The following is a 144,179-nucleotide window of genomic DNA, read 5'->3' as shown; positions in this document are numbered from 1 at the left end:
CCCTGTTCCCACATTCACTTCAGATATGCCCAATTCACCAGTCTGCTTCAGTCAGAGAAATCCACACCTTTCCTTCCTGAATAAAGCATGTCTGATGATACATAGGCTGACAGGATGCCCCAGAGTCCCTCTCTTTTGGCTAGAAAGAAGAAACATTTAGTTGTTTGGGAATCCTACCCTCAAGGAGGGCGGGGGAAGTGATGTTGGTTTGGACCCACCAAAGGAATTCCTCCCAGCCTCATCCTTGATGGTTAGGATTGCTTTATCAAGGCAAAGGTGGGAAAGAATGTAGGCAGAAACGTACAAATAGAATACTGAGAGATTGGGGATGCAGGAGAGACCAGAAAAACAGTGGAGGCATTCTCCAATGGGCACTGAAGGAGTGCCCAGGAGAGTTGTCTTCTTGAGGACTTGATAATATGGATGGAAGGACTCCAAGTCAATGGAAAGGAAAAGTGCCTGGATCCATGGCAGTCAGTGAAGCTAATTTCTCTGAATGAAAGAGGCAGAGGGAGTTCAGAAGACTCCAGGAGATCACAGGAACTAGAGTTAAGTCACTGCAAAGCCTTTAGCCGATAGCCAGAAATCTGCAGGAAGCAGGGTTTATCAGGGTGATTATTGGACTCAGAATAAAAGGGAACCATACAGCATCAGGGTTTATACTTATTTTTCTGTGAGTGGCCCTTTATGGATTCTGATATTTTGAATGGGTCTGCTAATTGCTTTTGATTTTTGTATCAGAATTCAGTGCATTTTGCACAAACTCTATGCTTGTATGTGTGTTCCATTTTAATTCCCTGAAACATGGATCTGTCCCCAGACTCCCTATAGCATTTTATGGGAGTTTCATGTCATCAGTGCTAAACTTCTTTGTTCACCCATGTGTAATTGTTTTGAGCATCTTGACTACCTAAAGAGGGAAGTTTTTATTTCGTATTCTTAATCATTTTATTTTTAAAATTATAGATAGATGCTTTTGTTTCAACCCCTTTTTCTAAAAGGAATCTAAAAGGTCAACACCTTAAAGAGTTCATTCCTTTAAATCATTGGCATTATCACCATCAGCATTATTATTATGCTCAGTAGATAGGCATGTAAGTGTACAGGCCATAGAATTGCCTTTCTCTCTCTCCCTCTCTCTCTCTCCCTCATACACATACACACACACACAAGTTGGTATAAAAATGTGATGGCAACAGGAAAATACTACATGACCCAGAAGTTGTAACAAGGCAGTAAAGGTATGTAAAATCTAGAGGATTTCTGGGAGAGAAGGGCTAAGACCCCTCCCATCTGGAAGGACTCAGCCTTTCCAGCTCTGAGAGGTAATTTAAAGATTTTCAGTATTTGTTATCATTTTGTTATGAGATTGCTCCATGGATTGCAATAGGGGCTCATAAAGAAACAAAAAGATGATTCATATTTTAAAAATAAAATTGTTTCCCAGCTATTTGGGAGTTTACCTCTTCCTGCCTGCAGAGCTTTCTCCTGATAGCTCTTTGGTGATTGTCCTGAGTGTGATGCACTGCTGAATGAGACGGGATGGAGAACTGCCTGTGATGTTAGGGAATGACTATCTCAATATTTTTGTTTCTACCGAGTGACATTTTCTACCAAGTATTAATTAGTGAGTTGCCATATCAAGAAGCATGCTGTCCCTTTAAAACTCCCATGTTCAGTGATTTTTACATCTCTTTATTTCACAAAGAGAAATGCTGAATGAAAAAGGGGGAACGAAGATTGCTCCCATATTCTCCTGAGCATTCTCAACTAGTTGTAAGCATATCCAAGCAAATTTAAGTGGATCAAAGTGCCCTATAGCAGAGATAAGAGAGAGGTAGGTGTGTGTTTGAGTTACCCAGGCAATAATGAGCTGTTTCCTCCAACCCCGTTGAGATGAAGAACAATGGGAGGATTTTGTATATCTTCAGTGACCTCGTCACACAGCCAGTCTGATTGGCTGTAAAGGTGCTGTGACATCAAGTAGTGATCCCAACCAACCAAGATGAAGAAAATCTTTCAGCTAAAAATGGAGTCTGAGCAGCAGCAGATGGAGAACAAGGGTTGGAAAAGGGCCAAAAACAGTTCAGTTGTTCCTAAGGTAAATGCTTTTCATATACATTTTGATTCCATGAAAAAGAACCTTCATAATGAAAATTGTAACCCCAAGAGGCTTGCTGGCTTTAATGGCAAGAATATTGGGGCAAATGTGAACTTTCCAGCACATTATTGATAGCCATCATTTTTCCATGAATTTCTTCTAATAACAGCATTGTAATGATAGTCTCATCCCCATGCTATAAAAGTAGCTGTGGAAGTTTTGCTGTTGATGGATAGCATTATTGAATAAGATATTTAAAAAACCCAAAAATATGCTGTATGCTGCAGTGCTAAAGAGATGAGTATGGAAATGTCAGTGAAGAGAGACAGAGGAATGAGAATGTAATGATATATATCCTAGTTGACTACCAGTCATTACATTAGCCCATTCATGTTGTTTTCTTGTTTTCTTTGGGGGACAGTGTACAGACTCCTTGACTTTTTGAGGAGCTAAAACAGAGTTGTGTAACTTTTTTTTTTAGCCCAAGGGCAATGCATATCTTCTAAGTGGCATGTAAGAAGCTGCACTCTAAGAAGTAAGTAGGATCAGGAAAGAAATTGGGTTTGACTTTTCTTTAAAATGAATTGAGATAAATTAATTAAATATGTTTATTTATTTATCATATTTATATAGCCTCCCATCTCACATAAAGTGACTCTTTAAAAATATGTTACTATGAGTAGGCTTGTGTATGTAATCATTTCCCCCTCTATCACATTAAGCATTAAAATTTTGGTTGTAACTTTTGGAGACGCTCCAATGGCCATACCCATGGATTTTAGGTGGAGCTGTGTGTAGGTGGTGTTAAGACTATGTGTATCTGACCCAAAGTAAGGAAAATATTGGGGGGGGGGGGGAATGAGCTGATGTTATGGCCTCTTCTATGATGATGAAGGCCTTCACTCCTTCACATCAACACAATATTGTCCAGTAATTTTTTTCAAGTGGTAAAGAGTTTTTTTTAAATCGCAAAAGTAGTTAAAAGCAGCATTCAGAAGCCACTATTATAACTTTGAAAGATAGTCCCATTTTTCTCTGTCACGGTGTCTGCCCTCCGGAATGAGCTTCCGAACAGACACTGGAAAGATGTCTGGAGCACTTGTCCCATTCTGATTAATTCCTTTTCTTTCATTAAGCCAAAGATTTGGACAAGTCCTTCGAAGGGACAAGGCCAGCCACTCACATTTTGGCTTTTGTGTTTATCCTAAATTATAAAAGCTGTTGGGGAATGTGGCGGATAGCGTGGAGTCTTGAATATGATTCCCAGTCTCATTTTTATAGAAAAGAGAGTCCCTGAAGATCTTGCCACAGGATAAAAATATCTTTTAAAAATATGATTTAATACCATGCTAGATAATATTTGGTCAATTTCTAATCTTTTTTTTTTTTTGAATAAAATTGTCAGTGGATGGTGGCATCTCATTTCCAGGTCTTTTTTACCCTTTATAGTTTTTAATAGCTATATGAGGGTACTTGGGGAGGTCAGCTGGAATTTGGAGATTGGATCTCATCATTCTGTTGATAACTCCCACTCTTATTTTCAACAGATGTCCTGATCAATAGCCTAGAGAAATTGTATGTAAATGAAGAAATTAAGGCTTAACCCAGACAAGACAGAAGTTCTGTTAGTCAGCATACAAGCCAAACCACAACTTGGAGTACTAACTGTTCTGGATGGGATAGCACTTCCACTGAAGGGCTAGTTTGGAAGTACTCTTAGATGCCATAGAAATGATTTTGTTCCATTTTGGCATATCTCTCAGTTGCAAATCTTCCTCAGGAAAGAGAATTTAGCCTTAATGAAAAGTGCCTTGATATATGGGACTGATCATGAAAAGGATTTACAAATACAACTAATGCTGTACATTTTAAGGTCTATTTAACAACTGTTTTCCAGTTTGCTCTGGATCCAGTTCAATTTGCTGATCCTTACCTATCCATACCTGAAATCCTAAATGTTTTGGGTACAGGAAATCTAAAAGCCTGCCTATAATTTGTCAGCCTTTTTTGAGGAACAGCTGTAGATCAGTGGTAAAGAATAGACTTTGCATGCAGGACATCCCAGGTTTAATCCCTAACAACTCCAAGTAAGGCTGAAAAAGCCCCCTGCCTAAAGCCTGAAAAACTTTTGCTAGTTAGAACCATGCTAAGTTATATGTATGAATGGTCTGATTCCTTTAAGGCAGCATTTATACATCCAATTAAAACAGGGGGCATGTGACAGGACTTCTTTCATAGCAGTATCTTGATTATTTATTTGTCAAATTTATATGGTTGCTCTCTCACATGAAGGGACTCTGGGTGGTATACAATAAAACCTACTATTAAAACCTACTACAAAACCAGTTAAAAACAATTAAAACGTAAACATAAATTTAAAAAATTGATAATGGAATCCCTTTAATTGATTTTGTTTTTAAGAGATTATATGAGCTATGTTGAACTTTTTATTGATTGTAGTATATTCTGATTTCACTGAAATAAATGCTCCAGCTTCGGTTTTTATTTTGCCTTAACTGTATTGGATTTACATATTGCTTATTTAATCTGAATCTTGTATATCACCACAAAGGGGTGAGTTTTAAGTGTACTGCTATCTCTAATCTCTCCTCTCTTCTTCTTTCTAAGGGAGCTAAATGTCTGCCTGTCTTTGACATGTTGACACATCTCAAACCTTATATAGACTGGAATTAAGCCCTAAGGATTTCAGTAGGATTTACTTCTGAGCAATGAGTTTAAAGTCAGGATGTGTGGCTGAGCCTAAAACTGAAGAGTTACACCAGAAATAGATTTGGTTAACCGCACTACACTTCATCCGAGGTTCCTTTTCAAAGATGTTGGAGACGTGTCTCCAATGAGTCATGCTTAGAGCTGGATGGAAGCCCATTATCCTAGAGGCTCTGTTGAGCATTTGTTAGAGTCAGCACAAATGAGAGGACACTCGAAGACTGATTGATGGGCGCTCTCCTGGACTGGAGTGAAATGAGATGCCTGCAGAGAGTCTCTCAGGCAACATCAGGTTTTTTGTTTTAATTGGAAGGGGCTTGGTTGACAAAAGTCAAAGCTGGAGAAATTTGGCTAGCGCTGGATCTCAGCATGTAGAACAAGGAAAAATAGTCTCCCTTTAGCTGTGTTTTATGTCTGCATCCCCAGTGTTGGTGGCTGCTTGGGATTTTAGTCATGGTTCAGTTCAAACACTTTCCCTTTTTAAGACAGAAGGAAAGTAGTTGTGTTTTTCTTGCTTAGCTTCTGGCCAATTAATTCAGTTCTTGTTTTATTTTTCTCCCCTAAGAAAAAAAGACCGTGTTTAGGATGCATGTACGTACCTGAGCTGCTTTGTAAAGCTATATCTAAGAGACAGCTTGTGCAGTCTGCACTCAGATCCTCATAATATAATTTATTAGAATTTCAGTTTTACAATTTGCTTTTCCCAAGGAAAAAAAAAGTAAGCAGAGCTTCCCATCCAACACTTCTCAGATAAGAAATGAGCCCTCAAAACAGCATAATTTCCTAAATTGGTCCTAAACTCACTATCTGCTGGCAAAGTCAGAGAAGATATTTCTGCTTTCCTTGGGCAAAAGCTTTGCCTGTCCCATAGAGGATCCACCTGCAGAAAAAACTTGCACCCTGTATCTTGGAGCTGCAAGCTGGAATTCATTGCCAGTAGATTTACTTTTTCACAATTTGTTCTTACTATTGTGTAAGAAACAGAGAGAGAGAGAGAGAGAGAGAGAATTTCACATGCACAGAGAACAGGTATGAGTTTAATGATGTACCATATTTAGAAATAAATTGTTGATTAGTCATTTTTTACTTCTTTAAAACTTCATAACTCTGTCTTGTTTTTCTCCTCAGAAGCCATTGTTTGGTCATGGCTTATGACTTAGAGCCTTTCTTCACTTCCATCTGTGGCACAAATATGTCTTAGTGACTTTTTTTTTTCTGTTGTGTCCTTATGACATTGCCTTCATCTCCTTCCCAACCCATTCATTAACCAGCCTTAAGTGGTTCTTAGCTCGATGAGTAAGTAGTGTTTTCCCCCTTATTCAATCACAGATTTTTCTGAGGATACATTCTGATATACTTCACCAGCCATTCTATCTGCAGTGCAGTCCTTTGACCCCTAAGGAATTAGATCGTCCCAGAATCTAGGCTGGTATGGGCCCATCTCTCTTTCTGCTCCCTGAGCTCTGTCTTCCAGAGCCTGTTTGGGGTGGTAGAAAGGTCTGGTTCCTTCAAGCAGGGCTCTCCCACTGTTACCTGATCCCCAGCCAACAGATCTGGATAAACCTGAACAGCAGCTGACCAATTGTGGTGGGTGGGAAGGCGAATGGGTTGCATGGTGAAGTGGGAAAGACACAGCTCTCTTTTTTTGCTGCCTCACAGTGCAACTCTCCCCACATTTTTATTGTTTGGGCCAATTTTGAATACAGGCTTAGTGTTTTTCTGGAATAATGCTACCAATGTCCTAAAGAAGCCCAACTATCAGCTGGTAGCAGCTGTTACTCTGGGTCCTTTTGAACTTGCTCATGTAAAACTAGAGCAATATTTTAGAGATGGGTAAACCTCCTTCGTCCCTATCCCCAGACACATCCCTCCATAAGGAGAGTGATTGTTAGATGTTTTTCCACTCCTGGTGACTTTTGGTCAGAAAGAAGGAAACAAAATTGGGGGAATCCTTAAGGAGTCTTTAAACTCTGGCAATTTTTTCTAACTTCATAGCCAGTCATACAGTTGGGAGTTGCTAAACTGGTGCATTCAGAGAGCATGCAGTAGCATGCTGTTAATTCATGATTAATTCTGAATGTAGTCATTGTCTTATTACTTGCATAGGATCCAAATAATTAATTTGAGTAACAGCCCCTTTAAGAAAAAGGAGTGTTATTGGATGATTATCATAAACCAGTTATTACTATCTGCATTGTATCTTGTGCATTCAATACATGTTGGATTCTAATTCTCTAACATCTCATGGGATTCAGCTCCCCTTGGTGTAGTTATTTTTTCATACTGGGAAGAATTTTAAGCACTAGCAAAATTCAGAAAGTAATAGAAGAATCCTACAATTCTATTTAGAACTAACCTAGTTAGTGCTGACGGTAGTAGATGAAGGACTGCAGTTAAGAAAATTTCTCTTTTATTTAGCAACATCAGAAAACAATTTTTATTTCCTTCCTGCAGATCTTATATAGGTCTTTTACACAAGTTTCTGGTTAAGAATTTCCATTGATTGACCTCCCTCTATTTTACAAACTTGTTGCCAACATATTGCATTACAAAAATTTGTTCCTAGTCTTCCATCTTCTTATTAGTTTTGATTTGTGGCAATATTTTTCATTAACAAAATTGCAGTGTCAGTCTGGCAAAGCCCTGTGAAGTTTTGCTTGGGTATAATGCTTTTTTAAAATTGTTTTTTTCCATTTCCCTCTCATGTTTTCTATTTGAAGCTGCAATAACTTAATGGGTGCAATGACCATCCTGATATTCATAGGAGCTTTAGTAACAATTTTTAATCTCCCTTTTCTTTAAAAAAATTGTTAAATATATACTGCACAATTGGGGGTGGGAGAAACAGCATGACTTAGACTGACTCTCTGGAGGCAGTTTTTATCATGGTGCCCCCACAAAGGGATGACATTCGTCCCTTGCTTTGTTAAGATGCACACTTACAATAAGAGGGTTCCCTCCGTTAGACAGGCTTTTGACTTTCCCCCTCAATTTTCCTGAGGTCGGCTCTTCCAACCAGCATCTCTTGCTGTGCTGGATGCTCTTATGAACAGTTGTTCCAACTGGATCTGCAAGGAATCAAGCTATTTAACCATTTGGGAGCAAGCTGCTTAGCTTCTCACTGAACTAATCCAATGTCAGCGAAGGGGGATCTTTTCCTGTGTCTAATTGCTGGATAATGGCTTGCTCTGAAACTGTTAAAGATTTGTATTTACTTTTGTCCCTCATAGAACCCCCATTTTATTGCTTCTTCCAGATGACTTTGGAAAAGCAACACCTTGGCAGCATCCAAAGGTTCTCGTGTGAAAATAAAATGTGTGCATAAAAAAAAATCAGTGAAATTTCCTTCACCGTTTTTAAATGATGTAGGTCCAGGTGGTGCATATTCGTGGAAAGAAGCAGGAAATGGCAAAAAGAAAACAACCTGGGAGGTGAGGCAACTTTAAATCATTCTTCAAGTATACCAGGAACCTCAGGCAACTTAGTGGGATAGCTGGCAGAGAATTACAGTAAGTTCCCCAATCAAACACTGATTACCCTTAAGAAACTCTGACTTACAATTTAGCCACCCATCTTCTATAGCATAACCTTGGGAGGCTCACGAGCAATTTTACTATTGACCAGGAGGAGAAGGAGGAGGAGGGGGAGGAGGTTTATCAATAGTGGTGTCAGTAGGCCTATGCTAAACAGGAGCACTGAACTGTAGGTGCATCTGTAAAATTAGCAGCCTGATTTCACTCCCCTGGTTCTGGTCATGCCTACAGATCTGGACCTTAGAAGAGGATTCCTAAAGAAGTCAAAGCATTGGTAGGTGTGGTATGGAAACCTTCACTCCAAGTGCAGGTTTCCAAGGAAGAAGCAGTCACAGTGAAGGCCCCAGTGCCAAAAAGAAAGGAGGTATATCTGCCCCTTCATTTGACAGAGAAGAATGAATAACTTTTTCTTGGTTCAAGGAAACTGATTTCAAAAATACAAAAGGGAAACAACAAAACAGTGTAAATGATGGACAGTCCTGATCGTGCCAGAGGCAAAAGGAATACTTTGAAGGCCATGGTCAATACCAGAGAGGGGACAACCAATCTCCCAACATAAGTAACTTGTTTCTCTGCCCCTTCTCTCTGTTGATGGAAGGATGTTACTTTATATAAATCATTTATACAAGAAAGAAAAATAAGACTGTATTCCCAAGCATGATAACCCGAAAGTGAACTCCATTAAAGTTAATAGGATTGACTTCATAGAAATAGCTTTAGAACCGAAGCATTAATCTGAAATATGTTGTTTCTCTTTCAGAAATCTAACATTTCAAACCAAGCTTGTTCCCTCAGAAATGGCCTTTTCTCTTTCCATATCCCATGACAGTATTTTTTTCTGGAGCCGCTACTGCAACAGCTACAATAGAAATGACATTAACTAAGGAACAAACTAGTAATTCACACAATGTTATGATTTTAGGAAAAGGTAACGCCCTAACCACACAAACTCTTGCCTTGAATAAAGATGTCTTCACCTTATGATGTCTGGCTTAAATGAGTAACAAATGTATATTTAATGCCTAAATCAAAGCAACATAGTCTCAGACTGATGGTCTCCTTAAATCAACTTAGATCATTTGGAATATAAAAGCTGTTAATATTGTATGAAGAAGCTTATTTTTTGTTCTTTTGTCCTTAATGATTACAGTGACACCTACTGTTTCCAAATAATCATTGTTTTCCACATTTCATTGCCAACATATTAGCAAATAATTGTTTTGTATATTCTATTTGTGAAGGTATTGCATGGATTTCTCTTTTCTGTTTTCTATTTAACCTCAGAAAAAGTTTGTCACATCATGGAAAGACACATTAGCTCCGTGAGTTAATTGATTAATCTCAGTGATAATATCCAAAGAAGGACAAAATGTATGCCTCAGTGTATCTATAAATTATTAAGCTAATATGTGATTTGTTGCAGTTTAGGATTAGGCATGTGCATGCAACAGAAAACACATTTTCTAAAAAAGCCACATTCAAAATGATCCACCAGAATATTCAGAGCTGAGTGTGCTGCAATGGGGAAAAAACTCAAAAAAGCTCAAGTGTCTTAAGTTTTGATGCAACAGTATTCAAAATATTAAAAATGTTCTAGTCATAAGAAATGATAGATTCAGGAAAAGGCCCTTGTTCTCTTGTTTTTCACCCCAGGACCAGTGTAGATGAAATGATAGTCCTTGCCAGTAGCTACCTGCCACTCAACTTACAGTAAAATTGGTGAAGGGGATTATTTATTTATTTTAAATTAGAATTTTTTTTTTAAAAAAAATGTCCATAAAAAACAATGGACACAGTGCTGCCATTTTTAAAAGTTTTCACAATTTTATTTAAAAATCAACCACTTAGCTCATTTTTCTGCAGCTTGGATGGTAAATAGCAGTCACCATGGCCGAGCACCTACCTATTTTGTAAATTCAAGAACAGTACTGCACACTTCTTTTGTGTGCAACCTGCCTTCATGAAAGAAACAAAACCAATAACAATGCAATTGTACTGTTGTTTTCTTTGCTACTTTTGTGCTTTGTTTGTTTTAGAGATTGCTGCAAAAGAAGTGTTACGGCTGCTTAACTCTTGTATGAGTATTATCAACATCAGAACAGCAACCAGCAACAACAAATACCATCACTACTACATTTGCAATTGCCAAGTGCCACAATTTATATGGGCTCTGAAAACTTAATAATTTTCATATAATTCTATCAAAAACGTTCTATATTGGCTTGGTTGGCTTGCTGAACTTTGGCATAAATGCATTCTGCAGATTTTACTATATTTATCTTACTTCTCAGACCATTTAAACATATTTTTCTTCAAAGACACCTGAACCTCAACATGAGCAAGACACAAGCACATTCCCCCCAAATCAGCAAATCCTTCTTCAACAAGTACATGAGTTGTCTAATGATTATGGTCAATATACTGAGAAGCGACATTACTACATTGCTCTGCTTCTGATGATTATGCCGACTCAAGCCATGAAGTTAATTTTCTTTTTATCATCAAAGAAGACCTGGTGCAATGACTCAGAGCTCCAGGTTGCCTTATGTATGTAGGTCCTGGCCAATGTCTTCTGTGTCAGTGGCCAAAGAAAAAACGTATCCAGCAATACTGTGGATAATAAGAAAGTACTGCAGAGTTGGTAGGCTTAAGAAAAAAAATGAATACTTGGTGGACATATTGGATAGCATAGCTTAAAGTTTCCAGCCTGCTTAAACTCAGATTACTGTGTGCTGTTAGCGGAAATCTGTGTTTTTGTATTTGGAGGAACTGATGAAGGGGGAAAAATTATTGTCTAGGTGAGGTTCATCCCTTGCTCTTGCATGACACCTAGTGTTGACTTTTGACCAGTATTCCTGAACTGTGAAAGGGTATGAGAGCTCTAGTGTGATGTTGCTCTTCAGTTTTGTGAATAGATGCCCCATGTTTGAAAGCATAGCAACATGCGATTGAGCAGATGAATATGCCTTCACAGAAAAATATGACTGTGTTCCACAAGAATTGTTGTTTTATACATGAAATAGGAATGAAAAGGGCATGAGCGCTGGTGTTATTACTGCCTCACTTTGTGTCATCTGGGACCAGTTTAAAAGCTGGTGTGGTACCTGGCTGGAAGAATGTTGATCACCCTGAAGAAAACGAAGTTAACTAGCAAAAAGTCTCATGGATGTATCCATCTCCTAACTCATCAAACAGATGGCATGGGGATGAAGAGGAGAGGGATTATTTGTTTCCAATTAATAGCCCAAATAATGGTATGGATTCCAAAAGTATCTAGATTGGTATCTGCTTCAGAACCAAATTTACTCATAGTTCTGAAATACTTAGAAAAAAAGGTCATAATTTTTTTCCTTTCCACAAGAGATCCACTTGTTGCAGCCTGCCCTGTATTTCCACATGGATGTATCTATGATTTCATAGATGAAACCTTCTGTCAAAATGTGTGGTGACTCTACCACATCCTCCTCTTTTTATCTATCTTTGTAAGTTCCTCTGCAACCAAATATAAATACAGCTGAAAGGATTCTTGTATGGTGTTTCAATTAATCTTCGTCTAAACCTCTCTCTACCCTCAACTTCCTGGGCATTTCTTACATTGGAAATTTTATCCCAAAAATAGTTTTTGGCATAAAATACTTTAAAAGTTCTTAATTTAATTTTGTGATTGGGATAACAAAATGTTTTGGAGGCATAACACAAATGAAGGAATAAAATGGGTATTATATTCTAGAAAATGTCAAAAGTCGACATTAGAGAAAGGATAATTTTGTATGCATCTGTTAAAAAGGAGAAAATGACAAGAATAAATGTAAAATAGTATTATTTTATTATTTGAAAGGGATGGCTGTATATTCTGGTCATGGCTCAAAATGACTGTTTCTTGAAACGTAACCAATACACTGCAAAATCATGTTTGTATCAATAAAAGTCCTTTCTTTTGACCTGTAATAAATACATTTATTGGAAATTTAATTAAATATAAAGCACATAATCTTAATAAATAGGAATCTTTAGTATTCAAGATATAAGAAGGAAAAAAAAAACAAGCTCACTAATATGATCCATACATTATTAATGAATTCTGCAAAATCAAACTTCAGAGGAGACGGGTGCCTTCCTCCAACTATTTCAGCAGCCAGAAAAATCTATTCAATACCACGATACATCTGATACAGTATGCACAATTAATTTCACGGAAGCTTTAGGATCCCTTACAGTTCAGAATGTTACTAATCTTCATTATCAGCTGATTTGGCACTGGACAAAAAATAACAAGCAAGAGTCCCTGGAGAGGGATCCCTGGTAGAAATTGAACCAATATTCCAATTACCACTACTTTCCTTCACAGCAAGATTGTGATAGTGATAATGGTAGTTCATGCCCAAGCTGGATTCTGGCCACTTGAGAGTGCAGATAGATTATTGGGTTGAGCTTCTCTGCTCTTTTCATATTGTTGAATGTGGAAACGATACTTGATATGATCTAGAGGATTTTTGTTTAATAACCACAACAAAGAAAATGACTTTTCCAAAGAAATGTATTGAGTTTTTGAACAGATTGAGTTTTTGAACAAATCCCCTACTGTCCAGATTATTACAAATTGAACCCATTCTACTTATTCTCTCTACAATGCAGAATGTCTCCCTCTTTCTCTCCTTCTGTTCAGTGTAGCCTTGGAACTACTACCTAAGGGATGGGAAATCTAAGCTTTCATGATATTTCTAGGAACTATAGTTCAGGAACATCTTCTAGCGGACCACCCTTTCAATGCCTTCTGCAATTATATGGTCTGAAGACATCCATAGAATTTGGATGTCAAGAAACTTCTCCTATTGGCTAGAATTTAGGCAGATTTGGCCCACTAGACCGGGGTCCCCAAACTCTTCAGCTCATCCACCCCTTCATGAAGTTTCAGATTGTTCATCAACCCCCAAACATATGAGAATAATTTAATAAATACTACTTTAACTACTACTACTACTACTACTACTACTACTAATAATAATAATAGAGACAACTCAAGGCCACTCTCATTGGTGGCTGACCACCAAACCCTGGGTAACACTATCTTACTACTAGCCACCTTACCTTCAGGACTAGGGACTGGTGTGGAGCTCTACATAGACCCTCCAAAATTAATTGACCCAATTGACCTTCCATCATTTATTGACCACCTATTGAACCCCAGACATTGACTGACCCCCTTTTGACCCCCAGCCATTTATCAATCCCTTGGATAGTCTCATCAGCCCTTGGGGGTCAATATTGACCACGTTCAGAAACCCTAATTTAGACCCTCTTCATGCAGTAAGGTGAGTGCTGTGTTCTTATATTCCAAGCACATAAAAGACTAAATAATATTTCCAAGAAAATCTGTACAAGTTTCTATTCAGAGGGGTAAATAACAAGTAACTCAGGAACAGTTTTTATTAACTATCATTCAACAATTTAAACAACAAACTTGCTCGATTGTTAGCATTAGAAAGCTAGGTATGACAGTCCAGAAAATATTATGAGGTCAGGATTTGGTAATATATTTCTGGGTAAGACTGAGAATTCAAAGATAAAATAATAAGCTTCACATAACTATCAAATGAGATCAGTAATATCTTAATATTTTATTCTTATTCCTTAATGATAACTATATAGGAACAGATTGTGTAGTTAAAGATGTCCTTGGAATTAATTGAAGATTTGTATGTGTAATGCTAAGTAATATTTTCTTTGCGTAACTATCTGAATGCCAAATTTGTAAGAAGCCCAATATACCAGCTTTGCTTTTTTGGTTTACAATAGATTTACTCATTGCCTGAAACTGTGCTGCTTCACCGATGATGATGATGATGATGATGATGATGATGATGATGGTAATAATAAGTTTAAAATCCTATCTTTTCCAGTTAATGATATTTCATATACAGTGCAGGTTGCAATCTGTATACACTTACTGGGGATAAAGCTTAGTGACTATAATTAATCTTATTTTTGAGCACCCATGGATAGGATTGTACTAAATATTTTCTTAGTGCTATTGCACCTGGACAATGTTAATTTAATTTAACAAAGTCTTTGAGAATTGTCTTAATTTTTGTTTATTCATTATACTCTCTACCAAATTTAATATGACATTAACCTCTGTTTTTATTCCCTTTGGACTTCATTCTAACAGAAAGATCACATTGGGTTTTAACAGATGCTTGGATTTTTAATTTCAAGTCTCTGATTCCCCCTTCTTTTATCTCAATACTGCCAAGTTCTTAGAGAGATTTTATGTACTAATAAAAATTTGATTTCTCACATTTCCCATCAAGACTGAAAAACAAATTCCCATCATGACTAATATTGAATTTTAATGGGAAATACCATGATGAAAGTAAGAAGGAATGCCACTTTTTAATCAGATCCCAGATTCAGATTTAACTTTGGCAATGGATTTGCCTATTCAGTCTTTGATTCACCTTTTTCTGAACAGTTATATTTATGAACTTCAAATGGGGGGGGGGGGGAGGATATTTCCACATCTGAAAATTACTACAGTTGAGATCTTCAAAAACTACTTAATTTAGGAAATAAATGAGGAATGGGAAGCTTTGATTTAAACAAATGCTTTATATCTGCATATTTTTTTTGCTTATTACTTATTGATATTGTTTGTATGCTGTCCTAATTTTTGGTCCTGGGAGATCAACAATACACCCTAAAGGATAATATAACAGTATAAGCAGTATACGCCGCCTAGAGTTCAGTGTGGTGGGCAGCATATATAAATAGAACAAACAAACAAACAAACAAAATAACCCAGCAGGTCAGCTCTATTCTTCAAAAGCCCACCTCAATAAAACATTTTTGATGGTCTGATCAGAAGTAAGTCTCATTGAATTCATTTGATCTTACTCCTGAGATAGTGTGTATGTAGTTGGATCCTAAACTTCTTTCTTTCTTTGATTTATTCTTCCTCTCTTCTATGAAGCTAAAGTCTGTGGACATAGTACTCTGTCCTCCAAGTTTATCCTCACACCAATAATCCTTTGGCTGAGAGATAGTGACTGACTTAATGTAGCAATCTGGTCCATTGTCACTCACTAATTGTCTGTTCTTGCAAGGAGTTCTCTAAATATGTCCATGGTTTGTGTGACTGCTCTTGAAATCATTGGAAACACCTCTGACCTCTTTGATCATTCATCCACCACAACTAAAAAGATTGTGCCCATAAATTGTCCTTCAAGATCTATATAAATATTTTGCTGTGGCATTGCAATCCATTCCTACAGATGAAGTGGTGCTGTTTTGGGGCTTTTTTGGACATGCTGGAAATTTTAACAGCTCACCACAAGCTGTTTGATTTGTTGGTTTATTTGCAGCCACCAAACAAAACTATAAGGTGGGACTTCACCTTTACTACACATCCAACACTGAAGCTCTCAGCTTGGACAATATCATGACTCTCAGTCCACAGATAATACAACTGTGGTCAAGTGTACGTTCATCAAAGCACTGATAACATTCCATAAACTGATATTTTTGGTGTGCATATGAGCCATTGTCAATTGCTCTGTAGATTTGAGATAGTGTTGAGTTTCTCCTAGTTTCTCTTTGAATAATCTTACCTGTGATGGGAAGACTCGTCAACTCCAGAGAGACAACATGTCAAAGGAATCTCTGTTGGATATGGATTTTCCAGATTATTTGTCCTGGAGAGGTAAATAAGGCAATCTGTCTCCATTTGCATGATTATATCATGCAAATTTTGTATATGTGTCTTTCAAGGAACACAGCCCAGCATTGCATTCTGCTGAAAGCAGATTACCTTGTTATGAAATAAAGCTTGACGATCAGTGTTTGGGGTAAACTCCCTTTTGTACAAGTATTTGAGTTTAAGTCTTCTTTGCAAATGTGAATATAATGCAAAAGCTATCAGGTATCCGCTGCCATCTTCCATGACATCTGACATAACTGTGCCAATGCCATATGGTGAAGTATCATAAGCCAGTTTGACTGATAACCATTGGTTACCATTCTCTCAGCTTAGGGAAAACTTCTTTGCTTGATTTTGTCCAGTGCCATGCCCTCCCATGGGTTGAGTCATGGTAGCTAAATGCAATACAGTGGCTAAACTTGGCAGCAATCTGTTATAAGAATTAACAATCCCTAAAAAGGATTCACAACTGCTTAAATTTTCTCTGTACATTGAGTAGACTTTGGGCAAACCCAGATTTGTTGCTTGGGGGTCATCATCTGCTAATCTCTGCAGCACTATATTGAGATTTTGCAGAGGGATGTCACCATTTTCTCCAGTGACAATGATGTCATTTAAATAGCCCTAGGTACTTGGACTGCTTTGTGCACTTGATCAATGGCTCTGTATCAAAATGCTGGTTCAGGTGCTTCTCCCAAGATAAGCCTATTATAATAACGTAACTGCTTGTGTATATTTCATTCATTCATTCATTCATTCATTCATTCATTCATTCATTCATTCATTCATTCATTTATTTAATATAGCTACCTATCTCCACAAAGTGACTCTGGGTGGCATATAGCAATTAAATAAAACAGCAAATAGATTAAAAAAATCATTATAAAAAGATAAAAAGTAATGACTAAAATAAAAATATCAAAAAATTTTAAATATGCAAACTTTTAAATTTAATTTAAAATTTAAAATATATTTATAGTAAGAAAGACCTTGGAACCTTCCCCAATTTCCATATGTAAATAGGGTTCTGCTAGGTCTGTTTGGTCCCCCAGTGAGGTTAGCAAATACGTCCCCAATTCTTGGCAAGGGGTATTATTCAGCCAATAGTGAATTAATGGCAACTTAAAATTTCCACAGTGCCTTTCTTTTTAGCTACTAAAACCATAGAGATAACCCCTTGAGACCCAACCAGCTTTTAAAAGAACTCCCTCAACTTCTGTCTGAACCAGTTCACTTCCTATCTTGTTACATACAGAGCTGGACATACATTGTGACCTGAACTTTAGCCAAATTTGCAATACTCGGAGCACTTTGAAAGTTAAGCTGCATGCACTGAAAAGGACTCGCCCTGTTTTTGCTTCCGTTTATGACATCTGAATTGCTTTACGATCAATAACAGTTTGGGCACAAAATGTTCCTGTGTTATTGTCATTAGTGATGTCAAGTTGAATTGCATGGATTTTTGTGGGGCACTGAAATGATTTAAGTCTCTCTGTGTATAATGTCATCTGTGACAGTATCAAATGCGTTAGTCTTTCCAATAAAGCCAGCTCTCCTGCTGGGATATTTTTCTTTTCCCTTTTTTCCCCACCCACTGTGACCAGTTCAATGTTATTCTTCCTGTTTTGATTTTTCTCCCCTTTTTAAAAAATAATCCCACTTCATTATAATCTTTGTGTCTTTTTTGCCTCATTGAACAAAAGCCCCTAGAGACAGGAGTAATTTTTCTGCTGAAAAATCCAGTTACAGTACTTACTGAAATCCTTGTTAACCACTAGAGTCACTTGGTGAATGGGCAGCCATATAAAGTGAATAAATAATATATTGGTTTTCCTTTTAATCCTTATTAAGTTGTCCAGAGTTATTGACAAGTGGGTGGCCCTGGAAATTTGCTAACTTCTAGCAAATTAATTAGTTGTAGTTGTCACAGACAGAGTCTGCTTAATCAGTTAATGACAATAAGAATGAAATACACTACATCACCATAAATCAATTTAAATCAAGGTGATTTAAATAATTTTTCTTGTAATAATTCTACTTTTGTTTTAGGAAATGTTTTTGTTTTGTATTGAATTTTGTATTTGTATGGAAAAAAGAATTACGCGGTACTTCTCATGGAAAATTAAGCTTTTTTCAAAACCCTTTCACCTTGCTCAAATAGAACAAATAAAATACTGCCATTTATCTGCAATATCAAGGTCCTTATGCACAAAGTATGTAAGTTAGATCAGTAATGAACAGTTTCTGAGATGTTATGGGGACTGGGTCAAAAAAGTCAAGATAACATGACACTGTACGTGTGGGAGGACCCACAAGGGGAGAGACTTTGATCATGTGTTTGTAGCACCACCTTGACTTTTTTGACCCTCTGCCCCATGGACACCCTATACAGTATGTTATTCCTGATTTGGCAAGTGGCTTCAGTGATAGAAAGGGACCATAGTTTCAAATCTCTCTGAAGGCTGTTTTTTATATTTCAAGAAATTTGAGGGGATCGTGCTACTACATTTCTGTCTCTACAGCATGTGTCTTCTTTCTCAATTTCATTGCAAGGTTTATTTTGCACTTTGCCTCTGGCCAACTATCCTTGTACCACATGCAACCACTTCTAGATGGGGACAGGCATAGCTCCATCAAGGATACCTGCCTCTATTTTTTTTTTTTTTAAATCACTACAGAAACTAGAGATAAGGTGATGCTGTGCTGTTTCGGACAGAGAAGGGATACAATTCAGGGTAGGCAGCTTAGCATCATAATGCTTGTATGGGCAAACCTGAGAACTGGGAACTGACCTGCAAAACACCTGAAGAGCACAAGATTGTCTACCTCTGGTTTAGTGAAAATTATCAAAGGTCTTCCCAGAGACTACAAATAGTATAAACTATAGCAACTGTGATATCAGTTGGAATAAGGCTTTGGCACCACTCTTGGTGGTGTTGAAATATCTCCTGGTCTGCTCCTGAAAATGAGAGGAAGGGCCCTAACCCCAATCCCAACCCTAACTCTAATCCTAGTCATGACTTTCTATGTCTTTCAGAAACAAAGAAGTCTATTTTAATTTACATTATATTTACTATTAGTAGTATTGTAAGGATTAATAAACACATTTTCCAGCTTCAGGTCGTGACTTCAGGGCTAGTATTTAGGATTGCTGAAATCCAGTGCCTTTGATGGACTCACTGGCACTGGGCCTTAATGACCTGCCTTTGAGGTATCACAGCCTCCTCTCCTTCATCATCATTAGAAGACGACAAACCTAGAAAGTTTGGATGGATCTGCCCTATGTATTATACTAGAGTTTCCTCATGGGAATGTTCTTTTATTTTGGATGTAGATTTTTTTTCTTCCTTTTTCCCCTTTTCAATGAACATGTTTTTATATTATTTTAATTTATTAGATTTTATCATTGCACTCTAATGGTAATTGGTTTTTATGGTAAATTAATTCAAGAAGTGGGTACATGGGAAATGGCACAGAAATATAGTAAGTAATAAATAGCGTTTACTGTTTCAACTCACTGAAAAAAATTCATTTTCAGCATAAAATGACTAAGGAAAAATCACGTCTGGACTAACATATCTCAAACTGCAGAATTCTTTATGAGGCACAGGTGTTTGCTGAAAGCTTTTGATCCTCTCTATTCATCAAATGATCTCCAAGGTGCAATGCAATAGATTAAAACAACATAATAAAATAATCAGTACAGAGGAACAACATCTCAAAATAAGCACAGAAATGTGTGCAGCCTGTTTCAATGCTCCTCTGAAGAAAAAAGACAGAAAGAACCCTGAAGACTGAATATAGGAAAGAGAATATCAGCTCTAGAGAAGAGACTGAACCAGGTAAGCAGACCAGTTGCAAACTGAGATGAGGCCAGCATAAGCAGAAATAACATCATCTGGAGAACTTTGCTGACCATGTACCTCTTCGGGTGTTGCTGCAATGCTATTGATGCACACAGACTGATTTTGTTAACAAGGAATATTAGGGACTGCAGCAGCAAAAACTAGTTGTTATTTTGGGGGGTTGAGCAATACAGGGAGTTACAGAGGAAAGTGAGAGGTGGGAAAGCCATTGTATGAACTTGAACTCATTGTTTCTTTTAAAAGGGGAACAGTTAGGATCCAAAATAACTATGACCTTATAAGGAAACCCAGTGGTAGCAGGCTGAGAAATACTTCAGGTTGTCAACTCATTTTTTGCTGCACTGGTATATTTTAAACCCAACTCACAAATTACTTTTGATTGTGATTCAGATCCAAAACTAATTTCCTTGTGCTTAACTCCTAGCCACACAAAGAATCTGTAAAAATGCTGTTCATTGACCAGACTACATCAACCATATTTAATTTCATGCAGGCAAACGAGTAAGGGAAGCATACAATATACCCTACACTCATGGGAAGTTGAGCCCCTGACTTGTCTTGTCTTGCTGGACATTATCGCCCCCAAGCAGCCATTTTCTGGGGATTGATCCCATTTGGGGTCTTGATTCAAGCCCACACCACGGAAATACTGTAAAGAAAGCAAAATGTGCTTAATCCTTCTCACTTACTACATCTACTTATCTTAAGCTTTATATGATACCATCTTTTTATTCTTTTCCCCTATCTTTTGCTTATATAATTTTGTAGCATAAATTTTGTATGTATGTGTGTGTGTGTGTGTGTGTGTGTATATATACACAAAATATAATTTTGTAGCATAAATAAATAAATAAATCTTATTGAGACGTTCATGATACATCCCCTGTACCACCCTGCCCAATAACAGGGATGGCCCTGAAGAAAGGAAACTTGTACATTGGGTTTTGCTTAGCACAAGGAAGGATCTTCTAAACAAGCTGACTCTCAATTTCCTTCTAAAACAGCAGCTCCATTACAAATGTGGTTGCATCTTTCAGGTTAGCAATCAAATGGGTGGCAAATACACTCTGGGCTTGTTAATTTTGGGGGCCCTTATTACTGTAAACAGTATCTTTCAGATATAGAATATAATATCGCTGTGTAGATCCTTCAGTGACCACAGATGATCTTGCAAGAGCCCTGAAGCAGCTGCACTGAGCCTTTGAAAGCTGTTTCACAGTGTGGATCTAGAGGTACAAGATGTTTCGCTGAAGGATCTGCACAGCCCTTAGAATATAATCCTTGGTAATATTCTCTACATGTTTGCATGTTGGGTACCCATTTAAAGCTTGTGAATTGAGACTTATAATCATTTTATTATAAAATAGTAACACTCTTTAATATTTAAATTGTAACTCACTTTAAACTGAGAAAAAAATGAAAATATTATATTTAATATCTTTTTACCATCAATTCTTCTTCCCCCACATTGCATCTGAGCACCTATGACGTACCATTCAGGCCCTCCTGAATCCCCTGGGCTGTGTGAGATCACCAGATTGATCAATTAGTGACTGACTTCCTCATCAGAGCACCATCTGCCTCACTATTTTAATGTGTAAGTAGTAAAAGGGAATGCATCTTCAAATTTGGGGGAAAAAATTGCCTTGCTTAATTCCATCCAGTCATGTGTTCCACCTGGACCTGACTCTGGGTTCTTTGAGTAGAATCATCTTTGAATTCGGCAATTTGCAACTGGAGCATGACAAATCTTTGGTCACCTTGGGAAAAAGCTGAACTGTTTTCAAAGTAGCCCTAATCTGGCCAAGCCAGATATTCCTTTTAGGTATTTTGTGTCTGAATGATCTATGATAATGTTAATGGGCTTTGTCATTTATTTGGACGTACTACTCCACCAAGGGCAAAGCCTGTGGTTTTAAACAATTGAGTTTGTGCGTAAAGAATTTATACATTATTTTTCTGCAGTTTCTAGATATTTTGTTTTGCAATTATAAGTAATTACCATAACTTTAATGGTATTTTTATTTTGCTCTACATTAAGAGTTACTTTTTTTTTTTACTCCATACACACATTTAACCTCTAGCACAAATTAAGAGTTATGGAGTTATGTACGGAGGAGAAAGCTGTGTTCTTTAAAAAAAGCCTCTTAAAATGCAAATCTATGCAATACACATGCCAAACTAGCTGCTCTAGTAAGTGAAACTAATGTGCTGTACTTGCCAGCACAATAATCCAAAAATGGGATTGATCCCAAAAAGCAATGCTCTGAATTCCAACTTTCCTCAGTAGTAAACAGGATATTATCAGAATAGCTAATTTCTTTTCCTTATGAGTCAGACAGTGTTTTATGTAGGAATTGAAAGGGCTGCCATTAAATTCAAATATCCACTTTTGTAAACAAAATTATAAACATTGACTTGCTAAGTTTAATGGTGCTTTCGCAGAATATGAACACAATTTAAAGAGACTTGAATTTTATCCTCTCTGGCTGAACTATGAACCCATGCTAGGTATGACCTCTGCAAATCATGTCTGGTCATATTCAATATGAGTGAAGTACTCCAAAAGTCAGTGTTTCCATTTGAAAATAATGTTCTTTAATATTGTGTTGATCTATAGGCCTATTTAGCCTCATGTTGTCTACTGTGATTATCCATAGTTCTCCCCAGTCTCATGAAGGTATCTTGCTATTCAGTTGCTGCTAATAAAAAACGTAGCTACCAACTTCACAGGAAATATAATACAAGGCTTTCAAACTTTTTTAGGTTGTGGAATCCATTAGTTAAAAAAGGGGAAAATAATCCCAGAATCTATGATCAAGAGGCAAAATAATGATTCGTCATGAACATAAACACCCACTTATTGCAGGGGGGTGGGGGGGACTTCTGAATTTCAGCAGACAAATCACTCCATTTCCACTGTACCTCAGAAAAACTGCTTTGGATGCCTCTTCAAGGTTTATTTTGACCTTAGTCGCTCATGGAACCCCATCACGTTCTTATAGGACCCCAAGGTTCCATACAACACAGGTTGAAAAACCCTGATATAGGGGACAGCCCATTCTAGAATACCTGTGTACAATTATCCACATTATTTAGTATCACATTAGTCAGCCACTGCATGGCATTGCATATAATCATCTTCACCAATTTCCAATAAGATATATTCTTTACAACAGTCTTCCTTAATAGGGATGTGTTGGGATATCAGCTCTCACAGTTGGGCCCGGTCAGTTAAGATTGCCTTACAAACAGTGATCCTACACACGAAAAGACATAAAAAGCAATTTCACAGTGATCATTATTGCTTGTTGTGAGTCTAATGAAAAATCAAAAGAATGCATCTCAAAAAACTGGCAAGGTCTGTCTGTTATACTTCAGATGGTTGTGCACGAAAGATGTGGGCTGTAAACTATGGAATACTTGGAAAGTATCTCTACTATCCCCAGGAAGTGCATATTTCTCCACCCAATAGCCCCACTCTGGCTTAACTGATTGCTATTTACCGTGAGAAAAACATGCCTTACGAACAATCTTTCTAAGAATGAAAGCCACACTTGATGTCTGTATGATGCGCTGCAGGTCACACCAAAATGGCTAGAGGATGGTGGATAAAAATGTTTTAATATCAACTTAAATGATTCCCATTAAATACATTTTATGGAATTTTAACACTTTAAAAGACACCGCCTTAACACTGTCAATTTGGCAGCAAATTGAGTCATCAAATTCAATAGACTGAGGGGCCTATGGGTGTGTGTGTGTGAGAGAGAGAGAGACAGATCACATCTTTACCTGGCCCATAAGTCACTTGCCCCTGCCCTGCAATTCCCTTGTGATAGCCTAATGTAGAGGACTAGTATATTGTGTAGCAATTAATGTTGGATTAGGATTGAAAAGACACACATTGAATGATTCACTAAGCAATGAGCTTTTCCTCCAGGTATCCTTATGCCACTCTAAATGAAAGGCTGCTATAAATGTTGTATACTTTGGGTAAATAAATATATAAATGATATAGGGGAGCTGAAAACCACTTGTATAAAGAATGTTTTAAAAAATAGAACTAAAATGGAACTCTACATCTGTGACCTGTCATTCAGGCACCCTGAAAAGTGATTAAGCCCAACTACACTCATCTGAACTTGCACCATCCATACAGTCAGGAGATCATTTGAGCATTGTTTTATCCCACTAACAGGTGATGCCTGGTGGGGAGGAAAATGAACAGGTATAAAAAGGCTTGGCAGTTGAGGCAACCCAATGCATACTGGCATATTTCTTTGACAACTCAAGAAATGGAAGATAGTATGTAAACTCAGCTGTGAGGAACAGACCTTATAACAGCCACCACTATTTACTGCACCCACTGAGGTCGATGCTTCATGAAATGGATTTCTCCTATTTCCTCTTCCCAGATTTTCTCTTAGAGGATTGGAAAACTAACAGGAGCAAAGTGAAGAATCTGGATGGAGGAAACAGAGAGGAAGTCTTGTTGTGCAAACAACATTGGATGTAATCCTTTCTCAGTATTTATTGGTTATGTGCCATCATCTTAGCAGCTATGATACAGAGCAACTATCTATCAACCTTCTCCAGGACAATCTGTCCACAACCTGGCCCTTCAGGTTTCCAACAGAGCATCCATTGCAGCTGCAATGAAGTCCATCCACCTTGCTGCTGGTCACCATCTTCTTCTCTCCTTCCTTTTTTCCCAACATAATGGACTTCTCCAGGGGGGCAGATCTTTACATAATGTGTCCAAAATATGATAATTTGAGCCTGGTCATTTGTGCTTCAAGTGAGAATTGTGCATTGATTGTTTTATGATCTATTTGTTTGCTTTCATGGCTATCCGTGATATTCTCAAAAGTCATTTCCAATATCGAAATTAAAAAGTGTCAATATTCTTTGTATCCTGCTTCTCCAAAGTAAAACTTTCACATCCTTAGAGTGTCATAGAGAAAAACATTGCCTCCATGATTCTTATCTCGGTACATATAGACATGTCACAGCATCTTTTCCAAAGCCTTCACTGTTGCCCTACCAAGTTCTAGTCTGTGGCATAATTTTTGACTGCTGGCTTCTTAATTGTTGATAGTCAATCTTGAAGGGCAGAAACTATCCATCACTTCAGTGTCATTGCCAGTTGTAAGGCTGGTTGCTGTACCTACTGTCATTAGTTTGGTCTTCTTTATATTTAACCTTAGTCTTGTTTTTTCACTGTGCTCCTTGACTTTCATCACAATACTAGAGTTTGCAGTTCATTTGTATTTTCAGCTATCAAAGTAGTGTCATCAGCATAGCACAGGTTATTAATGTTTCTTCCTCCAATTGTAACGCACATTCATCTGCTTCCAATCCAGCCTGGAGAACTTTAGCTTGAGAAAGACTGCTATAGCAAGCAGCATTGTACATTTTTACTGCCCTCCCATATTCAAACATGTTTCATGGTATCCCTGTTTGATACTTTCTTAGCAATAAAGCTGGCTGGGAGGATAAGTAAAATATACTTGGATGAAAGCAGAAGATATTTTTGTTATACTCATATGACTTAATTCTGCCCTATTGATCAAATTACCTCTGATTCTCTGATTTTATATCAGATAAAAATAATGTAGGAATAATCCATAGAAACATACCCTTCAAAGAGAATGATATAGGCAGAAGAGAGGCAGCTAATTAATAAGCACCCCAATTATATTTTGTTACAAACTGACATAACAAGACAGTTTTACCTGGTGATGTAACCATACACACATAAGTTGCTAACATTTTTGTGGGGCTGCCTTGCACTGAGCAATTTATGTCGCACCTTATAGGTGCCTCCTGTCGTTGTTGTCATGGTTCCTTTTTTGTAAGCCATTTCTGTACCCATGGTTCAGCTTCACTTGGCACTGAGCCTCTCAATGGCTGGCCAAGTTTAAATTTCATGGTCACCTGCATGTGTGCATCCTGTAGCTTATTTGTCAGGAAAAAGGAAGCCAACATCATAAGCTTGATCATACACTGGGATCTTTTCTAGTGGCAAATTATGCTTCCAAATTATTCACTCCATAATAAATAATCTAAGAATTCATTAGGTGGTCCAGAGACCAAGACCTGAGTGATTGAGTGTTATGAGCATTGAAATCCATGTCTTCTACACATCAATGTCCAGGTTAAAAAAACAAAACCCTGAGAAGTGGGCTTTTTGGTGAAAAGGTAAAGGTATTGTAAGTGAGAAAAAAAGATCTCCTTGTTTATTTTGTTAAAATACTGTAAAGAAGAATGTAAAGGGGAGAACAGCCAAAAAGAGAGGGTGCATATTGTTTAAAGTCTAAAATAAGAGCCCTACATTAATGGTCTAAAGTTTAGGTTTAAAGTAATTGCTACTGTTTATGGATGTTTTGACTGGTTTTGAAAATACAACTCTTTGGGACAGAAGCATATCAGATTCTTAGGCAATAAAGAGATGTGAAGGGAAAACCCTGTGGTATGGATGCCAGGATAATTGTGTGTACTCGCTTTCACTTTACTGAGACTGCCCTGTATGTAACAGACATGGTTTCGCTTTTAAGAGGATTGGGATGTTTACAGAAGGACTACTAAAACAGGCCCAAGCCATGTGTCATTACATTTACCATGCAAGTAAAATGTTTCAGGGGAAAAAAACAACAACTTCCAACATAAATATTTTGTCTTGCTTTCTTTATATTTCTACCCTAAAAATCTGCAGACTATTCTTAACCTGTACTAGCAGTTGTTGCCTTATTGTTTGTGGAAGGAAACAACAAATAAAGGAGGAGGATGATAATAATAATAATGACACAGTAATTGCATGCAATATAGAGAGCTCTTTTCTGATAAGATTGAGAAAAAAACAATCAGACAATCAAACCTGGTTGTGCTTAAACCTCAGGATTTTTGTATACGTGTGATTGTCCTTGTGTTTGTTAGTTTTATTTACACACCGGCAAAGCATACTGACAAAGAAAACACAGTGCTCCATACTATATTAAAGTTGGTATCTTTTTACATGTGCAAGAATTTTCTTTCACCTCTTTTTATCAAGTGATCCCATTTTTGTCCAGCCACTTATTTTTATTTCTAATCGTTCAGCCATTGCCGTGATGGGCAATTATAACACTATTGTAAATACTACCATTCATTGTTTTACAGTCCTCCAAGTTTTGTTTGTGTGTTTGTTTTTCATATCTTTATACTGCAGAAGAGGTGCAGTGGTAGTGGCTACTTTGCTTAATCCTATTCTCCAAAAATCCATGCCCAAAAAAAGTAGTTAACCTCAGAGAGACAACAGGTCAAAACGAAATGGTCTGGTATAAATCAGCTGCTATTGTGCAGGTTTTCATTTCAAATAGTAATCAAGACGATCAATTGTCATATTTCAAAACAGGAGAGGGTATATTTATCCAGGCTGTTTTTAAACAACAGAACAAAAGCAAAAACCCTGTCCCAGCCCATTGGCAGAACACTCAATAATCTTTTCACATTTTCATTTTAGACCTCCTCACCGTTTTTCATGAAAGAGATCACTGAAATAGCGTGGGATTTGCCTTACTCCCAAGCTTAATGTTATCTGCACACATAAGCCATTAATATTTGTGATTCAGTCATCAGGAGCCATTGAGAATGCTAGGATCTTGCCCTGCAATCTTTTCTGTGAGTTTAAGAGCCAAGAGAACACATATGTGCGTATATATATGTGCACACACATACCCAGGTATATGGGTGATTAGGTCTCTCTGATAAAATTATTGTCTTAAGGAGCTGTATATGGGAATAAGAAGTTGGGGAAACATATGGAGTAATGTTTCCTGTATCTTATAGCCACTCAAAATTTATCATGACCACCAGCAAGGATTAAATGCATGATGTATGGGCTGATGTTGGTTCATAGCAGTAGGGACCTCTTTTAACTTGCCAGTAACATGTGTCAAAACCCTCTTTGACAATACATAGTTAAACACCGAAGATAAAGTCTGCTAAACTGGCAATGTCTCTGAGACAGTCTTACTGGAATACATTGCTAATGGACAATCCCATCAAGGACATTTGGAGTACAAATGAAACCACACTATTTACAGTATGTAGACTAGCTTCCAATTTAAGATCTGGTTGCCACATTGATACTTCCTATACCCACAGTTTGGACTTGTTTGGTGTAGACCTAATACAGTGCTTAAAAAAACTAACCCTGTGAAGACTTTGCAATATCAAATATTGAAAAAAGCTTTCAGCATATTTTGGATGATTTTAATTGCAATATAATGCATTGTATACTACTCAATGGGACACCTCTGGAGATGTTTCATGCTCCCTAGTTACAGAAGGCAATGGTCCACTTGTCTTTTTGAACGGCAGCTTGGAATAAATGATGCAAAGTTGTGCTGCTTATTGTTTTTATTTTGCAGACTCAGGAGGTTCTTTGCCATTCCAGTAACCCAGGGGTGGAGTTCAATTTGTTTCTCAGAATCTCCATCATAACAAAGTAGATGGATTGAAAAAAATTGATGGCGGACTCCAAGAAAGGTTTGGATAAGATGCAAAGTCAACTGGCCACCATAGTGGAGACACAAAAGAATTATGAAGTATTGTGGTTCAATCTGAGGATTTAAACAGGTTGTACTTGTTTACGGACTTGTACTGAGGATTTAAACAGGTGGTTCCTTTCTAAGCTATACCTTCTTGTACTCCTCAAAGGTTATGTAACCCCAGAAATGTCACTGCAGCTGTGTGTATCTTAGATGATTTTTTGAAATTGTTTGGTGAGAGGTTTTTATTGCTAATTCTTTCTCCAGGAAAAAAAGTGCATCATAATGCAAATTATTCTTTATACTTATGACTGGACAGCCCCTCTGATGAAAACCACGTACCTAAGTACAGTACAGTAATGTCATGTTTGACTGTTTTTGCATTCCCATTTGCAGCTCTGGAAAAGCCATTGCTGTTTTGGATGCTTTGGAGACAAGAACTTGAAATAGGAGCACGTCTTCGTGATTGAAATTGGTTTATTAATGTGTTTCCTTTTTCTACAAATACACAGCTAGAATAATGCAGAAGCCAATGATGCTTGTATGACTTATTCCTCACCTTTTGATCAAATTAACTCTGATTTATACCAGATTAAAATGATGTAGCCACGAGCTAGAAAAATAAACTCTTTAAATAGATGAAACCTGCAGCACAACACAGCCCAATTACATTCTATTATAAGCTGACACAACAAAATGTTTATACAGTATCTGGCAACACACACACACAAACACACAGCAGCCAGAGGTTTGGAGAGAATGCCCCACATCTGGGGCACCCTGCTCAAAAGAGCTCTGGCCCTGGCAGCCACTCACCTAGCTGCCTAAGGAGAAGGTGCAAAACGTCTGGTTTTATGAGGCAGGATTAAAGGATATTTTGCTAAAGCCGCAGCAATGGCAAACTTTATATATTTCTTGGAAAGCAGGATTTTCAAGCTCCAGTCTTTTCTTCCTTTCTCCTTGTCTCGCCCTCCTTTCTCTTCCATGGACTTAAAAAAAAAAAATAGAAACTAGGGCAGCGTTCGTAGGGCTGACTCGCATCGCGGAGTTTGCCGGCACCTTACGGGCCCCTCCTTTGCTGCTGCTGCAGTTGTCATGGTTCCTTCTTTGCAAGCGCCGCGCCGGAGCTTGGCTGGGCTCGCGAACGTCGAGCGTCTGGTCGCCGGAGGAGGAGGAGGAGGAGGAGAGGAGGAGGAGGGGGCCTTGGCGTCGTGCCTCTTGATGCCTGGGCAGGATTAAGTTTCACGGTCGCCTGCGCGTGGGTATCCTGCAGCTTTTCTGTCCGGGCCGTTACTTCAGAGAAAAGGAGGCGGCGGGGGGGGGGGGCGGGGAGGAAGCAGCAGTCCGAGGTTTCGTCCCAAAGCCAAGCAATGGTCGCGCGCTGTCTCCTTCCACATGCCCGGAGGTGCGGGTTGGGGTGGGGGGCGCTGAAACCCACAGCCGAGCGGCGGGGAGGGTGGCGATCCTTGGCCCAGCCCGATAAGCCTGGGGCGGGGAGGGGGCTGCCGCCGCCGCCGCCACCGCCGCTGCTCGGAACGCAGAAGCGGCGTGGAAGCTCCGCCCGGGGCGAGCCTTCCGACCACCGCGCGCTCTCTTTTGTTCCGCCGGCTGCTCCCGCTGCTGCTGCTCCCGCTCCCGCTCCCGCTGTTCGTGAGGCGCTTTGCCAGCCCTGATTTTTATTGTTACTGTTGTTGGGTTCTTATTTCCAGGGGGGGTAGCGAGGCTCCCTTCCCACTCTCCCCGCTGGAAGGCTGGGGGTGACAGTCCAGCCCTTCCAGAATATAGCAGACAGATTGCTCCGTTTATGTTGAAGGTGGTGGCGGCGGGGCAGCGGAAGAGAGGGCTGGCCGGCCAGCCTCTTCTCTGGGGAGGGGGAGCGACTGCGCTGGGAAGAGCAGCCCAGTGCCTCGCCTCGCCTCGCCTCGCCTGAGGCCGGTCTGGAGAAGGCCGGTGTTGCTTTCCTGACGCGGCCGAGGGGAGGTTAGGCCGCCTGTTGCTTCTTCTGGTGGAGCTGGCTGGGCTGGCCAAGTTCCAGCAGCTGGACCTACCTATGTGAGTGTTTGTGTGTGTGTGTTTGTGTGTGTGTTTTGGGGGGGATTGCAAGGGGAGGGGTAAACCGGGTCCTCATTGAACTGCGGGAGGATCAGAGGGGATGCTAGTCGGTTGTGCTATCGTGCCTGTCGGGAGGAATGTGGATGTCAACAAAAGTGCTCCTTCCTCTGGTTGAGTTGGGTTCATTTCATTGGGGGTGGGTGGGTGCATAAGGAATTATTGTACTGTAGTAATGTTGTATGTCGTTTTTTCCCTCTGGCTTGGCCGTTTATATGACCCCCACCCCCCACTCCATGCCCTGCAACTTTATCCTTCTGAAACTCTGGTGTGGAATACAGTCTTTCTAGTGTTTTAGTTTGGGTGTGTATATGTGTGCGGTGGGCAGCATAGGGATCAGCTGGCCTCTGTTGTAACAGAGCACAAAATGGAAAAGAAGTTGCATGGCTGAGAAAGGGAGGGGGAGGTCTGTCCCGGGTTGCATGCGCAGTTCAGTGGGTTGGAGTCTATTATGCAAATTAAAAACAGCATCCTCCCTTAGGCAGGCAAGCTTTTCATAGTTTGTTTTCTATAAAATAACTGGAAAAAATAGAATTGAGAACTGCACCTTTGAACTTTAGTGCGTTAAAAAAATGGAGGAAAGGCAGTACAGTAAAGCACTTTTGCTTAGTACAGAACTGGAGTCCCCATTCAACTTGAGTCTGTGTATCATCCTCTTGTATTTGTCATCACTAGAAATAGTGATAAGATGCATTTCCCACTCCTTTTTCCAGTGAGTATTAATAGTTAAAGTTGGGGTTTGTTGTAATAGCTGAGAGTAAATAATCAAGAAACTGATAATTACTCCAGATGTAATTACTCTGGAACAGAAGAGTGGGAATTAATGTATACAACTGTAGAGTGATAAACACTAGGCAGACATGCTGTATCTGGACTCCACGTTAATCCAAAATAGCAAACATTCTGGGATCTCATTACTGAAAAATATTTCATATATTATTAATAAGTGTTCAAACTATTAATTGAAAAGGTGGGGAAACTGAGGTTGTCATAGTAGGACTACACTGAATTAAGGGATAATTAATCTGTTAAATAATCTTTATCATGCACTCTTTATTTTCTTGGCAAGCCCTTAACCTTTTAATTTAAAACTCTCTGGGTTAAAAATAATCTCCACCATTTAACTATTTCTTGGACAGTGCCATATCCATTCATTTAGAAACATTTGTTAAATTCAACAGAGAAACAGAAGTAGTCTAGGCAAAGCTATATTTCAGTGTTGTCAGTATAAATTCCTGTCTATAGTAAGTGTAGAAGGCCTCATCTAAGAGAGAATGCAGGTAAAACTTGTTTGTATTGCAATAGTTGAATTTAAATGGTACACAGTGTATAATTATCAGTGAAATTATAGAATAAGCATTATATTTTAATGCTGTTCTATTGAGATTTCATCACTGGAATGTTAAAGCATTTCCTAGAAATAGGGTGCAACTTAGAAGTTGGTATGTTTGTTTTTAAGACAGGGATTTAAAAAAATATATAGTATATCAAATAAGGTGGGAAATTATTTTTCATAACTGATATAGAACCTTTAAGTATTTATATAAAATAGATAGAATTAAGCTTCAAATTAAGTATAATGTGGCAACTTTTTCATGTTTAAGTGCATTTACAGATTAGCATAGTAGAAATAACTGACATATTAAACATACTGTATTAAAACAGCATGTCTTCTAGGAGACATACTCTGTTAATATTTATATATACCAAATGTTATATAGTTTCAGCATGACTTGGTTATAAAGCTCTCTTGTATTTTCTTTATAATGTAGAATCCATTTTTAAAAAATTACCTCGTAATCAAATTCAGTGCACTCACTGAAATAAATGTCAGCATATTAATAGGCTTTAGTGCATATCTGTTCTTTTTGCAAATGGCAAAACTACACAGTGAAATTACAGGAATGATGACAGGTAGCCTAATAAATAAAGCTACAGAATTTAGCTCATTTGGATCTTGCTGTTTATGCTGGTTCGCTGCAGTGGCATATTTTGTGTTACTGCCCAGGCTGTTGCCATCTTGTTTGCTATTCCAATAAGTTCTCAAATTGGGTTATAAAAGGTCCAGGTAAAGAACAAAAAGGAGTTTAACTCAGAAATAAATTAAATCATAAGCAGGTAGGTATAGGTGGACAACTTGTAAATATTGATATAAATAAGGACATTCTGATTACATGGTAGCTTTCCATAGGCTTTCCTGCATTTGCAAGAGCTATTATATCTAGATGTTGCTCTCTGTCCATTGGGTGTAAACACTGATTCACACTTGCATTTTGGAGAATAGTTGCATCCTCTGAAAGGAGGAGACAAGGTAGGAGCAATTTCTATGTTGCCTTGGTGGTTTTTAACCATGTCAGAAGAAAGTATAAAAATTAAAAATGTGAGGGATGTGAGCATGGTGAAAACAAAATATATGAGCCTCTACAAAGGCCGCTTCTCAAAAATGGCTTGCTATAAAAGGCTAATGAACCTGGAACGTAGCTATGTTTTCAGCTGGAGGGTGGTTTTGTTTGGAAAGCAAATAGAATGACATTAAGAAAGCCAAAATAATATTTACAGTGATGGTATCGTTTTTCTAACGTGCACATTGTCTTAAAATTATCCCAATTCTGAAATGAAACTACATTCTTTCCACTACACTTCCTCATTAGTATGGAATATTAAATGTTGCTAAATTCCTTTTGTTACTGTTTCCCCTTTAACATAATCAATTTGATACATATATTTATTGTCCTAAAATGACACTGAGTTTAATGCTTGTGTTCCCAAAGCAGAGCCAGAACATTCAACAGTGGGTATTTGCTTCACACTCACTCTAGAAGCAGGGCTAGAAAAGTTTCTGACATTGCTTTTTTCCCCAGTTCTGCCCGTACCTTGTATTGGAGAGCATACATGTCAAGGACTCCCTTAGTCTTGGCCAATATTCATCTTTCTGTTTTCTCCTCTTGTTTTTCTTTCACCTTATATCCTACAAGCCTGTCAGATCTTCTGACATGGCTGGCAAACTCACTGACAGCAAATCAAAGAACTTCCAACTCTGGTGCCAAGACAAGGGCCCAGCCTTCATTGGCATACCAGTACATTCTCTTGTCTCCCCACCATACTCTCCCCAGGGAAGCCCAGTAAATGTCATGGCTGTTAAGTCGCCAGCACAAGTGGCATGACCCTTACAGAGAACTGTTAGAGAACAGTTGCCACTCTTCCATGGCTAGATAGCCTAGGCAACAGATAGGATGGAACCTGGCGGAAGCATAAACTCTCTTCTATCTCCTCAGTTATTCTCCCCTCAAATGTCCTCTGGCCTTCTACTCCTCAGAAACTCCAGGCCACTCAAGTGATAAGGGGCAAAAAAAAGCTGGAAAACACCATTCTGGAATTGTACAACTTGATCAAAGTGGAGGAAGAAGAAAGGGGGGAAATGTCCCAGGGAAGAGCCAAGCAATCAAGTGGAGAAGTGCCCAGTCCCCACCCCTTATCGCACATGACTCAAACACTTCCCTTCAGGACCAGAGAGATAAGGAGGAAGGTAAACTGTCCCTAGACAAGAAAAAAGACTGATAGCCTAATTTATTAGGCTTTTCCAAAAATCAGACTTTTCATAACTTTTTAAGAAAGTCTGCAAGTCTGATGGAATCAGAACACCCTGCTTACAGACTTCTTAATGGACGAATGGGTAGCAGAGGTGTTCCTTCTAGCTAACCACACTGAGTCATGCCTCTGTTTCTCTGGGGGAAATAGAGTAGAGGACCTTGGAAATGGTGGCTCCTTCCTATCCACTATCCAAATCTTCTCTTAGATTGCCCTGAGTCTGATGGTTTTGGAGCCATAGTAAATAAAAATAGGGAGGATAGGAAAATACAGAAAACCTATATTGGAGAGTATATGAGTCGCTAGCCATAGATACAAGGGCCTCCAAGCTGGCAGGGCTTCTGTGGGCAAAATAGGTAATTTAGCTTATCTCTCCAAATCTAGGTAGTTTGGGTGGTTTATACATAAACTAGCAGAGGCTACTGCCTTTATGGGGGATGCCAGTTTGGATAATGCCTAAGTCTCAGCCAGAGGCATGGCAATTAGTATGGCCATCCATGATAATTACATCTGAAGAACTGGAATGCAGACTCTTAAATCCAAATAATTGCCAATATCAGGTTTATTCAAGAAGGGCAAGCTGTGTGGAAAGGCCCTAATTGAGACCAAGAACAAAAAGAAAGGCCTGTCCCTAACTAATATAAAATATGACAGCAAGGCCAGTAGAATATCAGGCTACATCTTCCATTTCCCCATCTTGACTGCACCCACAGCAGACCCAGGAGACTCATCTTATTCTGGGAAAAGGCAAAGACTCCAAAACAAATCACATCAGCCTCAACCCCAATTTGGGGAGAATGCCTTCCACCAACAGCCAGACTGGGTATGCAGACAACAACAGTAATTTCAGCCTCCATGTAGGCAGGAGACTAATAGAATTTATCCATCTATGGACCCTCATAATATCAGATGCATGTTTCCTAAAGACAGTCTCATACTGTCATGTCATAAAATTCACCAGCCTTTATCAATATTGCTTCACCTCATCCCCCATGCACCCATAAGGCAACAAAACATCCTGAAGGCTTAAATCATCTTTTGAGTGTACAAAGCCCCAAAAGATGAGAGATTCTTGGGCTGATATTCCATATTCATTGTTCCTAAGAAGAGCAAGGAATGGTATGACATCCTGGATCTGAAATGAGTGACATCAAATACTGCAAGGTTGGATGGAAACTCTGAAATCCATCATAGAGTGCCTCCAGAAAAAAAGATGCTCCAGCCTCACTGGGCACACAAGAATTCTGACCACTAATTCCAAGTCACTTATTCCACAGTATGCTCCTGGGGTTTGAATACTAGCTTTTCAGTACCTATTCATGGTTTTTTCATTTGGTTTGTTTTCAGTTCCTGGTGAATTCACAAAATGATGGTGATTGCAATAACCCACTTAGATCCAGGGAAATACTGCTGATCCTGTTTCGTTGATTGAATAGGGAAAGAGACATCTGGATCACCTGGGCTTCTCAAGGATACAGGGTACTTAATCTACAGAAAGAAGAGCATCATTCAACCAGTGGATAACTTATAGCATATTAGTGTTATCTTATACACTGAAAGGAGGCTATCCAGCAGAAGTTTGTTTCTGTTTTTCAGACTAGATGCCCAATCTTTATGATTCTTATCAGTCTTCAGTACCTGATGATGGTATAGACTCAATACCATGGATGAGATTCCACTCCTGTCCACTCCGTCAGATGCTTTTTCCCTTCCAGAACAAAGATTCAAAGATCTTGGAAATGGTTGGAAATTTCAGTGAAGAGTTCCCTCAGGTGGTGGCTCTTGAAAGCCCAATCCAAGGGTAGGGACTTGGCCCTCTTGCCAGATCCAGGTCACAACTGATGGTTGTGGGCATGCTCAAGGTCTGTTTTTTAAAGCAGTGTGATCTTATGGGACCTAGGAGATAGGCCTTCTCTGTTGCTGTGCCTGCCTTTTGGAATGAATCCCCCCTGAGATTTGGGTAGCCCTGACCCTGTTGACCTTTTGTAGAGTTGTGAAAACCTGGTTTGTTTCCTGTGCATTGGACCAATATAGTAGATGAGCCCATTCTACTATAAGAGGTAATATTTGCTATACACAGCCTTGGCTGTGTATTAATCATTTTTATTATATTGGTTTTGTATTGTATTTAACTTTTGATTTAATTTTTCAAAATTAATGTATTCTGCCCAGTCACAGGTTGTGAGTGGTGCAACTTTATTAATTCTATAAACAAATAAATAATTAAAAAGCAGTTTTGTGTTATCACTTGTATGTATGTATGTTTTCTCTAGATTACAAATGAAAAACAAATAAATTATTTTATATTTAATTTTTTAAGCTGTAGAAGAGAATGAACATGTTTTAAAATAATAACACATAGTTGTCCTGATACACATAAGCCATGAAAACGCAAATGTAATAGACCCAGAACTGAATCAGCCAGAAACTGAAGTCTCTAACTTTTTATGGAAACAATACAGCACAAATGTAATTAGCTGATGGTGAAAGACATACATCGATGGAGCCAGATGTATTTCCTGAGGCAGCAAGTTGGATAATAAAGAGCACAAATTATTAAGATTTGTGTGTTGGCCTTACACATCTTGGCTCAGTAACTTATGGAGCACAGCCTTGGTTGTTGACTGGAAGAGTACAGAAACACCTGTCTAAGATGGCAGTTTCCATGGTAGTCATGGCCGCGGTCATAGTAAGACCTCAGCTAAGGACTTGCAATTAGGTTTGATGCTAATCAATAGCCAGTGAAGATGATATAAAACAAATGTTAAATATTCTCTGTGTTTTCTTGTCATCTAGCACAAACTGATGCTTCATTTTTTGGACACTCAAATTTTGGTGGAAATAGGGTGATATAGGCTTGGCAGTGCAGTGCTAGCACATAGCTTTATATTCATTACATATTAGACCATGTTCAGCGTCTCATACCTTCTGACTTCTGAATTCAGACAATTGATACACAGTATATCCTAGTTTTGTATAATTGTGCCTATGTTATAAATAGGACTGAGAAACTGGACTGCTTAAAGTTCTACCTGTAATATTTAAAACACCTTATTTTCTATGTCTTTTGTAATTTTACCATCAGTACTTTTCTTTGTATCCCGGGAATTAGAAAATTTGTTTTAAATAAAGCAACAGCAGATGAGATCAGTATATTCCATAAACCACATTTTGGGTTTCTTTGATGTGATCAGACATTCATTATACATACATGACTAATTAGAGGATTGGCAGTTATGTATAAGTAGGTTAGCATCTTGTGTATTATGATGTCAGCATTGTTTCATAGTGACTGCAAGTGCTTGATTTGCTTATGGAGAAGGCAGGAAAGTTTTGTATATCGTTGTATAAGTGTAAGTGGTTCTGGATGGGGTGGCACTGCCCAGACACCTGGTGTGCAATTTGGGTGTCTTCCTGGACTCACAGCTCCTGCTTGAGGAGCAGGTGGCAGCCATGGCTAGGAGGGCCTTTGCACATTTTTGGGTTATATGTCAATTGTGCCTGTTCCTGGACTGGGGGGCCCTGCTCATGGTCACTCATGCCCTTGTGATATCCAGATTGGACTTTTGCAATGCACTTTACATGGGGCTGCCCTTGAAGAGTATTCGGAAACTTCAACTGGTGCAGAATGTGGTGGCATGGGCAGTTGCTGGTGTCAGTCACTTGGTGCATGTGACATCATTGCTCTGTGAGCTGCATTGGCTTCCACTGTGCTTCTGGGTGCAATTCAAGGTGCTGGTTGTCACCTTTAAAGCCCTTCATGTCTTGAGACTGGGTTACTCCCTGACTGTCTCTCCCCGATTGTCTCTCCCTGTCCTACCCAATCCGGCAGGAGGGGCATGCTCTGGGTATTGTTGGCTAAGAAGTGTCAGCTGGCGGGGACCAGAAGGAAAGCCTTTTCTGCCATGGAGCCTACCCTTTGGAACATCATCCCCCCTGAGATTAGTTTGGCCCTATCCCTATCCCTTCCATAAGGCCTTGAAAACTTGGTTTTGTGCCTGTCTCCTGGCTGTGGGGTTGAATGATGCCTGGCTGCTATGTGTTTTATTTTTATTTTTTGGATTTTATTGTAAGCCTCCTAGAGTCACATATGTGAGATGGGCAGCTATATAAATCAAACAAACAAACAAACAAACAAACAAATAAATAAGACCCAGTATTTCTAACTGATTAGCAGATCCTTCTTTTTTAGTAGGAACAGATTAGAAATATGTTTTCACAGCATTTCCTAGCTGCTGTAAAATTGGCACTCATGTGCAAAATGCTTCCCTATTTATCTCTTGATGAGAAGCTGCTCTTCTGTGATATCCAATGAACATCTTGGCCTGGATATCAGTGTTAACTTTAGCAAGCCTTGAAAGTCACTAACAGCTATGAAGTAAAGCTTATTATGGAACTGGCTATCTTTGGCATTGCATGTTGGTTAATCTGATGCAATGAGCTTATAGTTTCTGAGGTATTTATCTAAAATGGATTTATGAAATGTTACTGTTGATGAATGCATGAAACTTTTCACTGGAGATTATATCCGTAGAGAAGAAGTCTTATAGCTGGTAGAAGAGATTAGTGGAGCATATTACCTTTTTAATGAAACGATGAATGTGTAGTAAAATAGTTAAAATAGTATGTGGTAGATAACAGACCTTTAAAATCCAGGGGATTAGTCATCTGAAGGTTGACAGCTGCTCTGGGCTAAGAGCCTCTTGGTACGAAAACATGCTTTATCTTGATGATAACATTTTAACATTTAGTGTGGATCTGATAGAGGTATCATAGTTTCAGATGTTAACAGGATTTATGTTTTGTTTGGATCACTAATATTTCTCTGAAAAATAGCAACAACTCAACTAATATTTAAAAAAAAAAATCTTGCTCAGAGACTGAGATTCAGGGAAAAGTAGCTACATAGCTTTCTGCTCCTGCTTTCCTAACACCTTTCTTTCTCTACCCATCTTTTCCTCATAGAGGAATCCAGAAATTGCATTTACATTAATGCCAGATATTGTTTCATATAATATAATTAAACAGAAACCATTGTTAAAGCTTTCTGGGGTAAAATAGCAATGACATTGTTGCGACACACAAAAAATGCATGCATTTGGGATAAAGTTTTCTATAGCTCATTGTATTGTGATGTAGTTTCTATATGATATAATGTATTTCTACCAAAATTCAAATTTGCTTGCAATTGCATAGGATTCCTTTAAGAATTTCAGTCCTGGATAATTTTTTATGGTGATCAATGGAATTGGACTCATTTTCATAGTATTTTTTAAAATTGTTCATCTCCTTCTTCCCAATTCTCTTTTAGGAAGACCTTATATTAATTACCATTTGTTGAAGTGGGAATTAAGCAAAAGCCATGCTGGAAACAATTGGTAAGATATAGCAATAAAGTATATTTAGAAATACTAAATGTATTTAGTCTATTAATTGCTATATACTTAATTCTACCAGTTTCATTTTCATGTTGAAGAATCATGTTAATTTAATTGTATTGATCTTTCTAACATAAGGAAAGATAAATGGAGAATTCATCAATTAACAGGTCATTGAGGGGGACCAAAGGAGGAAAAGCAGAGAGTGTGCACAGGGTCCACAGCAAATCACTGTGACACAAAATGATGCACATATGTATTTGTGTCCTGAATTTAAATCATGGCATTTGTGTGATCATGGCAGTGTAAATCATGGCATTTGACATAGTCATAAATAACTCATCATTTGTCCTCCCTTGTGTCCTCACATAGGAGCATGATAGTGTATCAGAGATTGATTATTTAACCACATGAACAACCATGATTTCATATGGGATCAGGCCACTGATCCATGTATACATGGACATCCATAGGAGCTTGATGCATTAATTAGAATGATGAAAGCAGCATTTGGATTACTGCAACATGCTGTACATGGGGCTGCCCTTGAAGAGCATTAGGAAGCTTCAACTGGTGCAAAATGCGGCTGCTCAGGTAGTAAATGGTGCTGGATATACAGCACATGTAACACCACTACTACGGGAGCTGCATGGGTTACCAGTGTGTTTCTGGGTGCAATTCAAGGTACTAGTTGTCACTTTTAAAGTCCTGCATGGGTTGGGACCGGGTTACCTAAGGGACTGTCTTCTCTCAATAGTTTTTACCCATCCAACTCAGTCTAATAGATTGGGGATGCTGCAGATCCTGTCAGCCAAAGAATGTCAGCTGGTGGGGACCAGAAGGCGGGCCTTCTCAGCAGCAGCCCCCGTCCTTTGGAACATTCTTCCTTTGCTGCTTAGGATGGCCTCAACCCTGCTAGCCTTTCGTAAGGCTTTAAAAACCTGGCTATGTGCCTGAGCCTGGGGTTTCGAAAGTATTAAGGGCCCCATTACCTGTTGCACTGTTGATTTTTGTGTAATTTTTATGATAATTCTTGGCTGCCTATATGTATAATTTGTAATTGTTTTAATGGTTTTAGTTATTGAAATTGTTGGCCGCCCAGAGTCACTTGGACTGAGATGGGTGGCTGTAGAAATTGCATAAATAAATAAACAAAGAAAGAAATAGCAATGCAAACTCCATCCCTTTTGCATGGGTTGCAGTACAAAATCATTGTGTGTGTACAAAAAAGCCAGGGCTTGTGTTGTGATGCTGCAGTGCTGCTTTCATCCTTCTGCCCCCTCTTCCCCCTTGCCCTCCTAGATGCTGCTGCTGCTGCATGCATACTCTGACCTGTGGCAGATTTAACTTTCACCAGGGATTGGCTCTAATGTTCTCCTAATGCGAAAGATCACCCAAAGACTTCCTAGATGGATGTTGGAATGCAAAAAAATCAAATTGAGTTGGGTTACCAAGTAGAACAAACTTAAGAGCCTGTGTTTTAGACTTAATGCTATCTCCCTTTCAAATTTTGCTTGCTTTTCACTGTAATTTAAAAGCAGTCATGTAAACAATCATTTAATGCATTGTCTGGGCTTTGTGCATGGATAACAATTCATGGAATTTATCTGTAACACATCTTTCAACATCTCTGAGTGTCTTGCTCATATTTAAATAAATGTCATCATATATGATTTTGATATGTAATGATTTCTACCAAATAGTGTATAACCATGGTGAAGATAGCAAGTAACAGTGAATGTTTTTTCAGATACTCACCGAGCCCTCCAGGCAGTAGAACGCCTGCAAGCAAAATTACGGGAACGAGGTGATACAGCAAATGAGGAGAAATTGAGTTTACTAAAATCAGTACTGCAGAGTCCTTTATTCAATCAAATCCTAAACCTTCAGGCTTCTCTTCCACAGTCCCGGGAACAGGTAGGACAGGACCATCAGAAGGGACAAAAGAAAATGTTGATAAATCTTGCCAGATCTTTTCATGTGATAATTCTATGAATAATGAACAAATGGGTATTGAGTATGAAAAATAAAATGTTACATTTGACAGTAAAATCCATAGAGTTCCAATAAATTCAGCATGGTTGGCATTTTTAAAGGTAACAGATGGATATTTTACTGTATAAATGTTGCTTATATTAATATGTGTTCATAATCTACAGTGATGAAAAATAGTGCTACTACTAAAATCAGGATAACCTTAATAATTATCAGGCTGTTTTGCTAAACACACATGTTTTTAAAAAACATAAAAATAATATTCTTAAAACACATCATAAGAAGTTAGCCCTGCTGGAAGAAATACTGCTGAATAAGCTTGCATAGGATTGTATTCTTAGCTTTAATTCAGACAACATTTGGCTTGATAGAATGTATGAATTAGCAAAAACATAGCTTGTGATTGGCTCACAATCTAATATCAGAAAACATAATTTAAAGTTGGATATCTGTACATATTACTGTTCCATTTCTGAAGGCCCCTGTCTGAATCTGGAAATGCTGAGCAGAACATACATAAAAATAGACAATTACACCTAGGTCATGGTTTGTCTGATCCTATGCATGGATTGTATTCTAAGCCATGATTGCTATATCCACAGATGGTATGTGTCTGAATTAGCCAGAATATAGTCTTGTTAGAATATAGTCTTGGTGGAAAACAATGTTTGATTGCTTTGTTCTGCCTTTGTTTTTCCTGCCTTTGGTTTCCTCTGTAGTGGTCTGGCAAATGTTTGTCCTCTTGCTTATTAAGAGATAAGATAACCATATCATTGCAGAGAGTGGCTATGCTTGCATAATATGATACATATGATTAATTTAAACATGGCTTTCTCAAATTTTCTAGGGTTACATGACATATAGAACCATAAAGTAACCAGATGGGCAGGATTCACATAACACACTAATTAAAATGTGGTTGGCTAGTTTGTAGTTTGGTGTGCTTGGAAGCACAGCCAATTAATGTTTGTTGGGCTATATTGATCCATTGCTTGTTTTCTTCAATTGTGAGAAGCCACCTCATGAAAAGAATAGGATAATGGCCACACTCCCATCTCTGGCTAATTTATGTTTAGTGTGGTATGCATGGACAGAAACAACTTACAGAGAGCTATAGACTTGTATCATTAATTGTTTGTTTCCTTCTTATTATGAAAGTTGGGAAACTTTTGCCTTTTATTTTATTTGAATGCAAATTATGGTTAATATGGTTCAAATAATTCATGTATCATGAGTTTGGTTTGTGCAGGTCAATAAGCCAAGAATTTTTAAAATCATGGTTTGTTGATGAAGGTTTAGGGACATGCTTTGCGTGTACCGTAATATTAATCAAACATAAGAATACTCCTGCCAAATCACGCCAAGACCCATCTTAGTCCAGCATTTTGTTGCTCGCAATGGCCAATTCCAAAGCAGGTGATGATAATAGGTCCCTCCCTTGCCATTGTTTCCCTGCAAGTGGCATTAGCGGTCATGCTACCCCTGACTTGGAGGTAACACTGAGTCTTCAAGACTAGAGATATGTCTTCCATAAATGCATCTTATCTCCTTTTAATGCTATTCAAGTTAGTGGCCATGACAACTTGTAATGAATTCCACATGTTAATTATGCAGTGGTTTTTGAGTAAGTTCACACATTATGCAAAGCCAAAACCAAACCACCTTATGGCTTAGTGATATGTGTCAACTAGAACTAAAAGTGACGTGCTGAAGTTAGCTGTGGTTATTGCCAGCCACAAATCCAGATAATCTGGCAAACTGTTTAATTAAAAGGAGAAGTAAAATCTTCCAAATTTTTTCTCTTGGCCACATGCAACAAACAAAGGGAAGAGGCTTAGTATAAGGAGGAAAATTTGCTGCAGATTGTGTACATTGGAGTAAACAGTAATTTATAAACGTCGATAAATATAGTCAATATCTTTCAGTGGAATTGTCTTAGAAACTTTATGCAACAAATTGAAGAGGAGAAATGCTGAGCTTTTTTTTTTTAATTGGAGGTTGAAGCATTCCTTGTGTGCATGTGAGCATTCCTGAGAGCAGGAATGTGACCTGAGCAATGATTACTAAAGCAGGTTTTATACCAGAAAGGAGATTTATTTACAGGAAATACAATATATGGATAGGCAAAGCCTTGCACCTAACTAACTGAATCCTCCGGGGGGGAGTCAAAAGAGCTTTTGCTCTGTGTGTGTGTTCCAGGGAAGAAAGGCAGAAGGATGTGAGCTCAGATTAGCAAGTTCAAAAAACGGAGTGGGGAGAGTGATAGACAAAGAGGGTACACATTAAATCATTAACTCTTCATACTCTACTGACTCCTTGAGGACAGTAGGTCATGAAGTACCAAAGAGTCAGTGCCGTTGGATTTGGACCTCCAACATTTTAAAAACATAATTGTTTAGCTAACAGTTTAAATTCTTCATTTGACCTTATATCAGCTATAAGAAAGTTAAAATTAGCACTGAAATTGTGAAAGAGAACACATTACTGTAGGGGAGAAGGAAAAAAAGAAAGCTAATCTGAATCCCTGTTCTTCATATAATAGTGTCACTACAACACCCACCTGGAGTTTGTTGAAAACTGAATGGAATGCAGTTATTAGAAATGTGAATTGCTTCATGCCTTTGTATAGATTAAATGCTTTACAAAGGAATGTCTGTCATATATGGGAAGAGGAGCGTAAATGTGATCTTACTTTATTCTTGTCCTCTCTCTGTTTTCTCTCTCCATCTCCATGCAGCTAAAGCTCAGAGTTTAAAAAATAAATGCTACCAGCTTTGATTTTGTAGCATAGACTGCTGACATAACATAAATGCAACTGGGGTAGATTTTTTAAAAATTAGATAAATTTCAAACTAACTACTGAAGTCTCATCTGATTGCAATGAAAGTTTAAATGTAATGCCAAAATGTATGTTTTTATCATATATACTGGCATCAGAGATTTCTTTTGTTTGTTCCCTGCCAAATTATGCCAATATTGCAGATGTTATATACAGTAAAAGGAAAGGCAATTCTAGCAAATTAGCTTAAGGCAATTTATAGAACAAAGCAATGCTCCTTTCATATAGAACATACATAATCACTTTGCTACCTCTTGATGGAATTATGGTAGCTGAATTATTGAGGAGTGAAACATATATATGGAATGAAAAAATGACTTGTAAGTATATGAAGCATTTTTTGTTGTGTAGCAATGATCCTCAAATTACTGTTGATATGCTATTAAAATCAAATCATATTCCCAAAAGTAGAGTAGTTCCAATGACAAGGACTGTCATATAAAAGTTTTATTAGTAAGGTGGACATACTCCAGTATATCTATAGTATCATAGTTAGCCATTAGACTTGTGAATATTATATTCACAAGACCAAGAAACATTTTCAGTCATATTGAAGACAGTGGCTAAGGTCTTGTGGAAATGTGCATTTGAATTGGATTTTGCAGAAAATTGGAAATATTACCACATTAATGAACCATGTTTGGTCCTACATGTACACTTTTAACTTAGTGTGCTCCCTGGCCTATATGATATATGCAGAAATATTGTAGCCATATGATTGATGTTCTTCTTCTCTAAGAAATAATTGTAGTGAAAGATCTACAGAAGATAAACACTTATTCAGGATTTCTGATGATTTGACTCTTCACAGCTGGATTTTTTAAAGAAACCTAAATCAATCAAACTAACTTTCTGTTTGGATTATTTTAGGCCATCTTCCCTAGCTGCAAAATTGTGAATAGGAGCCATCAGCCACTTTGTCTGACATTGTCTTTCCTGTTAAATTAATCCTTTTTGTACGTACATGTCACTTTCTTTAATTAGGTTTAAAAATGATGATCATTGGAGTGGAGTGCCACTGTCAATTACTATAGATGAATTAGTAGTCAATAATACATCAAAATTCTGCCTGTACTAAAGCCTTTTAAAAACCCAATTAAATCTTAACACATTTGAATTAAATGAATATGAATTAAGATTCTGTTCTCATTTTTCTCTTACAATGAATCTCAAGTCATAACAGGAAGCCTCCCCTTTGCCTTTTCATTTTTTGAGAGATAGCAATGTTTCTTGCTAAATCAGTTTCTTTCGTTACATTAAGAGAAGTGTACTATGCTGTTTCCTAAGAAAAGGGAGAATAATCAGTTTGATGAACTTCAAGGACAGTGAATTGTAAAAGCAATGAAGCCTGACTTGGTTCTTCTTAATAAATACTCAACCATCTAGCTTAATATTCTATCTGATGAGAAATGCAGCCAAAAGAGCTCCCAGGCTGCTATGAAGTGATTTATCAACATGAATAATTTATAGCTTTTGATATTTTTTCCTGATATGATATTCTCCAGATCATTGGTATCATTCAGTTAAACATTTTAAATCATATTCATTTCAGCATATATTTAAGTCTTGCTGAAAGCTGTGGGACAAATACAGTTAAAAGATGAAGCTACCAATAGTGTGTGTTTAGAAGTGAAAAAGAATGGATGAGATTATATGCTATTGTCATTTCATACTGTTGTGAGGATGTCTTATAGATGTATGTGACTGAACTATTCCTGACATTGAAGGAAATGTGTAATTCCTTCTATGCACATAGGTGATCTTCCTATAAAATTATTTAATCCAAAGGAATGCTTACTCTTAATGCCATCTATATTTATAATAATACTTGTTTTTTATGATAACTTCAGTGTCACGTGTTAATTTTAGGACATATTCTCCAGCATTTATTGTTTTTGTTTGTTTTGTTCTTTTGTAACTGTTCTTTTATGCTCTTAAGTTAAATTTCAAAAATTTTATATACAACTTTCAGATAAACCTTGTACCTTCCATTTCTTCATCTGGTGAGCACCTACAACTTTCTCATCGTGGTAGTATTGTGGGTTCCTCACTGCACAATGACTCCTACTTGTTGGCTCAAGAGAATGGCAACTCTTCTAGTGGCCTAGGAATTGTTCTCCAGTCCATCAATCCTCAGATTAATGGGAAGTCTGCAAGTGATGAATTTGAATTACTGATCAGAAATATGGCACAGGTAAATGTCACTTGAATTAAATTTCAGCTACATGATTGGGAATATGTAGTTGCTTTGCAAACTCCTTCCCTTTACTTTCACTTCCTCTCTTGGGTTAACAGTAGTTTTCTCTATGTATTATTAAATGGGAAACTAAAGTTCTCTTCATTAAAAACAGGGATAGTGTATCTATCTGCAGAGGCAGCAGGGTTGAGTGTGTTGACACTGCCCCTCTCCTGTCACCCTCCATTTATAGAAGGCGTCCATTTATAGTTGAGAACTTCCTGTATCCATGGAGGATTTCCAAACAATTAAGGAACCTGGTTTTCCTAACCATATCACTTTGCCCAGCACATATTTTTAATGTCTGTACTGGATTTATGTTGTTTGACTGTTTTCTTTCTTTACTTCATTAATATACAAATATGAAAATTAAGTGAACCCTTTAGAATCAGATTGCTTTTGAATTTGTTTCAAAGTGTTTTTTCCCATTGTTTCTGCTACTAGGGTCGACTTGTTGAGAAAATAGAACTTGTAAAACCTCTAAGTGGTGGCCTTGGTTTTAGTGTAGTTGGTCTGAAGAGTGAATATAGAGGTGAACTAGGTATATTTGTGCAAGAGATTCAAGATGGAAGCGTGGCACAGAGGTGAGATTGCCTGTAAGCTATTTCTTACTCATATTATATACATATATAAATATACTGTATACATGCCAGCTTTCAAGTGGATTATAAACATTTGAAATGCATGTTTTAAATAATTATTTTTTTAGGAAGTGTATGAAATGATAATACACATGAAATGATGTGTTTTGTTTGAACTCAAAGGAAGGCGTCTCCCCAGAACGTTCCTCCAGAATCATTTTGAGTTGGCTACATTTTGACAAAACAAATCTTGAACCAGTTTAAGTGTAATTCAAACAAAACACAACACACTTCATGTGTTTCAGCCACAGGAAATAATTTTTCCTTTTTTTTAATCCAAGGATCACAAGAATAGGTAGGACACTGCTGAATGCCAGCAGTGAGCCAGCTTGGTGAGAAGTTGGGGGGGGGGGGAGAGAGAGAGACTATTTGTTTGTTTGTTTGAAGCATTTTACTTTTATCTGTACTGTATCCCTTAAATTCAAGTACATCTTTATTGAAAGAAATTTGAGGAGAGATTACTAGAGTGGTGTGCTCTCTCTCTTTCTTTCAATGCCCAATATGCAGTGCTGAACATCAAATACTCAGCAAGCCAACCAACTGGAGTTATTCTTTTTGTTTCCTTGTAGGCACTCCTAATCAAAAATTCCCCCCAAACCAACATCCAAACAACCAATCAAACCAAAACACATCAACACCTTTGAAAATCCTTAGGAAAAAAGCTTGTGAAGGTTAGGTATGCATGTGCATTCTGTGTGTGCCCTTTCATCCTGTTGAATGTGGAGCTTTCAGAGTGCTTCTGAAGATGAAGACTCACTGCATTTAAACCTATCCTGAATCTCAAAGTCAGCAGGACCCGGTAGCATGCACAAAGTGCACATGACCCCTGTCTCCCCCAAGTCAGCAGACCAAATTTGGACCTACACTGTGGCAATAAGGGAGGTGATGTGCTTTCCCCCCCTTCATTGTGTTGGTGAGCTGCCAGGTGGTGGCCTTCTTTAGCGGGTGGTACGTGTAAGTTGATCTCCCGTCTGGATGCCATACCTGTTTTGTGCAGCATTCTGCTGAAAAAAGTGCCAAAATTTGTAAATATTTGACTCTCATTGCGGTATACACATGCAATTAAAAAACAGTTAAAATAAATAAAAACAAGTTGAAAAGAAGGCTTATTTCAATTTGTTTATACTCAGTATGTTTTATACTGATAAAATTTGAATTAGGGATTGTCAATCAGCCTTTCTCTGATCCAATTCAGTTTTACTTAGAAGTCTGCTTAAAAATCTACATCAGGCTGAACATTTGATGATACAATAAAATGCATCTATTTTCATACATAACTTTTGGTAATATCCACATTTTTATGCACCCATTTTTCTGATACAGTATACACATTTTTTAGAGAAAATGTTTGTGCTAAGTACTGTATTGCAAAATATGGAGAAATGTTATCTGAATACCATAATAATCTGGGAGAGTGAATTAGGATTGCTTGTAAAAAAATTCTTCTATATCACTAGTCTATTAGTTTACTTCTTTTACTAATTGCAACATATTAGTAAACAGATTAGATCCACATATGCTTTTTCTTCAGGGCACTTTGACGTAAGTCTGAGAAAGCATTATGTGATTACATAGGGGGAAAAAAGTCTTAATTAAAGTATGAGTCCATTTTGTAAGTTGTAAAGATGACTTTTGTAATTAGGATCCTTTTTTGGTGTTTTTTTTTTTTTAGTAGTCTCTCCTCCCCCATTTGTGAAAATGTTTGGTAAGTAAACTATGGATTGATGAATATTCAATACTTTCATGGTGAATGCAGTAGAATACTTGGGTTTTTTTACCCAGCAGGCTCACAGTCAAGAATGAAGTTCCCAGGCAATAGCAGACAAAGCTGGAAGCAACCAACATGTAATATGCTTAGTCTCGGATTGGGTGCAAGAAGAAGGAGGTAGCTATGGGGTGAAGCTAGGAGACAGGGTCTGTGGATTAGCTTCAAAGGAAGCTCATGAAGAGGGGCCAAGACAGATGCTTGCAGCAAAACTGCAAGGAAAGTTTTTTTTTTTTTTTTAAATCTGCATTGGAAGAAATAGAAAACTAGATTAAAAAAAAACCTACAGTATTTTGGAGAAACTGTCAAACATGATAGCAATACCAGTGATAATGCTTACTAATATCTTTGGTTTTTATATGTCTACAACAGGGATGGCAGATTGCAGGAAGCAGATCAAATTCTTGCTATTAATGGGCAAGCCCTTGATCAGACAATTACTCATCAACAGGCAATCGGCATCCTACAGAAAGCAAAAGATAGTGTCCAGCTAGTTGTGGCTAGGGGCTCTTTGCCTCAGCTCATCAGCCCTGTAATTTCTCGATCTCCATCAGCCGCTAGTACAGTTTCGGCCCATTCCAATCCGGTGAGTACCCCATAGACACATTGAAAACAAGTTTGTCTTCTTTCTTCGTGGCTTTGGGGTTGGTGTAGTCAGTGCAACTCTGTACTTTACAGGGCTAAATATCTTCTCTTCATGGTAAAAAAATGTCTGTGCAACATTTTCTGAATGTTAAGCAAGCAATTGTGTAAAGTTGCAGTTGCAAAGAAAGCTTCTTAACACTCACAGGTTGGTTTTCAGTGTATAGAGAAGAGCGTAGGAAGTAGTTCAAACAATTTTAATGTACACTATAACTAATGTGCCTGCTACTAAAAACAAATCCTATTTGGTCTTGGCACACATGGGAGCATAATATATGTAAGACATTCTATATTCCATAAAATGTCTCTCCATCAGTTCTTAGCACATCATAAACCTGTGGAATTAATTACCGCAAAGCATAGTAATGCCTTTAAAAGGAGATTGGATGACAGGTCTATCAAGGTTATTAGCCTTGAATACCTATTGGTACCTCCAGATCAGGGATAGCTTGCCTCCAAAACACATTTGCAGGGGAACAATGATGGGAAAATGATATGTATTTATCTCCTGCCTGTGAGCATCTGAGAGGCATCTGGTTGGCCATTGTTGAATTAGAGGGTCCTTGGCTTAAGTCAGCAAGGCTGTTTTTATGTACTTATGTCCCAAATGATATACAATGTCTGCTGCTTAATTAATGGATGAGGAGAGCCTGAAAATAAGGAAAGGCCTTCATGATTGGGGAAAAGGGGGGGAACACACACACACAAAATTGAGAATCTCAGTTGTAAAAATGCCGTTGAGAGTTTAGCCAAACCCTTCCTGTGTATTAAGATTACAATTTTATGCATAGTATGGAATTCACCACAGTATACCTGAGTAGGTAAACAGCTAAGTTGGATAGAAGCCAGTTGCTCTCAATCAGTGCACCTGTTTGAATGCTGGAAGAAGCAAGCATAAAGTTTAATCTTTCATGCCCAAATGAATGTATTCACTGAGGTCTTAAACACTGTTCATTTGCCAGGGAAACCACTCAAAGTATAGAACTCTAAAAGGTCCTTGTGATAACTCATGAACAATGTTTGGAGTAGATATATATAAGAGAGATTGACCACATGGGGAAAATATAAAGCTGGTGGAATATCTTTAGAGGTTGTTTTAAAAAAATGACATTAATTTAGGATTTGTCTTAAAGGTTCATTGGCAGCATGTGGAGACCATTGAGTTGGTGAACGATGGATCAGGTCTGGGATTTGGGATAGTAGGAGGAAAATCAACTGGAGTGATAGTTAAAACCATCCTTCCAGGAGGAATAGCTGATCAGGTACATAGTATATTCTTCTTTACTAAAGATACAGAATAATAATTATGTATTATCATTTAATAAATAATTTTATTTACTTGAAATAGAATGGAGTGCTAATATTTAATGAGGGAAAACATCTTGAATTAAGGTGTTATCCTTTGCCAACAAATGTCCCCATAACCATGGTTCGAAACCTCAGCCAGATTTCTAATGCTAAGTACTGCTTCTGAACTGTTATCAATAATGAGTATAATTTTGTTTTTGGCTGAGAATGAAAACTACAGAAAAACAGGTGGTAGAGTCTCTGGATGGAGAGCTTCCTTTATCCCTGTGCTTGAGACTTTTTTTTAACTGAGTCTTTACTCTGTGTGAGGCAAATGTGATGGCAGAGCTTAAGCCTCATTACACACATTCACCCTCTACACATGGAGAACAAACAATCCTCTTTTCTTCCAATCATCCCATCCCCATCTTGTTTTCCTTCTCCCTTCCTTCTCCTTCTCTGTGTTTCTGTTGGAAAGAGGGAGAGGGATGTATAAGAATAATCTGGGTGTGGATAAGCAGATAGGAGATAAACCAGTTTTCTAAACTCGGATGTTTTTTGGCTATGGCTTCTGGCCAGTGTGATTATGCGTGCACACACACCCACATGTGTTGCACGAATAGATTTATTGACAGGGGGATGGATTTGATTGGGTTGATTTCAGATGGATTTGGTAATCCTAGGCGGATAAGGTGGGGAAGAAGGATATTGCATAGGACTTTTTTTAATGTTTTTAATTTTTTTTTCTGTCCACTTTTCATCTTTTTGGGGGGATGAATTTAGGCTTGTCCTTTTGGGTAAATACACTAATAAATGGGAGTAAAAACAATAAATTGTACCTATATTTTGAACATGAGCAATGCTAAACATATTGCTTAGAGCTACGAAATATTGACACATTTATTAATTTAAAATATACTGACTTTTTAATAATCAGGTGTTGCACAGAAATACACAAACAATCTAAGAGTAAGCATATGATAAAAGACCAAAACAACAAAGCAGCATTCAAAAGCAAAAAGGACATCTTCTAAAGCTAAAATAGGTTATGGGTAAAACTCTTGCTTTTTTCTAAAGAGCCTCTGTGGATAGTTTTTTAAGCAACTGAACGTTTCCTCACCTAGCATGGTAGGCTATGCAGTGGAGACCATATCTTGAAAATTGGTGACACAGACCTGACTGGAATAAGCAGTGAGCAGGTGGCACAAGTCCTGAGGCAGTGTGGAAACCGAGTCAAGTTGGTGATAGCCAGAGGTCTAGTTGAGGAGTCCGCTCCATCAACGGCTGCTCCTTTGGGTACCCCAGTGCAAACGTGTATGATGGAGAACAAGGTAATAACGACAGGTAACTTACGTTAAAGAAATAGGACTGACAGTAGACAGAGGCTCGTTAACACTGGTTCACAGACAAACACTGTTTGTCTTTCTGTCTGTCTGCAGACAGAATATGCAAATAATTCCTAACTTGCTAATCTCAGTGTGCCACTTGAATAGTGCTCTGATAACAGCTAGGCAATCTCTGTATCACAACACTTTCTCCTTACTCTGTGGCAGCCCTTTCAGTCCATCTGGATTATTAAACCGTTTCTTCAATATGCCTTTCTTCCCCAGCTCCCTCCACTTACCTCCTCCTCCCTAGCATCCATCGGTTGGCTCCTCTCTGTGCCAGCCGGTGCCCAGCTGCAGCTCTTCACCTAGGTCGGCTGCCACAACTTCAGCTGCTGCTAGTCAGGTGGCAGCTGCCCAGCAGCCGTCTTTATTGCACATAGTGACCTTCGTTTGGGGGTAGTGTTTTATTTTCCTCGCTGTCTTCTTCTGCCTGGGAAGTAACCTCATTTACCAAAAACCTCCTATGCTCTTATTTATCTATCTATCTATCTATCTATCTATCTATCTATCTATCTATCTATCTATCTATCTATCTATCTATCTAATCCCATTTGTATAAGTGCCTGTCTCACATAGTGACTCTTTCATGCACTGCTTATTCTAGCATTTTGAAAAGATGCCAAGGATGAATGTGGCCAGTAATGTATGAAATAAAAGATAAAGTAGGGAATTAGTGTGTGCAAACAAAGATCGGGGGTGCAAGTAGCTACATATTTCTGTATCAACTCAAGCAAGTTTTAGTGTCCTAAGAATGTAAACAGCTGTTCAGCAGGATGTTTCAGCTAACTGGATTATATTCAGCAGAATGAAGTACTCAAGAGAGAGACAGAGCAAAACAAAGGAAATAAGATAAAAATTATACTTCTGCAGAAAGATCAGTTCACGTCTTTCTGTCAGAAGCATAATTTATGCCCCCCCCTTTTTATTTTGCAACTTTTTCACTGAAGTTTTCAGGAAGAATGGATTTGAATAACTGAATTATTCTTTCCTATTATATATATCCTTTCTGGAAACTAACCTTTAGTTTGAATATATGCTTTTCTTTCCTGAATTGCCATATTAGTGATAAAAATCTTTTCTAAGCGAAATTTAATATTTTATTGCCTTTCATGGGATGCATTCATTTGGCCATTACCCATTTTAAACTTTCACTTAAAAATAGCGTTGGGAACCTATGTCCTTCCAGAGTTGTAGAACTACAACTCACAGTATCATACATTTGTAGCCATAATGACTGGGGTTATTTTAACTACAAGTAAAAGTTCAGCACTATCAAGTTCACCACTCCTCACTTAGAGCCACCCTTTTGCGAGTATATTAGTGATTAAATATTTCAACAGCATGTTCAATGAAGCAATGTTTAAAAAATTAGCTTCTGAATTGAAATTTTAATATTTTTAATGTGATGTATATATATATATATATATATATATATATATTTACTTTAATATTCAGTATGTGTGTGTGAATGTGCATAATTTAGATAGTTTTCCATTTTTAAAATTTTGAACTTTACTTTGTTTTATTTTATAGAAATGATTTCTGTAAAGCTCAAGCATAAAGTATCCCCAAACCGCAAAAATCACAAAATCACACCCTGAAGTTCAAAACATGATACAGAGTCAAGTGTACCTTAAGAAAAATCCATTGAGGAATTCTCCTAACTATAACAAATGATGCTAACTCTGTTAAAAGTTCACTAGTTATACTGAAGAGCTATGAAACCAACATCAGAGTCACATTCTGGCAAGAAGTATGCTCCGTTTAGAATTAGGTCCTGAAATATTAGGGCTTAGGTGAGAAATAGAATAATTGTTGTTTCTCATAAGAACTTCTTTCATGGAGAATAACTACATGTCTTTTTTCCTTAAGAAATTGGAAGATACACAAATTGAAAATGTTGAAGATGGGAACACATTTGATGTGGAGCTTACAAAAAATATTCAAGGATTAGGAATAACAATTGCTGGCTACGTTGGGGATAAAATATCAGGTATGGTTAAAATTAATTCTGCTCAAGAAAAGTTAACTATTTTTTTTCCTAACTCTAAAGTCCATTTATTAACTATTTGGTTGAGTCAACCCAGATGTTTAAAAGTACCATACACAATATGTAGAGTAATTACTTTGCAAGAAAATGTTATATATGGATTTCATTTCAAAATACAGATTTTATTTTACAATAGTTTTATAGTCTGGAATAGTTTGAATTAATTAAAGGCACTCATTGACTGCAACATATTTTCTTTCACTGTCATTGGAACTTGATGTTAGGATTGTTGAAATGTGCTTCTTTTTGGAAATCAAACTACTATTTTAATTAATGGTCTTGGGCTTATTACATTTATACCATGGACATTTGCACTATATTGAAATAAAAATACATGCACTAATTTAAGAGATCTGCATATTCCAAGGAGGTAGCAATTGGCTTACATGTACTTGTATGTTAAAATGTAAGTTTGTCTCTTACAATGTATACATTGACTTAGAGTAAGTTAACTTCAGTAATACTATGTTGTAATACTTCTGCTTAAGTGCTTCGATGTTATAAAGACTACTGTGGTCAGAACTTGGTATGCTGTGCTTAGGTTTATGGATTCAAGTCATAGCAGCTTTACACATACTTGACTCAGAAATAGCTTTAATCACTTCAATTTTACATTTGAATCACAGAGCCTTCTGGTATTTTTGTAAAGAGTATCACAAAAGACAGTGCAGTTGAGCATGATGGTAGAATCCGTATTGGAGATCAAATTATTGCTGTAAGTAACCTTGGAGGAATGCTGTTATGCTTTTTTTCCTTGTATTATTTACTCTTTATTTCATTCTTGATGGACTGAAAGCAAACAAATCATGAGGACCAGTAGTCAGCATCCCAGAGTCCTTAAAAGAACTCACAGGTGAAATTGATGATCTTGATATCCACCCTGCCACCCTCTGCATTTCTGTACAGGAAGATCACAAAGTGTGAAACATAATGCCTAACTCTTTAAAAATGATTTCAGGAAATTACAGACTGTTAACTTAATATTATAATATATTTAAAGGTTAAATGGATGGAAAATATTAAAGATAAGATTACCAAAGTTATAAAACAAGGGTGTGCAGCTTTTCTCTCATCAAGGGCTTCAATTTATATACTTATGTGTTTGGTTTGACTCTGAGAGTTAGTAATTAGTACTGTCAGAAAGAAAAGGCCATTTTGCCACTATGTTTTGGCCACAAAATCTTAATGGGATCCTGGAGGCCAGAAAAATGTGTTTTGGGGCCGCTTGCAACCCAGGGACTTTGGTTTTTCCGTTTCTAATACAGAAGGACACCTCTAGCTAAGATGACTCAGCCCTGGCTTTTGCAAAATTGTCTATTTTGTTAACCTTTCCAAATTCTTTGAGAAGGTCAGTAAGCAAATGAATATATTATTACATTGTATACTTTGAGTTTTAAGAAGCTTTTCCCTCCTAAAGATAGTTGGGAGACTCAAGAAGGAGTCTCTCACATAAGTCTCCTGAGAAAGCAAGGGGTAAGGAGAGAGGTCCTTATATGAATCTTTTACTAATGAAAGCAGAGGTAGGATCAATGACTAGCTTTCCACAGTTGAGGAACTTAAATAATGATTTCCCTGAAGGTTCTGTATTGATAACAGTGCTTGTAAACTGAATGTTAAATCATCTTATGGGTGAGCAGTAAGATTAACAGTAGGGTGATTAAAATTTCCTGCTCAATTCCCATCAGCTTATACCAGAGGAAGGATTTTAAAAATTTCTGAATGCATTACTTTAAGTTTACTTAAATTGAATTAATAATGCCCATTCATATAGTTTTCAGAGATGGTTTGCTGTCTCTTTTTGGATAGGATGCTTATATTGAAAGATAACAACAGCCCCCAAACCAAATAATAGTGGACATTTTGTTTTATTCATTTGGATTAAAACATTTTTTGGGGTGATCTTGACAGCTGGGCAATGACTGGTCAGAAATGAACATATGTTTAATCTATAGGTGGATGGAGCAAATCTTCAAGGTTTTACCAACCAGCAGTCAGTGGAGTTTTTGCGGCATACTGGCCAAACAGTCTGCCTGACCTTGGTCCGAAGAGGAGGCCTGAAACAGGAAAATCACACTCAGTCCCATGAGGACCTTAGTGGCACTGTTGAAAAGGATTTAATTTTCCAGACGATGGATATTGGCACAAATACTGGTAATTAAGATTATCTTTGCTTTATGTTCCTTGAGTTTTATTTTTTACTCTCCATAGGTTAAACCAAAGTTCCTTAAATTAGTGGATCTTTAGAATCCATTTTTTAGACTCAATTGGAGAGTGAAAAGGCATGCTCAGAAGGAAAAACGAAAGAGTGTTGTAAAGACAGCTTCTCTTTCATTAATAACAGATAAGTAATCTTCAGATAATATTGTTTCCAAGATTTATATTTTGTGGTAAGACTAAAAAAATATATTAAACTACAAAAAACAAAACAAAATGAAAATGAATAAAGGAATTTAAGCCTTTGAGGGTTAATTTCAGTGGTGCTCATTATTTTCCTCTATTGTGACCCCCTAAAATCAGTGGTTCAGGTTTTCCCATTCAGGTCTCCATAGAATCATCCATATACTGATATTTCCCCGTTTTTTCCTCCTTTTGGATAATATAGAAGATCACAGCCTTTTTGCTGTTACCAATTTTTATTTTATTTTTAGCATTTTAACTGCCTGCATACACACATCCACACTAGCATAGTTGAGAAACACAGACTTAATTTAGTTTGGTAGGAAACTAGGAGTCCTTAACATAGTGAAAACAGGAAAGGGGTTTATCTGCATTATCACAGAATAATGGTATGTTTGGAGCTGCTCAGAATTTTTTTTTTTCCACAGAAAGTTGCAAAAGAGAACAGGATTCTCCACGGATGTCATGCAGCACCAGTGTAGTTCATGTTGGAGAAGATACTGATACACAACAAACAGGTCCTAAATAATGTTTTTTTCCTTCATAGACATGTTTGCCCTTCCTAGATTTTACCTTTCCCTGCTTGGCATGGTAGCATTGTCAAGAGTTGCTTTTGACTTCTGAAAATGTATATCTGGGATGTCATGCACACATCCATCTTAGAAGAATAATGTAACAATGGCAGCTCTGTTTAGTTGCCTTTATGTACATTGCCCACAGAGTTTTAGCTAAGCAAATACAAATAATGACCTTTGTAGTCTTTCCTCTGAATCTTTTAACCTCTAAAGTGTCTGATCCACCTGTTTTGATAAGTTGATTTCCTGTGTGCATCCAACTTCATATACCATATCAAGTCTTAAAATTACAAAGTTTAATTTTTGACATACTAAAAATTGGCAGCAGCTGAGAAGAGTTCCTATTAATTATGATATTAAAATAATTATCATTAGATGACAAAACATACTGCTCACGGTATTTAGGATGTATTCTTTATTTATAATTAAGATTTATGGATTTTGTTTAAAAAAATATTGGTTGAACATCAGCTTAAATTTGTTAGGGAATGTAGTACGGCACAAAGCAAAATCCATAACTGAAGTTAGCCAGGTATACACACTATTCTTATATCCATGGTTGGTCACATTGTTTATATCTTGTTTGTTAAATAAGCAAATATAGTTTGTGATATACAGTGCTGCTTGCAGTTCATCAAGCAATGCTAAAGAGATGTTATCTTACACATTATTGTGGGAGTCTCTTGTTGCTGACTGCTTTGGATTTTTAAGCCTGTGAGTGTTGGGGGATATTATAAGCACTTGGTGGATCACTGTATATATCTGAGAAGCTCCAGTTAGCTTAGTAAGGTATAAACTGGATCAGATTTAAAATGGTAAATTATTACACTTAACAGTATATTTCTTTCTCAACTTTTTGAATAAATATACGAATCTTTTCAGTGATTCCAGGAAGTGTGTTCTTTCACTGCCCTCTAGAGACCATGTTTCAGTAGGAGTCTTTGAAAATGAGGTCATAGTTTCAAAAAATAAAATCTTAAACATAGAGAACATTTCCTGAGTGTTTGAATATTAAATAAGCTTATAATAAGCATAAGTATATTTATTTTATATGTAATTCAGGATATAGGCAAAATATTACTACAATGCTAAATGTTCCTACCTTAGAATAAGTTTCTTTTAACTTGATGTGACTTAACTGCTGAATAAATATGAGAGGAATATTGTGTACCAAAATTTTTTAGAATTGATTTTAATAAACCTGAACACATAGTATTACTTACCAGTGTACTCCTGTTAGAGAGAAATGGTAGCCATAGTTTTACAAATAAAAACCAAGACTTCTGATTATTTTTCAGATTTGGGAAACAGCAACAACCCATAAGCTTAGCAGTGCTTTCTGCTTTATCCTTTGAATTCTAGTACTTATTTTTATTTGTTAGTGTTTCAATCAGAAAAATCCGTTTAGCTTGAATTTTTAGAGTGCAGGGGTTTAAGATAGTAATGAATAAATAGAATGAGCATTTTAGAGAACAGTTGGGCCACGGGAAGGCAGAACATGCATGCAATTTCTGCATTCACAGAAAGGAGAAGGTGCAGCAGAGGGTAGCCAGACAGAAATCCAGTTATTCAGGAAGCTAGACTAGTACAATTAGCATTCTTTGGAAGAGCGATAAAAGGAAGTTCTTGAGTAATGCAAGTCTAAATTGAATAGCCAAGGTAATACTGAAAGGCTGATTCCTGTGCTGATTTAATTCCAAATAGTCTGGATAATACTAAAAGTCTATTAAGGTTAATGTTCACTACGTGTGACACAAACTTAGTTTTAACTAATTTTATGAAAAGCAATTTAAAAATGAACTGCTCTTTTTGTGACTTAACACAAATGAATGCAGATGGCTTTAAAAGGAATTTAAAAACCTAAACAGGGTGCAATTCCTTTTTTTCCTCTTCCTTGTTTATGTATTTAAAAATGTTATGTATTGAAAGTATTTTCTTCCTCATTTTAAATAAATGCAGATGCATATTTACAAATTCTAAAGCAATTCATTTTCTAAATAAAGATAAGAATCTCATAGTTTTGCTTAGGATAATTGTCACATCTTGCAGACATTCAGCTAACATCCCTAGAAGAAGAAATATCATTGCAGAACAAATGGCAGAGGATTTTGGGGAGAAATTATGAAGTTGTGGTAGGTAGACTCACTGCTTGCTACTAAAATACAAACACTTTATCTATGTTCTTCTTTTTGGGGGGCGGGAATTGGGTATTACTTTTTAAAGTCTAAATATATTGTAAAACAAAACTGTTATATAATCTTAGGAAATCAGAAAAGGAGCTCTAGATTCTGATCTAACAGTTTATAAAGTGTTCCTTCCCAGGGAATTGTCACTAATTTAATCAATACATATTGCAGTAGTTTCCCAGGAATCGGTGCACCTATTGGCAGTCCTTAAAGCAGCTGTGTCTTTTCTTAGGATGGCACAGCTGTGCTCCATCTAGAGAAAAATAGAGAGAGAGAGGGAGAGAGATAGAGAAGTGGTGTCATGATAAGTGCAGCTGGTGCTAGGTTAAACTGTATACCATTAGATTCCAAAATACCATTTTTGCATTTATTTAGTATCTTTTGGAGTCCATTATATATTTCTATTCTTCTAGCTGTCAACAGTGCATAGTTTCATTTCTTGGGGTAGCATTTTTGCTTGATGACATCCCTCAATGTGGGCAGAGCTACAGTTGAGTTCTCAGCCCTACATTTGGAAAGGAAAACAGTGTGGCTTGTTAGGAAATCTACCCACTTTCAACATACAACATTTAGCATAATCCTTGCTTTGTAAGAGTCCTTGCACATAGCTGATATTCTGAATAAAGGACTTTTTTCATTTAATCCCACACTCATGTACCAGAAGTAAATGCCACTAATTTTAATGTGGCCTTCTTGCAGGTAAGTAAATACAGGATTTAACATTCGGGGGCTATATTTTCTCACATGCTGCTGCTTACCCCTAGTTCATTGGCAGATGGTCTGTTTTGCACCCCTTACAGAGATTTTTTTAGGAAACCTGGTTGGCCAAATTTTTTGGCATTTTACTTACTGTTCACACTTTTTCTTTTGTATCTGGTTTGTTTTTCTTCCCTCTTAAGATTTATGATAATAATTGCTGACTCTTCATTTTCATTATTTATTTTTAAATTGATTGTTAATTGACTCTTTTATGCTTTTCAAATTGATATTTACATGAGGGATCTTGGTAGCCCTTTGGCTCACAAGCCTTAAAAGGTGTTTAGTCTTTATGCAATAAAAGCTGTTTACCTAGCTAATAGTTTACTTCTCATTGAGAATCTAGTCAGTCTTCTTTTAGCACATTTTAGAATGTATAGCAATTTCTTTTGTGTGCAGTAGTCCAAGGATTGTATGAACTGTTGTGCCTTGACCACACATAACACTTCTAATAAGGATGTGGAGATTTTAAATAGAATTCAGCAGCAGGGTCATAGCTACAGTTCCTGTTCTTTGACTATTCCCCACCTGGGGATTAGTAAACCATAGAGAATTATGCTGCCAGGTGCATGTCCTGTTAACGCTTGACTTGTTTCAGAGGCAACATGGATTGCCAGATATGGAATCCAGTTCTTTTTCTTCATACTGGAAACATTTCTGTTTCAGAATACTGTATTTGCTAACAAATAGTGGTCACAAAAACTGGTGTAATGAGAAGTGTGGATCCTTTGACTGTTTTATTTGTTCCATTTATTTGTGGCTCTCTGACTACCTTTCATCTCTGGGACAGCTGTAGCTACCAGCATCTGTTACCCTTTGCAAAGGAGAAAGGGATGTTACAGCTGGGTGCTCCTTTTCAGCTCACATTGTGATTCCATCTTGTTTTGATGTGAGAAATCAATGAACATGGATGATGTTTGAAAGAACTGACCCTGTAGCTTAAGAAGTAGAGCATCTGTAGCAAAACCGCTTTTAAATCTACTGGTCCTTTGTATATGATCTCAGTGCAATTTTCTAAACAACTGATTTGTTGGTGTTATGAAGATTCTATTTTTCTTCTTTCTAGGTAGCGGATGTGAACAAGTTTAGTGAAAGCAGTGGACTGGGGATAAGCTTAGAAGCTACAGTGGGACATCATTTTATTCGGTCTGTTTTGCCTGAAGGGCCAGTTGGACGATGTGGCAAACTGTACAGTGGAGATGAATTACTAGAAGTATGAAATAATCTATCTTATACTTCTATTCTCTTAAAAGATATTCTGAGGGATTTTTCATTTTTAATATTTTCTTAGCATAGAGTATTCATATATTTTGCCATCTGAAATTTGTGAAGGAAATATATAGCCTGTATAAATTCATAATACAGTACAGTGTGTTCTAAGGTAAATAGTGATTTGATTGATAGATAGGTAATTACTATATATTTAAAATATATAAAATCATATTTTTAAAATCATTTTCTGAATGGCATCCAAAGTTATATTCTTTCCTCTAGCTTTATGGTCTCTGTAACATGGAAAAACCATATAGTATTTCTTTAATATGTTACTTTGGCATATCATATGCTCAAATGTGAAAATATATGTATCTCTTTCTCTCCTTTTCTTTCTGTCTTTTCCTTATTTCTGTAAATATCCTGATTTTCATTGGCAGGTAAATGGAAAATCTTTACTTGGAGAGAATCACAAGGATGTTGTAAATATTCTAAAAGAGCTTCCTATCAATGTAACAATGGTGTGTTGCCGTACAGCTGCACCTGTTACCGAGTCAGTATTGGATGAGACTCATATGTTAGAGCAGGTAATTCAACTTAAAGGCTTTACACACTAGGGGAGACACTGGCAGATTACCACCCTTCCTTGCAGTAGGGGATTCAAAAGAAAGATCAAGTATGGTAGTTGGATGAATAAAGGGTCTTTTTTTTCAATGTAAAGTTGAGACAGTTTGATCAGATGGCTAGAATTAGACCTAGGAAACCTAGTTTAAAAGACTTATTTTAGATTTTTGGTGTAGTTTTGGTCAAGTTACTATGGTCATTTAAACATTTAATATTTGCTTTAGATATCTCTAGATAAATTTTAGACTCTTTAAATTTATTTAAATTAAATTAAATAGCAGTTCTCATTTACTCTGGCTCCATTGACAAGCTGTATTTAAACCTTCCTTAGCTTTATTTTAAAAGGTAATCATATTTAACTTTCCAGTCCCATATAGACCTTGGACTCCTTGGTGCTTCAGAGACAGAGGATGCTAAGCTGGAAATACCTAACATGAGTCAGAATACTGAAGAGGTGCAAGGATCTCCTCTGGCAATGTGGGAGACAGAAATACAGCAAATTGAGCTGGAGAAAGGGAGCAGGGGTCTTGGCTTTAGCATATTGGATTATCAGGTAATTTCTGAATTCCATAATTTAAAGATTGAATCTGATATCTCTTTAAAAATGAGACATTCTAGTAAAATTACTACATTAAATAATCTTGTCAAACTTATTTTATATATCTTCATACATTTTGCAAGGGATTCATCTTCAGTTGTGAACCGTTTCTGATGTCTTAAATGAAAAAAGGCATGGTATGCATAAGAAGTCAGTTTGCATTAACATCCCATTACATTTTTCAGTCTTTCAGTTGATTTAAGGAGAAATTATCTAATGGTAGTGATTACTCCAGAGAGCTGATAATAACACACACAGATACACACACACACACACACACACACACACACACACACAATATTCATATTTTATATGAATATTGGGGCTATGCAGAGCATTATCACAAAGCAAGACGCATTATTATTGCACTTATAGTGAAAGCAGTAGAAGTAATAATAGTACTAGTTGGTATATGCTTATGTATTCTATTTTTAAAAAAGACATGGTTGAAAGTGCAATACATTGCACACATACAGTAAAAGGTAACAGTACCAGGTTTTCAACTCATTTTTGCACTCATTTGAGAAGATGTTTAAATGTGGGCTGAAACTGAAATGTGTTTTAGGAATCCTTTATTAATTCCATCTCTGTGCAAAGGTTTCTATATGTTCTAGAGGTTGGTTTTAATGTTGCTTTCTGCAGTCTTTGTCCAGGATTAGATAATGTGCAGTTAGGGCTTAATTTTTCACAAGTAGTGCCTTGACAACTGAAACCTTTCCTCAAGCAAGCAAGGCAAGGAAAAAACGACATATGATTGTTTGAAATCTCTTTAGATAGTCAGATCATCATGAAGCATGCATGTGGGTAGTACAAATATCTACAGGATAAAATGCTACAGAAAAATGGCATGGTTTCCACATATTGATCCCTGTTATCATAGTAAAGATAGATTTCAGTATAGGAAGTATCATGTCATAGTATGTGGCCAATGATGCAAGATATTTGATTAGGTAAACTTGCTCTTAAACTTGTTCAGGCATTCATAAAAAATGGGACAGTGCTACAGTGGTTGGCATTTCCTTCATATGAAAAGTGTGGCAGTGTATTTGAAATTATATCATATTAGGGAGAAGTATTTTAGGATAGCCTTCCGCATAGCATTCCAGCTTTATAAGCACATTTTTTGTGTTGGGAAAGAAAAGTCCCACTGGATCCTGAAGTAGCAAAGGCCCATCTTGCAAAATCTGCTCTGTAATTTCCTGAGCTGTTCTTGATTTCCAGGCATTTGGAATTCCAGACTTAGAAATATATACATATATGTATATGTATACGTATACATGTGTGTGTACACACACATACACACACGGACACACATATACATACATACATACATACGCACATGCATACATACATAGATACATAAGTACATGAATATGTAGACCAGATACTTTAGGATGAAGAAAGATGTATTTCATAAGCAGTATGAACTAGATTCAGATAGAAAACAGAAAAATATTCATTATATATAGTTTCATGGGTTCTGGATTACTGAACAAGCAAGTCAAGAATTTTAGTCCTGATCCTGTATACATAAAAGAGGTTGGGAATATTTAATTAATATATTGCTGCTTTTTCTCACTGACTAATAATGCACTTCCTTAGATTTATTTCAACTGTTTAGACTAAAGTGCTTTTTATAAGCACATGGGAGAAAAATGATACTGTATTTTCTACTTCCACTAGATTGTCTCATGACATTGTAAAGATGGATACAGTCTAGTAAAGCTGTGCAGTACTCTGGATTCAGTTTCAAAAAAGTGCTTTGCTTTGGAGTGCAGGAGCACCTCTCTGTAGCCCTTTAAAGCAGGTGTTTGTTTTCCTAGGACCATATGGTTGTCCTCTGTAGCCGCTGTGTGATTCCAGGACAAGATATGGCTACTTTAAAAAGTTGTAGACGCTGTGTTCATGTCCTCACACACTCCAAAAACATCTGTTTGGAACGGAATCTGAATCACTTTGCAGCCCCACAATCCAATATGGTGATAAGAGAGAAAGACAAGTTCATTCAGTTTCTTTCAGCTGATCACTATCTCAATCTGACCTCCTAGAAGTAGGCCAAAAATACTTTAGAAGTTCATAGATTTCAAGAAATAGGGAAACCATTACTGCATTGTGAGTACTCTTTATTTTATTCACTGTAATCAGTTTATGGAAGAGGAAAGCATAACAGAAATAACCCAGTTGCTCCTTCTTTGTATCAGAGCTTCTATGTACAAACACACAACAACATGCATATACCTTTCATTCAAGTATCAGTTACTTTGTCAATAGCCCTGCTCCATATCACCCTGAAAAGCCCTGAAATTATTGGGCTTGGACAAACCTGGCTTAGAAGTTATTCCCTTCAATCTGAAAATACATGTCAACTGTTTTTCTCATGTTCTCCTCTTCTTCTTTAATAAGGACCCAGTAGACCCTGCAAATACAGTGATTGTGATCCGCTCTCTAGTTCCTGGGGGCATTGCTGAGCAAGATGGCAGGCTCCTCCCAGGAGACAGGCTTATGTTTGTCAATGAGATCAGCTTGGAAAACGGTAGCCTGGAGGAAGCTGTGCAAGCCCTGAAAGGAGCACCTCTGGGAATGGTGAGAATAGGAGTCGCCAAACCATTGCCTGTAAGAATTCTGGTTTTACTTAGTGGGATTTTGTGTTTTGCAAATAAACTCCTACAAGGGTATTTACAGGTGTAGGACTTCAGTTATATAGCAGTTGATAGCTCATAGAATGGAATGGGTGAACTGACATTTGTTGTGAGATAACAATTTGTGTTGTGTTGTGTTTTAGTGTTTAATTCTGTTTTAGTGTTTAATGCAATGGTTAAATTGCCTGTTGCATAAATTCTCATTTGATGCAACTGTCATCAAGAAAGTAACAAAGCTCTGTGAACCAGCTTACCACCTCTTTGTCCTACAAAAATATCTTTGCTTGAGGTTCATAGAGATAGCTCAGTTATTCAATAATAACTTACTCTGATCCAAAATAATAATTTTTGTTTGGGAATTAGTTACTTTTGGCACAGTAATTTGAAACAGAGAGTAGAAAACTATTGCTTCCAGAAACATGAGGAAGAATATTTAAAACACCCCAAACAGCAATATTTTTCTTGACTTTTTTCCATAATGTAAGAGCAAAAAATTGGATATTCTTACACTAAAAGACTGAATATATTAATTATTTATCTACTTCCATTTATACTTAAGGAACTGTGGTATCTATGTGGTAATATTTTGCAGATTTCTTTCATACAATTGCATACATGCAAGGAAATGTATGTTATAAAACCCTCTTTTACACATAGTCTGGAAATTTCCTATGCCTTAGTGAGAAAGTTTTATCGATAGTGAACAGAACTGATAGTTTGGGGGTGGTTGCTTCCATTTATTCATTGAATCAGCAAGGCAATAAATTTGGCTGCTGGTTTGAGAGCTACTTTCTGGAAAAGTATGATATTTATATCCATCTTTTTCTGGTTGAATCCTATTGCAGTGCCATCTTAGCACAGAGGTGAGCAATGTTTGATAACCAAGGGTTGCACTTAGTGTTGCAGAAGAATACTGAAGGCCACAAAGTAAATGGGGCCTCATCACATATACAGTTGGGACTAAGGTTTGTGGAGGAATTGGGGAGAGGGTGGCTTTTTCTCATTGTTGTTTAAGTTTAGTGTAAGTTTAGAACTGTTGCTAAACCTTTCCCCTGTTTTTCATTTGAAAATTGGAAAGATTGCCATCAAGTTTCAGCAGCAGTGGGCAGAGGGGGTTCTGAGGACTGCAAAAAAGGATTTGTGTGGCTTTGGGGTTGTACATTGAATTGCTGCTTTGATTTAAAAAAAGGACTGAATGTTGTCATCAGGAGTATTCTACCCAAAGGAGGGGAATGTTTCTTTCTAATTTTGGGTATACATTGTTTTACATATCTGTGATGGCCTGTTTCTCTCATAATTAAATGAAGTCAGAACATTTTTCATAATTAGAAGAAATGGAGTTGCACTCATAGTCAATAAGAGAGTGGGAAAGGCAGTAATGGGGTACAACCTCAAAAACGACAGAATGATCTCAGTGCGTATCCAAGGCAAACCATTCAACATCACAGTAATCCAAGTCTATGCCCCAACCACTGATGCCGAAGAAGCTGAAGTTGACCGGTTCTATGAAGACCTACAACACCTTCTAGAACTAGCACCAAAAAAAGATGTCCTTTTCATCATAGGGGATTGGAATGCTAAAGTAGGAAGTCAAGGAGTAATCGGAATAACAGGCAAGTTTGGCCTTGGAGTACAAAATGAAGCAGGGCAAAGGCTAATAGAGTTCTGTCAAGAGAACAAGCTAGTCATAGCAAACGCTCTTTTCCAACAACACAAGAGAAGACTCTATACATGGACATCACCAGATGGTAAATATCGAAACCAGATTGATTATATACTTTGCAGCCAAAGATGGAGAAGCTCTATACAGACAGCAAAAACAAGACCAGGAGCTGACTGTGGCTCAGATCATGAGCTTCTTACTGCAAAATTTAGGCTTAAATTGAAGAATGTAGGGAAAACCACTAGACCACTCAGGTATGACTTAGATCATATTCCTTGTGAGTACACAGTGAAGGTGATGAATAGATTTAGAGGATTAGATTTGGTAGACAGAGTGCCTGAAGAACTATGGACAGAGGTCCGTAACATTGTACAGGAGGCAGCAACTAAAACCATCCCAAAGAAAAAGAAATGCAAGAAAGCAAAATGGGTGTCTGATGAGGCTTTACAAATAGCTGGAAAGAAGGAATGCGAAAAGCAAGGGTGAAAGGGAAAGATATAAGCAACTGAATGTAGATTTCCGGAGAATAGCAAGGAGAGATAAGAAGGCCTTCTTAAATGAACAATGCAAAGAAATTGAGGAAAACAATAGAATGGGGAAGACTAGAGATCTCTACAAGAAAATTGGAGATATGAAAGGAACGTTTAGTGCAAAGATGGGCATGATAAAGGACAAAAAAGGCAGGGACCTAACAGAAGCAGAAGAGATTAAGAAGAGGTGGCAAGAATACACAGAAGAACTATACAAGAAAGATCTTAATGTCCCTGATGTCCACGCTGGTGTGATCACTGACCTTGAGCCAGACATCCTAGAGAGTGAAGTCAAGTGGGCCTTAGGAAGCATTGCTAACAACAAAGCTAGTGGAGATGACAGTATTCCAGCTGAGTTATTTAAAATACCAAAAGACGATGGTGTTAAAGTGCTGCACTCAATATGCCAGCAAGTTTGGAAAACACCACAGTGGCCACGGGATTGGAAAAGGTCAGTTTACATTCCAATTCCAAAGAAGGGTAATGCCAAAGAATGCTCAAACTATCGCACAATTGCCCTCATTTCACATGCTAGCAATGTTATGCTCAAAATCCTACAAGCTAGGCTTCAGCAATACATGAAACAAGAACTACCAGATGTACAAGCTGGGTTTCGAAGAGGCAGAGGAACTAGAGATCAAATCGCCAACATTTGCTGGATCATGGAGAAAGCATGAGAATTCCAGAAAAATATCTACTTCTGCATCATTGACTATGCAAAAGCCTTTGATTGTGTGGATCACAACAAACGGTGGCAAATACTTAAAGAGATGGGAGTACCAGACCACCTTACCTGTCTCCTGAGAAATCTGTATGCGGGCCAAGAAGCAACAGTTAGAACCGGTCATGGAACAACCGATTGGTTCAAAATAGGGAAAGGTGTACGACAAGGCTGTATACTGTCACCCTGCTTATTTAACCTATATGCAGAGTACATCATGAGAAATGCCAGGCTGGAAGAATCACAAGCTGGAATTAAGATTGCAGGGAGAATCATCAACAACCTCAGATATGCAGACGATACCACCCTCATGGCAGAAAATGAAGAAGAACTAAAGAGCCTCTTGATGAGGGTGAAAGAGGAGAGTGCGAAAGCTGGCTTGAAACTCAACATTAAAAAAACTAAGATCATGGCATCTGGACCCATCAATTCCTGGTAAATAGAAGGGGTAGAAATGGAAGCAGTAACAGACTTCATTTATTTGGGCTCCAAGGTCACCGCAGACGGAGACTGCAGCCATGAAATTAAAAGACGCTTGCTTCTTGGGAGGAAAGCTATGGCAAGCCTAGATGGCATATTAAAAAGCAGAGACGTCACCTTGCCGACAAAGATCCGCATAGTCAAAGCTATGGTTTTTCCAGTAGTAATGTATGGCTGTGAGAGCTGGACCATAAAGAAGGCTGAGCGCCGAAGAATTGATGCCTTTGAACTGTGGTGCTGGAGAAGACTCTTGAGAGTCCCCTGGACTGCTAGGAGGTCAAACTAGTCAGTCTTAAAGGAAATCAACCCTGATTGCTTATTGGAAGGATCGATAATGAAGCTCAAGCTCAGATACTTTGGTCACCTAATGCGAAGAGAGATCTCTTTGGAGAAGACCCTGATGCTGGGAAAGATTGAAGGCAAAAGGAGAAGAGGACAGCAGAGGATGAGATGGTTAGATAGCATCACTGAAGCAATGAGCATGAAACTGAGCAAACTCAGGGAGGCAGTGAAGGACAGGAAGGCCTGGCGCAATATGGTTCATGGGGTCACGAAGAGTCGGACACAACTTAACAACTAAACAAAGAGGCATAGTTATTGTAGGTATGGTGATTATTTATTTATTTAAAGAATATATAAGGCTGCCATCTCACTCTATGATTCTGAGCAGTTAACAATACTGTATGGAAAATATAAAATAAAGCAAACTAAAATAAAAACAGTGAAGTATGATGCAACTGGGGCTCCAAGCAAAATTCTACCATATTGCATCATAAAACATATATTGGGCTCATTCAACATTCTGGCCCCAATGTCTGAGGGAAAAGCCAGAACTTCAAGGCCTTCCAGAAGGCTAGGAGGGTTGGGACCATTCCAGTCTCAGACAGGAGGCTGTTCCATAGGGCAGGCACTGTGACAGAGAAGGTACACCTCCTGGGTTTAACTAGATGATTCTGTTTAATAGAAGGGACCTGAGGTATGCCCATTGTGGTGAGATGGGTAGAAACCATCAGAAACAGGTAGACTCATCTTTATGGGTGATAGCAAGTTCCTTGAATTGTACCTGGCAACATGTGCTTCTGCATTCTGGATCAGTTGCTGCTTCTGAATGGTCTTCAAGAGCATTCCCATTTAGAGCATATTGTAGTAGTCCAAATAGGTAATTAAGGCATGAGTGACTGTGACAAAGTCTCCTGATCCAGGAACAGACTCAACTGGCACACAGGTTGGATTTGTGCAAAGGCCCTCCTGGCCATGGCTGCCACCTGCTCCTTGAGTAGGAGCCATGAGTCCAAGAGGACTCCCAAATTGCACACCAACTCTGCGGGAGTGTTATGTTATCCAAGTGTTGGCCAGGTTAGAGAAGTACCGCAAATTAATGATAGTTATTTCTATATTGACAAATGCTCTTATCCAGAAGCTTCATGTAGATGTTAAATAAAAGCAGGAAAAGAATTAAGCCCTGAGGCAACCTGCATAGCAGCGACCTGGGGTGGACTTTTCTTCCCCACCAACTCTAACTGGAACCAGCCTTAGAGGAAGGAGGAAAACAACTGTAAAACCACCCCCCACTCCCAAACCTGATCTAGGAGGATTGATGGTATTGAAGGTTGCTGAAAGATCAAGGAGGACCAGGGTGGATACATAACCTATATTCTGAGCTCACCAGAGATCATCAGCAAGTATGACCAATGCCATCTCAATGCAATAATCCAACCTCAAACCCAACTGAAGATGGTCTAGATATTGTACTTTCATTATGATTTCAGTAAGGAATCTATTTTAGTTGTATTGGAATGTACAATTTCTTAATAAAATCATTTATGTTGAAACTTAATAATTGGGGGGAAACATTCATGCCATGTTTATGAAAGCTGTCATCTCCCAGTAACTTACTATGAAATCCACAAGACAGATAGGTAAAGCATTTTATAATGTAACTTTCAATCTACTCCAAACATGTTTATCACAAAGGGAAGTGCTAAGGTTACTAATTTACTTACACAATGACAGTTGTCTTTAGAAACTAAGTACAGTAATACCTCGGTTCACGAACGCTTCTGTTCACGAACAATTCGGTTCGCGAATAGCAGTGTTTGCAAAATTTTGCTTCTGTTCGCGAACTCCGCATCGGGTGACAAACACGACCCGCGGCCATCTTCCCTGCTCTGACACGTGGTCGTGGCTTCCTCTAGGCGAGATCACGGTCGCAGATAGACACTTGCTGTGAAGCTTTTTGGTGTCGCCTCAAGCAAGGTTAGTGTTCTCTCTCTTCATACTGTACTGTACTTTGTTTCATATTTTTGTGGTTAAAAAAAATACATATGGTTCAGAACGGATTAACCTTATTTACATTGAACCTTATGGGGAAATTTGATTCGGTTCGCGACCAGAATCATGGAATGAATGAAGTTCGTGAACCGAGGTACCACTGTATAGTTTAAAGTTGGTAAGACTGAATAGGCTTAAATCTGGTTTGGGAGGCTTAACTGCATTGGGGATCAGGCAATGGAAGTATAAGGAAAGAGAAAGAGTTTATCATCTGGGTTGGAAAAACATCCCAAGTATCGGCACATAGGTACCATCACTATGTGATGGTTAAAGAATATTTCAAATTAATGATTATTGCCATCTCATTTCTATTTCTTTTTTTTTTCAATCTTATAAATCATTTCATGGGTTAAGGACTATAATATTTCCAGTGATCTTTTTTTTTTCCTGAACTTCATATTCATTTAAAATTTCTTAGTATTACATGGCATGTTCTGATCACTGGCCATCATCCAACTCAAGAGCTTCATTCTTTCTGCAGCTTTCACCAGAAGAGGGCTATGTTTCTGCTAAGGAAGATTCCTTTTTCTACACTGCCCAGTCCTTTGAGGAGGAAGGGCTAACTGATTCAGCCCTCTTCCATGCTGAGCTGGCTCTGGTTAGTCGCCACTTCCTTACCATGATAATGTATAAAAACCCTTTTATTCTATGTACTAATTTTGAACAGTATTTTGTTAAGGAGCAATGCAGGAACAGTTTTGCTGTTGACTTGTAAGCATGTATTTTAAAAGACTTCTTGCTTGGTTTCCTTGAATCTATGTGATGGTTGTTTATTTGCTAATATAAGAAAATATCCACATCTATCAAAACATTGGATTTATAGGAAAACAAGGCTATACCAAAATTAAGCTCTATAAATATTTAAACACTTATTTTTTAAAAAACTCCTTGAGGCTTTTTAATATACAATTAAAAAGAGTATGCTACCATCATAAGAAAATTACAAAAACAAACCATTCTTTTTAAATGAAAACTATGCATATACATAATTCTATAACATAAGGAAATTGTGGCTGCAGTCATTTGTTCAAATCATTTCTTAGAACTCTGGAATTTATATTCAGAATAAACAAGGATATGATTCAGCTGCTTTAGAATTTATATTCAGTCTAATCAAGGATATGATTCATTTAAACCCAGCAGTATCTAAAAACTTCCAAAGGAAATGTGTTTTCTCTTATTACATACACTCAATTTTCTTACATATTTTTCAGTTCATTAAAAAAAATCTTACATGTTCTGAAATCTAGTTTGCTGCCATTATTATTATTATTTGGTAGTAGGTTAAAATGTAATAAGTAAGCATGTACAGGATAAGACATTTCTAACCAGCACACAATTGATTGGATCCTGACTTAGTCCATCATAAATTAATGAGACTTTAGCTGGTGATGAGTTAGTTAGTATTAGTGTTTGAAGAGTTCTTGAAATACGCTGTATCATCAGAATTAATATTGTCATTTTTATAATACATGTTTTGGGCTTTCTGGATTACAAAAAAATGCTTGTGGCCATTCATAAGGATTAACATATAGCTAAACATATCAGTGATTTAAAAACTTGAATAAAAAAGTCAGATGTTTTCCCTCTTGGATTTCTAATATCCAGATCCTATCTGCTTTATTTAGAATTTAGGACACTTTGAAATAATACTATAATGACATAGTGTATTGGGGTCAAAATGTTGATGATAAATGATGACAGAAGCACTGTAAATTTAATTGAAAAGCATAAGCTAGGATATTTAATTGAAAATGTTAATTAAGCTTCCCTTTTTCTCTGTTCACTCATAACACAGCACTTCAGTCATGCTTACATAGTGCCTCTTTGTGGACTATTTCTTATGTCTGAGAAACATGGGAGACTCTACTATGTGACTAGTTCACTCTTGTGATATATATAGGTAGCAGAGACACTAGCCAGTCTTCAAAACCCCACAAAAGCTAGAATGATGGATAAACTTTTGACTGATTTTATATAACAGTCTAGTTCTAATGGCCAAAATGGCCAAATCCTGGCTGACCTAATAGTAATCTGTCTGAATTCAAATCCCTCCCAGTTTAGAACAGGGAGGGAGTGTGTGTGTGTCTGCGTGTGTGTACATATTTTCATGGGATTTAATAAATTGAAAATTACTTGGAATTATACTCATCCCAGACCAACTTTGTGGTGATTTATATCTAATGGTTTCCAGTCATTTTTTTTAAAATTTAGAATTCCATCTTAAGGACCACTTCAAAAGTTTATATAAAGAATTTGAGATTATTACTTCCTCACCAGTGTCACTTCATCTGGTGCAATATTGAACCCATTTTGTGGAGCTGAGCTGATCAAATATTTCACCTTTTGGCTTTTGGAGGTATTATAGAAATTTATTTATTTATTTATTTATTTATTTATTTATTTATTTATTTATTTATTCGGCTTGTATGCCGCCCATCTCCCCCATGGGTGACTCTGGGCGGCTCACAATAAAAAAGAAGAAATACAATTCTCTCCAAGATGGCTAAAAACTATAAATAATTTAAAAACATATTAAAAATACCCTAAAAAACCTCCTCTAATTTGGCCCTATAAACATCTGTAAGATGCTGGGGGGGGGGCAACCCATCATCCCACCAGCCATCTCCACAGGTGCGGGCCCCCCCTGGCCCCCAGGACTTCTGGGAAAGCCAGGATTTAATACCTTTCCTGAAGGCCATGAGGGAGGGGGCACACCGGACCATAATATTTAACATATTATTTAACATAATATGCACATACAGACACATGTATTCAGTGGCTTTACATAAAGCACAAACTACCCTGTTTTAAATTTATTGTGGGAGTTGGAAATATACAAAACTTTGTATCATATCATGACATACTTTTGAAGAAAAATATAGCAAGGTTTACAAAGAATTCTGGTAATAGTCATTCTAATTTGACAGAAAGGATAAGAGACACAATTGACTGAGAAGGTAACCTGCAAGTGAATGGGAACTATGGGGAAAATACTTGGTGTTTTTACGGTGGTTCTGTTCCTTTAAATAAAGTTTTCGTTGCAGAATTTTCTGAAGGATTGTATCTCAAGGCTGCTTAGTTTGGGATATGCTCCTTATTTTTGTTAAATAATTCAACTTTTATTGAAGATATAATTTGATTATTTTTCTGCCTGTCACAAATTCATGATAACATGCTCAGTGTGCATCAGATTTTAGTTTCTGACTTGAGCTGAATTGGATTCTATCCATAGAATTGATAGTGAATCCCATTATTTCATTGTTATAATGCTAGGTTTATATGAAAATACAGATAACTGTGCTGAGAAGGTAATAACACTGAGTATAAATTTACATTATATACTAGCTTATTTGAAATGAGCAGTAGTCTATTTTTGGAATAAATTACAACTTTTTAAAAAATTCAGTAAAGCTTATGGAATAATTCACTTAACATATTTATTAAACTAAAAAGTAAGCCTATTTAGAATATTATATAGCATATTTTTGAGAGAAAAAAATGTAAAATAAAACATTTTCCACATAAATTTCATTGCCTATCCATGATCTGATATCCAAAGCTATGATTGGAAATAAACCTGCTGCAAGCCAAAATATTCTGCTAAAGAAAATTGAAAAGAAAAATGTTACAAAGCAAAATAGCTGGAACTATTTAGCAACGGATGCATGTATTTGAAACTGATACAAAGGTAGCCCATCTGATTGAATTGCCTTTGCTGCTAGGTGGACTCGAGTGAGGCAGATCTAGTAGAGGAATCTACCGTTGAATCGGATTGTTCTCCAGATAATGATGGTACATTCCAGTCTTCCATTTCAGCACTGCATAGCAGCACTTGTGATGATGATTTGAAGCTTACTCTCTCACTGCCCTCTTCAACTCCCAAGGTAAAGGTATTGGGGAGGGATGTGAGCAGAAAGACAATTTGCTAGTAACTGTAAAGCAACTTTATGAAAATGTCTGTTTGGCTGGATATAGTGAAGATAATATTACCAGTTGGTTCCATCTGTTCATAGTTTTTTTATTAGGTTAAAGAGTAATTTCATTTAGATAGTAATGCTGATTGAATACCTTTCAGATTCTCAGTATTCAGCAGACCAGTTACTGTAACTTTTAGGCGCTCCAATTTAAAAACATGGTTCAAAGAAATCTAAATAATAACAAGCCATTTATGGAAAGACTTATATAAGTATAGCGAGTGGTCGATGCTCAACGGTTCAAGCGTTAAAAGAACCATAATTTTCTTAAGGGAAATTGTTAGTATATAGCTTTGGAAAATCCATTCTCAAAATATTGCTCAAATTCATTTGGCTCCAAAATAGTATTTATTAATAAAGAACCAGATTTTCTTTTAAACAGTGTGTTATTCCTGTCTCTATATAAAATTCCTTTTTTATTTTGATGCTGTCCTTTATTTTTTCTTCTGTGTTAGCTTCTCTCCTCTCCCCTTTTTCTGGGTTCATCTATCTGTCTGTCTGTTTTGGGCCATTCTGCATATTTCTTTTAATGTTCAGGGTGGGCCTGGGATCACCATTGCTGGAGTTGTCAATTCATTATTTGGACTGGATTGTATGTTGTTTTCTGCTTGATTTGAAAAAAGAGGTGGCTCTTCTTTCACAATCTGAAATTCACCAGTTGGCTATATTTTGTTTGGAACCTTATTTCTGTTGGATTAAGCATAAGTTTGACAGCCAGAGGTTTTCTCCTAATAGAATTTCTTAATCTAAAACAGAATGTGCCTGTACTGTGCCAATGAGACAGATTGCATTGTTCAACTGTGTAACAGTTACTTAATGGAATTAGACAGGGTATATGCTGGGAGACATATTCTGCAACATATCCAGTTTTATACAAGATACGGAACTCAACAATTCAAGAGTGAATTCTTGAAATCACTCTCTTGTTTCCCATCAGAATAGAAAAAAATGTTTACAATCAAATTTGTTAATGTTTATATTTATCACTTTGTCCTGACAAAAATAACCATTCAAGGGAAGAATGGACCATGTGGCACCTGAGTGTAACCTAGCGATTCTTAGATGTACATGGGAATTAGATGTACATGGGAAGATTTTTGGACTTCCATAGGAAGAAATGGCAGATTGAAGGCAGCTCTGCGAAAAGCTGAGCCAACGACCGCGCCAGAATGAAGAACCAGCGAAACCTCTTTGGACAAGAAGAGGACTTGGATTGCCCACAAATGCTCTAGACAGTTGCTCTTCGTGAGGAGACTGCAAAATAGTGGTCTCTGGCAGGCTTAGAGCTCTGCAAGAGGAGGGAACACTGAAGATGTTACCTAGCCGGGTAACGAAATGTTTGCAAGAAAACAACCAAGCTCAGAGTACCCCAGGTACTCCACAGAGGAGGGAATAGCCATCTTGTTCAGACTGCGGTCAGTGCCTTTGAAAGGGCACTAAGTTTGCATACTTCCTTTTCTAATCACTTTTGGAAATTGCTTGTTAACTGCTTTATAGCTATTAGAAACTTTTGGATCAACAAGTTTGACAGCACTGGGCAAGTTTTCTTAGTGAAAGAAAGTTTTAACTACAAGTTTAAGAACTTAACGGGGGTGGGGGGAATAAACAGCAAAAGGGTGATCAAAACTTTGATTTTAGAAAGTTACAAATGGACTAAGAGTCCTTATCTTGAAATAAGATTTTGGAATTAATTATAAAGAATCCTTCCTGTGGGAAAATGCTTTTGCTTTGAATTAAAAAAAAAATCATAAGATTTTAAAAATTGGACACTAGAGGGAACTAAAGATTACAATTAAAGGAGAAGAACACATAAACTTGACTTAAAATTAGAGAATGAAGCAAAATATTCTAACACTGGAAATATGAAGAACACTTTCAAAAAATGGAGTCAAAAGTTAACATTAACAATGTCAACAGCAATATCTGCCTCTATGGATAGACTGTGTATAAATGAAGTTATGGAAGGGGACCAAGTTTTACCTGATAAGACAGAGACTGAGTTGAAAGTGGATTTACAAATGACAGGCTACAAGAATGAGATGAAAAAAGATGTTACACTGGACATACAAAAGAAACTGGTTGATGTTTTAATAATTAAAAGGGATATACAAACAATAAACCAAGAGAGTGACCTGGATAATTTTCCTATATTGGATTTACAAAGGAGGCTTGTTAAAATTTTGAAGGATCTCGTGAGAAGGGATGAAGAAATGAAAAGAAATCAAGTTCTACGACATTATTTGAATGGACTAAAGATTAAGATTGTTAGAAGTGAAAGGAAGGAATATAAAGTTGGTTTATTTGATCAAGGTTAAAATAGGTATGTTATTTCTGGTAATGCTCCATGGACTTTTGCTGATACCAGGACTGAAATGACAATGCTTAATGGATTTGTGTATAGATAAGAGATAGGATATGGGAAGAGGAGGTGGCAAATTGCTAAAATTGTTTATACTTGTTGGAAGTCACTTCTTTATATATTTCTTTTCTTTTTCTTTACTGTATTCTTACTTTCTATTTTTTCTTTTTTCCTTTTCTGCACTTTCTACTCTTGTTATTTTTTAAAAGTTTGTATTAGCTTTTACTGTTGTAATTATAATCTTTTAAAAAATTACTGTTAAAAAAAAGGAAAGGTTTTCCTTTTCTAAGGGCAGATGTAGGGAATATCTTTCTAAACAGGAAGCATTTTCCTTTTCAGTAACACATTGGAAGCCACTTGTGTGGAGCTTCAGCTCTTGAATTCATCTGGAAATAAAAGCCAGAGCAACCACTGTAGAAGACACACATTAAAGTTTTGTATAATGTCCAAAAATGAAGGATATCATTGTGTTTTTAAAAACAGTACTATAATTTATCTCCAGTACAATACAGGTAGTCCTCATTTAGCGATCACAATTGGGACTGGCAACTCTGTCACTAAGTGATGTGGACACTAAGTGGGAAATCATGTGACCATGACTATGCTTTCCTTTTCCCCACTCCCCTGCTCTTTGGAATGCTGACCCTGGTGCTGAGATAATTAACAAGAAGGGAATTAATGTTTGTATTTACGTTCATTGAAGAGGAAGGGATTACATGAGAGTAAGCAGGCATACAATGGGGAATACACCTCAAAAGCAATGCTCTGGCACCAGCAGCCCCAGGGGCTGGGAGCTGCAAGTGCGCTATGCAAACAGCCTGGTGTATTCCCCACTGTGTGCCTGTTTACTCTCTTGTAATCCCTTCTTCTCAAATTTCTCCACTCTGCAAGGAGAGAAAACAAGAAAAACAACAGGTGAGGTTCAGGACAATGTATACTAACTGTAATGGTGATTATATGACTGAGGGACAGCACCATTATAACTTCAAACAGTCACTGAACAAGGCAGTCGGTAAGTGAGGACTACCTGTATTTGAAGGAAAATTTTGGATTAATCATAACTTCAAAATGTTACTAAAGCTTAGTTTAATTATTCCTTAATATAAATTCAAGTAAGAGCATAGTCGATTCCCCATTGATTTTGCTTGCTAGAAGCTGGCTGGGAAGGTCACAAATGGTGATCATGTGACCCCGGGACACTACAACCGTCATAAGTATGAGCTGGTTGCCTAGTGCCCAGATTGTGATCACGTGACCATGGAGGATGCTGTGCTGATTGTAAGTGCAAGGACCGGTCATAAGTACTGTATTTTTCCGACTATAAGACGATACTTTTTTCTAAAATCCTTACGCTAAAAATTGAAGGGGGTCTTATTCAAGGAAGTCAACCGAGGGGAGAACCGCGCGGTTGCAAAACTGCCCATACTTTGTCTCTGCAGACAGGCTTCCTCCTATTGCTAGCCTCCAATCACGAGTGAAATAGCTTGTCTCCCAAACGGACTTCCTCCAATCACGAGCCTTATGTAACTGATGTTAGCTGATGCTGAACAAACCAATTGGAGGAAGTCTGTTTGCAGAGACAAGCTATGGGCAATTTCATTCGTGCTTGAATGTAATCAGTTATGCAAAAGAGCATGGAAATAGAGCTGCAGTGAGACAGTTTGGACTTCCTCCCACCGAGTGTATCAGGTAAATGTTAACTAATTACTAAATAAAAATGTGTTCTGTACCATCTTTAAAATATTGATTTCTTAATTTTGGGTTGGAATAGTGGGGGTCGTCTTGTACATGGGGGCATCTTATTGACGGAAAAATACGGTAGGTTTAGCACTGTCGTAACTTTGAATGGTCGCTAAACTAATGGTCGTTAAGCAAGGACTACCTGTATAGAACTTCCTTGATCATTTCTGGTACAAAGGAATTATTTGCTGTTTAAGATATTTAGTTTCAGTAGAAGAGTAGTATATAAAGTTAAAATGTACTATAATTCCTTAACCCTCCCTCCAATTCTGTGATGGCCCTTCTTTATTTTAATAATCAATAATTAATTTAAAAATCCTCTATCATATTTTATAAATAGAATGAAAGTGTTTGGAATTTGTGTTATCTTGTTTGCTAGACCACTTGCAAAGAAGGTTCAAGTGACCTACTCCGTTACCGGTCATCAGATAAAAACCTGTACACAATGGATCTAATACAAAGAGGGACAGAGAATAAAGCTGCAAGTATATGTGTGAAACAGACCACAGAGCCTTTTCTTGTGAATCCAACAACACAGTCCCCTAAGAAACAAATTGAACATGAAAGCATAAGCATTTGGAGAGAGTGTCACCTAACACCTGAATTTTCACACAGTACAAAGGTAAGTTCTAGATTGCCACTTGATTCTACTGGGAGGATTCATTTGATGTATTTGTGAAAATACACCATTTTCAGAGGTTAGTAGCTCCAAGGGGACTAAAGATAGTGGTACTTCCCAAACATTGTTCCTGGTCATTGTGTCATATGGATTACTTTTGTTTTAGGAAGAATCAAATGCAACTTAAATTGGGGTTGTGTGGATTATGTATGCTAGTTTGTAGCACGGCTTGCTTTCTAAGAACTCTGCTGTGGCTCAACATAGCACTTATAACTTGCTATCCAAAAACATTGTTCTATGCAATGCAAAATCATGGCTAATCTTGTGGAGAGATCCTATAAGGATCTTTATAGAGAGATGAGATTGCAGATTCATTAATACAAAGATTAATTCCATTTTTGGAGACTAATATGGAGTGTGCAACAAGGAGTAGAAGATGTTGTATAGCTAGGCAGAGCAGATCTGTCGGATTATACAACTTTCTAAACTTGGAACCCTGACTGTTGCCGTGTGCATCTGGAGGTCACCAGATTCGAGAAGTCTATTTTAGAAAATTGCATGTCTTTTTGCTGCCGTTTGTGAAGGATATCCTTACTTTCTCAATGCTGTTGTTTTAGTAAATCACTATGTTACTTTATTTGTTTGCTTATTTTAAATAGGATCAAGATCTTTGAAGGAAGTTATAAATATGCATTTTATTATCAGAGGAACGTCTAGCATGCATACTATAATTTGTAAATGACACAAAATCCTATTATGTTTTCCAGACGCTTACTCTTATGAACTGACTCTGCTTTTCTTCTTATCAGGATCAAGTATTCTTGATGGAAAATAATAGCTTAATGCATGCTGGCCTAGATATAAACAAAAACAAGTTTGAGAAGACTATTACTATTGCAAAAGGCAATTCAAGCTTAGGTAATGTACTTCACTTAGCAGTACATATCTTTGTTATTGTTCTTGTAACCATAATTTCTGCCTAGTTATTCCTTAAAGAAAGCTAGCTTGCTTTAATCAAAAAGCAAAGCTCTTTATACACTGCCCCAATTGAAATTTCATATGTGATTAAAGAGAGGGAGCTACTTTTCCCTTGCATTTGTTTGCAGAATCTCAGATAGCTGGACTATAAAAGATCTGGTTACCTGATGTTCTCAAATCTCTTCCAGACACAGTAATCAATACAGTACTGTGCTAGATTCTGTATAAAGCATGTTTATATATTCTTAATGAAGAAGCTTTTCTGAGTTTGGCTGGTCTGTGGACAACCTGTATCTCTACAACCTCAAAAATGTATATATTGAGCAATTATATTTATACGTTTTCCTTTCCACTAAGTTCCACATGAAGGCAGGAACAGTCAGGACGGGATCAATCTGTGTTGTTATAATCAGGCAACAGATTAATGCCTCCAAACCTAATTATCTATTTTTAATAACTGGGGCATGATATAGTTGTCCAAATAATTTAATTAACACTAAAATTAAGAATTGTTACAATGCTGAAACTACATTAAAATTAGGTTTTCTTAATAGAATGATGCAAAACCTAAGAACTCCAAATTTAGAGAAGAATCCTGGAAATTTTCAGAAGCAGAAAAATAATGGCCATATTAAATATAGGAAGAACTAAATCCTTCACTTATGTGCCTTGTAATTCTTTCCTGTTCAGAACAAAACTTCTGTTATTTCCTCAACATTATTTCATCTTGAACCTCTTTTTTCCCATTGTTCATTCTCTTCGCTCATATGGTTCTCTTTTAAAAAATAAATTCCTTGCCTTTTTCTTTTATGTTCTCCACTTCTTTCTTTGTGTCTGTGTCTAAAAAACCGGATCTCAACTCATTAAAAGCTTTTTAAACAAAGAACAGAAGGCATTAGGAATTCCATCATCTTTTTGATCTTAACCATGAGCTTATATGATGGAGACAGCTGTAGACTTGGAGAGACAATCTCATATGTCAGCCTCAGCTGTTATCAGGTTTTTTCATGAGAACTTTCTAGATGATTTATTTTGACCTGCCAGGAATATCTTGCATGTTGACTCCTCAGATCATATTTCCAAGCCAATTATTATCAGTGATTGCTCACCTCTGTGTTCGGGGTATGCTCATGCATCCTTACCTCCTTTTCAGAGCATCATCCATAACAAATGTTTGCAGATTTTTCATCAAGCTCAGGTAAAGTCAGCTTTACTGATCTAATGTTATTAGGCACAAGTTAAAGATTTGTATCTCCCTCCCAGAAAGAATAGTAATAATAAAAAAACTTCGAATAAGCAAACTCCTGTCCTATAGATTAGCAAACCTAGCCACCTGGATACTGAGCAAGCTAGCTATTTAACTTTGGACACCTAACTTCATTTTTAACACATTGCTTTCTTCTACAACATTGTCAAAAAAAAAGAAAAAGAAAAAAAAGGAAGAAAAATCTGGAAGGCCAATCACAACAGCAAAGCTTGCAATTAAAAAATTCTTGCCTTTGCTCAGTAGTGAGGAGATTTAATCCACCATTGGAAGACTTTTTTGGATCAAAGGGGAATTTACATTGATTGTAACTAGCTTGAATTGAGTCCATAATCTACCAATATGATACTGATTTTTCTCCAAGGCATGATTAAAAGGTACGTGGAAGTATGAGTATATTGGCAGAGATAGATAAACATGCAAATGATTTTCTAAAATGAATGTTACTCAATGTAGGATCATCGTCATACACCCATTTTGTTCCCATATTTCATGTTGTAATACCTTAAAATTTTTATTCTCTTCTTTTAGGGATGACAGTAAGTTCCAATAAAGATGGCACGGGAATGATAGTCCGCAGCATTATCCATGGTGGATCCATAAATCGTGATGGACGAATTGGTATTGGAGACTGTATTTTGTCTATTAATGAGGAACCTACTGCTAATTTAACTAGTGCCCAGGCACGAGCCATGCTGAGGAGGCATTCTCTCATTGGACCAGATATAAAGTAAGTTGAATGTCATACAGATTGGTTGATTTTCAAAAACAGTATGCATCAATTATATTGTCATTGCAACTATTTTTTTTAATTCCGTGATTATGTTTAATTCAGTATCTTACAAAATTTCAGTATTAAAATGGATTTTACATTGATAGAAGAAGTTGAAATGTCTTCTGTGAACCTCAACCAACCTATAGATGTACCAATAGAAGAGAATATGTGTAGCTCAGGGTTGAACTGTGGAGTCCTTGGGGTTCTCTGAGCTTGGTTGTTTTCTTGCAAATGTTTCGTTACCCGGCTAGGTAACATCTTCAGTGAAGATGTTACCTAGCCGGGTAACGAAACATTTGCAAGAAAACAACCAAGCTCAGAGAACCTCAAGGACTCTATAGATGTTGATCAGAGTTCCAAGACTGTATTCCATTATGGTGGCTTGATGCTTCCATTCAGTGATTTGATATAACGTAATAGGTTGAAATAAATACATGGAACTTGCCAACCATTTGCAATAAAGGAAAAATTTTCTGCCCATATCACTCAATCTTACAGATACGTAACTAATAATGAAAAAACTCTGAACTGTGATTTAAAAATACTATTAAACTAAATCCTGAAGTGCCTCTCTAAAAATAAAAGCCTAGCAGCTGCTCCTTAAGGCTTGAAGCTTGCAGTGGAAGAATATTCACCTTTCACTTGTGAGGGATGCAGAAAGTTGATGGGATACTGCAGCATGTTGGAAAAAAATTGTTTGTTGTGATTTTCATCAGTTGCATGAATGGGAGTGGTAATCAGGTCAGAAAGGAACAAACGTCTCTCCTTTATTTCAAATTATTAGTGGGATTAGAGTGGGAAAGAATGATACATTAATCCACATGACAAAATGGCACTTAAGACCTTTTTGATTTTCCTGCTTTCCCTTATTCCTGGAAGACATGTTGATTGTATTTGCAGGGGATCTGAATTACATGATGCCTTGATGGATGAAGAGAAGTGCCTTTTGTGTGTGCCCGTAGGAGAAAATAGGAGTGTGCATCCCACATAGCTCAAACTTTTGTTCAGGCAGATAAACTAGGAAAAAACATTGGAATTTTATAAATAAACTTTGATCTTTTCTTACCCCCAGTTTTTGAGAAATATTTCAATAGTGAATAGAAAAATGGTGAATAACAGAAATTATGATACATGATATTAAAACAGAAGAATGATGCTTTATCAGTACATTTTTACAAGTATTAGGAAAAAGACCTGTATTTTAAGTCTTTTGGGGAGTATAATTTAATGTAAATTGCCACTCAGTTGCAATGAACTGGAATGATCTACAGCTACTAAAACAGTGTTGCAAATGCCCTAGAGATAAATTGCAGGTACTGTATTTTGCATCCCAAATTAGCAGTTCAAATTTGGGCTTTTTAAAGGCAGACAAAAGTTTGTTCCAGTTCCCCAATTTGAGTGTCAAGCTCAGCATAGTTTTCTTCATAATAATTTTCATTGGGATTATAGTTTATAGTATCAAGAGAATATGCATGCTCTCTCTCTCTCATATCTGTCTCTTCCTCCCGCCCTCCACATCTAAAGGAACTGTTTTTTTCCTAAACATAAAAGCAGATGTATAGCATCATCAGAATGTGTGTGCCTTCACTGCTCACTGCACCTTACATTTCTTTAACAATATCTAGACTTTTGCTTTTAGCAGCAGTTATAACAGCTGCCTCTAACATCTGCCAGATAATTACAGAGCTGATTCAGAATTCACCTGCCTTAACTGAACGTGTGGAGATGAATCTCTGATCAAGGAATAAAAGATTGATTGCACTTGCGTTTTTCATGCTTGTTAATAATCATTGCTATACACTCCAATAAAGAACAGATGCTTTCTGATGGGAGGTGTGAATAGAATAGAGGTGGAGAGGGGGGAAGAGGAAAGAAAACAGGAGTGCACACTTTCAAATACGTGTGTATGCATCTCTCATTGAGTAGAAGTCACTGACATTTGTTAACACTATTGTAAAAAGATGCTGCGTCGTATGCTTCACATTCTAGATCTTCTCCAACACCTGCTGATGATCAGGCCCCTTTTTATGTGTGAGTATTGGCAATTCAAAAGCTCATTATAGCTCTATGTTCCAACTTGTCTGTTAAATCATTCATGCTTTCATAACATCAGAAGTAACTGGGATGTATCCAGATATAGGTACAGCATTATATACACAGACACACAGGTGCTTTCATCCAATTAAAACCTATTACTAGATGAGATTACCTGATTAATTATTCAACTATATCAAATCCTTCAACATATAGGTATATTTGGAGATATATAATGAATATTATAGTTTTCAATCAGTTAAAAACACATGCATTCATCTTTTAAATGCCAAATATTAATCAGATTTACAGTAGAGTGCCAGTTTGGTCTAGTGGTTAAGGCTCCAGGCTAGAAACCAGGAGACTATGAGTTCTAGTCCCACCTTAGGTATGAAAGCCGGCTGCGTGACTTTGGGCCAGTCACTCTCTCTCAGCCCACGACACCAGGCTTGGGTGACAAGCTGGTCAGTCAGTTCCTGTCGCAACCAATGGAACAACATTCAGTTGATCTGAAAAGAAAAAAAAGTGGATCCTGCTAGGGAGAAAACAAAAATAATCAAATTTAAAGCATCCCATGCAACATCTTGTTGTAGCTAAGCAGTTATGGATCAGGTTAATATGTGGATAAGAGAATGCCTTAGAATCCTTTCTGTGTTCCTCTGAGTTTCATGCTCAAAGAAATGCAGGCTATAAATTACTTAGGATGTAGTCTTGTGGGGAACGGTGGGCTGTGCAAGTCTTTGGATTTGAAAAAAAAGATACTTCAGGGCATGGAAGACTGCAGACGAGGTGCTGGTCTGCAGCTCCTTAAATCAAAACTCTTTTTTCCCTAAGATCATGAAGTAGCTGTTGTGAGTAGGTGTGAGATCCTGGGAAAGGCACGGCTGCTTTAAAGGGTTGCCGACAGGGATTGTATTTGTTCTTCTGCACACATTGAAGCACCTTTTTGCCTTTAAATCTGAAGGAAACACTAATACTTAGATTTTCCACTCAGTGGTCAGAGAGAAAACTTGGACCTTGGACAGGAAAATCCATTGTTGTAAACCTCAGATAGTCTGCCAGGGTTTAATCAGGAGATGTGCTAGGAAACCAACTCATTAAACTACTAGATCCAAAGCCTCCTTAAATGTCCATTAACTAAGGTAATCTATACGAGCCATGGAACTACCCTGGATATATTCCCTTCCTTTGATTTCAACAGGAGAGAAATCTGTCTTTAAACATCCATGGTGCAGAAACAAAACAAATACTCCTGTTCCTTTGAGTTCTGTCTTTCCTCCAGGTATCCATCAGAGAACTGGATATCTTGAAGCTGTTTCCATGCTTACAGGTGGATGGCTGAAATTGGGCAAAGTGCTTTCTGGACTAAAAGTGAAGGTTTTTTTCATTCTGTCCTTTAAAAGATACATATTTATTCAAGAGTTCCTAGCAAGTAATTGTCTTCTTATCATCTCCTGGATAGTCCTGTTACTAGCTTTTTGTTTCAACATCCCATCATTCCTTTTGCCCAGAATTTTTTTTTTTTCCTGGACAATAGCAATGTTTCTGTAATTATTTGTAGCACAGGTAGTTCAGAGGTTCCCCATTTACCTCTGTTTCTTCTCTTGTAGTTACAACATAGAATGTACATAAGCAAAGAAACAAAAAATCAATGCTTATGGACTTCCCACACTGCTAAACTTACAGTGGTGGATATATGCAACACAGCTGCTTAATTTTCAAGGACTACCTCAGCTCTTTTCATGCTACACTGTGATACTCCATCTCAGTTTGGAAATCCTTGCATTGTCCATATATTCAGTCTGATGTTATAATATAACTTTTCAGATTGCGTATGTCTATTACAATATTTGTCCAATACCCATTATTAAAGAAAGACCAAACTTTTATATAAAGTGAAGCATCAAATCCCAGTTCAAGTATTATTATGTTTTCAAGTTGCTTATCACTGACACAGCTATGGATGTACTGATGTCTGGATTAATCTCACTCTTGTATTTTCAGTGATGCATATATTTTATTTTTCCTACACTGTAACCAAATGAATCTTACTTCATTGTTAAATTTGTACTGTGATTTCTTCTAAATGTGATCACAAATTTCTTTATTTGGTTTGTTCCTATTGTAGTATGCGTAAAACACTTTTTGTCTGCCTATTGAATCATGCATGTGGTTTCTTTCTTTCTGTGTTGCATGGTGCATAATATTTACATCCCTATCTTCTCACTTTATGTTGGTTCAGGATGAAAAATAGTCTTGTCTTCTTTACCTTCTGAAGAATCAGTGTACAATCAGTTTAAACCTTGATCACTTTAGATTAGTAGTCCTGCGAAAGATTTCAGCTGTGAAATCTGAAGTCTATCCCTCATTTTAATAGATCCTTCTTTCTATAGTTGCTTTCAGCCAGTAGGAAATACAACACAATTTGGCATGCTTGCACAGTTCCACAGCTATTTCCTGCTTAAGCCAAGTGATTTAGGAGTTATGACGAGTATCCTAGACACTGCAGGGAAATGCAGTTCTAATAATACAGGTAGTCCTCGTTGAGTGACCACAATTGGGACCGGCATCTTGGTTGTTAAGTGAAGTGGCCACTAAGTGGAACCACAACTGTGCTTACGATCTTATTTCAGCTTTCCTTTGCTTTACAGACTTGCGAAGGTCATAAATGTGAGGATTAGTTGTAAAATTACTTTTTCATCACTGTTATAACTACAAACAGTCCTAAAGGATGCAGTCACAAAGCAAGGACTACCTGTATTGGCTTCTGTTTCTGGGCTGCCGGAGAGTACTTTTTGTCTAATTTGTTTTGATTTGGTTTGGTTTGGTTTGACCAATGGAACATTGTTGAATGATCTACTAATTTAATGTCATTTTCATTAATAACTTTTTAAAGCTCTTAGTCTCCTTCACTGTTATCCTAGTTGCATTTTGCTGTCTTTTTAAATATCTAGTGTTTTAAAAGAATGCTATTCTTTCAATATGTGTCATAATGTCTCTTGGATGCTAACCAGTACTTCACTTCCTTTCGAAGGAACCATGTAAGGATATAAACTTCATAGAAAAAAGAGGGTATTTTGGCTAAAAGTGATGTCTGCAAATATTTCATATTTATGCATTGCCTTTCCAAAGTACCCAAGCTGAAGTCCAAAGAAAAAAATAACAATAGAGCTGTTTAAAATATTAAAATGTCACTAAAACATCTAGTAGCATTAACAATTAAAAGCAGTGTAAAACAGGAAGTTTTAAATTTCCCACTGTGCAAAACTGAGGTATAGCCATAGTGAAATTCTTTGTACATCCATTCTGTTATGTCCTTCCATTTGCTAAGAAAATTTTCCTTTGAGTACCAATTTAATTTAAAAAAAAATGTCACCAAGAGAATGCGTTAGCTGGTAGGAGACATATGATGGCACAGGGTTTCCTGATTCAAGGATTCAGGAAAAATTAGAGGACTGCCTTTATCAAAAATAAGCTTTAATATATTTAGTTAGGGAAAAGACACTGTTGCAAGTCAATGAAGTCCTGGTGTGTTCCTTTCACAGCATAAAAAGCCCATCATATAATGCAATATATGTTTTCAATATACATAGATCTGTGTGGCTTGCGGTTGTTACATTCCCAGTGAATGAAAAGGAGGCTTCCTGACTTAAGAGCTAGATACTTGTGCTGAGCCACGGTGTGGATTATAGCCTTAAAAATCTCTGTTGCTCAATACTGAATGATATTCTAGACATCTGCAGCCACTTAATTTAATTTTTATTTTTGTGTTGCAGCATTAGCTATGTGCCAGCAGAGCAATTAGAAGAGTACCAAGCCAGTTTAGGGCAGCAGCCAGAAGGAACAATGCCATTAGATGTTTTCCCTTCACACACTGTAAGGTAATTTAGAGTACTATATTATTAATAAAAACAGAACTCCTTTTGCTTTAATTCAGTCCACCCCTGCATAGAAAACACTATCCAAGAATGAAGAAAAACTGTACAGATATTGATTGGAAAAATATGAATTTCTTTGTTCTTTCATTTTTGGGGGAGGGGAGGGTTGGGCTATACTTACTTACTCTAGATAAGGGAACAAAAAATGGAAAATGAAGGCAAAGGAATAATCATTTGTGTCCAAACTATTTATGGTACATTGAGCCCCAATTTAACAGTCCGGCTGGGGGGAAGGGGGTGTCTCTTATTCCCAATTGTTCATTAAATTGGAGGGTATGTCAGTGGAGCTACTTCTGTCTCTTGCGTGATGATGTCATCATGCAAATTATGTCACTTGCATCAGTTTATATCACTTGAATGATATGCTATTATGCAAACTATGTACATTGATACAAGTGATGTGAATCACTGCACAAATTTGGTTTGTTTCACACAAAGTCCATTTTATCAAGGTTTCTGCAGATTGCTGGCTTCTACTTTCATCTTTTGCTGGACTTCAGGAGATGTCTGCACTGTACTGACTTCTAGACTTTTGACACAGATGTAACACGCACTGATGTTTTGCATGACACTGTTAGAAAGAACTACCCAATAAATATCTAGTAATTCTACTTTGAATAATCAAATTATTACTTATTTTAAATGAGAAGTCTTTAAGCCTAACAGATGTATAGAGGACAATTTAGGTCTTCTTGTGGGATCTTATAAACATAATTGCTATAGAAATTGCCCAAACTGTCATTTTTTAGTGTTGTAACCATGCACATAACTTGTTAGCAAAGTTGTATAATTGGTAGAGAGAGTGAGGAGATATACTAAAGCCAAAGCATCATTATGTAGATACATTATTTGTTCTACTTTATGGAAACTAGACAATCATTAAGCCTAGTCCAATCTCAGTGGGGACACCATATGTTTTATTCCACTTTATCCCCTCCCCCTCTCTTCAGTAAAAATAGAAAAACAGTGAATTCATGCTAAATAGCTTATAATGTGTGTGCAGTTTCCAGCACACACACAAATGCGTCCCTGCTCATTTTTATGCATTGCAGTGAATGTGGGAACAGACAGTTCATATTTTACACTAAGCCCTGATTTGCAGTTGGCTTTACAGATCATGCCTAGCAATAAATACATAGTTGGATTAGTGCAGTATGCTAAACTAAAACCATGCAAATTACAGAAAGGCTTAGCGTAGTGTCTATTTTCAGATTAGACATGTTTGAAAATTTGATGTAATGACAAATTACCACATGGGGGCCCTGCCCTTGGAAAGTATGGAAAGGTTTCTGGGCCATGAAAATTGTATTTCTTCCACATATGGATTGAAACATGAAGAAGAGCATGAACAAAAAGTTTTATTGAGCTAGTTTGGGTTTAACTTTTGTGAAGCACTGTCATCAGTTTAATAGATGTTTTAGTCTGAAACTCAGGTGACATATAGGATTTGCTTTTGTACTGGAATAGAAATCTAGTTGCTGATCTACAAGATCTCTCTAAATAGAAAGTACCTATAGATTAAATAAATGCTCATTGATTAGAATTGTTTCCCTGGAAAATTATGTGGGTGGAATCCAATAATACTGTATGTTTCTCATCATTTCCCTCTCAAAAAATGCAACCCCTTTGAGCAGATTTTGAGGTCTTTCAGAGGGTTGTAAGGAAGGGGGACAGAAAGAAATCCTGTTGTGTGAGCTGATAGCTTTTCCTATTGTATCACATTATTCCCTAGAGGAATAAAGAACTAATGTCTGAGATTAGTATTTCTCATTTTCATTGGAACTCTTTAGCTTATGCTTTCCAATGGCAGCCCTTCCTCCAAGCCTCCAAAAATCTGTTCTTCAAAATTTGGCACCCACAAAGTATAGCAGGTTTCCATTTGGAAAAAGCAAACAAACTACCTTGTCTCCATATATCCATATAAACTTAGAAATGTTTTCTGTTCATGTATATCAAGGCATTAAATATTCAGTCCTAGCCAATATCATATGGATTACATTAAAAAAAAATGAACAAGACAGTATACAAATAATGCGGATGCTTTCATTATGAATTGCAATCCATGTTTTATTTTAATATTGTTGCATTGATAAATCTCATGAGGTTTTTGGGTTGTATGTTCTATCGTATAATTTCATGGCTGGTCCAGTTGATTTTATTTTTTATCCTATTCTATCCTATCTCATCCCATCAAGTACTATTGTTGCCTTATTTGTACCCATGTTTTTGTCATTGTTATATTATTATCCCCAATATACTGTACATTTCTGTTTGTTTCAGGTTTTTAAAATTTTATTTTACTATTTACCATTTCCCCCCAAGTTTTTCACTACTCCCAAAGAATTAAAGAATTGTCTTTGGGATCGTAATGATTTTTTTTATTTAGAGCAAAGTTTGTTTATATGCAGAGAAATTCCAGAACTACCAGAACGCGAAGAAGGAGAAGGAGAAGAAAGTGAGCTTCAGAACACAGGCTACAGTAACTGGAATCAACCAAGACGGTATGCTTGTCTTTCAGGCCTAGCCTTCCTGTTAGAGCCCAATAGATCAGTTTGAAAATTCTAAAAGGGAATACTTGGTTTGTTATTTAGACTTAGTGAATTCAATGGGACTCATTTTAGAAAACGTTGTGTTATTACTATGGGAAATAAAAGATGTGCTAATGAGATTTTCTGCCTTGAGTTCCAAGTCCAAATATTATAATAATGGAATTAGGAAAAAATTGGTATATACCCATAGACTCTTGAACTTAAAGCAGTGATTATGTGATAAAAGGGAAACCACATGAGAAGCAAAATGGTCTTAAGGGATCTCTCATCATATAATCATAATCCCTTAATTAGCTTTACATCCATATAATCTCTCGCTGTCCAACTGCAGATGGATCTCTAAGAGACTTCCCATCAATCTCAAGCTTGTACAATATTATTTGCTTATTTGTTTATGTTTGCTTATTAGATTTTTACCCCACATTTCCTTCAAGGCATGCTCTCCTCCACTTTTCTACCACATAGCAACCTACTAACCTAAAATTGTGCTGTGAGCTAGTACCTGACTCAGTAAATTTCCCTGACTGATGGTGGATGTGAACCTGGGTATGGCCACCATAATGAATACACAGATCTAAATATAGTATGAACTTGGCCACATGGTGGCACTGGGCTATGAGGATTGAGAATAAAGGTTGAGGAGATTAATGCTTCCCTCTTAGAGAGTTTCTTACTGAAAAGTCTCAAAATTTCTGATGATAAATGTAATTATAATATTTTTCTGTAATAATAATACTTGCGTTGTTCAACAGCCTTATATAACAGAAGCTATGATTTCTACTATTACTAATAGGTCTTAGTTTTCTGAAAAACAATATCATTTATCACTCCCTGTAGTGGAGGTAGAGAAAAAATGGGAAAAGAGCAAGAAGAAAAATGAACATCAGCCTCTCAGATGTGACACACTGATGGTAATAGAGGTTGATTGTTCCATTAATAATAGTATAATCATCTAGTAGTTCATTTAGTTATTTATTTTGACAAGTATAAATACTTTTCTGTAATTAGGAGTACATTTCTTCTTAAATACACTGAAAAGGGTATTCAGTGATCAGCTACAAAATGAGAACTTTGCTTCAGCAAAAAGAAGAAATTCATATGGTTCCTATGTACTGTAATACTGCTAGATCTTCATTAAGCCATTCTATTGAAGTTACTTAGTTCTTTTTTAAATAACAAACTTTTCAACTGAACTATAACTGAGATTATCTATGTATTGAAAGCTATTAGAATAACATGATAGTTATTACTTGTAAATAGTAAGTAATGTGAGAGGGGATGTTTAAAAACAATTTGCAATTATATTTGCCAAAAACAAATATTTAGCAAATTCAAGTGCTAAGGTCAGCAAACTGCAGTGGACTAGGACTGCATCATCCAACTACTGTGTGAAGAATAGCTTCATACAGATAAATGTGTCTGTTAATACTAGAAATAATCCTACTCCATGCTAGAAAGCAGATAGAAAGTTTTATAAATAAATACATTAATAAACGAAGTACCTTGTTCAGAAAAAAAAAAAGGTTTAGACTTGATTTTACTGATCATATAAATTGACCAGATCTTTCAAAACTATGGCAAAAGTCATTAACAAATTTATTGTAACGTGGGTCTCTTTTTAGCAACACATTTGTGAGTGTGATAATTATCACAGAAAATAAAGGATCTCCTTCTACCATGTAATGAGTATAAATCAATACATTGCAGACATTTGCATGTCCCCATACTGGGCTGGTATCAGCCCAATATATTCATGAGTTCAGTTCCTCAGATTATTAACATTTATTTTGCCTTATTTACACCAGTGAAGGCTCACATATTTTGAGACAGGAAGACTGGCTATGGCAATATTTTTAGAGAGTGTGAAGGACAAACAACTTTTTCTGTTATTTTGATATTCTGACTTAGTGAAGGCATTACAAACTGACAGCAATAGGATTTATGAATGCTGTATGTCAAAATTGTGGCTCTGATGTGACCCATTTGTTGAAAGAGCTCCAGGATTTCAGTTTGTAGAGCAATGGGGTAGTTGGCCTGAGAACAGCTAGTTGAGAAGTTGCCAGTGCTCCCCTCCCCTCCCCTCCCCTCCCCTCTTCATGAAATTCCTTACAGGCAGTGCTAATAGAATGTTCCTAAAATATATAGTAAAGGTTGCTATATGGAATGTAGTGTTGAAATGAAATATGCCTCATGAACAAGCTCTGTAGCATGCTATTGTTTTCATTTTAAGCATCCAGGCTTTCCTATTTAGTAAAAACATGTTTCCTGACTAAAACGCACCTCAGTCAGTAAAAATCAACACGTATTTTTTGTTGATTTGTCATTATAGGGTTGAGCTCTGGAGAGAGCCTAGCAAATCTCTGGGAATCAGCATTGTTGGTGGACGGGGTATGGGAAGTCGCCTGAACAATGGTGAAGTTATGAGAGGAATCTTTATCAAACACATCCTTGAAGACAGTCCTGCTGGCAAAAATGGAACCTTAAAAACAGGAGATAGAATTGTGGAGGTATTATGTCGGTTTCCAGTTTTTAAATGGGTTTAGAACGTAGTAATGTTTTTGCAGATTTCTGTGCACATGTTTATTATTGTAAGAATCTTGACTTCCAGAAGTAGAATGAAAAGGATATGGCGTAAATGATTGGTTTAGTGTATTTGAATAAAAGGTTTTCATCTGGTCAACTCCATTGCTTCAACTTCACACACAAAAATTGACATTAGGACTCAAAATGAGGACAAAGTAATATGAGAGCATTTTAATCTCTCAGGGCGTTTGATCACAATTTTAAAGGTGGCTGTTTTAGAACAACAAAACTCCTCCATCATTATAGAGGAGGAGACTGCTGAACTAACATATATCAAAAGGCTTCAGGCTATCTCAGAAGGTCTTCACAAACACAATGGGTTTTTAATACATTACAATTACTAATTGATGAGTAATCTGTCTCACCTGTAACTGCATCACCACCCTTTCCCCCTCCATCCCCTTTTTAAATCCTACAACAGTTTAACCACACCATGCATCTGATGAACTGAGCTACATTCATGAAGGTTTATATCTTTTAATAAAATTTGTTAGTCTGAAAAGGTGCTACCAGTCTCCTACTGAGTTTTGGCTATGCTAACATGGTTCTCCTTCTATAATGCTAACAATATAATCTCATAATCTTCAGAGCAGATTTTGAACACTTGTATTGCACAACTGCACAGTTGAAAGCCTTGTCAGAAAACAATAGGTTAGAAGACAACATTTGTAGTTGTAAGGATAAATAGTACCATCTCACCTTTAAAAATGAACAGCGTCATTTAATTAGAAATGTTCTTTATGTGCTTCTCTATATGTGTTAGTTAAACATTATAACAGTGAAACACATAAACACAATCTTGATTTGAAAGAATTAGTTATTTATCATTCTCTTCCAAAGGTGTTTCAGAGATTATGTCCACTGCCATATATTTTGACTTAATTCTGAAAAATTTACTTATAGAGACAAATGCATAGATCTGTAATATGGACTTATGATACTTTGAGGATGTATAGAGTCCACTGAGTTTTCAAAATGCTTTATATTCTTACTGCATTTTACAAGAACCTTTTAGATATATAAATATTGCATACTTATGCCAAAGGCTGACAGCCTAGAATTTAAGATGATCCTAGTTTCCAGAGGAAAAGTATACAGAAAAGTTATGTTTGCTGGAGAGCCACTGAAATCATAGAGTCTAATTTAAACTCTATATCTGAACCACTAAAGATACTGTACAAATTTATTAAATTCCCAGATATAAAACAATGTTTAAATTATAACTTACAATAATAACTTCCACAATCTTAGCATATCCTGACAATTACAGACTGTTTATGGTATTGATGCATAAAAATATGATCTAAGATTCTCTAAATAATGAAATACTGCATAGGAGGGACTGAGAAAAGACTGACTACAGATTTTTACTTGTTTGCTTAGATAAAACAGAGCGATCAGGTATAATTTTTAGAAGTATCTCCATCGTTATTTTTTAGCTACATGTACTATCATGTTAAGCCTTATATTTTCAGGTGGACGGAATAAATCTCAGAGATGCAAGCCATGAGCAAGCTGTGGAAGCCATTCGAAGAGCAGGCAACCCGGTGGTCTTCATGGTACAAAGCATTATAAGCAAACCAAGGGTAAGATTTGTAGAACGAAATATATGCATTCAGGGTTGAGCAACTATCTCAAAGTTTGTTAACTTGAGGAGAACCGAGGCTTCACTTTGTAAATCTTGTATCATCTACAGTGCTGAGAGCAGAATTAGTCGAGGTTGCAGTTAGCCCCTGATCTTGTACTAGCCTGAAAAATCTGTGTAAAAAAGTCTCCTGATTCAAAGCAGGAGGTGGCAGTTCACAGGCTACCCTGTTTAATCATATAGAAAGTTGATGAAATATTTACATCCTATAAATGGTGGAGTAAGATTCTGAAGATTTTTCCACATTATGCTGCTCTGGAGATCATAGTATTATTAATGCAGCTGAGATCTTGTTACTATATTACAACTGTGCATATCCCATTTTGATTTCCTACCTGCCAGAGGATGCCTGCCAGAAGGGAATTGTGACCTGTGCAGAGGCTAAGCAATCTGCATGGGACCATATATTTGCAAGATTTGTTGATTGCCCAAGTAATGCCTTTTTGTCCTTGCCATTTTTCCTGTACTTTTGATTTTGCTGTTAAGCATAAACCAGAAGTGATAGAAGTCTCCAGTATGGGATCACTGCACAAGTCCCCATAAAAGGACATGGCTTGCTTTATCCTTTCAGCCCCTTGCACAGTAATTTTAATATTGTCGCTTGCATCAGTTGAAACTATACTTCCTGTATGTAGATTTTTTGTAACTTGCATGTTTGATTTACTGGCTCTTTCATAACTCTTGTTTCCTAGCCAATATCTCTCTATAGCTCTTTATCGTCCTCTGCTCCCGGTGGGCAGAAACTTAATAATCCATTTTACCATCAGTCATCACAGGTAAAGTAGCATGAGTAGTCCTGTTGAATGTTGGTGATTTGTATGCAGAGCTTTAATTGAAGCTTATGAATTTGCAGTGGCATGGGAAAATATATTTGCTTGCTGAGTGTTGGTGATGCAAAAACAGTACCTTTAGTTTGTGGTCTTCATCTGAAACCTGCTACTGTTAGAGTAATATCTTCTAAGGGGATTTCCAATGTTTAGTCATAAGCGATCATCCAGAAAGCTAGCTGTGTTTTCTTCTGATAGTTACCTTTTACTGCTGCTTTATGAAACAAAAATAATTCGTAACTTAACAGTCATAGATGGCTTCTTCTCAATCCACTGCATGGTTGGGGAGGGGAGGGGAGGGGAGGGGAGGGGAGGGGGAAGGGAAGGTTTAGAGCATTGCTTTAGAGGTATGAATGATTTCTGTTGATCAACAAATCTGTGTTTTAGAACCATTCTTATTTTGCTTTTATATAATAAAAGTGGTCTATCCTGTTATGTATGGTTATGCATTAAATGTATATTTACGAAAAGTGCAACAAATTCTTGAGCTATTTTTGATGGTTCAGAGCTACTGTAGTAATAGAAATTCTCTTACTGTATAATACAAATTTGTGTTGGACCCATCTGCTTATGAAATTTGGACTAGCGTTATTAGTGAAAGGAGTTATATTTTATTTATTTATTTATTTATTTATTTATTTATTTATTTATTTATTTATCAAATTTGTCATCGCCCATCTCGTTGAATGAATCTGGGTGGTTTACAAAACAATTAAAATCAATTAAAATTACAAAATTACAATAATAAATAGAACATAAATAGATCCAAAAATAATTGGCAGTCACTCGGAGAGTGCCATCGAGGCACTAGCCACCCCCAGGATTGGGTAAGGTTGTTATCATCCCATGCAAGCTGGCAGAGACAGGTCTTTAATTCTTTCTGGAAGGTTGGTAGGGTAGGGGCCTGCTGCGCCTCTGGGGGGAGAATGTTCCAAAGGGCGGGGGCAACAGCAGAGAAAGCTGTCCTCCTGGGCCCCGCCAGTCAACTTTCTCTTGCTGACAGGACCCCCAACATGTGCTCTCTGCCTGACTGAGTGGGATGGGTTGATGTGATGGGGGTAAGACGGTTCCTCAGATAACCTGGGCCCATGCCATGTAGGGCTTTAAAGATTTATGGATCGCTTTCTAATTATTTCAAATCATACAGAGCTTCATAAGCAAGGAATGATTAATGCATGTATGCATGTCTCTTGAAATCCTATCATTCAATGTTTATTAGCTTGAATGTGTGCTTTTAATGCTTCCACTGAAATGTGTCATGTTTAAAGTGTCTTGAGATTATTCAAATTAAGAATTTCTCTTTTTAAAAACATATTGTTCAGTTCTGAAGAAAGTGATAATCTACTTTTCACTTACTAGTTTATTTCCCAAAACCTGTTTATACACAAGACGAGAATGCTCTGCAATGGAGCAGAAATCTTTCTTTAAGGCCTAGTTGAACAGCATGGAGAGGGAAGTTTCATGTAATAATATGAATTTGCAAAGTTCAAGGTATAATATTATATGGTACCATTGTGCAGGAGCACAATAAAAGAATCAAAGAAAAAAGTACTTACTCCTTAGGAAAAAGAAACAATGAAAATCAAGGGTAGCGTTTTGAGAAGGGAATTCAGTGAAAAATCAATGTGGTATTCAATACATTTCAGTTTTAGTGCAAATAATTTAGAAAATGTATATTCTTAATTATAGTCACAATATATATACATACAAATTTCATATACAGGTATTCTCAGAACATTCTAGAGCTGAGCTAAATTTTGGTAGTCCCAAGGAGTGTCCTGAGGACTTACTGCTATTTACTTCAAATCTTCTTTCTTAACATCCTTATAGGCAACATCAAGTAATGCTGTTCGGTATTTTTGTATATGAGATAAGTGCAGCTAAGCTTTTTTCCCCTGTTCATTTTAATTATCTGGAATTTTTTCATTTCTGTGTTGAACTAAATCTTGACACTTTTTAAAAAAAAATGTAATTTGTTTATTTGTTAGATGTATATCCACCTTTTGTTCAGAAGCTCAAGGTAGTGTACATAATGCTCCACTCTCTGATTCCCACCCACCCACCCAAATACAAACCTATGTGGTAGGTTGGGCTTAGGGAGAATAACCAGGCCAAAGTCACCTATTGAGTTTCTGTGGTTGAGGGTAGACTTGAATCTGGGTTTCCCCAGTGCCAGTCTAACTCCTTAGTCACTACACCACACTGACTCTCAGACCCTGGATGAGCTTCTAAGTGGTCTATTGCCCTAAAGCTTTCTCCCCTTTTGGAAACGTGTCAGATGTGCCTTATTTGGCAGATGGTTCAATCTGAACCTCAAAAAAGCCATCAACTTCAATTGGATCTGTGAAAGAGATATCTTCACTGTCAGTTTTGATTGTCTTATTTATCACTGCCACCTCCATCCCACAATAGTTCATCATCAGCTATGTCAGCTAAAAAGGAACACCTTATGAAGAAGCTATGGAATACAGTTGTCCTATTATATCACCCTACATTATAGCCAATGCCTAAGCCTTCTCTGGAGGCTAGAGAAAACTTGCATCAGGCCAGACCTCATCTGCTTCTCTTGGATGCAGCAGCATTAGTGTCAGCTTAACCTCAGAGGAAGATTGTGGACTTCTCAAACAGTCCTAGGGTTTAAACTGAGACTTGAAATCTGGCTCAGGGATATTGATCAGAGCTGCCAGTTCTTTCTCAGGCAGTAAGTTTTCCATAGTGAATATCTCCACACTCAGATGTTCAATAAATTCCACATATACTTTCTGCTGCCTAAAGTTAGGCCAGACATCATTCAACCCAGTTTTCCTTCAGTTTATGCAATAGGTTGGCTATGATCAATACCAGGACTGCTTCTGTCTGGCAGTTGCTATCAGCTTCCTCCAAGATGTCATGGTTTGCTTCAGAACAGAAGGACTATTTTTGGGGAGGAGTAAAGTACTTTCACTTATGTTGATGAAGATTCTCAGTCATCCAGGTGGAATTATCTGGGGTTTGAGTCATGGCAACTGGACTTCTTTTCTTTTGGTTTGATAACGTTTCGCTGCTTGTCTAAGAAGACTGCTTGACTGAAGAAGCTGCTTGGACAAGCAGTGAAATGTATCAGACCAAAAGAAAAGAAGTCCAGTTGCCATGACTCAAACCCCAGATACTTTCACTTACATCCAGGACTCCATGACTAGCACCAGTAACCTATTCAAATCCAGCATGATCAACTTCTTTCTTATTGGAGTATCAAAAAAAACACTGAAGAATGAGCAGTTGCTGGTCTGTGTCCCTACCTTTTTTTTCTTTTTAAGTCCAGTAAGAGTTCTGGTGCTCACCTGAAATCTGATTGTCTCCCCCCAGGGAGAAGTGTCTTGAAAATAAAGGGAAATCTTTTAACTCAATCTTTGAGGTAGATTGGACCAGTTTTGTCACAGACCTCTGCTCTATACCAGTAGTAGTAAACTTGAGAGTGTCATTCCTTCTATTTGGGGCTTTTAGTTGTCTTTTGCATTATAAAGAGTAGGCACTGCTGAATCCCTGTAAGAGGCAGGGGGCTCAACATTCTCACGAGGTTGTAGCAGATAGGCTTTCCATATGTCCTATAGTATCTATCTTTTGAGGATGGAATGTATCTCAGGATATATGGAATGCATGCCAGCTAGAACTTTACCTACTGAATTGCTGTTTGCCATCTACTCTTAGAAACAATGCTCCAAACATAGTAAAAGCAAGGAAGAATTGCCCTAAAAAGAACATTGTAAGAATAAACAACAGTCTTAAAGGAAAAATGTGCAGAAGCTTAGGGCATCGGTTTTATTCACTGCCCTTCTTACTCTTTTTTTCAAAAACGGGAGGCAAATAAAATATCTCTCTCCTATATTTGAAAGCTATAAATAGGTTATTTGGGGGAAAATACTGAGTCATAGAATCAGCTCTGATTTTAGCCTGTTGTGTTTACTTTCTTCGTCTCTATTCCTATTGCATGCAGTCAATATCACCAATGAAGAAATGTGCTAAAATTCTTTTAATGAATCTCTTTCGGTGTTCATTTTAATACATCAGTGCAGAACAAGTAACAGATGTGCATATTTACCCAGATAGGTAAATCCAAGGGGTTATCATCTTTGATGGCATGATCACCTTAAACAATAGGAGAGCATTTTTGCTTTGTCAGGAAAATTTCAGCATAAAAATATTTCACATATGACTCAAAAAAATCACAACAAATTAATAATAAATTGCCTAATGAATAATACTATTAAAAGTATTAAAGAGTTTTAGAAGAAATCTGTATTTCTGTGTGGTGCTTGCTTTATAACCACTGTTTCACATATGTAAGCTATCATTTGTTGTTGGGCAAGTGTTGATCATGCATGTGTGAATGTACCCTATTGTATGTGCCTTTTGGTTAGCAAGTTCCTTTCTGTTTTTATTTTTTATTTTTTATAGAACTTCCCTATGCCTTATCTGCAGTCCAACCCTTTCAGTAAGCCTCCTGCCTTCAGCAGCACTAACCCTTTTGTTGACCCTCTGCAGTTCAACACTAACAAGGTTGGATTATGCCCATGTGTTTGTGATGGACTTGGTGAATATTTATGTGTTTATCTCTTTCTTTTCTTTTCTTTTCCTTTCCTAGACTTTCATTTAATGATTTTAATAATGTTTCATAAGCCAGTGGTTTATTGAAATATGGCCAGCATACTCATCCTTCTTGCCCCCTTCCCTTGATTACAGAATGGGTGGCCTAGAACTAAATTTTGACATGGAGTAAGAGGAAACTTTGATAGTGTGTGATCTTTCAAAGGATGATGGTATGTTTTGTTTGAATTTAACAAGTTGGAACTGTAAGTGTAACTTTTTAACATGATTAGGATTTATTTAAAGGCGCAATTTAGGGGCTGAGTTAATTGGAAGAATGAACAGAGCCCTGTTACTTTTGAAAACATCAATAGGAATATTTCCTCCCCCCCTCCACAAAACCTGTTATGCTTGTAGAAAGATAATCTAGAGAATATTGGCTATAGCTAGTTAAAGGTACAAGTCTACTCCCATGTATCTGGAAGCTAGCTTTGTGGCTACTGTAAACAGGTGTTTGTTGGATTGATTGTAAGTGAATTGTTCCTTCTGTAAATGACATGTTTCTCCTTATGTTCTGATAGTACATTAGCATAGTTGGGATACCTTTACTGCTGCCTACAGCTATATAAACAGTGGCTGGTGTTCATTCATAGTGACAAACAGAACTTAACTTCCCTCACCTCCTAGAGTATCTAATGTTTGTAAACCATGCTGTTAGAATGGGGAAAAAATGCCATGTACATAGACCCTTCTTTTATATGCAGAAGGTCCAAGGTCTGTGATAAGCAACTCCAGATAGAGCTGAAACAGAAACCTGTTTGAAATCCTAAGATAATTCTTCCTGTCAATGAGTAGACAATGCCAAGCTACATGGATCAGTGTTCTGACTTACTTATGTTCCTAAACTGGCACATAATTGCTTAAATACAGCCCTTTAGTACAGGAGAAAAAGAGGTGATATAAAATTATTTGTCAATTTAGAATTCCATATTTCTTTTAAGAAGGTAAGGATAATTTACTTATGTTCTCAAAAAAAAAATCAGGATAAGCAATTTTGTTCAAATCTGAGCATATTAATGTGTTATTTCTCATCAGAGGTATTATTTTGTTTCACTAAAATGTTTCTGTATGTATAGCATAATGTTTATAACTAGATAGGAGCAACCACAAGACCCATTAGGGGATGTTGTATCATTCTAAATAACAATTTCTTTAGATAAAAATAAAGCTAATTTCCTACATGTTTTCTGATACTGTGCAGTCCTAAAAGAGCATGCCATCACAGAAAATACAAGAAACTACCTGGTGGTTTCTGTTACTATAATGATATGCAAAATTAATTTATATTTATGCCCAGTTGTTCCCTATATTATCCCTTTGCTCCTACCCCATTTAAAGTTTGACTTAATTTGAATAGCTATTTTTATAATATATATTACATTCCTGCATTCCCATTCTCACTTTGACCCTATGATAATTTCAAAGGGGGCATCTTTTCCTTCGAAATATATCTGCTACTTTCAGTATTCTAATGCTTATCTATCTATCTCTATCTATCTATCGAATTTGTCACCGCCCATCTCGTTCAACAACTCTATACATACATACATACATACATACATACGTGTGTGTGTATGTATGTGTGTGTGTGTATATATGTGAACATACATATATGTATGTGTGAACATAAATAATGTTCATATCATACTGTGAAGAATTCAGGAATTGCCATGTCTAAATTTCTATTTCTATGTGATAATGTTAATTGGAGAAAGTCTTCTGTGTCTTTATTAAGACATATCCTCCTTCCCCATTTCAGTTTTCCAGTTTCAGCTGTTTTATTTCCATTCACTTCTTAAGGCCTCTCCACACATTTTCTTAAGGGCATGGAAACCACTTCCCAAAGGAAGTTCTGTAAGAGACATCTTTTTAATATGTTATTTATGTATTTAAATTTTTCATTAGAAGCACTCCCCATAGTGTACAAAATTGTAGGAATGCTGTGTGTAAATCTAGCTAATGTGTTGGATCCAGATTCTTATTTTATTTTATTTATTTATTTATATTTCAAATTTGTCACCGCCCATCTCACTGTGGTGGTTAGGGTTAGGGTTCATTCATTCATTCATTCATTCATTCATTCATTCATTCATTCATTCATTCGATTTACATAGCCACCCTATATAGTGACTCTGAGCAGCTCACAAAATTAGAAACTACAGCAAAATATAATAAAATACAAATAAGCATAACATTAAAAACCATAAGCGTGAACAGAAAACATCTTTCCATTTGTGAAAACAAATTAGAAAATGCTTCCTGCTGGTTTGCCCTTCCACAGCAGCTCTTCTGTGCTATCTCCCATACTCCAGTATGCACTGTGCATGGTAGCGTATCCCCATCCATCATGGGGATTCCCAAGAAGAACTCTTGATCCAGGCTAATGGAATATCTGTATCAGATGTATTTCACCCCATTTACTATTTCAAAGACAATTTTTGATATAAATCAATGCAAAAAAGAGAACATAATTATTTTTTGAGAGGATTCATTCCTATTTCTTAACATGTTCATGTTTGTCCAGTTTTGGAACTAGTATGCAAATTTGTAGTGATATGTAGGCTGTACACACATACATCTTCACTGAATTTGATTTGCAGTCTCTGTCTTGTTTGCTTTTTTATTCTGTTGCTATGTATTTTAACTTCAAAGCCCTGGGTTTTTCTTTTTCATCATTCCATGCATTTTGTTTGCCCAGAATCCATCTCTCTGTTCTCAGACACTGTATTTTCCTTACTCTCCACAGGCATCCAGTCAGTCAGATTCAGAGCCAGAAAAAAAATCATCTTGTAACCTGCCTTTGCCTCCTCCTTCAGTATTTCCAGCAATGAGCAGTGAAGTTGTGCAGCAGTCTTCTAACAATCACTTGGAAGATTTGGATAAGGAGGATGAGTTTGGATACAGCTGGAGTAAGTCAAGCTTTTCAGGATAATATGTTGTGCAGCATTGTTACTTCTCTGTCTGCTGTGTGATGTTTCCACTAGTTTTTCTTTAATTTGCTTGAGTAGAATCCATGGTCAAAACAAACAGCTTTGTTTTTTCCTTGTGCTGTGAGAATTCAATCTGGGCCATAAAGCTTTAATATAAGTGTGCATCATGTGTAGTGCAAGAGTGATTGTGATTGTTATTAGAAAATATTCCTAAAAGTATCATATAAACATAGAAAGTGTCTTTATAATGAAGAAAGGGATGATGGATATATTCTCACTTTCTTATTTTAAAAAATGGAATGGCTGGGGGCATGCCTTTTCTAACTTTTGTGGGGGAATAGAAACATAGATTCTTGCTTGAATTGTTTCTGTATGATTGAAGTGAGGTAAGGACTACTAAATTCCAAAGGTGTAGTTCCTTTACAATTTTCCAAGCTAGATTTTGTCTTTGCCTCCCATTTGAATTTCGCTCTCTTTATAATTAGGGAAGATCAGTCAACAATATGGAAATCTGTCAGGAGATCTGCACATAATAGAATTGGAGAAGGGGAAGACTGGATTAGGACTCAGCCTGGCTGGGAACAAAGACAGATCCAAGATGAGTGTCTTTGTAGTGGGAATTGATCCAAATGGAGCAGCTGGAAAAGATGGCAGGCTGCAGATTGCAGACGAGTTACTGGAAGTAAGTGTCTGATAATTAGACTTAAATGAAATATGCTGACCGTTAAGGACTGAAGAACAATTGACTGTTGGTATAAAATGCAGGAATTAATTAAAAGAATATTATTTTCATCACTATGTCCCTTCTTTAAATATATATTGTGCCTTCGAGTCAGTTTTGACTCCTGGCAACTATGTGGACTAGTCCCTGCAGTTTTCTTGGCAAGGTTTTTGTGGAAGTGGCTTGCCACTGCGTTCTTCCTCCCACTTAGAGAGAGTGAATGGCCCAAAGTCATCCAGCTGGCTTTGTGCCTAAGACGGGACTAGAACTCATATCCTGCAGTTTCTAGCCTGGCATCTTACCTGCTTTACCAGTTTCTAGCCTGGCAAATTACCCTGCTTTATGCTACAAATTATGTTTGTGTCCATTATTCTAACTTGGTGCATTGGTATGTAGAAGTATAATGGTATGAAAGTGGGAGGGGGATGACATTTTAAATGGAAAAAATAATTATGATTTAATAAACCAAATATTAATCACTCAGAAGTAGGTAGTCTTCTGAAGAGACATGCATAGGATTACGTTGTTAATTATTAAAGGATACTTAGATCTTCCAGATAATGTATCTTCTTATATTTAGCATCCAAGCTCCAAAGACATTATCAGAACTAATGTTGCAAAATATCCAACAGATTTTTAATTTCAGCATGTTAGATATAGGTGAAGGGAGAGAGAGGTAATTGGGCAACATTTGCGGTAGATAAAAAGCAGATTTTTGTAGCAAAAAATTTTGAGTTCAAAACATTTTGTCTTGACTGCAGAACAAAACACAGTTCCAAACTAGAGATAAAATGAGACTGTTTTGACAAGTGCTCCAAGAACCTGTGAATGGGTTCTGGTTTTGTATGTTCTGTTTGCCTTACTTTTTAAAATATTTCTTCCAGCATAACTAAAGGCAGGGAGAGATTTCATCCATGCTGCTTTTGAATAAGACCTAGTGAGGCAAGGAGGAAATGGAGTGAGAAGAAAATAAGAGTTACTTAAGCATATTGGACCCAGTCACTGATTCACTTGGATGAAATAGTATGTTTTCTCTGCATTCAGAGATAATTCTAGATGACTCACCACAAACATAAGAGCTGATGAAGACAGTTCAGAGCTGCCTGCCTGGCATATAAAAGAAAACGATGGGGATATTAAGGGAAAATTAGAGCTCAAATGTTCTTTCTTTTGCAGAATAGTTGTCATCAAAGGTCTGTGCTGTGCATTATATAAGTATTCCTTAATAATGCTAAGGTTGTAGACTGTAAAATGCTGCTTACAGATTGCAAATTGTAACATACAAAGACTGGTTTTTATTGTTGTTGTTGTGATGGTGGTGGCTGAGTTACTCTGTGAATGCCCTTCTTGATATTGAGCTTTGTGTGGTAAATGCAAAGTATGTTGCTTTTGTTTGTTTCTTGAACATTACTGGAGATTGCTGGTCTGATGGGACCCCTTTGTGACCATGCCTGCCCTCTGGAATGGCATTCTCCCAGAGATTTGTATACCTCCTACATGTCTTGGTTTAAAAGGCTGTTAAAAAACATGGCTTTTCCTCCACAGACTTGGTTGGCAAGCCTCTTCCAGGATTTTTCCATTGAGCTGTTTGTTTTTCTCTTCCAGATATGTTTTGTCTCTTTTCTGCTTTGTGATTTGGTTGTTGTAAGTTGCCCAGAGTCATCATAGAGTCAGGTGGCCTTATAAAATCTCCCTCCCTCCCTCCCTCCCTCCTTCCTCCTGGAAAAAAAAGTGAGAGACAAATAGAATATAGTGTCCAAGGAGCATGAAAACAATCTGCGTGAGTCTAAAATGGCCTTTTCTCATATAGCAGCTGATGATATGTAGAATGGAACCTTTACAAAAAACCTTAAAGAACAGGCAGGATGATATTTCAGAGGCAATCCTCATAGCAGACTTGGTAGGGAAGGGAGAAGTGCTCTCTTCTGCTTGTGCTGACAGAAGCAGTTCTATCAATAGAACTTTGGAACGCTTTTGGTCTCATTAACTTAAAGATCTTAAATTAATCTTGAAAATTTAAGCAAACTATTCAGACATTCTTGTGCAGCTATAAATTAGGCTGATTGCAAATGCTTTCACCGTTATTTTTATTTACCAGTTTACTTCTCCATGCCTTTGTTTTCATTTGGCAAGCAGTAAGTCATGAGTCATTAGTGGAAATTAATGATGGTGTTCTCAATGTCAGCCAAGCCACTGCAATCAAGCAAAGGGCATTTTCCAACCCAGGCCAATACAAAGCAATAGCTGTTAGGATTTTGATAACAGGGAAAATAATTATAAAGAAGGCAGGATTACTGTTCACAATGGAATGGCTAAAGAGCAGTATTAATAATAAGTTAACAATTTATTGTAATAAGCTGTTTATTAATTGTAATAATCAACTTTGCATGTGAAAGAATTGGTTTGGGAGAAAATAACTAAGTTAAATTTGTATTGTATGTTTGTGCCATGCTGAACAGATAAATGGGCAAGTTCTCTATGGAAAAACTCATCAGAACGCATCTTCAATAATCAAATGTGCACCTTCTAAAGTAAAAATAATCTTTGTCAGGTAAGAAGCCTTTAATGTTTGTATCTTTTAACCTTTTAGTCTTGTCTCAGTTCATCTTTCAATTAATGGGAAAGGGAGAGAGAGAAACCACTGAAGCATTGCTGAGAGTTTTCTTGGATGATATACCTGTTTTCAGAATTGCAGGTATTAATTCTGGAGTCCCTCTGGACTGAGGTGGAGATAAATCACCTAAATCAGCAGATAAATAAATATTGTAGATAATCCTTTTTATTAATACAAAAGTATTAATTTAGATATTAAAGTTTAAAGAAAACCTTGTCAAATATTCAGTTTTGTAGTGTTAAATTCAGTGTACTTTTTGTATGATAGAAACAAAGATGCTGTCCTTCAGATGGCTGTTTGTCCTGGCAAATCACTGGCATCTCCATCTTTGTCTTCTGGGACAGTTCAGCATGAAGAGGTACAATATACATTCAATATTCATCTAAATTTAGTGACTGGAAAAGTTGCTAATTGTAATGTTTTCCATTGCAAATAATCACAAACCAGAACCAGTTTTAATCTAGAAGTAACTTCATAGAGATATTTTAAGTAGAAATAAATGTATTTCTTCTATGACCACTACAGTGAATATATATTTTAACACTATATTTATTTGTTTAGGGGGAAGTGAACATTTCAAACTCTAATTTAGCAATAGATCTGACTTTATATAAGAATGTTCAAAATGTGGAACTACCTAAGGTAAATACATGTATTTATGCTCTGTTGGTGTCTCTGTAGTCCTGAATGAATTTCTGACTGTAATTTCTTTTAGTATGATGCAGAAGGCACAAATAAGCTACCTCCCCTGCTTTTTTTTTTTTTTTTCTGTATCAGAGATTCAGTCAAGGGAGGGACAGTCTGAAATACTTTAGCCCAGTGTCAATATTTACCTAATTCCTCTTGTAATTGTCAGGCTAAACAGAAATCCGCCTCCAGCCAAGGACGGTTATTGGTCTAGAATCTTCAAAACAATTATTTTAGTTACTATTTAGTTGCTGCTTAGTCTTCATTTTAAACTTAGAGAAAAGGCGGGAGATACCTTCTGGCACTATCCACAGGCCAGGTCTTCATTTTAGAAAATAAAAAATAATGTCTCCTTTTGGATGGAGCAGAGAATATCCCATTAACTAGACTACTGTCTGAGCAACAAAAAGGGAGAAAATACAGAGTAAGGAAAATAGTCTGTTTTGAGGAAAATAAATACCATTTTAGAAAACCAGCAATACTTGTATTGCTGCTCAATAATTCTTTCCAAAAATCTTCAAATAATTTATTCTCAGTGCAACACTTTTACTTTATCTTTGCATCAGTTTAACAAATAGGGAAATGTCTTGTAGAAATCACAGCCATATCTTCTGAGCTATCATTATATTGTGTGTGTCTTGTTGTTTTTTCTGTACAGTGCTTCTCACAACTTTTGGTAACAATAGATGATCCTAAACTCATTACTTTGTGGAACTTTAACTTTACAATTAAAAGAAACACAGAATGTTTCAATCCTGATTACTCTTCTACTTTTTTTTCCAGTACTAGAGAAACGTCAGGCAGTGCTAATTGAGCCTTTCAGTTCATTACTTATTAATACATTTAATATGTTTGATGCTTACCTAGATATAATTAATACTGATAAAACTGTTATATGAAGGACCATATGAAATTTACTAACATCTCTGAAGTGGAATAATTTCTTCAACATGCCTTGAATTAGATATGGGTGGACCCGCACATTGCTGGTTTATGTCATTTTTTTCACCCTGGACCCATATTTCCATTCTTCCTGCTCTGTGAACCTGAAGAAAATCACAAAATACAACATATATGTATATATACCCATATATAGATACATACATATCAATATGCATATACAAGAACATTCTTTGATGTGCTTAAATTACCAAAAATGCTTTTTAAGTTTCTGAGAAGTGCAAAATCTGAAGTGTGGCTAAGATTTGATCTGTATATTAATCTGAAAGATTTAGATTAAGGCTATTTTTGTAGAAATTTGGAAAGACAGAATTTCTGAAGTATTACTTTACCTCTGGTTAAACTCTTCAATAACTGTAGTTGCCCTTTGTGATTCCTTAGGATCAAGGTGGCATAGGTATTGCCATTGGTGAAGAAGATACACTTAATGGTGTTATTATTCAGAGCTTAACAGATCATGGTGCAGCAGGAAAGGTAAACTGGACACCAAAGATAATAAAAAATTACATTTCCTCCTCCCCAACCCATGTTAACATGTTTGTTTGATCTCAGGATGGCCGAATTAAAGTTGGAGATCAAATTCTAGCAGTGGATGATGAAGTTGTTGTGGGCTATCCTATAGAAAAGGTAATTGAGCAATGACTACCCTATGCAGCTTTTGAAGACTTGTTTGTCATAACTGCTGATATGTCTTGGTTATTGCATATAGATACTTTCTATGGGACTAGGATTGTAGCATTGTTTAGTTTTTTTTAAATCAATTCCTGTCTCATGTCTCAGTGAAGACACCAGTCTTGATTGTTTGATGGATGAGGCTGACTGTTAGATGGATGAGGATCCTTAATGTGTAATGAAAAATTTAAAATGTCTCTTTTCAAGGGAAAACGTATAGTGTGTGTGTGTATTCACTTCTTTAGCTGAAATACTAACAATCATCTCTTGGCAGGGAAAAGAAAGCAAGTTATAGAAATGGCCATTTAGTCAAATATTTGTTCAAACACATAGGATTTGCTTTACTCTTACAACTTAGCCATAATAGTTCTGCTGAATATTACATACCCATATGTTTGTTAGTTACATGACAACTTGTTCTGTATATTATTTATTATGTTCTGTTTATTATTTCAACAAGTTTATCAGTTTGCTGAAAACATCAAAACCCAATGTGAAACTCACCATTAGTTCAGTTGAACAAGAATGTCCGGCAGTTACCCAGCCATTAACAGCAACTTATAGCACCACTTTGGGTGAGGGAACCAATATCCAACCATTAGCAATTGTTCCATCATCTGAGTCACCAGAACCAGAGTCAATTAAAAGTAAGAATCTTCATTTACTCCATGTCTCACAAATAAACTTAGTACACTGTGTCCATACCGACGTGCGTGCATGCACACATAACTTACCAATTATTGAACTAGTCCTACTATCTTAACTTTATAGAATATCTAAAGCTCTTAGCCATAATCTTAAGCCATTAACCTATATATCATTGACTTGGTGCCCCAAATATCCTCCTTTGTGAGATTAAAGCAAGCTATATAGAAATCAATATGTTCCTTTCAGTCAGTGTATTGTGTTTTAATTTTCTTCCCTTTTCTTCTTATTGGCCTTTAAAAGCATAGTTAGCCAGTTATAAAGTAGAAATATGTGTATGATCATATATCAGCTGTAAGACCAGAGATCACTGGATTTGTCCCATGGTCAGCTGTGGCTCTGTAATGATATGACATATATTATTATATTAATATTTGCTGAAATATTTCAGAAATATACCTCAAAGGTAGTTTTCATTTAAAATCAAAACTTTATTAAGGAAGTGTATACCTTAGTGTCTTTGATGTACTGATGTATCCTAATTCCATTGAGGACAAACTTCTATGGACCAAATAAATCCAGCTATGGGGGTAGCTGCTTTCTACTTCATGAGTTGCAAAGTGGTACTCTTGATGTAAAATGAACAAGGTAAACTAAATCACAGATTATAACTAGTTCTAATTTGTGTTTTTAGATACAAGCAGGTCTTCAACTCCAGCTATATTAGCTTCTGATCCAGCCACTTGTCCAATCATCCCAGGTTATGAAACAACAATCAGTATCTCCAAGGGACGTACTGGTCTTGGTTTGAGCATTGTGGGAGGAGCCGACACATTGCTGGTGGGTAAAAATTGTTTTTTGTAATCTCTATATGATCACAAGCTAAAATTTCTAACACAAAAAGTATGTCCCATCGAATGCAGTAGCACTTAGGTATATGGATGTAGGATTGCACTGTGAGACAAGTATAAAGTGACTTGAATAAATTAATTTAAATACAAGTTATATTATTGGAAATAACTTTAAATTATTTCCTATAATTACCATTTTTTTAGGCATAAGGCACTAATGCCTAAAAAAATGGTAAACCTATATTACATTTCATTCCTAGTTGTATTAAATAATATTTGTATATTTTGAATCTGTAAGTTACTGACGTTTTTTAAAATGTTGTTGGTCAACTTCTTTTTATCATATTTTAGCAAGTAGTTTCTTGTTAAAGTTTCTTTGTATTCTAGTATAATTGTTTCTATATTGTTATATAAAATGTCTATTGTTCTGATTTGTAGTGTTCATTAAGAAGTACATAATTAAGATCTCATTTCTCCTTTTTTTCTTATTCTTAGTGCACTTCCATCTTTAGTATCTAATAATACACTGATGCTTCAGATACCTATTTAAAAATACATTTGCACTGAGGTTTATGAATCTAAATGTATTTCTTTTTCTGTTTTCCTACATTCAAAATCTTTTCTTTACCTTAGGATAGTTGCAATACCTGGTTAAGAAGTCTAACAGATTGGTGATACAATTTTTTAAATCTACAGGGAGCAATTATTATCCATGAAGTATATGAAGAAGGAGCAGCATCCAAAGATGGAAGGCTCTGGGCTGGTGATCAGATCTTAGAGGTATAACACTGAAAATTATACAACTTACAGTATTCTTCTGTATAGGAACTAGAACTGATGGGGAGAAGAGGGCAGTAGTGGAGATCTATGTAGTTTTTGTAATAAGTTAGTGAAAGTATCCAGCTTTCCTCATCTACCAATTTCAGGTGAATGGTATTGACCTAAGGAATGCAACACATGATGAAGCTATAAATGTTCTCAGACAGACACCGCAGAAAGTCCGCCTCACTGTTTACAGGGATGAAGCCCAGTATAAAGAAGAAGACATGTATGATGTACTCAGTATAGAGTTACAAAAGAAACCAGGCAAAGGACTTGGATTAAGTATTGTGGGGAAAAGGTAGGTACAGAAAGGTTCTTCTGAAACTCTTATGGAATATGGTTTATTGCCAGAAACAAGGTTTCTAAGAAAAGGCAAAGTTAATTTGGTCCAAACATGACTAAAAAGTACAGAGTTGGGTTTTAGTTTTGACATATTCTTGACTTCATGCTTAACTATGCAGTAAGTCTAATTCAGTTACCCTCTGTGCAAAAATGAGAATAGTTTTCAGATCAACCCAATAAACAGCTTATTAAGGGATTTATTAGGAGTGTATTTGTTTCTATACAAAACAGAAAATGTGTGTTGTTTTATATATGAAACAGACACACTCTGGCTTAGAGGTTCAGTCAAACTGTTCCAGTTGGGTCATAGTCTAGCAGAACTGATATCCAGAATATTTGGATTGTTCTAGGTTTTGTCCAAGAAAAAATCTAGAAGAATCTGACGGGTGAGCAAGGCGAGGCTGTGGTACCTTGTTCTTCTCTCCCCTCCTCCTCTGTATATTCTATGCACCATCCTGGCCTCCTGGCCTCCCCATCACTATGCTTGAATTCAGGTGTGGCATATCCTACAAGCCAACCTGCCCTCTCCCTGATCTTTCCCATCTGGAAAATTACAGGATTTTTTTCCTGCCAGTACTACAGTTGTGTTCTCATAAGCCCAATTTCTTGTGTTTGTGGTAGTGGAAAGGAATCTATACGGGTTTTAAAAGACACTTCTTATTTAGTGCCTATGACATAATCCTGGCTCTCAAATTAATTTCTGAGTAGTTTTTTTTCCAAACAAGTTTATAATACATTTTTAATAATGGTGTTTTTTTTTAAAAAAGGATACTATAAATTTATGAAATATGTAAAAATATCTGTAACAAATTTATAAAAACACAAAATGTAATATTAGATATACAGCTTATTAGTATTTTATAATATTCAATATAATTATAAGTCATTATAAACCTCTTATGAATGTTCTAAGAATGATTAAAACAATGCGTTGGAGGGTATGTTTACACAGGAATATAGAGATTAGGAATTAAATTTACACAGTTCTGCACTGTTTGTAAACCAACTCAAAAATATGACAGGATGGTATAGAAGAGTCCAAATAAGTACAGTAACTAAATAAAAGAAATAACATCAAAACATCAATATTCCATTTGCAGAAACGACACTGGTGTGTTTGTGTCAGACATTGTCAAAGGAGGTATAGCAGATCTGGATGGAAGGTTAATGCAAGGAGACCAGATATTAATGGTGAATGATGAAGATGTTCGAAATGCTAACCAAGAGACAGTGGCAGCTTTATTAAAGGTACCACTAGATTTTGAGATGAAATGATACTATATTAATTCAGAATCTGATCCAGACTCTCTTTGGTTGAAATGCCAAATCTTTGATTTGATTTGGGTATAATTATTTTGATCAAATCAAATAAATGTACTGGGATACTGAAACCCTGCTAATGTAATCTATACAGCCACTCCTCATTTAGCGACTACCTTGGTTAGTGACCATTCACAAATGCGACAGTAATAAACGGTAATAAAAAATTCCAACCAATGTGCACAATTATGACCAAATTTAATGTGCCTAACAATAATACATGCCGGAGTGAGAGTAATGTTGGTGTAGCTGCATGAGAGAACTATATCTGAATGAGACGGCAGCAACTGGTGATCTTTGCAGCATCTTCTCTCTCTCTCTGTCTGTCATGTGTTCACTTAGCAACCATTTAGCTTAATGACCTGGTTGCTGGAATAGAACCTGCTCACTAAACAAGGAGTGGGTTTATTTTTTGTTACCTTTTCATGAGTGACACTAATATTAACATTTATGTTTCCCATATAAATCAGATGAAGGGGCTGAACTGAGCAATTTGTTTAGAAATCTCTTTTTTTAACCATCATTGTTGCGCTCACCACATTTAGAACTGATACATGATATTTTGTTCAGATTTAACATTAAGATGTGCTACCAGTTGAAAAAGCTACTATTTAAGTGAGCTCTTCTTCAGTGGCTTCTTCATAGTGGAACAAAGAGGAAGCCTGGGTGTTCAATGATCCAAATGAACAATAAGTCAGGTGTTGGAGGTTAAAATTTAATTGTTAAGGCAAAGAGTAATACAACCTTGTATTAAAGCCACAATGGAGTTGTAGAAATTGATGCTGGATTTTAAAATTAGATTTTAAGCCTATCCCTTCTTTGATGGGCACTCAAACAGTTAACTCTTGATGAATGTTGTCATTGCAGTGATTTTTTAATGTGTCTAGTTAACTGGTTTGTCAAGAATATCTCCCATTTCAAGTACTGCATAAGGTAGAAGTGAATTTTGTTACAACTGTTGCTGAAAATGGAGTGCCAATAGTTAGTGATTTGTGAGCTTTTTATAATGATGTTTATAGACAGATCTTTAAACTGAGCCCTTAAACTCACATAGAAGGTTTGAAGCATGTGAAATATTTATGCCCATTTGGGATTTTAGGTTTGAGTCATTCAATCCCAATATTGATTGATCATATAGCTATTATACAAATTTTTCAGCTGACAATTGTATCAAATGGTTTTTGTCTTCTTTCAACTAAGAAATTACTTTATTGATCCTGGGTCAAGATAATTGACCCAGGATCAATAACAAATAATGACTGCTTTCTAGTGCTCATTAGGTGTTGTGAAACTAGAAGTTGGAAGAATAAAGGCCAGCCCGTTCCATTCAGAGAGGAGGATGTCTCAGAGCAGCCAGGTTTGTATCTATTTGCACTGACTTCATCTGAAAAAAAATCAAGTTTATTATTATATTACAAAAGAAAGTAAACAAGGAAATTTTGATTTTGCTCTAACATGATTTTTCTGTTTACCCACAACTGAATTCCATAATTGGTTCAACTAACCCACGTTAAATAACTTAGATCTTTAAAAGTGATATTTAGGACTCCACAAATTGTGAAGGTCAAAATATATCTACCACCTCACTGAACATCAAATTGACATTTATTTTTATGATTTTTGCTATCACAACTAAACTTTGAGAGCGCAGTAAATGTTCTTCTGTTGACCATACCTTTTACTATCAGAGCTGCACCGGTATAGGGGCATAGGGGATGGAATAGTTCATCATCTTTCTCATGACTTTACAATACCTCCAGTTAGGATAATTGCTTAAGAGTTTTATTCTATAAGGGAAAGAATACACTGTCACACAGAACCAGGAATGCTTCTTCAATACGCTTTCCTGTACTGGCGTCCAGTATTTAAGCCAGACAACACAGTTGTCCAAATCCCACTGTTATAGCTGAATCTGTTGTAGCCTGTATTATTTTTAGATCCAGATTTTTTACCTTTGCTCTTGTAGAAACCATGTCCTGGATCCAAACTGGTAGACATATTTAGAGGAAAATTACGCTGTGTTACTGAAATATTAGATAATATTGGTTCAGAAAGAAAGCAAGGACTCCAGAATAATTTTAATGTAATTCTCTAAGGTCAGTGAAGGAAGTGGCAGCCTGTCGTCATTCAGTTTCCCAGGTTGTGGATCCAACCCGCCTGAAAGTTATGAAAGTACTCTAAAGAAGAATTGTTGTAAGTTTCAGTAGTAATTATTTATATTATACTGTATTATACTGTATTATACTGTACTATACTGTACTATACTATATATTTCTGTGCTATGTTCTAACAGATAAGTGATGGCACACCATAAGACTGGGTTTAAGACAAAATTTAAACAGCTTCAAAAAAAAAAAATTATAAGCACAGATAGTCCTCAAGTTATGATGGCAATTGGAACTAGAATTTCTGTCGCCAAGTAATGCAATTGTAAAGTGCGCCATCGCATGACCACATTGCTTAGTAACAATTCCTCGTTGCCATTGTTAAGTGAGGATCATGGGTCATTAAGTAAGCATTTCCTTGCAACTTCCTGCCAGTTTCCAACAACCAGAGTCAGTGGGGAAGCCAGCAGAAAGTTGCAAGTCCCAGGCAGCTCGCAAGCACGCTGGCAGGTAGGTAAGGGGCTGTTGCTGGGTGGGAAGGGGAGCAAGGGTGTGCGCGGGTGGCCGGGGAGGCATGGCGCAAGCATGGTAGGACTTGGGATGGCTGCTGCTGGGTGGGGGAGGACGCACAAGAGTGTACAAGCGATGGGGAGATGTGATATAGCATGACAAGGCTAAGGAGGGTGCGTAGATGGCAAAGGAGGTGCAGCATCAGGGCTTTGGTGACTGGGGGTGGGTGCATGACTAGCAGGGGAGGTACAGCATGAGTGCAGCAAGGCTCAGAGAGGGTGCACAGGTGGCGGGGAGGCACCGTGCAAGCTCAGCAAGGCTCAAGGAGGGTGCACAAGGGTGTGGGGATGGCAGGGGAGGCACGCTGTGATCGCAGCAAGGCTTAGGGAGGGTGCATGAAGGTGTGTGGGTAGCTGGCAAGGCATGGTATGAGTGCAGAGGGGTTGGGGTAGGGTGCATAGGTGGGGGAGACTTAAGCAACTCGTGACCTTCCTTGCTGTCTTCCCCATTGACTTGCTTGTGGGAAGCTGGCAGGAATGGTCGCAAATCGTGATCACATGACTGCAGGACATTGCAACCATCATAAGTGCAAGCCAGTTTTCAATGGCCCAGGTCGGGATCACATGATTGTGGGGGTGCTGGGATGGCTGGAACTTCGAGAACTGGTCATAACCCCCACTTGTTCAGTGCCGTTGTAACTTCAAATAGTTGCTGAATAAGTGATTGTAAACTGAGGACTACCTGTACACAGCCTCACCAATTAACTTTGCTCATAATCACTGAACCATCTAAACAGTAAATGATATTTCCTTCCAGCATTTCTATAAAACAACCAAAGCAATTTTTTCAGTGTTGCAGAAAGGAGACTACCCCCACATCTTCCTTCAGCTTCTTAAATTTCAGACGCCACCTATCCCCGATTATGTCTACCTGTCCCATCAGGTCCAGCAGGAGAGGTGTGCTCCAGGTCCCATCTACTTGAGAATGTCATCTGGCTAGGCCCAGGAAGAGAGTCTTTTCTATCATGGCACCTGCCCTTTGGGACATCATCCCCCAGAAATTAGATTGGCTCTGATTCTACTGGCTTTTTGCAAGGCCCTAAATGCATACTTCTGTCACCTGGCTTGGGGTCCAGATGTGTGGTAGAGCCTGTGCAGTGGCTACTGGTGAATTTTTGTACCTTGGCTCCTGATTGTACTTGTATGGTTTTTATATTTTTGGTTTTTTAATACGTTGGTTAATTGTTGTTAGCTGCCCAGTGTCATGCATTTTGAGATGGGCTGCCATATAAATTGAATGAACAAACGAACGAACAAACGAACGAATGAACAAATGAATGTGGTGCAATAAAACACAGAGGAAAACTTGCTTACAGAACTATAGAGATAAAAGGGGCTGCTTAAGCCATCAGGACCAAGCGCCTATTCAGGGATGGATTCCCTATTAAACATCAGTGGCAGAGGACTCTAGGCTCTCCTTAAACATACCCATTAAAGGAAAGCCCACCATTTTCCTAAGGAATTTGATTCCGCCATCAAACTGCTCTTACAATAGAAAATCTCCCTTTCTTTAATGTAAGATTTGCTGGAATCTGCATTCTTTTCATGTAAGACCATTATTCTACACCTTTTTTTAATATGCTACCTCTGCAGAAATGTAGATACCTGATGAGGTTTATAAACAAAAATTAAAGTTCTTTCTACTGCTGCAGGGGGAAAACATACTGCAAAGAAAACTGAATTAAAAATCAAAATTTGGGAGATTTCCTGTTGTGTGTTTTGAAGTATTTAAGAATAAATGTAAATCAGGTTGCATTAAGGCCATGTTGCAAGGTAAAATATAAATTTGTTTATTACAGGAGTCCTGGTTCTTCAGATTGCACTTCCAACTTTTTTGAAGTGTTTTGCTCCAAACAGCTCAAAATCTATTATTCATTGTTGCATTTAATAAAACTCATAATAATTATCGACATCATGTTATAATTATTAACACAAGAAAAAAATAGCGCCATCCTAAAAGCTTTTTCTGCCTAATCTGGAAACAGTAGCTATCTGTTGCTGAGAATATTTTTTTTTATTTGCTGTAAAACAACGTAGCCTTTTAAACTGCATGAAAATTCAGCAATTTAAAACAGAAGATTACAACTATAACTTTTGTCTTTTTAATAGTGGCATCTGAAATACAAGGATTAAGAACAGTTGAAATAAAAAAGGTAAATCCCAGCATATTTAATAAAATAAGAAAGGATTGGATAGAAATATGTTAAACAAAATATTTGGTGAAAAATAGATTAGAATGTATTGGTAATTAAAAAAAAAATCTTTTGAATTTATATAGAACAACATCACCTTTTTTATCCAGTGCGTTAAGATTTAAAAATCACTTTTCTAACTATATTTGGTGATTGTTCCCTTAATTAAGAACTGCATAAGCTTTGTTCCAAAATGTGTTTTATCCTTCAGAATTAGGATTATTGCTTTATCTGTTTATTTTTTTAAAAAGCTGTTGTTAATAATCCAAATGTTTAGACATCTGCAGGTGGAGGTTTTTTTTAACATAATAATTTTTTAAAATCATACTGTCCTGGTTCATGTCATGTTGCAAGCTACCCGATTCAGTTTGAATCGTTTTAGTTTTAGTTTTAGTTTTAGTTTTAGTTGACGTTTTAGAGCCTGTTCACCACATGGGCAGGACAGGCCTGCTGTTCAGGAAATAGAAGCCCACAGCTCCCTTGAGGATACAAAATGATTTGCATGAAAGTCCATACAGGCGATGTTTGTTCATAACCTTCAGATTATTTTGAAACATGTTGTATAGTAGGAATATGCCAGCAAAGTAAGAGTAAAGCAGTAATAAAAATCTGCTTTAAAGAAGGATTTTTTTTTTTAACAAAAGGTTTTAAACTCTGCAAAACATCAAAAGGGATCAAGACAAGCTGCACTTCCCCCTTTCCACTATAGAAACTTTTACCAAAAAGAATGATTCCACCCAGCTGCTGATACCACCTGGACCTTTAGATGTTGATGTTAAAATCCTTGAACTCCTAGTCATGTTTCCTATTGCAGCAAGGGGGCAAGAAGTGGAAACATTTTGCTCTTGTTTGTAGCAGCAAAATAGCTTTGATGAAAACAGGCTGCTAGAGTGAATAGTTTTAAGGATAACATTCAGTGGCAAGGTTCACAAATAGCAGTGTTCACTTTAATCAAACATAGCAATTGACCATTTTTTTACATTGAAAACTGAGTGAGAATGATGAGTTAGTAGCTCTGCCTGTGCTGTAACTTTGTCTAGAAATTGAACTATTCTTGATTGATTATGTGCCATCAAGTCAGTGTCAAGTCTTAGGCACCAGCTGGTCTTTATGATTCCTGTGATTGTGTGGTGACAAGAACCAGTCTCAAATCCATCCAGGCATACCAGTCCTATAGCTGCTGTGTCTGATAACTTCTTGGAATTACTGGGAGTTCGGTGGGAAGAGGTCATTCTCTCCTGTTCCTCTTCCAAGGAGATGCTCCCCAAGTTCCAGGTCTAGGCAGAGCTGAGCCTTAAGCATCAACATTGAAACAGGGATTCTAGTAAGTCACCTACTCGAAATCTTTCCCTAAAAGGAAAAAATCCATATAAAAAGCATCCCCAGGAAATGCCCATTCAGCCTAACTTAACATTCACCAAGAATTTTATAAAACAACCTTCTTTTTAACTCAAATTTACTGATATGCAGTAGATAGGAAACAGTTGCTTTTTTAAAAATATAATAGAGAATAGCAGATAATCATTTTCCTCATTTTTGCATTTGGTATTTGGTACTGTTTCAATATTGCAACATTCAGGAAGTTTTGGTACATAAATTACTTTAATACTAACTATAATTTTCACTGGCATTATGTTTTTAATCTTTCTGAAATTGTTTTAGATAAAACCTAACAATTTTTTAAAAATTGTTTAAAAAAACCCCTAGAAGTAGCTTTTAAAGCTACTGTTTATTTAACAGACTGTTCCATCTCAGATTCTACAAGACAAAACAAGTAAACTTAAGTCAAAGTTGTGGGCAAAAAAATACACTAGAGGGAGCATGACTTTTATATGATTGTAGCACTTCCCTAAGTTCCCTAATGAAAAGATGTGTTTCAGGTAATAGTGGCACTTATACATTAACATTTTATTTCTGATTTTTTTAATGAGATACAAAAGATATTGGCAACAAAAAAGCAATCAAACTACAAACTAATATATCCTGAAATCAGCCAAGATGTGGGGCAATTTTTTAAAAACAGCTAAGAAAATGAATATATTTTGCATTAATGTTTCCATGTAGTTCTCAAAATGGAACATTCACAAATCTCTTCCATTTTCAGACATAAAAAGTTGAGCCATTTGTTCAAATATTTATCATAGCTTTCCCATTTTGGAATACTATTTAGATCACTTAAAACCTCCCATAATCTGCAACCAGTATGGAGGTGAGAAAAGTAGTTTTCTTTATCTGTTTTCTTTTCAGTCACGTAGAATATCTCAAAGGTAAATTTTGTACAGGGTCTCCTGGTCAATACATGGTAAACCAAATAATTAAGTTAAATAGAAATGAGGCAACAAAATAATAAGCAAGCTAGCATCCTCCTAGCCTCTCCATGCTTTCTGGAAGAGCTCTTGATTGCTTCTGAAGGCAATCAAAGAGGGGTCTTAATCTAATTTCTAAGGGGAGGCTGTTCCTCAGGACAAGTGTAATAAATGCAAAACACTATGATCCTCAAAGGCAGCCCCGTGCCAAGTGTATTGTCATCCAGATGGGTAGTGATGAGGGCATGAGTTAATGTGGCAGGCTGGTAGGCATCCTTCCTGCTCCAGATAGGGATACAGCTGGCATGTCAGACAAAGCTGGGTAAAAGCCCTCCCAACCAAGGCCTCCACCCGTCCTTCTGGCAATAACTGTTGGTCCATTTTGGTTTGTCAGCTAAATTGGCCACAGGTTTTGAAAAGGTGCTTAAAGATAAGATCAGCGTTCCTGCTTAGTCCTCCATGTGCTATAAGAGAATGTAATGAGCATAAAATCTTCCACTCTAACCCTTGAAGGTAGGTTACAGTATTAAAACCTAGAATTTAATTTCTCTTCTACATTAAGCCAAAGTCAGCCAATTTGTCATGATTAGAACCTGCCTCTAGCAACAGAACAAAGCAAGCTTCCTTTACAGTTGTTTGTGGTTATTCTAACAGGGCCCTTCAGATTCCTTGGGAGTTAGTATTGCTGGAGGAGTAGGAAGCCCCCTTGGTGATGTTCCCATTTTTATAGCCATGATGCATCCAAATGGAGTTGCAGCACAAACTCAGAAACTGAGGGTAAGAAGAAAGTAGAAAATATTACAACAGACTATTCTAACTTCAACCTGATCCAGTGTTGTAGTTTTTATTTGCGTGTTAATCAGGTAAGGCGATGGTAGGTAACCTGTGGTTTGTTGGCCCTATTTAATGGCTTCCAAATCACCTCCAGTCATATCATTGAAGTTCAGCAACTTAACTGCCAATTTTGAGTGGCACAATGGTATTATTGTTTGTTTGGTTTGATGGTTAAAAGATGCAAAATGGAGGTTGTAAAGAGTCACTGTTGTGAAATGGACAGCCATATAAATCATTTGAATAAAATAAATAAACCTCCATGAAGCTCAAAATACCCATCTGTACTTTAATCCTCCATCTTTTCCCCAAAAGATGAAAACAGCTGAACATTTTCCAGTAATGTTGCTGTGATATCACTACCATATCACCTGTTTTCTTCAGGGTCAAGAAGCTTTTTTCAAAAGAGCAAAACATGACCCTCAGTTGCATGAGAGTTGCCCATACCTGATGTAAGTGAAGTCATCTTTGCAGAGGAGAATGTCATCTTAGGTACAAGGTTTTTTTTTTTTTAATCTGCATTCAGTCGTTACCGACTCTGCAGTGACTGCTTTTTGGACGAGTCCTTTGCAGTTTTCAAGGCAAGTGTTTCGGAAGTGGTTTGCCAGTGCCTCCTTCCTAGAGCAGAGCCCAGTTGGCGAGCGCAGGAGGTGGGGTTTCCGTTGCTTCGCGCCTTTTTCGGTAGTAAGGTGAATAGGGTGCTTTACCAGTAAGGTGGCTCAGTCTGGAAAGTTCCAATGAAAACTCCAGAAATGGGAGTACCTGTTCAATTTATCCAAGGAAAAGAACATTTTTTTGTTTCTGCATTGCTGCATTGCCAGTGGTAATCTAGTTTACCCATCACACCAAGCCAGTGTGTGGTATGGTTTATATCACATGGCCTGAACCGAACCAATTATAAGTTATTTGCCACAACTAAACAAATCACAGTTTGGTATATTCAGGACCCACTTTTTAATTTTAGAAACATGGAACATATTTCCAGTTATTAACATTGAGCAATGGCTTGGCAATATGCATTGTGACACTATAATGATTTTTGCCAGTTTAAGAAGCAGCCTTATGCTTGCAATGCAATGGGAAAGAAAGTGTTAATTAATGGCTTTGAAATACTGAACTTGGTATGATAGATTATTCCCCTCCCCCCCCCCCCCCCCCGTATCCCACTTTCATCATCCAGGTTGGAGATAGGATTGTGAGCATTTGTGGAACATCCACTGAGGGCATGACTCATTCCCAGGCTGTCAGTTTGCTAAAGAATGCTTTGGGCACCATTGAATTACAGGTAGGAATGTTACCTGCAATGTAACATGTAGGGGAGGGAGAATTTATCTTTCCATCATTCATATTATGGTTTGTATACTATGATGGATGCCTGGAATCATATGTCCACCCCACTAGGTAGACCAGTCCAGGAAATCAACTCCACAGAAAGTCTAAAACTCTTTTTATTGAAATTGGTTGTAATAACAGAATCTTGCAAGTTGGTGCTGTATCTCCTCCCCCTTCTTATACTCCAGTGAATCAGGGAGGCCTCTTCCTGATTCCTCTTCCAAATGTTAATCTCATTGTTCTAGACTTTAAAAAAATGCTTCAACCTCTTTTACTTAGGCAACAGTTCATACCTATTTCCATCAAGGTCATCTTAACTCTCTACATCACAATGCTTTATGGTATCTTAAAAACTAAACAAGAAGTTTGCAATCAATATGCCTTTTAAGGTAGATTTAGACTTTAAGTTGAAGTGGGAGGTATTTTGCAGCTGATCACATCATTGCACAGGTAAACTTGCTTTAAATAGGCAAGCATCTGTCCAACCCACTGCTGTGCAAACTTCTGTTAGCTCATTCCTCTGTGTGATCAGCTGCAGTGAAAAACATCCAAACACCTTTATTTGGAAACCAGGCGTATGGTTAATGTTATCACACCAGCAGCCTGTATTGGGCCTTTATATCATGAATCTTCTTAGGCATTCAGGATATCATTGCTATATTTAAGTGTTTAAAAAATTGGTATACGCAGAAGCATGTTTCTTTAGAGACTAAGTTCTATTTGCAACTAAACATAATAATAATGGCTGACTATATGCCATGTGTGTTTATGGAGGCCTAGGGATATATAATCGAAAAATGAGCTTGCTATGGAACCCAAATCACCCCATTCTGATCAAATATGCAGCCTTCTTTTAAATTCTCTTCAAGCTCAGAAAGAAATTATTCTTTCTGTATCCAGAAGGACTGAGCAGAACACTAGCTGAATGACCATTGTAACATACACAGAACAATTACTACCTGGACCTATGTTTCAACCAAAAAGAGAGAGAGAAAAAGAAAGAAAAGGGGAAGAGAAACTGAACAGATGTTAAAAACAGACAGGCTTGCAATACATAGCAATAAAACACAATGGCTCAGTTTAAATTTGAGGACAGGATAAATATGAAGTGGAAATGAGTGAGTGAGCTCAGTGGTTGGCTATGTATGTTTGAGAAAATGAAAATAAGGAAAAGCCAAACACACAGGAGCAGAAGAAAACTAAACAAAACACTGGACTGCTTTTTGTAGGTATAGTTATGCCTCCTAATAGGATATTTAGGAGTCCTTCATGAAGTTTGGTGATAACTGTTGAATATAGCTCTATGCCTGAAAAATATTTTAATTTTTTAATAAATCCAAAGCAGTTTTTGTTTTTGTTTCGTTCTGTAGGGCTGTATGCATCTTTCATATAATAATCTGTATACTCATTTGTTTATGTTTAACATTAACTTGCAGGTTGTAGCTGGTGGAGATGTCAGTGTCATAACTAGCCAACAGCAGGATCCACCAACATCTAGTCTTTCATTTGCAGGCCTAACATCAAGCAGTATCTTTCAAGATGATTTGGGGTGAGAGCTTCAACTTAATATGGTTAATATGGATTTCTTCAAACTTGACTACCGTCAAGCCCACAGTAAAATACTTACTTAAATTCAGTATGAGTCCTACTTAAAATTGGCAATGGCCCATTGCAAACTTGAGTGTCAACATTTTATTGCTATTCTGCTATAATTAGGGAAGTTGTTTGAGGCTCCATTATTTCTGCGAACATAACAAAATATGTCAGTGAAAGGGTTTACTACAGAACACAGGTAGTAAACAATAGAGGAGGAGGAGGAGGAGGAGGAGGAGGAGGAGGAGGAGGAGGAGGAGGAGGAGGAGGAGGAGGAGGAGGAGAATTGTCAGCCCAAATCAGTCCACTGCAAGATGAAAGCCTCTTCATTAAAGGTTATTGACTTGTGCACATATATAGTTCTGGAAACGTACGATATAATATTTAGTTTGCTTTGTACATGTGTATATTGGACAATCAATCATGTTTAAAGGAACTGTTGCTAAAGTGAACAGAACAGTGAAACAACTTTTTGTGTGCGTTATAGGCCCCCACAGTACAAAACCATCACACTGGATCGAGGACCTGATGGCTTGGGCTTTAGTATTGTAGGTGGATACGGAAGTCCTCACGGAGATCTACCCATATATGTTAAGACAGTATTTGCAAAAGTAAGAGCTGATACCAAATTCATTTACTAACTAGAATTTGTGTTTCAAATCCAGATGTCTTTTATATTTTGACATTGTCCTTTCTGTCTTCTCTAAGACTGATGGTGTGTCATCAAATCTGTGTCGATCCTCAGCATCCACACAGAAAGGATAATCTAAAACAATTACTAGATGACTAAGATAGCAGTTGGCAAGCTAATGCCTTCAAGTAGTACTTCCATCTAGGACTGATGTGGCCAATGGCAAAGTATTATGCCACCCAAACTATCTAGAACAGAGGTTTTCAACCCTTCTTATCTCACAGCACACATCTCATAAGCGGGACTTCCAGGTCATGAAACTGGAAATCCTGTGATGTCACAGGTTGCTGGGAGGAGAAATAGAGGCAGTCTGCCTCTGGTGATGTCATGGGAGGTAGGGTTGTGGTTGGTGTGGCACACCTGCAGACCTTTTGCAAGGTACCAATGTGCCGCGGCACAACGGTTGAAAACTGCTGATCTAGAAGGTATGAGATGGCTCACATCTAACTCTTACCTTGCCCTTAGTGTCCTGGTAACTTTGTCCTACATACCCTGTATTATATGTGCTGGCTGAGTTGAATGACTGATAGGGAATAAAAAAACAAACAAAACAGAAAATTTGATAATGACTCCTATTTTGTAGGGTTTTATTTCACAATCTGTAGTTCTTTCAAAGTAGAGCACTGTTATCTCTGTAAATCCCATGCATCTAATATTTGTATGCTCCTGAGCTTCCTTTCATTTTGTGTATCCTGGAATCTTTCTGTGAATCCACATCCATGTGCTAAACTAGTTCCACAAAAAATATCCAAGGAATGTATTTTTCACTTAAATGCATTATAAAAACAATCCTTTGGCAAATGGTGATGCAACGTTAAAGAGAATGCAGCTTGAAACCATTAGGTTTTGCAAATGGTTTCAGATTATCTGAAAGGAAAGGGAGAAATACAAGACCAAACATTGCAGAGATGTTGCATGCATTCCGCTTGGTGACGATCAGTTTTATCAACTGTTAGTGACCTGGACTTTTTGTTGTGCGGAATTTGTCTTGAAGCCCATGAATAAAAAGATATGCATGAAATTAATTGTAGGAAAATTATGGTTCTCTCTTCCATGACTCATTGTTTAATGCAAAAGGATTCTAAAGAAATATTGGAGGTGAACAAGACCACAAGTTGTAAGAACAGAATGCTGGGTATTTAAAACCATAATTCCTGATTTCTTCTTCAGACAAAAACAGCCACTAAGAAGCCCTTTGTATGAAAAGTTCCCATGATGTATAAATTATTAGTTTGGGTCACCCCAAATGGAAGGCCAAAACCAAAAGAAAATACATTATGGTATAGCCTGTTGCCTTAGCTAGGACACCCTGTATCTATCCTGTAAAATAACGCCTGGTTTTTTTTATCATTGCAGGGGGCAGCAGCAGAAGATGGACGCCTTAAAAGAGGGGATCAGATAATTGCAGTCAATGGGCAGAGCTTGGAAGGGGTCACCCACGAAGAAGCTGTAGCTCTTCTAAAAAGAACAAAAGGAACTGTTACCTTGACTGTTCTCTCTTAAATCCCTGTCCCCAAAGAAGACAGGAGAGTTGGTTGGTTTGCTGCCAGGGTGAAAAGTAATGATCAGTCTTATTTTTATAAATGGTAGACATACTGTTGAATTACAGAGATTGGCTTCTATAGGGTAAGGGAGTGACAAGAAAACTTGAAAGTGGGAGTAATAAAATCAGAGTAGGAAAAAGTGGAATGGAAAGGGAAAAATATATGGTTTGATAACCTGGAGGCGCATGATGTGTGATTGTTGAGGGTTTTATCATGGGGAATTCTGGAAATCTGTAATCTCTGGAAGAGACAAAATTTTGGCTATCAGTTAGCCGGTGTTAACTTAAAGCTCTCAAACATATAAATTCATTTGGCTGATTAAATTTGATTGATATCCCTATGCCCAACATGAGATCTGATACAAACTATTTTTTTAAAATAACTTTATTGAATTTTTTTTAAAAAAAGAACAGTAAAAACTAACAAAAACTAATATTAAGAGAAAGAGTAAGAATAGGAAAAAGAAAATTGGAAAAAAAGAGAAGATAGTAAAGATCAAAGGTGCAGAAAAGAAAAAAGAGAAACAACAAAAGAAAAAAGAATTGACTTCTGACCCTCCTTGTAGCAGATATAAGTAGCAATATACATCAAACTCTTACTCTAAACTTAAAACATAAGTTCCATTATTTCTATTAACCCATATTATTTCTAATCATCAAATTCATACAATGTAATTTCATTTTTTTGTTTCCCACAAAAAGTCCAAAAAAGATTTCCAGTTAACATTAAAATTACACAATGTCTTTTCTCAATTCAAAGCCATCAGTTTCACCATCTCAGCCAACTCCATCAACTTCACCATCCATTCTTCCACTGTGGGTAATGTCTTACCTTTCCACCTCTGTGCAGGTAATAGCCTTGCTGCTGTTGTCATATATAAAAACAAAGTTCCATGAATTTTTTCTAACTGTTTATCCATCAAACCCAAAAGGAAATTCTCTGGTTTTGATTGAATATTAATCTTTAAAATCTTATGTATATAGATACGTATCTCATTCCAAAATTTATTTGCTTTTTTACAAGTCCACCACAGATGATAAAATGTCCCTTCTTGCATCAAAGGGAAACTTAACAGGGATCAAATTACAGTCTTCTGTTTTAGAAACCCAGCCAATCAATAGGCATAATCCAGCAAAACAGGAAACTTTCCCATAGAAAAAGTAAAGCTCGTTACTGCAAATGGAGTTTTGTAGAAAAAAAAACTTCTAACAAATTTTCCCTTTTCACTGTAAGTAACTTTTAACTCTTTTAAATTCTACTTTTCATCCAGCTTTTTGCAAGTTAATCAGATTGAAATTAAAGCTCTGTTTCTTCTTTTAAAAGTATGGTCCCAAAAATAAGGTTAAGCCCCGAGAAAATTACCTGTCTGTTGCAAAGGAAGGTCTCTCTTAAGTTGAAAAATAGTTATAATTCACAGTGTTTAGAGATGAGGTTCGGTTGGCTCTAGTGTCTCTCAAAGTCTGTACCGCGGCTTCGAATGAAGGTGGATCCCCGCCTCCCGGCCACTTGACTCGAAAGTCATTCACAGAAGCTTCCATCTCTGTGATTAGCTTTCGAGGAACAGTTGTCTGGAGACCATATGGATCGATTTCCTCGCTTCTTCCTTGATCTGGAGCAAGTTGGGCGGCCAGGGCTTGCTGCCAGCCACTGATCCAGTTGCAGTGCTGCCTCCCCTCTCACAGAGAGACGACTAAGCCACCATTGTGCCCACCGGAAGTCCCCTGAGACAAACTATTTTCTGGAATAATAGTACTTAAGAAAAATATTTTTTTAAAGAAGGAAGTTTCCTGATTCTTCATAGAACTATTAAACTGAATTGGTCTTCCTGTTTTTTTTCTTAAATAGTAGGGAAATTTCATCAGGAGACAGGATATGCGTGTTAGTAATGCCTAATTGTTACAGGGTTCCCCAGAATTCAATATACCTTCTCTTCTTTCTTTGTGGGATTATCAGCAATGATGAGCAAACCTTTCGCAGTCAAGTGTATAGAATGACCTTTCATCATTGCAACGTAACTCATTTTCATGAATGACCTAAGAATTATTGATGAAAATATTGATCCCAAATTCTGGCTTCCAAAAATACATTTAACATTTCCAGTGCTTTCTTGCAAAAAAAGAAAAGTGAAAGCTTGACCTGTTGATTTTAAACCACCTAGTTAAAACATTGTGATATTTAATTTAGAATATTTGGCAGCTCTTCATATGGATGCTTGCATAACAGTGTAGCAAAAAGTGGTCTCAGGCAGTTCTAAATACACGTTGGGCCTCTGAATTCCAAACAAAAACATAGCTCTGGCATCCGTCTTCCCAGGCTGCAAAGACTCTGTAATTGCAGGTGACAAGAACTGTTTTTACTATTTTCCTGCAATTACGCTCTCTAGAGATGGGTAATACTTCACCCTGAGTCATGAGGAGCTTGTTTTCTGTCTTATCCCAAAGCCTATGAATTTGACTCATACAATGGGTTCTGTGGGCCGAGGCAGACCCCAGTGACTTTCTTGTGATCATCTTGAGCCCGTAAGATCACAGTGCTGAATTTCAGTAATGAATTACAGTAGCGTGATTTTTTTTTTTAAACAAGCAAGCAATAAAAGAGGTGTTAATGCCCTCTGGCTTAACACACTTGCTTTACCCCCCCACACACACACACGTATGTGCACACACTGGTCTCCTTAAGATGCCAAAGCAAGAAGGCCCAACATTCTATCACTCTTGTCAGTGATACCATTGCTCAATATTTGCAAGTCTTGGAAGCCTAGGAAACCAACAACCCCCACAGCAAGTTAAAGCAAGAGAATGCCACCCCACTATGTTCACCTTGTTCACTCCTCTTTTTTCCTAGTGACAACCACTGATTTCTCATTAAAGGTGTTCAGTTAAAGTAATGCCATTAAAGAAAAGTATTAGATAATCCTCTGGTCTCTCCCAGCCGTATAGTCTTACAGGTAGTCCTCGCTTAGCAACTGCCTTGTACAGCGATTGTTTGCAGTTGTGATGATGATGATGATGAAAAAGTCGCTGTGCGACCAATCCTCACATTTACAACCTTTGCAGATCTGTAAAGCAAAGGAAAGCTGAAGTAAGATCATAAGCACAGTCACAGTTTCACTTAGCAACCACTTTGCTTAGCAACCAAGTTGCCAGTCCCCATTATGATTGCTAACCGAGGATTACCTTTATTCTTGTATTATAACAGTTTGTAAATTCTGCAATAGTTCAGCAAGATTTTAAAAATGTAATTCAAATAAAATACAACTACTGCCACTAGTTAGGAGTAGAAAAATCCAGAGAGCCATCCAGGAGAATTTTTTTTTAGAGAATTTGATTGGCTAAGGTCTGTCTGTGCCTGCTGCTTTTGTGTGCTAATTCCTGAAATTTTGGAAAATACTGTTTTCTCATTACTGCTCCAGTTTTTATTTATATGGGAATGAATACCTCATTAAAAGACATACTGACATTAATCAGGACAAGTTGTCAGAATGTCTCTTTCCCCAGTTATTGTCCCAAGTTAGCATTTTGGGCTGTAAATGTATTTATATTTAGCATTTTTATTTGGGTTGCATTCATTTTAAGTTAACCTATCAAGGGAATCCACATCCCTGGGACCTGCACATTAGAAATACCCAAAGACTACCACCGAGATGTTAAAGGAAAATGAAGAAAAATATCAGTTTACAAGAGGATGGTACAATTTAGAATGTAAGGATTGGATGGGATCTTAGAGAACATCCAGTCCAGCTCCCTGCCCAATACAGGATCTCCTACTACGATGCTTAGTGCGATAGCAACTTCAGACATACCAAGTGAGTGCTGAGAGAGGAGCCCAATTCTAAGCATATTTTACTTTTTAAAACTTCTAAATGAAATAGACTTTGGTTACACTCTTGTGCTGAAGTATCTGAAAAAGTTACATTAGAGCTTATATTTGGAGTATGTTTGTAACGTTATTCTCTGATTCTTGTAAAGGTCAGTAGACCACAGTGTGAAGCGAAATCACCCAACAAATGTTCAAGCAGGGTTTTTTCCTCCAAGCCAAAAAGAAAAAAAAAAAGAGAGAGACATTCAAGTGAGGCTACAAATAATGCCAATCCACATAAAAACAATAGCATTTTGCAGAGTAGTTAATTTCTTTCTTCCATTCATCTTAAGACAAGTGTCTCTTTCCTGAGATCTAGTCTACTGTGTAGAAAACATCAAGAAGGGATAGAAGCTGTAAACTGTACTTCACAGTTGCTGCTGAATGAACGATAGAGTCAATTTCAACCTAAGCAACCCTGATTTAGAAAACAGAGAGATACCAGTTGCTTCCTCAGAATGAGTGTAAGAGCCTCCTTCAGATAGTCTGAGAAAGTTGAAAGTCAGGAGCTGCCTGGTAGCACCTTTTCAGACCAACACATTTATGAAAAGGCATCAGCAATCTGATGGTGCAGCATCTCATGAAGGGAACAACAGTTCACAAAAGCTTATGCCAGTGTTGTCCAAACTTGGCCACTTTAAGATGAATGGACTTCAACTCCCAGAATTCCCCAGCCAGCCATGCTGGCTGGGGAATTCTGGGAGTTGAAGTCCACTCATCTTAAAGTGGCCAAGTTTGGATAACACTGGCTTATGCCTTCTCATGAAATGTATTGGTCTGAAAAGGTGCTACCAGACACCTTCTGATTTTGGGCTACCATTGGCTAACACAAGTCTTCTCCTACAATGTCTTAGAATGGTAGTAATTCAGTGCAGTTTGGTTAAACAGGGATTCTTGATATCATTGGTCACATTGGCTTAGAGGGGAAAAGCCTCCATCAAGTACAATTACTGGAAGCAATCAGTGTTGGGTTATTGTCCTGTATGCATTAACAGTCTAGAGCATGTGATACTTTATATGTGCAGCCACTTAAAACATTCTCTATATTTGTAACAGATGTAGTATACAGATATTTTATTATTTTTTAAAATTTTTCTCTGACTGCAGTATTAGATTAATAAATGTGAAGTTATCTGTGGTAAACAAATAAAGGTTAATGTATCCATTTTTTTTTAGGACTAGAGTTTCCATCTGTTAGTCAGGCATGATTTCATTTCATTATTAGATTTATACCCTGCCTTTTCACCACAACCAGCCTGTGAGGTTCAGCCAAGACTGAGCTTTCATGGCTGAGGGTGGAGTAGAACCTGGATCCCTGCTCCAAGTCCAGTGCCTTGACTACAACACCACACTGGCATTTTGAACACTCTGTTTCCTAAGAACTAAGTCCAAAACATTTGATCTTATTTACCCAAGGTTCCTCCAAGACATGTGGATATCATCATAACTAACATAATTGAATATAAAGCCAATGCTATGAATTACTTCCCTAGCACTTCAGGCTTTATATCCTCAAAATCTGCACAATACAAGAGAAAGCTGTAGAAAAAAATACTGAATTCACACCACAAATATCTGCATTAATTGCATTAAAATAGAGAGTGAATGCCATATCCACAAGTCACTAAAGGCTAATTCTCATGTGGCAGCCCTGCAGTTGAAGGCCCCTAAAAGAAACATTGGAAAATAGACAACTTTGCATGATCTGAGATCTGCTTTCCACATAGGTAGGTTTCATGGCAGGATCTCTATGCCAGCAATGGCAGGTGGGGGAGGAGTTAATGTGATTTTATTTTAGTTTGCTTCTATGCCTCCCATTCCCGAAAAAGCTCAAAGCGAACAATATCAATATTATTTTGCTTTTTGTATCTGTTTTTGCTGGTTTTAATTGTTAGCCTACCAGAGTCACTTGTTTGAGATAGGCAGCCATGTAAATTGAATAAAATAAAAATAAAACAATCATTAAAACCCCCAAATATATATAAAGAATAACAAACTCAAAAAAAAAAAAAGAATATTGCTGGGGCGGTCTTACATGAATCAAACTTTCCAGGACTATTTAGTCATCCATTTGAATGAGGGTCTTCTGGGAAAGGGAAGGAATATATTTCAGTATTAATTGGTGTGGGACCAGATTTAATTTCAGTGACATCAGGAGGACCATGGTGATTGCATACAGTAAAAGAATCATCTCCACTTACTGTGTTACTGTGCAGAGCCAGGGTTTGCTTCTCAATCGTTGTTTGTAGCTTTGCTGGGTCCTGGATGTCCTGAATTTGAGGAAACACAATTCTTCTTTTTCTCATCCCTGCTGGAGCTATTAATAGAGAAACTTAGAATATTTGGTAGCTAGTTTCTGCTGAGTGGGAAAGGCAAAAGCAGAAAAGTCAGCTAAGATTCTTGAGATAAATTGGATTAAAATGGAATGAAAAATGAAATAAAAGCATGACAGGAGAAGAACTGCTGCAGCTACAGCAGCATCTGGGGGTCGGGGGGGGGGAGAAGCACTCCCCAAAAGATGAAACCTGGAAAATAACATATGCCCCACCCCTGCAATCTTGCCTTCAGTTTCAACACACCCTTTTCCTGTGCCAGGCAGAACAGGTAGGATTTCAATATTTTCCTGAAACCCAGGACAGACAACGCTGGCCAGATTTCTGTCAAGAGGGGTTTCCAAAGAATTGGAATTGTTCCACACGGAGAGTGAGTTTCAGACATTATAGTCCCCTTTATGAATGTAAAACGGATATGAAGCTTTCCTATGGCTCTCGTGCCTCTCTTGAACAGAATTTCCAAGGCCATTAATACTTTTAGTGATCTTTAAACATTTGAAACTGCCCCAAATCTCCTCTGAAACACCAAGCAAAAATGCAAGCTGGTGTACTGATTTTATCTACAAGACTGCCCACTAACTGCTAGGACACTACTCAACCTTATTTAGTGTATTCATCTGCCAGTGGGAAATCTTTTGTTTGTTTCCAACTTGGTCATCGTGGGCAGAACCTGCAGCTTTACCTCCATAGCTTGCTGCAGTCTGGGGAACTGCAAACTCTGGGTGATGTAAATGCAGAAGCTGAGCCTTCTTCACATGCAAGCAATTAGAAAACAATTAGCAAGCAGTTAGAAAACGGGAGCATCTGGCACACGCTATGGCATTTAGAATCCACAGTGTTGGCAAAACACGAATCTCAGAATTAGCCAGTTTGGACAAGTAAATTACCAAATTTGTAGTGTGGAAGCTCTAAACATCAAGCACATTTACCAGTTCATCTACTGCCTAAAAGATACAACCTGAATACTCCCAAGTGGTTTCTAATTTTAAATCTATTTAAAAGTAATCTCAGCCAAAAGTTCGGTGTGGTTCTAATTTGCAATTTATATTCTTTGCATTTTAAGGGAAAGAGCTCACCTGCTTTTCTCAAAACTGTATCACAAACTCCAATTTGGCAAAATGTGACTAATAGGAGCTGCCCTTCTGGGAATTCTCACACTAATTGTAATTCATTGTGTATCTTCACCTTCAAATAGGTGATTACAGTAACATCACTGTGCATTTAGGGTACTCCCAGTGACTTTTACTATGCACACTCTGCTTTCATGGACTTCTATAGGTCATCCAAGCAAGATGCAATTTTCCATTATAAACCTCTCATGTTTGCTCATGCTTTTTTTAACCCACAGAAAATTAATAAAGAAGGGAAAGTCTGAATGGCTGTACAATGACTTTTGATTGGTTATTCTCAGTCCACCTGAAACTACATTCAGTCTTACAGTCAACATTTATTAACTAGGAGTCCAACTTATTAACTAAAGCAAACCTTAGTCTCAATCCAAATAGGATGATCTGTACATTTTTTGCTTTGCAAAAATACTCTTTCCACTTCTTGTTTAAGCTACAGAACTGATAACATTTTCATGCAGTTAGTTAGATGAAAGCAAACGGTATAGATTTGCTAAATAGGCTTTAAGGGGAGGTTATATGGATATTGATTTATCAGGGTGATATAAAATAAGCATGCAGTGCTATACATCTACAAGTGCTGCTGAATCAGCACTTTCAAGAATGGCATTCAGATCTGAAAGAGCAATATCTTTGGCCATCTATATGAATATATTTCATTATGATAGTATTATTGATGATAGTAGTAATATTGACTGGAAATTAAAGGGAAGATCTTTGCCCTACAGATCCATACACACCTGTACGGATCCATACACAACAGTCTTCTTTCTGCTGTTGGTGGGACAAACAATCTAAGTGTGCTGCACTGAATGTGTAAACCCAGGATGGGTCACCTGCCATTTCTACCAGGGAGCTTTACTTTGGGGGTCTTCAGAGCCTCCTCTAACCATAAAGCCAAATGTTGATGAGATGATGGGCAAAATCACTAGTGCAGTTTCACGCATGCAGTATTTGTGTGAGACATGGCTAAACTGATTGGTAAACCCTAATACAGATCTGACGAATTTTTTAAGATTCCAAACCCTCCAAAATACCCCCCAAATGTCAAGCATTGCCCCATTAGGTGTCACCTTCCCTCTGCCAATGTAAATATGGCCCTCAGCTTGCAAAATCTGATTACCACTCATGATGTGAGAGCATGGAAGTCTCAATCAAAAGAACTTAACCAAACTAAGTTCAGTCCTTGACTTGGGCTGAAAACAAATAGTTGACTTCCTTCCTGAATGTATGGAATGGTCATTGAAATCCATTGAAACCCCTTGGGGAGAGTACGGACATTATATCTGCACTAGGCTGTAGGAAAGTGCTGAGACAGAACTTGGGAATCTTATTACAAAACAAGGGGCATCAGGAGCTGTCAGAATAAGTGTGTGTGGATTTTAAGTCCCCTCTCTTGCTTCCAGCAATAAGCAGAGCTTGTAGCTCAATGATTGTTGTTATCACTCAACAATCTCAGGATGTGTAGAATGATACGAGTATCTTGCAGTTCTTGCAACTGGCAGTGGCCTGTAATTCATTCTTTTACTCTTTGTGATATGCCTATTAGCCTTTCCTCCTTCCTTTTGCTTACATGCATTTCGAGGCAGGCAGAATTCTTGATCATCTACCAGGTGACAGGAGATAGATATGTAGTATACCTGGGGGATAAACAGCTATTTTAAGTGTATGTTCAACAACAGGGAAGGAAAGCTTGGGATCAATTAATTGAATGTGTATTTTTTTTATACTGGCACTAGAGAGCAGTAGAGAACCAGACTGATTTTCTCATGCTTCTACTGTTTTTAAAAGAAAAAAAAAATCCATATACTGTACTTACTTTGGCTTATGACACTGTTTATGTAACAAAGTAATAGAAAGCACAAAGCAGCATAAGGCTATTTTGCCCTATCCTGGTTCTTAAAACAAACAGTCAGTTCTAGCCCTTGTCTAAATGCTGGGACAATGTGCCAACTTCTGGGGCTAAAAGATGAGGGAAGCATTACGAGCCCCAAATTCTCCAGTAGCTTTGGATTCAATCTAAAATTTCAGCTGGGAGATTTTAAATTTGAAAATATAAAAAACATAATTTCTGTCCAAAGCATTCTCCTGAACATCCTCCTGACTCAAAATATGTAGAAGTAAGAGCAAGGGCAAGCTGTTACATAAGACCCTATAGGCAGTTCTTCTGATACTAGGGACGGATCTCCTACAGGTTACCATCATCATCAACAACAACAACTACTGAGAATGCTGGTTTGGGGACTGGAGATGGAGGCACAATTACTGCTTGGAATTGGTTCATCAAATATGCCAAATATGATTTAAAAATGGAGGAATGTTGCAGTTCTTTTTAAAACAAACCTAAAGGGAGAGGTCGCAACTTCATAATCTGCTGAAGACTGGATTGTAGGTGACCTTGTTCCACATGTCTCACTGTAAAAGGTCTATCGTGCTAATTTTGCTATGGCAATGATCATCATCATCACCCCCATCATCATAATCACCCCCCCCCAATCATCATCATCAAAATATATTGCCAAATAAGAGGAGAGACACTTGAGTGTTTACTGCCATGGTATAATCACATGCTAATGCTGGAAACCTTGGGCCAGAATGAAATAGACTTTGTCTTGAGGCTGTAAATAAGATGATACACCCAGAAGGCAATCAACCTAATCTTTTGTCAGACTTATAAAGTTTGGCAAAGTTTGGCACATGAAAAAACATCCTTTCACATCTAATATGGAGACTCATCCTGAGAGATTCTCCAAGATACCCCTTCCCAACCAGGTACCTAATAGATGTTTTGGCAAACATTGACCTAGATGGAGAAGTCTGAAAGGGCACCAGGCTGGATAAGACTGCTTTAAGTAGGCAGGTCATTAAGGACTTTTCAAAACAATTCTAACACTTTGACTTGGTTCTGGAGGCCAACCAGTAACTTGTACAATTAGTCTGTTACAGATTTGTTAATTTTTTTAAAAAATGTATTTTTTCCACTTGTAAAAAACATAAAGACTACTAACAATCACAAGATTAAAAAATATTATGAAGATGTGCAAATGAAATGAGCATGTCCCAGTTAGGTTAAGGAACATTATTTTAGAGTTATCAGATTGCAGATGTACTAGGAAGGTGGGTTACATTCTATTGAATATAGCATGACCTGATTCTGAGATACTGGGCTGTAGTTACATGAAGAGTTATATCAAAGAGATGCAACAGTATGCAGCCCTGTTTAAACAAGCCTTCTTCAGGGGAGGTAGAAGCTTTTTAGTTGACAAGAAATACAGTCTACAAAGTAGTCCAGGACAGAATTTCAGTGGTTGACATATACTGTATATGGCTGACTGCTTACAAATTTAGCTTCAAAATCCTAATTGGCTCCCTTTCTCCAGTTCTAAATCCCCTGTGTATTTTCTCTAATGTGGGAGGAATATTATTTACATGATCAAAAGGAGGTGCCCAGAATGAAGAACTGATAACCTACTTCTCCCTAGATCGAAGGAAGTTAATGATCTATCTTTGATTCCCTGCACTGTTGCTTCCTCTGTAGCTCTGAGTGGAAAATGTGTGCTAAGTCAACATCCAGCGATCACGGATGAATAATCAATAGTAAGCTATTCACAGCAAACTCGTTGTGTTCACTGGAATCAGAGTACAAGTTCAAACAAGATCAAGGCAAAAGGTTGGCAAAAAAATAATAAATAAATAAATAATTTTCAGACTTTTTTCTCCACATTGAGTGAGGGAACCCCTTGGTTTCTATAAATTCTATGAGACAAAAGGACTTGTATTCTTATCCATCAGGAAATAGATTCTATAATATTGTATTTTCAGCTGTCCCACTTATTGAATAAATCTAATAACTCTAATCAGTCTCCCTAGGACGATTCACATCCGGTATTAGTTGGTGGGAATGAACACATTTTCAGCTTAAGGAAGTCAGCACTTAACAACCTTTTGGGGCCCAGGGCACCCTGCTAACAACATTTTCCAGAAATCTCATGAGCTGTCAACATTTCACAATATTTTAGAGATTTAATGCAAGAATGATTTGATGAGCTTGTGGGATTTTGTCCATTTTTTTTCAGGTGCTTCAAGTTTTTTCAGGGACATGGGTGCCAATTTTGAAGGTAACAAACACTCTGATGCTGTTGTTTCTGACCTGGCCTAATCATAACCAAAGGATTTCAGTGACACTGCCTGTTCATGCTGTAAAGTTTAATACTGAACATAATTCAATGTATCCAGTCATAAGCCCACATGAATCTGTCTAGATTGAAGTGTTCAGATCCAAGAACCAAACACTCTTCCATCCCAATTCTCTTCAGCTACACATCTGTTTGGTGTGGAGGATTAAGGATAGACCGGTACTGAAATCCAAATACAGATAGTCCTCAGTTAACAACCATTCGTTCAGTGACTGTTTTATGATGGTGCTGAACGAATGCTGGTTATGATTCATCTTTGAAGTTCTGGCCATCCCAGCCCTCCCGCAGTCATGTGATCACAATCTGGTAACTGGCTCGCATTTATGATGGTTGCAGCGTCCCACGGTTCCATGGTCTCATGACTCTGATTTGCGACCTTCCCTACCAGCTTCCCATAAGCAATGTCAATGGGAAAGCCAGCAGGGAATGTCACAAGTCACTTGGGCAAGTCTCTCCCACCTGTGCACCTTACCCCAGCCCTACTGCACTCACACCATGCCAGCCACCTGCACCCCTTGTGCCCCCTCTCTGAGTCTCACTGTGCTAATGCCGTGCCTTGCCAGCCACTCTTGGACCCTCGCACACCCTCCCCCACCTGGCAGCAGCCACCCCAAGCCCTGCCGTGCTTGCGCCATGCTTCTCTGTCCACCCATGCAACCCCTTGCTCCCTCTTCCATCCAGAAGCAGCCACTTACTTGCCTGATGGTCTGCTTGCAAACCACTGGGACTTGCAACTTCCTGCTGGCTTCCCCATTGACTTTGGTTGTTGGAAGCTGGCAGGAAGTTGTGAGGAAGTGTTCACTTAATGACCCGCAATCCTTGCTTAATGAAGGCAATGGAGATTGCAGGGATTGCTGTAAGTGATGATGAACTCATGTGACATCACACTTACGACTGCACTGCTTAGTGATGGAAATTGTAGTCCCAATTTCCATTGTTAAGCAAGAACTACCTGTACAGGTAGTACTCGTTTAGCGACTGCCTCCAACAGCAACTGTTCGCAGTTACAACGGTGATGAAAAAGTAACGTTGTGACCAATGCTCACATTTACAACCTTCACAGGTCCATAAATCAAAGGAAAGCTGAAGTAAGATCATAAGCACAGTCGCGGTTTCACTAAGTGACCACTTTGCTTAATAACCAAGCTGCCGGTCCCAACTTTGGTTGCTAAACAAGGATTACCTGTAATCAGAACCACAAAGTCACATTGCATATCTGGATGGATTCAAGACTTTCTATTTCCCCTCCTTTCTTATGGAAGTGAACAGGTTTTCTTTGGAGGAGGGGTGCTTATGTGCGACAGATTTTTTTTTTTTCCCCATCTAACAAGGCAGGAAACTGCACCTTTGATTTTCAGCAATGAGAATTATATCAGCAAGGGCTGCAGGGTAGCAAAAATAAAATAAATAAATACATTTTAAAAAGGTTCACAAGCAGCAGGTAGGCCTGGGGCTTCAGGTTGCTCATTCTTGCTTTCAACTTTTAAACCTGGTCTTGCACAAACCAGGGGCTTCCAGATGGACAGCTCCCAAAATTACCAATCAGAAGATACTGCACAACTTTTCCATCCTTCCATCCTTACAAGATTTTCTTTGGGAAGGAAGAAAGGGGGATATAAGAAGCTGTGGCAAAAGACAAGAGACTAACAAATGGGAAGTAATGGCATCTGAATCTCTTCTACATTCCCAAGATCAAATCAGGGCAATTTGCATAAGAAAAGCCCTATCTGGAAGCACCAAGGCACAAGGATATGGATAGGTTTGTCTTGTTTCTCTTAATTACTTCTGCTGTTGTATCAATTTATAGCTCACCTTTCAAAAGAACCATTTTCAGAGTCTCTTACCTTAAAAAAATAAATAAATAACCGCAGTGATTAGTCATATTACAAATCCACAATGACAACAAAATATTTCAAGGCTCAATGCACAAAGCCAAGCTACATGTTACTGTAAAGCGTTGTTTTTCAAACTTGGCAACTTTAAGATGTGTGGACTTCAGCTCCCAGAAATCCCCAGCCAGCAGAATGTTGGGGAATTCTGAGAATTGAAGTCCACACATCTTAAAGCTGCCAAGTTTGAAAAGATATAGCTCTGCTTCCCCCCCCTTCTTTTTAACTCTAAAATTAGTGCACAATATTCAGCCCAAATTTTGACATTATTGTGGTGAACAGAGTTAATCCTTTGTTCCACATTGATCTAGCTTTCCCCATTCACACCCCTGAAACCGAAACTGCCAAAAATAATCGGTTTGGTTTCATCCATGTGCTTAAAGTGTGAGAGAACTCCAGGGTCAAAACACCTGGATGCTCTGTCTAAGAGTGTAACTAAATTGTAACTAATTTCATTTGGGAGTAAATGAAGTATGGCTGGCAAAGCAATTTGTGCAAAATGTCAACCGAAGAGACAATAAAAATTACAGAAAAGCAGATTTGCCAGCCGTATACCCCAGCAATTTATTTTTCACTGGAGCAGAACGCAGGGTGGTTCATTTCCTTCCAGAGGCAAACATTAATGGCAAGGAAGCAAAAGCACTGGGAAAAAAAATCTTGATCAAAATCAGCTCAAAGACCTGTGGTTATTCATTAAACAGTGAAACAACTCTGTTAAAAATAAGGTGGCATTATAGAAAATATTATTTTCTGGGGGAAGAATCTTAGAGTCCCAGCCATGGAGAAGGAACTTTGCAATGAACTTTGAATTGTTACAATTCTGATAGAGATCAGTATGAGACTTGATCCATAGCTCTGCAAAGTAGCATTTTGACGAACACTTAAGAATTACCGTCCATTTTAAAATAAAATACTATTGGTTTACATGGTTTAGTTATGTTTTATGGTCTCAAGCTACTGTACTGAAGCTCACATGCAAAAGGGAAAACCGTACAATGCTTGCCTGCTTCTTTCAGTAAAGGAGAGAGAGAGAGACTCTCTTCTGGAGAGGAAATGTCCGATGCAGGACCCAGTAGTATTCACAGAGCGAGGGTTTGTTGGACATAGAGAAGCAAACGTTTCACACTTCACCAAGGCAGAGGAGGTCACTCCATGGCCCCACAGTCACATGGTGTCCTTGGTCTACATGACGTCTAACTTCAAAAAGCCTCCACAAGGCATTCATTCAGAGCTGTAGTAAAAATAAGCCGGACTTCTCTGGCAGACGGAGGGCAGAGACAAGGACGGTGGTGGTAACAGGCGCCTGAGACAGAGAGACACAGCAGGCACTTTCTCATGACCAGCCTTTCTGTGACCTTCATTTTTTGATTTTGCCATTCAACCCAGCAGGAATGGATGGAGCCGTTCTGTTTCTAGATCTGTAATAAGGCCAGGATGCTGGAGGAAAGAGCTGGCTTATTAATTTGTGAGTCTATAGCTCTCATTAAGAACTGACAGCTGCTGAGCACTTCCTGGCCTTCAGCAGAGCCCAGGGAATGATCAGCTCCTCAATGGGTCCTTCCCACTTGGCTCTATGGGGAACCTTCCTTTCAAAAACCTGAGGTGCCAGAGCTCCCTGGCGTCTCTGAAAGGGGGAGATCACTTTAAAAGGGAGAAATACCCAGGCAGTCATCTTGACAGTATTACTAATCAATTTAACCTAGTTACAGAAAAGCAAAGGGAAAAGAAGGAGCTGGGTTTTTTTAAACAGTTTCTGGAAGTTTTCAGTTTGTTTAAGATACTTGCTCCATTGATCCAACTTAACTTAGGCTCTTTGCTGGACAATCGGGAGAGCGAGTGTGCTGAGCTTTCTCATTTCATCCCTGCTATCTCTGCCCTGGAAGTAGGACAGGGAGAACATTTCAGCCCTGCATTGCAGGGAACCCTTGAAAACACCCAGTTAAAATTTCCTCTAAAAGGTCTCTCCTCCCTGCTGTTTTCATCCCATTCTGACGAAACAATAAAGCAATTGCAGGCCTTCCCAATATCATCTGTTGCCAAATCTGTTTTTGAACTGAATCTTCTATTTCAGAGAGGCTCAAACAGAATCAATTGGCCCTTAAATCACAAATTCAGATTGAATCATGCCCTCTTTGACCCTTAGTCTCCACATTGAATCATACTGGGACTGATCTTCACAGACCTATTAATCTTTGCTTTCTTCGTCTTTGAGATACACCCCAAACCAAAATGGTATTTTTAATTGAATGGTTTAACGCAGAACAGTAACTGCACTGGAATAAGCTATGAAGCCACAGTCAGAAATTTAACCATTGCTGGCTTCAAAGTAAAAGTGACTCAGCTGGACTGACCTACTTTGCCAACAGAATAACCTACATTTAAAATGGAAGGGAAAAAAATCACTCTATATCATTCCAAAGAAGATTATAAGGTTGTTTCTTGCCTTACTGTGCATAAAAGTCAGCCATTGAAAGGGTCATTTAGCATGATGCAGACAATGAGATTGTTTATTTGTATGAAATAGATCTACAGAAGACAGAATTTAATCTTGAGTGACTCTTCCCATCACAATAAAACTTTATTTCCCCATCCCTTAAAAACTGACCAACCAATTCCTCCTTCTCTTAAATATTTTGGGTTTTGACAATCCACAGAACCACTATTACTTTTGTCATCTAAATCATGGCTGAACATGCGGTCTCTGAAGAATTTTTCTTTGGTCCTCAGAGCCTCCCTTGACCCAATCTGCTGCTGAAAAATCAGTACCGTTGCTTGCCATTTTCAGGTAGAAAATATACTAGAACTGTACTATAAGCCTAGTGGGAGCTTAACATGGTTTTAGAAAAAGAAAGAAACCTTCACTAAATGAGAAATGGTTTATGCTGTTATTTTCTTTTAATGTGTACTTTAAGGACTCTTTTTCAATGTGTATTTTATTTTCTTCTGTGAGTTTTCCAAGGAACCAGTGACTGATGGATTCAAATTCTATTCAGTTAGAAAGCATCACCATGGGGTATAGGGCTGGTCTGTACCACTCTGGACAACAAATGGAGGATGTCATTATTTTTAATAATCCTGCATTATTCAAACTGAAAATTAAACCCACACACACACACCCCAATCCTTCCTGCATACAAAGAAACCAAAACAAGCTTCTAGCTCAGTCTAATTCTTGACATATTAATTTATACCTCAAGTGAGCTCTGTATACAGAGCAAGCGACAACTCCCCCTCCTGCAGGCTGAAGTGGTACCATCCATCTACCACAACTGGGTTCTGTCCTGAGTGCTTGCTGTAGACTTAGATCAGGCAGATTCTCTTTGCTGCTATAATATTTCTTCATCAGTTCTGAATGTCCTGGTTTGTTCCGGTTCCTAAATGTTAACTAGCATCCTTATTCTTTGCAATCCCCTTCTGCCCCTGCTCCAGAATACTGTACTATTTGGCAGGTAAGCCATATCGCTAGAGTCAAAGCAAACAGACTGCAGCTGCTTTTACCCAGCATGATTAAATCAAACAATATAGGTTTGAAGTAGGTTAGGAAAGCATTAATTTCTCCTGACAGCAAAATCGACTCAATAACAGTCCTAACCCACCCGCACCCAAAACTTCAAATGTTAGATTTATAAATAGCCCAGAAACTTAATGTTATGAACAATAAGCCCACAGCCTGGAATAGGTTGGGCTGCCAGTTTAACCCTTTCTCCTATGGAAACCTCAAAGGGGCCCCAGCAAATGAACAAAATCCCCACGGTGTGACAGTCCCACTGCAGGTTGGTCAGAAAGATGCTGGGGAGCCTCATGCAAGTCAAACCAGCCAATCTGAGCATTTCCGCTGAAGAGTGAATGTGTAAGCCAGTGCTGTCCAGACTTGGCCATTTTAAGATGAGTGGACTTCAACTCCCAGAATTCCCCAGCCAGCATGGCTGGCTGGGGAATTCTGGGAGTTGAAATCCACTCATCTTAAAGTGGCCAAGTCTGGACAGCACTGGTGTAAGCAATCAGAATGTTTCTGGGCATGGATTTTTTCCCTAATATATCGTTATGACAG

The 144,179-nt window shown here is 37.3% G+C and overlaps 1 protein-coding gene and 1 long non-coding RNA gene across 11 annotated transcripts; one reads left to right on the top strand and one right to left on the bottom strand.

The window, feature by feature from the left end:
• Window positions 1-28,814: 28,814 nt before the first annotated feature.
• On the top strand, window positions 28,815-132,729 carry MPDZ (multiple PDZ domain crumbs cell polarity complex component). Of its 9 annotated transcripts, none has more exons than XM_088130439.1 (47): window positions 28,815-30,509; window positions 39,466-39,532; window positions 41,283-41,449; window positions 46,339-46,560; window positions 47,047-47,186; window positions 49,381-49,594; window positions 50,784-50,912; window positions 52,062-52,268; window positions 54,198-54,318; window positions 55,002-55,090; window positions 56,328-56,526; window positions 57,201-57,290; window positions 59,397-59,483; window positions 61,360-61,502; window positions 61,942-62,088; window positions 62,493-62,678; window positions 65,127-65,336; window positions 71,569-71,685; window positions 74,813-74,974; window positions 79,543-79,785; window positions 80,592-80,700; window positions 82,556-82,754; window positions 88,610-88,714; window positions 91,180-91,272; window positions 93,650-93,827; window positions 95,379-95,489; window positions 100,810-100,911; window positions 103,745-103,907; window positions 104,414-104,610; window positions 107,109-107,200; window positions 107,531-107,621; window positions 107,825-107,905; window positions 109,292-109,384; window positions 109,463-109,537; window positions 110,043-110,229; window positions 110,922-111,067; window positions 111,775-111,858; window positions 112,005-112,198; window positions 113,343-113,490; window positions 114,833-114,919; window positions 115,659-115,755; window positions 118,346-118,389; window positions 121,389-121,511; window positions 122,746-122,850; window positions 124,334-124,446; window positions 124,978-125,101; window positions 126,538-132,729. In XM_088130439.1, exons 2-47 carry the CDS (start codon window positions 39,517-39,519, stop codon window positions 126,682-126,684), a joined length of 6,177 nt encoding a protein of 2,058 aa, XP_087986565.1. In that variant the 5' UTR covers window positions 28,815-30,509; window positions 39,466-39,516; the 3' UTR covers window positions 126,685-132,729. The 9 variants fall into 9 exon arrangements, with proteins under 9 accessions (XP_087986565.1, XP_087986558.1, XP_087986559.1 ...); XM_088130432.1 differs by lacking the exon at window positions 100,810-100,911 and adding an exon at window positions 84,789-84,830 and having other exon boundaries at window positions 28,817-29,715; window positions 126,538-132,728; XM_088130433.1 differs by lacking the exon at window positions 100,810-100,911 and adding an exon at window positions 84,789-84,830 and having other exon boundaries at window positions 28,817-30,103; window positions 126,538-132,728.
• On the bottom strand, window positions 129,646-141,426 carry LOC148213828 (uncharacterized). Of its 2 annotated transcripts, XR_015793887.1 has the most exons (4): window positions 141,123-141,426; window positions 140,052-140,083; window positions 132,785-139,422; window positions 129,646-129,783 (listed from the first exon to the last, which is right to left on the bottom strand). It is a non-coding gene; the product is annotated as an uncharacterized LOC148213828 (long non-coding RNA). The 2 variants fall into 2 exon arrangements; XR_015793886.1 differs by having other exon boundaries at window positions 132,785-140,083.
• Window positions 141,427-144,179: the final 2,753 nt, after the last annotated feature.

This window comes from Python bivittatus, unplaced genomic scaffold, assembly GCF_059951505.1.
Source record: "Python bivittatus isolate LINGU-HERP-01145 unplaced genomic scaffold, Pbiv_v1 ctg000850_np1212, whole genome shotgun sequence".
Lineage (NCBI taxonomy): Eukaryota > Metazoa > Chordata > Lepidosauria > Squamata > Pythonidae > Python > Python bivittatus.
The sequence above is the reverse complement of the archived record's forward strand: the minus strand, read 5'-3'. Positions and strand labels throughout refer to the sequence as shown.

What these genes read in the sequence shown, in the direction of transcription:
- MPDZ (XM_088130439.1), top strand. An exon ending in GGATATTGGCACAAATACTG is followed by an intron (nt 56,527 to 57,200) that starts GTAATTAAGATT and finishes TTTTTTCCACAG; the next exon opens with AAAGTTGCAAAAGAGAACAG. An exon ending in ATCATGGTGCAGCAGGAAAG is followed by an intron (nt 109,385 to 109,462) that starts GTAAACTGGACA and finishes GTTTGATCTCAG; the next exon opens with GATGGCCGAATTAAAGTTGG.